General features: G+C 40.1%; 3 protein-coding genes across 12 annotated transcripts; 1 reads left to right on the top strand and 2 right to left on the bottom strand.

Moving 5' to 3' along the window:
• Window positions 1-276: 276 nt before the first annotated feature.
• Window positions 277-7,813, bottom strand: GNRH1 (gonadotropin releasing hormone 1). Of its 2 annotated transcripts, XM_066253249.1 has the most exons (4): window positions 7,487-7,813; window positions 5,328-5,466; window positions 2,126-2,221; window positions 277-430 (listed from the first exon to the last, which is right to left on the bottom strand). In XM_066253249.1, the coding sequence occupies exons 2-4, from the start codon at window positions 5,463-5,465 to the stop codon at window positions 389-391; spliced, it is 276 nt and encodes a 91-aa protein (XP_066109346.1). In that variant the 5' UTR covers window position 5,466; window positions 7,487-7,813; the 3' UTR covers window positions 277-388. The 2 variants fall into 2 exon arrangements, with proteins under 2 accessions (XP_066109346.1, XP_066109345.1); XM_066253248.1 differs by lacking the exon at window positions 7,487-7,813 and having other exon boundaries at window positions 5,328-6,578.
• A 5,139-nt stretch (window positions 7,814-12,952) lies between these two features.
• On the bottom strand, window positions 12,953-49,508 carry KCTD9 (potassium channel tetramerization domain containing 9). Of its 3 annotated transcripts, none has more exons than XM_066267224.1 (12): window positions 49,417-49,508; window positions 44,173-44,294; window positions 41,726-41,769; window positions 32,540-32,636; window positions 31,808-31,866; window positions 31,477-31,605; window positions 26,494-26,561; window positions 26,306-26,401; window positions 25,135-25,284; window positions 17,155-17,260; window positions 15,199-15,332; window positions 12,953-13,107 (listed from the first exon to the last, which is right to left on the bottom strand). In XM_066267224.1, exons 4-12 carry the CDS (start codon window positions 32,626-32,628, stop codon window positions 12,991-12,993), a joined length of 948 nt encoding a protein of 315 aa, XP_066123321.1. In that variant the 5' UTR covers window positions 32,629-32,636; window positions 41,726-41,769; window positions 44,173-44,294; window positions 49,417-49,508; the 3' UTR covers window positions 12,953-12,990. The 3 variants fall into 3 exon arrangements, with proteins under 3 accessions (XP_066123321.1, XP_066123306.1, XP_066123311.1); XM_066267209.1 differs by lacking the exon at window positions 49,417-49,508 and adding an exon at window positions 49,225-49,405; XM_066267214.1 differs by lacking the exons at window positions 25,135-25,284; window positions 49,417-49,508 and adding an exon at window positions 49,225-49,406.
• A 376-nt stretch (window positions 49,509-49,884) lies between these two features.
• CDCA2 (cell division cycle associated 2) lies at window positions 49,885-104,734 on the top strand. Of its 7 annotated transcripts, none has more exons than XM_066267195.1 (15): window positions 49,885-50,403; window positions 51,465-51,525; window positions 52,002-52,175; window positions 53,563-53,717; window positions 59,138-59,288; window positions 60,521-60,717; window positions 62,037-62,106; window positions 66,721-66,932; window positions 68,968-69,052; window positions 69,483-69,718; window positions 74,478-74,556; window positions 78,058-78,146; window positions 79,709-79,846; window positions 98,868-99,036; window positions 101,483-101,643. In XM_066267195.1, exons 2-15 carry the CDS (start codon window positions 51,465-51,467, stop codon window positions 101,506-101,508), a joined length of 1,842 nt encoding a protein of 613 aa, XP_066123292.1. In that variant the 5' UTR covers window positions 49,885-50,403; the 3' UTR covers window positions 101,509-101,643. The 7 variants fall into 7 exon arrangements, with proteins under 7 accessions (XP_066123292.1, XP_066123245.1, XP_066123263.1 ...); XM_066267148.1 differs by having other exon boundaries at window positions 49,886-50,345; window positions 101,473-104,734; XM_066267166.1 differs by having other exon boundaries at window positions 49,886-50,403; window positions 59,198-59,288; window positions 101,473-104,734.
• The last annotated feature ends 17,162 nt before the right edge of the window (window positions 104,735-121,896 follow it).

Below are 121,896 nucleotides of genomic sequence, written 5' to 3'. Positions count from 1 at the left end.
AGGCATGGTTGAAAATAAAACATTCCAGTAGACCCTGGAGCTGAATCAGCTTGTTTGGCCCAGACCAACACGTGCCTGTTGTCCTGGGAACAGAGTAGAGGTAGAGGAGGTCCCCGAGGCCCCTGGTCAGCAGTGGTGTTGACTCTCCCTGCTCCTGTCCACTGCCCCGACATGTGAGGACTCTCCTTTGTGGGCTCACAAGGTCTCCACCAGAAGTCTGAGTTAAAGACTTAGTTAGCTCATGCCACTTTATTCACACTACTTCATTAAGAAACATATGCAACTTGACATAAGAATTTCTGGAATTCACACAATTTACAGACACTAAATAGGGCACAAATATCAAAGACAGAATCATACTCATGTCAATTCTTCTGGACCAGTTTGTTTAAATCTTCTTTGGCCCAGTTTCCTCTTCGATCAGATTTTCCTGAAAAATATGTGAGTAATAAATATCTCATGATTGATTTTACTGGCTGAATTTCATTATGTTTTTGATATATTATTTCAAAAATACCAATATAGAAAGAAAAGACCAGTTTGTTTTGTGCACTAGAAAGTGCTATACAATCATGTCTTTTAAAGTTGTTTATAATATGCCTGACCAGGTGTTGGCACAGTGGATAGAGCATCAGACTGGGATGCAGAGGACCCAGGTTCGAAACCCCAAGGTCACTGGCTTGAGTGAGGTCTCATCAGCTTAAGCACTGGGTTGCTGGCTTGAGCATGAGATCATAGACATGACCCCATGGTCACTGGCTTGTGCCCAAGGTTGCTGGCTTGATCAAGGGGTCACTCGGTCTGCTGAAGCACCCCGTCAAGGCACATATGAGAAAGCAATCAATGAACAACTAAAGTGCCACAACAAGTTGATGCTTCTCATCTCTCCCCCTTCTTGTTTTCCCTGCCTGTTCCTCTGTCTCTCTCTCGCTCGCTTAAAAAAAAAAAGTAAAGTTGTTTATAATAATATCTTTATTAATTTAAAGACAGGACACGAGGAAGAAGGCAAAAGAAAGGTCTCACCAGTCAGTTTGCTATTAACTCAATGTCTGCTGCAATGCCTGCTTTTTAATATCATGTTGGAGAAATTCCAGTGCTTGCTGTATTTTTATCATGTGGTAAGCAAGATTATAAAAAGAAAGGAAAAAGAGACACCAGTCATCTTTTTTCCTTTTTTCTATGCATTGGAAGTTTGAGTCAATGGAGAGAGTGAAAACTATAGCTGAACTCCACATGTGATCTATTCGGGCTGTCCCTGCTCCTGGCACAGCAGAATGAACTGTCGTGCTCCTAACTGCCACAGCAGAGCGCACCCGGAAGCTCGGAGAACACTCACGGGCAATTCCTGTATTCTGAAAAAAGCCTACATGGGTTACTATATTTTCATTCTTGGTGAGAATTTGGAGATCCAATCATAAAACAGGAAATCAAATATGTGGCTCTGAATTATAAACTTACCAGTTTGGAACTTTTTATGCTAAAGGGAAAATTTAACCAAAGCACCATTAAAAAAACCCTCCATCCTCTTTTTTTTTTTCTAAGTTTTCTTTTTAAATTTATTTATTTTAGGGGTGGGGGAGACACACACACACACACAGAAGGGGAGAGGAGCAGGAAGCATCAGCTCCCATGTGTGCCTTGACCAGGTAAGCCCCGGGTTTTGAACCGGCAACCTCAGCGTTCCAGGTCGACGTGTTATCCACTGTGCCATCACAGGTCAGGCCCAGAGCACCATTTTTATTTCTGCCTTTCCCAGGGAATGCAAGAATCACTGAAGAATTGATGGGGAGGTGTGGTTACCTAGAAAAGAAGTGTCTAGGGGGTGTGTCTGAAGAATACATGGACATATTTGAGGAACTGACATAGAAGAGTGGGAAGAAATTTGTTTTGTCCATCACCCCAAAGATCAACATGAGCAGATAAAGGTTACTGGGTGATTTCAATTCAATTTATGAAAGAAAAATAAAGGTCCCCTCCATTGGTACTAACTGCTGAAAGGGGGTGTTAGGAGATAGAGAAGACCCTACCACAGGAGGAACATGGGCAGTCAGGAAGGGCAACCTAGAAGTAGATAGCCTCCCAGGTGGCACCCAGGCCCCTGTGTGTTGTTCCCGCTGTCACTCACCAGCGCCCCCCTCAGCATCCCAAGGGCAGAATGCTGCTGGTGCAAGGTGCATTCGAAGCGCTGAGGCTCTGCTCGCGGATCAACCTTCTTGGCAACCTGAAGAAAAAGAATGTGACTCTTGGAGATGGAGATAAAGAAATAAAATGGTATTTTCCATTTCCACTAAAAATTGTGGAAAATGAGGTCACAGTCGATGCGGGATATAGAGAGTTGCAGAATTGGGATGGGTACTTGACCAACATACATCTGCCCTCCATCAGTTTTGCAGATTGATACAGGGTTTGGAGGTGATGGTGATGGGAAGGGGAGGTAATGTTTTCTCTCTAGAGATGATGAGCATGAAGTACTTCTAACCTCATGAGAAGACAGTATACAAAACATGGAAGAGGCCCTGGCAAGTTGGTTCACTGATAGAGCATCGGCTGGCATGTAGATCTCCAGGGTTCGATTCCAGTCAGGGCACACAGGAGAAGTGACCTTCTGTTTCTCCATCCCTCCCCTCCCCCTTCCCCCTTTTTTCTCTGTCTCTCTCTTCCCCTCCCTCTGCCATGGTTCATTTAATTCCAGGGCATCTCCCCCAGAGCTGAGGATGGCTCTGGGGCCTCCCCTAAGGTGCTAAAAATAGCTCAGTTGGGAGTATGGCCCCAGATGGGCAGAATATGGGCCCCAGACAGAGAATCCCAGTAAGGGCACATGTGCGAGTCTGTCTCTTTATCTCCCCTCCTCTCTCTTGGAATAAGAAAAAAAGAAATACAAGAGCTTATAGTTATGAATAGGATTGATTTTTATTTTCTAGCTTTTACTAAGTATGTCATAGTTAAATAAGAGTCACTTCACATACAATCTGTATAAGGGAGACCTCAAATTCTGGGGCTTCTTTATTTTGTATTAAATTGTTTTTAATATTTTTCCAAAAAGATGTTTCTTTCCAATGAAAACAAAATATATTTAAGTTTCTCTACCTACATTTCCCATTCTCAAGCCTTTGTTAATTGTCCTGACTCCAAATCACTCATCTTATACGACCTTATTTGTTTACCATTAATTAAAAACAGAACAAAAAAACCATAAGAAGAACTGTTTTTTATTAATCTATTGACGTTTTTGGATTCACCAGCTAACATATATGGCCTCTCTCATGTAATCTTCACATGACCCCAAGAAGTCACATTTTATAGATTAAAAACAAAACAACACCAACAACAATAAACAGGCACCCTATGTTAGTGCTGGCACTAGTGCTAAAATTGAATTTATAGGAAATGAAGTCCTCTGCTCTAGTGGCCTCTGATTTCTTTGCTTAAATACCCACATTAGTAAAAAGAAAGTATAGAGTATACACCCTTGATAAAGATATGTATTTTTTTTTTAATTTTTTTTATTTATTTATTTTTAGAGAGGATAGAGAGACAGAGAGAAGGGGGAGGAGCTGGAAGCATCAACTCCCATATGTGCCTTGACCAGGCAAGCCCAGGGCTTTGAACCGGCAACCTCAGCGTTTCCGGGTTGACGCTTTACCCACTGTGCCACCAGAGGTCAGGCAAAGATATGTATTTATAAGTTATAAAAGTGTGCTGCTAACCTAAATCGTAGGTATTTTTAAAAGATGAAATAAGGCCCTGGCCAGTTGGTTCAGTGGTAGAGAGAGCATCAGCCCTGTGTGTGAAAGTTCCGGGTTCGGTTCCTGGCCAGGGCACACAGGAGAAGTGCCCATTTGCTTCTCCACCCTTCTCCCTTCTTCTCTCTATCTCTCTCTTCCCCTCCTGCAGCCAAGGCTCCATGGCTGGCTTCATGGCCTCCACCGTAGGCATTAGAATGACTCCTGTTGTAACGGAACAACGCCCCAGATGGGCAGAGCAACGCCCCTAGTGGGCATGCTGGGTGGATCCTGGTTGGATACATATGGGAGTCTGTCTCTTTTCCTCCCTGCATCTCACTTCAGAAAAATATAATAATAATAAATAAATATAAAAGATAAAATAAGCCTGACCAGGCGGTGGCGCAGTGGATAGAGCATTGGACTGGGATGTGGAGGACCCAGGTTCGAGACCCCGTGGCCGCCAGCTTGAGCGCGGGCTCATCTGGTTTGAGCAAAAGCCCACCAGCTTGAACCCAAGGTCACTGGCTCCAGCAAGGGGTTACTCGGTCTGCTGAAGGCCCGCGGTCAAGGCACATATGAGAAAGCAATCAATGAACAACTAAAGTGTTGCAATGCGCAATGACAAACTAATGATTGATGCTTCTCATCTCTCTCCGTTCCTGTCTATCTGTACCTGTCTATCCCTCTCTCTGACACTCTCTCTGTCTCTGTAAAAAATAAATAAGTAAATAAATAAAAGATGAAATAAGAACAAAAAAAGCATAAACAGGAGTTCTAAGATTTCCTTTCCAGAACTCAGTGGATCATCTTGTCCTAGAGACCATGGCTCTGCCTGCTGTTTCCAGTTCCTTTGGCAATTCTATGTGTGCTGAGTATGAAGTGCTGTGCACTCATTGCATATTCTCTTAGAATTGTTCTTTTTCTTTGCCTCATTAGTCCTCATCTAATTTCAAAGCAGAAATGGGACTTTACTTTGTGTCTTTTCATCCCCAGAACACCTAGGATGGAGTCTGAGGTGGCACTACTGGGGACCACACAGAATGTTGGTAATATAGTTACTAACTTCATTTGGTTATTAAACTGAATAAACAAATAAAAACCAATGGTGTCCTGCTCAAATAAACTCCCTTGCTTTGCTCATTCATTTCTCTAGAGGCTCCCAGGTCTCCGTGACAAGTTAGAGAAGGGGATAAACTTTATGATTGCAAATGGAAGAGAATTTAAGAAATAAAACATACGTGATTATGTTTTAAATTACTTTATTTCAGTTATATACTTTGAGTAATTTAAGGGCCATTTTGACATGAAGGAATGGAATCTCCCTATAATAGAAAGGTAATGGGAGGTTCTAAACTCCTTTTTTTTTAGATTTTATTTATTGATTTTTTTTTTTTTTTTTTTTTTTTTTGAGAGAGAGGGGAGAAAAATGAGGGGAGAAGCAGGAAGCATTTACTCATAGTCATGGCTTCCTGGATGTACAGTGATCAGGCCAGCCCAGGGATTTGAACTGACACCCTCAGTGTTCCAGGTCGATGCTTTACCCACTATACCACCTCAGTTCAGGCATGGGAGGCTTGTTATTTTGAAGTGAGAGAGACTTACCTCTTCGAAAGAGTTGATCAAATTTTCTGCATTTCTTTTTCCTCCAGGGCGCAATCCGTAGGACCAGTGTTGGCTGGAGCAGCCCAGCATGCACGTCAGCATAATAAGTCCAGCTAGAAGTTTTGGAATTGGTTGCATTCTAAGGAACATCAGTGCAACAATCAAAATAGACCCCCCAAAAAGGACAAAAACAAAACAAAACATGGACAACAGTGTGGTGATTGCCAGGAGAGGGGAGGGAGCTGGAGGAAGGGTATGGGGGCATAAATGGAAATGGACAAAGACTTGACTTGAGAGGGGAGAGTGAACACACAATACAGTGTACAGAGATGTGTTGTAGAATTGGGCACCTGAAACCTCTAAAATTATGTTAACCAGCGTGACTCCCAAAATTCAATTAAAAAAAAGATCCAGACTGGGTTGAGCTTAAGATAAAGACCTCCTTGGTGAAGAGCCTAACAATTCTGTCACTAAGCTTGAGGAGTCTCTATAGTTGTCACACACAGATGTGAAAACATACATAACCACTTGCTTGCCTTGAGTTTCCTAGCCATTAGTGACGAGATCAGTTCTTTAAACTAGTCAACTTTAATTTTCATTATTTGTTTTGTTATTCAAACCCTATGTTCCCTACCTTGTGAAGTTCACCTTCTTGTCTTAACCTTTTCTCCTCATTGTTGGTTTTCGGCTGTACCATTTCTGAGATAAAGGGAATTGGGCCATCTGTTCTGATAGGTAGCTCCTACTAAAAATTTCTGACTAAAAGAAAAGCTTTGACGTTAAATGGCTACACTAGGAACTCCTTACACTCTGTCCTCTGGTTGTCCATGCTTTTGTGCTGGCTGGACCACTCATGAGAGTGAGAGAGGACTCCACACTTTTCCAAGCACTGAGTCCCAGACCAAATGCCTCCCTAGGCAAAGTGGTCTCAAATTCTCTAAGGACTTTAGGGTTTTCACAGAGTCTTCAAATTAATTTTCATTTTATGGGAAGAGGCTAAAGACAAAATCAAATACTGGTTAATGACCTGTTCCAAGTCCCCAAAGGCTAGATCTCTGTGGCCGGAGTGACAATGACCAAGAAGGTTAATGTTTCTTTAGACACCATCACACCTGGACTTAGCGTGTAGGGCAGGGGTCCCCAAACTATGGCCCGCGGGCTGCATGCGGCCCCCTGAGGCCATTTATCCGGCCCCCGCCGCACTTCTGGAAGGGGCACCTCTTTCACTGGTGGTCAGTGAGAGAAGCATAGTTCCCATTGAAATACTGGTCAGTTTGTTGATTTAAACTTACTTGTTCTTTATTTAAAATATTGTATTTGTTCCCATTTTGTTTTTTTACTTTAAAATAAGATGTATGCAGTGTGCATAGGGATTTGTTCATAGTTTTTTTTATAGTCCGGCCCTCCAATGGTCTGAGGGACAGTGAACTGGCCCCCTGTGTAAAAAGTTTGGGGACCCCTGGTGTAGGGTGTAGAAGCCCTATAGACAGACAACAGCACGCAGACTATAAAGTAGTAGAAATGCAAAGCATCTTACCTGTTGAGAGCCAAGAGCTGAAAGAATGCCAAACCTCCTTTGGATTGTGTTGAATATTGTGCCTTTTCACTTTCCTAGCTTCCTTTTTATGTGAAACTTTTCCAGGACACTGAAATCTTTCCCGCTGGTAAATTGTACCACACGTGGACTACTTTTTAATAGTTTTTTTTTTTTAATCATCCCACAAAGCCCTTTAATGTTGTATGTAATTGGAATACCCACTGGTATATCTGTTAAATTTACTTAAATCTTGGCCATTAAAACCTCCGCTAAGACTTTTATTTTATAGCTGAAGCTACAATTCAAAGAGATTAAAATCTAGTGAGGTTGGCTTCCCTTGAAGAAATTGACAGACCTATCAAGAGTTCAAGGAAAATAACCATCTTAGATTAAGTGATGTTAAATACACACAAAATCTTTCACAAAGGAGGCTGTGTGATAATTGCGGAAAGAGGTTGATGGGAGGATGCCTGGGATCTGGTCTCAGCTCTTAGATTTCTCATTTGTAAAAGGAATGACTTATAAATAATAAGTGATTATTGGCACTATACCAAGTCCAGATGGAACCTTAAAATATATTGTATCTCTGTCTCCTACCCACCAGGCTCCCTCCTGGACTTACCTTGAAAGTCTTCTGTAACATCAAAAAGGTAAGTAGAAACATCGTAGTTAGAATACAATAAGCACAGGACCTTCTAGAGCAGATTTAGGTCAGTAGTTTAACTCATTCCAGTGAATGCTTACTTATCCAGTGAAAATATGCAAATCACTTGCTAAAGGCAGTGGGAGCACAAAAGGGAGAAATACTAGTTTCCTGGTATGTCAATAAGCCCAGCCTTACTCATTATTGACAGTCCTGCAAAGTGGATATCATTATCCAAGTTTTATAGACACATGTATCAACCCGGCAGTGAACGCTTGGATATGTTATTTACACAGTATAATTATTTAAAAGAGAAAGAGAACCATTAATTTTTATTACATGTATTTGAAAACATAATTGTCTTTCTCTAATTTACCCCTGGGCTGTAACTCATGATTGTCAGATCCTATCTTATTTAAACATGTTAAATTTGTAGCATTTAGGTAGCATTCAGTAAGTATAGGTATGAATAAATGAATGAAAATAAGGATCTTATAACCAGATTAAGCCTAATGCTTCCTCTATTTCTGCATCAAAGATATGTTTAATCTGATGTACAAGTAAAAATTCACATACAATTGGCTGTAAGGACTGTTATATTAGGTAAATAGTAAAATGGCTGAAAATAACTGGATATTTGGTCATTTTTAGAGCCAGGAGTAGCAGTTTCTCCTTGGGTAGGATGCTAAATCAATCACTGCCCAGTGTCCTCTGGAGCAATGACATCTGCAAGGATCTCAGAGTGAAGAGCAATGGTGTCTTGCCCAAGTAAACCCCTTGCCTTGCTCATCCATCTCTCCCGAGGCTGTCAGATCCTCCTGACAAGTTAGAGAAGGAATAAACTTTATAATTGCAACTAGATGGGAACTTAAAAAAAGAAAATACAAGTGATTATGTCTTAAATTATTTTATTTATACACTTTGAATAATTTAAGGGCCATTCTAACATGAAGGAGGGGAATCTCATCTCTCTAAAATAGAAGGGTAAAGAGAGACTGTTTTTCAAAAAAAGTTTATGATGTATGAACAGCATTCATTTAAATTGTCCAACTGATTTCCTGTTTGCTGAAAGAGATGTGCTTCTAGTATTGCATAAGCAGATGTGATCTTTGATTAGGACTGATGAAATAGGAGTTAGGACTTCTGACCCTATTCTCAGATTAATCACTTATCTCTGGTTAAGCATCATTGGATTTATTATTTCTATCACTTGGTATTAAATTTTAAGATAATGCTTTGAAATTTTTAGATGACTACAGACACATGATCTATGAATTCATTTAGTATACCCTCTGAGTCTGCATAATTATTGTTGGTGGTCACAGGTATAAAGGGCAGAGGCCAAATTTATTATATTTTCTACAGCATCAAATAGCAATTTCTACAGTATCAAATATGCAATTAACAAAATGTTGATATTTAGTGACAAACTCTGAATCCTTTCATAGTTCCAAGGACAGAGCAATTTACCATGATGCTGAATTTAGTAACTACGGTTTAAATAATTAGATTTTATAGTTACCACTTTTTTCCTAATTTAAAAAATTTCCTGAATGTTAAAGTATGGCTTTTTAGAGAGAAAATGGCTTCATTTTCTGTATTAAAAAAAATACCTTCAAATTATTAAAACATAACAATGATTCAGCAATCTTCCTGAAGGACTGAAGCAACCGTTTTGCCCTAATGTGAAATCTCAGCAGGAAGAGCAGGCACCTGTGGACATGTTTAAGGCTGTGAAAGGGGTTCGGAAAATTAATCCTTGAGGAAGGTGCTCGGTAAGGAAAATAAAGTACGGTAACTGCTTTGCTTTGTAGAGGTGTACCTTTTAATTTTAAAAATAATACTTCCTTTGCTTTTCATGTATTAAAGATGATTTAAAGTTTACTTGAGGGTAGCTTTACAGTACAACCAATTCATAAAATGAACAACCAAAGAAATGTTCAAGACGATTTATGATGGTAACCTTCATAAGATGAATTTACAGTATTTTCTACTAAAATTTCTTTGAAACTGTAGTTGAAAGGACTAGATGAGGCTATATTACAGCATAACAAAATATTGCTCTAAAAAATTACACAGTAAAGAGTACTACTTTTTTTTTAGATTAAAAAAATATAAAGGGGTCCTCAGGTTACAACAGTTTGAACATAGGATGTTTCAAGTTTACGATGCTCACTCCCATAAAAACCTTAAAATAATTGAGATGAGTGTGTTCGGCTTATGCTGTTAGCGTCGTATTTAAGGACTATATGGGCAAACTAGTTTGCTTGCGTGCAGCAGAATACACAGTAACGTGCATGAGTGAGGGAGTTGGCGTCCTCAGTATGCTTACCTATGCCATTTTTACTGTTATAAGCACAAATGTTTCATTTGTGTTAGGCTATGGTGTGTTTCGACTTACACCACAATTCGGGTTATGTCACTGTCATAGGAACGGACCTGTGTTGTAACCCAAGGTCCACCTGTATTTATTGATTTTAGAGAAAGAGGAAGAGAAGCAGAGAGAGACATTGAAGAATTCCTGTATGTGCTGACTGGGGGTCAAACCCACAATCTTGTGTATCAGGATGATACCAACCAAGCTATCTGGCCAGGGCTAGAGTAGCTCATTTAGGTTTGAAACCTTTTTCTAGCCCTCCTCCCCACCAACTGTACTTTTGCCTCTGTGTATAGACATGTTTCATCACTAGGGCCAATGAAAGTTTTACCATTTTGGAATTTGCCTCCCTCTCTTTAAAATTCTCCCTCTAGTTGTCAGGCAAGAATGTTTTTTTTATTTTTTTATTTTTGCTTTGTTTTTTTAATTTTTCCGAAGCTGGAAATGGGGAGGCAGTCAGACAGACTCCCGCATGCGCCTGACCGGGATCCACCTGGCATGCCCACCAGGGGGCGATGTTCTGCCCCTCTGGGGCATCGCTCTGTTGCATCCAGAGCCATTCTAGCGCCTGAGGCAGAGGCCAAGGAGCCATCCCCAGCGCCCAGGCCATTTTTGCTCCAGTGGAGCCTCGGCTGCGGGAGGGGAAGAGAGAGACAGAGAGGAAGGAGAGGGGGAGGGGTGGAGAAGCAGATGGGCGCTTCTCCTGTGTGCCCTGGCCGGGAATCGAACCTGGGACTCCTGCATGCCAGGCCGCCGCTCTACCGCTGAGCCAACCGGCCAGGGCTTTTTTTTTTTTTAATTATTTTTTTTTATTCATTTTAGAAAGGAGAGGGAGAGACAGAGAGAGAGAGAGAGAGAGAGAGAGAGGAGAGACAGAGAGAGAGAAGGGGGGGAGGAGCTGGAAGTATCAACTCCCATATGTGCCTTGACCAGGCAAGCCCAGGGTTTTGAACCGGCGACCTCAGCACTTCCAGGTCAACGCTTTATCCCACTGCGCCACCACAGGTCAGGCCCAGGCAAGAATGTTTTGAGGGGCAATGTATGTAAACAACTTCATAAAGCTGACTGGTAATGTTCACCAGCCACAGAGTGACACCACTTAAATGAATTTAGAAGGAAATCTTTTCTTTTTTGAAATTTCTTCAAGTGATGAGCGTGGTGGATTCGTAGCAGACCATAAAATAATGCTTAAACAGACACATTTACTTTCATGGCCCTTCCAAAGGACTGGCCCTTTGTGTCCTGCTGCGTTTCTTCTCCCACCCAGACCCTCAGGAAAGTCATCTGCACACACTGAGACACAGAAGCGGAATATGGAAAGTGCCGCTTTCCAAAGCAAGACACGGAGCTCCTTTAACACATCTCACATTGTTTATTAATGCAGTATGCATTAGACCAAACTCTGCTCTGCCATTTCTAACATCAGCTTTAGATCTTTCAGTCTTCTCCACTTTCAGGTTATGTTTACAGAGGTCCCTCAAGTAGATGACCAACATTTTCTATAATCATTGAAAATATAGTACAGAGTGACAGAATTTAAATATAATTTAGGCACATATTGATTATGAAAATAGATATCTCCCAATACAGTACTTCTCTGTCTTGGTAAAAATAATAAAGCAAAGAAAATAATTCATTTCTGAAGTTGCTTTCCTTTCCCTGTAAAGGTCTGAGCTCCTCCTACTATGCATATATATCCTTTACTGTGAGGAAAGCTTTGCATATATGTATCTAGAAGAATAAGCTATGTAAATATTAAAGACATGACATCCTCCCAGAGGAGACAAGGTGGTTTTCAATGATTCATTGCCTCAGCCTAATGAATCTGGACAACTCAGAACCTACTTAGACACAGCTTATATCCCTGCTCTTAGAGCAATGTAGGGACAGCGACAGGCCCCAATTCTGCTCCTGCAGAGATAGTGACTCAAGAAAATCAGGCTAAAATTGACAAAACCAAACCAGACAATATAAGTAAAAGAACCAAAGGTGCTCACTGACTGGTACTATGTTTTGGACCAGCCAAATCTTTTATTATTTTTTGGTGTGTGTAATCAGTCAGTTTAAAATCCCTCATTCCCCACCATAGGGCTTAGCTGCAAGTACCCTGTGCTGCCTTCTAAAAGATAACTTCACCATACCCATTCATGTTTTATAGCTTTGAGCACAGTGGACTGAGACTCAGTATCTATTTCTAAGCTGGCCCTGTTTAAACTATTTGGCCATTGAATTAAATATTAGTAACACATCTTTGTTTTTGGTTTTGAAGTGCTTCCTATGTTTGTTTTGACTGTACAGGAGGAAACTAGGCTGGAAGTGTAAATAAATAAAGTTGCCAGGTCTGGCGTTGCATGGAACATGCTTAGAATGAAATTCTAAGGAATGCTCTTTTAAAAGTTGTTGCTATTGGTGAATTCTTCCCTCATCTGGAATTCCACTGTAACTCAGCTGACAGTGAGTACAGTGATGACTTTCCTTCAACTCTGTTTCAATCTGTAAGAATGGAGGATTTTAATTTAGCTACTATTTTATTTAAAAAATAAACATTTTAGAGATGAACCTGAAAAGAGAACCTTGGGGTCTGAACTCACCATACTCACAGTGTGACAGGCAAAGGGGGGGGGGCACCATTAAAGCTTGTTATTAACTTGAACAACCTCTTGAAAATTTTCAAAAGCCTAAAAATTTAAATATCCATATGCATCTAGCAACTCAATAAATACAATTGCATATGTTTTGCTTCTCATAAGTTAAAATCCTCAAACGCATTTCAAACCAAGATGGCATTTCCACATCATGCCTATTTAAAAGCAAATATAACAGATGCTATCCCTGGTCATAAAGCCAGGCATATCCCCTACTCCACTCAAAAAGCAGCCATCTAATCTAGATTCCCTACATCTATTAAATGAGTGCTTTTCTGTTAAAATCAGAATGTGGGGGAAAAGTCACTTTTCCCTTAATGCACCACTGAGAACAAGCTTAATCCTCTATTTTTTTTTTCATTTCCTTACACTGTTATTTCCTCTAGACAACTGAGTGGAGAAATCAAAGTGATAAGGAAAACATTTTTCATCTTGAGCATCTTCCTCCAGCCCTGAGATTCTCATCTGACACTTTGTGACATATGTAGTGGGGTCAGCATCTCTTCGAATATAGCTCCCTTCACGTTGGAACCTCTCAGGTTGGCTTCCTGAAGGTCACACCCAGACAGATCACAGTTCTGTAAGACAAAGGCAATAACCATGGAACTAATAATGAGATTTAAAGCTTTATCTGTTTCTTCTCAGAAATTACTCCTGGGCATGTTAGGAAAATGCTCCTATATAATAAAACTCAGTTATTTCAGGAAAACTTCTCTTTGGAAGAAAGTCAGGCCTGACCTGTGGTGGTGCAGAGGATGGAGCATTGACCTGAAATGTTGAGGTTGCTGGTTTGAAACCCTAGTCTTGCTGAGTCCAGGCATGTACGAGAAGCAACTACTACAAGTTGATGCTTCCTGTCCCCATCCCCTGCCTTTCTCTCTCTCTCTTTCTCTTCTCCCTCTAAAATCAATAAAGTTTTAAAACAAATTTCTCTTGAGATCATAGAGTGCTAGACCAGACACGGATTCTGAGTAAGTCCCTGGGGATGGTAGATACAACGATCAAAGAGAAGGTGACTGCACATAACCATCAGGACAGAATGTCAGCAGCTACTCTGCAAAAGTCAACCTGTTTAGTCTTTGCAATCAGGTGGACTGAGGGAGGTTTTCCCTATTTAACAACATTGACTACATGGCTTCTAAAAATCAAAGAAAAAAAATCATCATCTGAGAAGACAGTAACAAATAATAAAAAATTAAATAAGAGTACTTAAATAGGTTTATCTCTTCAGCCTCCTCTGGTTCTTTTAAGTTTAAGAACATAACCCTAAACTGGCCCTGGCCAGCTGCCTCAGTGGATAGAGTGTCAGCCCTGCATATAGATGTCCTGGATTCGACACCAGGTCAGGCCACACAAAAGTGACCATCTGCTTCTCCTCCTCTCCCTCTGCCCCCTGCTCTCCCTGTACCTCTCTTGCAGCCAGTGGCTCGACTCGATTGAGCATCAGCCCCAGGTGCTGAGGATGGCTTAGTTAGTCAAAGTGCATCAGCCTTAGGTGCTAAAAATAGCTCAGTTGATTTCAGCATTGACCCCAGACAGGGGTTACTGGATGGGTCCTGGTCCAGGTGGATGCAGGAGCCTGTCTCACTGTCTCCCTTCCTTTCACTTAAAAAAGAACACAAAAAACTTTAAACTTTAATAAAACCTGCTACTCTGCTGCTTAGAGCTATAAAGAAAACAAGGCAAAATATTATAAAATTAACAGCAAGCTAAATTTTGATGTTCTGTACTCTACAATCCAATCTATGCCAGACTTCCTGTATCGGGCCATACTGTTCAGTATGATGGCACCAGCTACATGTGGCCATTTATATTTAAATGAATTAAAAGCAAACAAAATTTCAAAGTCCATCTCAAGTATTCAATAGCCACATGTGATTGACAGCTACTGTACCGACCAGACACAAAGCATGTCTGGCAGTGCAGAAAGTGCCCCTGGAGAGCTGAGGTAGGCCTCCCACAGCTATTAGCTGGCTGGCTAAATCATAAAATCAAGGCAAAATGTAGACTACAGTGCTGCTGAGACAGATGACTGGGCAAAAGGAAAATCTCACATTGAGATTTAAAAAAAATGTTTATTTTACTGATTTCAGAAACAGAGGAAGGGAGAGAGAGACAGAGAGTAACACTGATGTGTTCCTATATGGGCCCTGACTTGGGATCGACCAGCAACTTCTGTATTTCAGGATGAAGCTCTAACCAACCAAGATATCTGGCCAGGGCATCACATTGAGATTTAAAACAAAAATAATGTCAATTTAGAATAGGCTTTCCCCAAACCTGATTTCACATCTGATATTGTTTAATTTCTCAAGTAGTTTAAGAAATAATCTGGTCCCATTTAATCTTTTGGAATAAAAATTTAAGAAAGATAATAAATTAGGTTAATATAGCACCTATCAAACTTATCTACAGGAGAAAAAGAAAGAAGTGAAATCAACTTCAAATGTCAGATGAACCTTCAGTGTGAAACTGGCATCTCTGACGTGGGTGCTGGCCCGGCTCTGGGATTCAGGTCTGTTGATCAAGCAGGGAAGGAAACACCAGTCCGCTGTGCTGCTGTTACTGGAAGCTCTCACCAGCCAACTACGGTATGATCTCAATAAACTCTGTGTGAGGTACTCAAGAGATTCTAAATCAACAAAACTCTTTAAAAATGTGTGTCTCACCTCTAAATCAGTTCCTGCTAGGGTTGCTCCTCTGAGGTTACAGTTCTTCAACTTCGCATTTTTTAAGGTAGCAACTCGCAGGTTAATTCCTGTCATCTGACTCCCTTCCATATCCACACCTTTTAGGTTAGCACCTAGAGTAAACATATAATACTTGGGGATTAGCTGGACTTAAAAATATTTAGTTACCCACCTTAAAAAAACCACAGTAAGACTGACATGGAGGAGAGGGATGACAGGCTGCTTTAACTTTTGCAAATGATTCTGAACTATAAATCTCAAGGTCTCAACCAACTTACATATATAGAGTTCACTGTTAATTATTTGTTCACACATACTATGAATTAAGAATTTTTTTTTTTTTTTACAGAGAGAGAGAGTCAGAGAAAGGGATAGACAGGGACAGACAGACAGGAACGAAGAGAGATGAGAAGCATCAATCATCAGTTTTTTGTTGTGACACCTTAGTTGTTCATTGATTGCTTTCTCATATGTGCCTTGACCATGGGCCTTCAGCAGACTGAGTGACCCCTTGCTCGAGCCAGCGACCTTGGGTCCAAGCTGGTGACCTCGGGGTCTCAAATCTGGGTCCTCCGCATCCCAGTCCAACACTCTATCCACTGCGCCACTGCTTGGTCAGGCTAAGAATGTTTTAGTCTATATTTTTGAGGAGGAAATGCAATTTGGTCTCATGATAATTAGCACTTTTATAATAAGCCTCCATAAATTTATGTCAAGGAAGATAAGTACTATGTCTTCTAAACATACAAGTAAACCAAAAGACCAGTGTACAGATACAAGAAAACAATGAAAAATTCATAAACAAAACATTAAACCTAAAAATGACAAAAACTTCCTGGTTTTGTGCAAACAGAAAACCTTTTTTTTTTCTTCCAAATTTTTCCATTGATTGAAGAGAGAAGCATCACCTTGCTGCTCCACTTAGATGTGCACTCACTGGTTGCTTCCTCTACGTGCCCTGACCAGGGACTGAACCTATGACTGAGATAAGAATCCCCCCTTTTACTAACAGGTTTAAAAGGCATTTTATGATTTAGGCCAAGCATTCAGAGAGATTTTGTAAATGTGATTTTTATACTTGTGTGTGATTTATACCAGCTCAAGATGGCCGATCTCATTCCTGCTCAAGAAGGGCTGTTATATTGTAAATAGAGAAGTTTTTGTACTAGAAGGTTTTGAGAGGAAGGAGGAAGGAGTCTCTGACCCCTCCCTTCCCCACACCTGTGAGGAAGAAGGTAAACAGCCAGGAATGTGGAGGAGAAGGGAGATTTCAGTAGCCCTTTCCTCTCCGCTTTCTTTCTCCTTAATGGGCAGTTTACAAACACTTATCCTCTGACATCATTTAACCCCTCCCATGCTGAAACTGTGTGATTGACCTATGTACTTCTAGACAAAGGAATCACGAGATCCATGTATGTGAACCTGTGTTCTGTAAAGGGTATATAAGATGTAAGAAATCTAATTTTGGGGAGCTACCTGTCTTTGGAGTCACAAGCCCTACGTGCTCTGCCGGCTTTAATAAATTCTCTTTTCCTCTTACAGTTATCTGTGTGTCAATCCTCCATTGGGTTGCTTTCCTGCAACATGACCTCACTGTGAAGGGATGACACACTCTACCCACTGAGCCACCTGGCCAGGGCCTAAAATTCTTAATTTTGGTCAGTATGTTGTTCTGTTTGAAAGTTTAAGATGTTGCTATTTAATTCCCCAACTGAGCCTCACTGAGTATTAGAGGCTGGATTTCCCCAAGTTCTCAATGTTGGTTAGCATGTGACTGAGACCAAGGAATGGCTGATCCCTGTGCAAATTCTCCAAGTACGGTGACAGGAAATCTACCCCTGTATGATTGTTTTACCAGTGGCAATTACTCTGTTGGGCTTTTAACTTAATGATATGTTTTTCCCTTAGAAAAGATAATTATAGACAGAATCTCACCTTCTAAATTGGCTTTAAGACCAGAAGGATCTTCAAAGTTGCACAGTTTCAGGGAAGCCCCTTCTGCATTGGAACAGAGCATCTTGACCCCCTGGAGATTTGCACACTGGCAAGAGAAAAGTCCATGTTCTAAGGTTCAGAATTTTGTTTGGAAAAGAAGGACTGTCTCAAACAGTTGTTAAAACATTTTTAACTTCCACTGCTGAAAGTCTTTTTAAAAGAAAGGGTATATTAGCCCAATGCTAGCAAAAAAGAAGACTGGTCTTGGCCTGGAGTCTAAACCACCAGCATAGCTGAGTAGGAAAGACAGGCATATCTGTTGTCCTGGAGTTCGCAAGTGACATCAAGTAAGGGGGGAAATGCAAGCTGTTCCGAAAGGATTTAGGTTAGCTGCAGACAAAGGGGAGGGTGTGAAGCAGGGCTAGTTCAGGGACAGGCAGAGCAGAGCCTAAGGAAAAGTCTGCCCTGTGGATGTTGATTAGCATTAGCTGTGGGTGGGAGGTAGATTGGAAAATTCATGTGTAAATAAAGCAGAAGGTTCCTGGGGTTCTGTGGGGCCTGGGTACTCTCTGTTTTGGATAATCTCAGAAACAGACACCTGGAAATTAATCCTAAATTCCAAAAGATACACAGGAATGTGAGCAGTCTTTCATCAGAACCATTAACAGCTATTAACAGGCTAGCTGGTCCATCTCTCACTCTTCAGCAGTATAATTTTAATTAATTGATTACTTTGTTTATTTTTAAAAAATTTAAATTCATTTATTCATTTTTTTGGAGAGGAGAGACAGAGAGAGAGAAAGAGAGAGAAGGAGAGGAGGAGCAGGAAGCATCAACTCCCATACGTGCTTTGCAGGGCAAGCCCAGGGTTTCGAACCAGTGACCTCAGTGTTCCAGGTCGATGCTAAATTTATCCACTGCACCACCACAGGCCAGGTCGGTATAATTTTAATTTAAAATGTCTCAAAAATTTTCTCATCACAGTAAAAGAAAAAAATAGAAAAGGGGAAAGAAAATTAATTTCTGTTGACAATAAAGACTTCCAATTGAATTCAATATGAACTAAGAACTGTGTTAACAAATAGTTCTTTTAAATCTCCATTTCAAAAGAAACAACTCAACCCATGCAGGCCCACTTTCCAAGAAATTTAAGAGTTTAGATAAAGAAGTTGGGGAGTCTGAATTATTATATATTCATTTCTATTTTTATAACCAGCCCTGGGCATGACAGCTGACAGTTGAAATGTATAGATAAGGAAATCATAAACTTGTCAGGGTTGTGCATTTTCTCTTCTGTATTACTGTAGCAATCAATAATATTATAGATGTTCAATCATGCTACTACCATCTTCATTTCAAAGGTCAGAATACTAAAGTCAGCTATTAAAGACATCACCCAGCTACAAATCAGTAACAAGTTGTTGATAGGATCTTTTGGCACCATCCAATGCTACACAACATTGTCAACCTTACGCATCCAAATCACAGGATAAAATATAGAGTAAAAAGCTAGAAAATAGATGTTAGAATTTTAAATTATGCCATTTTATCTCAAAGGGTTCAGTGGTATCAGCTTTGAACTCTGACAACTACTTGATAAGGCAGCAAGTATTTATAGGGGTGACAAAAACATTAGATCTTCACAAAATTGTTACCAAAGTAGATACGAATGTAAAGTTTAAAATCGGTTAAGACACTATACAATGGTACCTTGAGATACAAGCAGACCAACATACGAATTTTTTTTTTAAGATATGAGCTGCAACTTGGTCCATATTTTTGTTCGAGATCTGAGCGAAATTCCGAGATATGAGTCGTGATTTGGGATGCTGCTGCTAGTTGGCGCATGGGTCCAGTATCAGCAGCACAACACCAGCATCTCGTTCTTTCTCACGTGTTACCCGCAGAATCAAGTCGAATCTCGTGCGCTGTACTCGTTCTTACATCATTTTTGCATTTTTTACTAACTTTTTTTGTGTGCTATCATAGGGCCGAAGAAAGTGAGTGTCAAGGACAGTGGTGAGAAGAAGAGAATGATGTCGACAGAAGTAAAGCAAGAAATAATAGAAAAACATGAGCGTGGTGTACGAGTGATTGAACTGGCAAGGCTATATGACTGCAATACATCTACAATTTGTACCATCCTTAAACAAAAGGATGCCATAAAAGCACAAATCCAGTGAAAGGAACTACAATTCTGTCCCAATTAAGGACAAATATCTATGGAGAAATGGAGAAGCTTCTGCTGGTGTGGGTGAAAGAGAAAGAGCTGGCAGGAAATACAGTGACAGATACTGTAATATGTGAAAAGGCACATATTTACGGCGACTTGAAGAAGAAAGAACCATCAACCTCAAAAGAGGCAGAAGATATGTTTAAGGCAAGTCACAGCTGGTTTGAAAATTTCAAGAAGAGATCTGGCATCCACTCGGTGGTGAGGCATGGTGAAGCTGCGAGTGCTGACGTTAAGGCAGCTGAGGAGTACATTGCACGTTTTGCTGCGCTTATTGCAAAGGAAGGCTACATCCCCCAACAAGTGTTCAACTGTGACAAAACAGGATTGTTTTGGAAAAAAATGCCCCGGAGGACTTTCATCACCGCAGAGAAGCTGCCAGGCCATAAACCCATGAAGGACCGTCTGACCCTTGCATTGTGTGCAAATGCTAGCGGTGACAGTAAAGCCACTGCTAGTGTATCATCCCAAAAATCCTCGAGCCTTTAAGACTCACAAGATTCTTAAAGAAAAACTACAGGTTATGTAGAGCACCAATGCTAGGGCATAGGTTACACGGCAGTTTTTATTGAATGGGTAAATCTCGTCTTTGGTCCTGCAGTAAAGAAAAATCTTCAAGAAAATAAACTCCCAATGAAAGCATTACTAATCCTTGATAATGCTCGAGCCCACCCACCTGGTCTTGAAGATAACATTCTCAATGAGTTCAAATTCGGAAAGTGCTCTACCTCCCACCCAACACGACTTCAATCTTGCAACCTATGGATCAGCAGGTCATTTCCAACTTTAAAAAGCTTTACACAAAGCACTCGTTCCACCGCTGCTCTGAGATGACTGAGAATACAATTCTAACCCTTCGAGAGTTTTGGAAAGATCACGACAACATCATGATATATTTACGCATTATTGACTTGGCATGGCAAGAGGTTACAAGAAGAACCTTAAACTTGGCATGGAAAAAGTTATGGTCTGATGTTGTTACAGACAGGTACTTCAAAGGATTCGAACCAGATACTAAGACTGAGGTAGAAGCATTGGAGGAGATTGTGTCCCTTGGAAAGTCGATGGATCTGGAGGTAGATGAGGGTGACATAAACGAGCTCGTTGAGGATCATGAGGAGGAACTCTCAACTGAGGAGTTGAAGGAGCTACAGATGCAACATATGGAGCTTCTGCAAGAGATTAGTAGTGAGAAGGTAGAGCCGGAGGAAGTGATTTCTACAAGTGAAATTAAAGACATGCTGGCAATGTGGGAGAAGCTTTCAAGTTTCATTGAAAAGAAACACCCAGAAAAAGTTCAACTGGTCCTGCTTCAGCACTTCTTAATGACACTTGTTTGTCATATTTCTGTAACATTTTAAAAGGCAGGCAAAAGCAAACCTCTTTGGATAGATTTTTATTCAAAAGTCTTGCAAGTGAAAGTGCTGAAAGTGCAGCCAAAAAGGCAAAAACAGGTGATGATTAAATGAAAAATACGTAATGTTAAGCTTAGGTTAAGTTTAAAGTTAAGAAAGTGCACTTTTTTACAATTAAGCTTTTATGGTTTCATTTTAAGTAAAGAAAGTGCAGTTTTAGTTGTGTTTAAAGTAAAGAAAATGCAGTTTTAGTTTACATTTAGTGTTAAGAAAGTGCAGTTTTAGTTTATGTGTCTACAGTGCCTGCATCCCTTCCTCCCTCCCTACTCCTCCGCCATTCACCTCCATTAGCCACACTCATCTGTCTCCAAGGTAAGAATACAGTACTAAATAACACTTTTTTATTTCATATATTTTATTATGCATTGGTAAAGTATACATGTGTGTTTCTTAATTAAAAATATGTCTTTTTTCATAATTTAGGATGGTTTGGGGATGTTTCACAGGGCTGGAACGGATTAAATCTATTTCAGTTATTTTGAAGTTATTTTTATTTATTCATTCATTTTAGAGAAGAGAGACAGACAGAGAGAGAGAGAGAGAGAGAGAGAGAAGGGGGGAAGAGCAGAAAGTGTCAACTCCCATATGTGCCTTAACTGGGCAAGCCCAGGGTTTTTGAACTGGCAACCTCAGCATTCCAGGTCAACACTTGATCCACTGCACCACCACAGGTCAGGCTATTTCAGTTATTCTAAATGAGAGAAATTTGTTTGATCTACGAGTTGACTGACTTATGAGCTCAGTTACAGAATGAATTAAACTCATATCTCAAGGTACCACTGTATAAATAAAAACTATAGTTGTTATAAGTAGAAGAGTGAAGAAATCTAAAATCCTAAGACTGATCAAGTTATGTTATAGCCATACCTACCAAGAAAAATCCTTGTTTCCTAAGTGCAATTTCATTTACTCTGTGGTCAGTTCTACTGAAAGGAGATAAGCCACAGATCATTTAAAACCACGGATAATTGATGAATGCATACACATTCCTGTCTATACCTGCACATTGATAGGAGGTAATGCAGAAGCTCAAACTGATACATAGGATAATGAGCACCCAGAAGGACCAACATAACTAAAAGACAACTGGAGTTTTTGTACTTAAAAACATAACAAGACAGGAAGCTGATACATGAAAACAAATGTCCCCAGTTCTCTCGGTATTGCTCCCAGTGAAACAGTCGAAACTACCAGAAGTTCCCATGGTAACTATACCGGTAGGGCTCTGAACTCAAAGCCGCACTACAGAATCTCACAAAGAAACACATCGAGCAGAAAGTCAGTGAAGTTGTGTGTCTTCAAGCCCAGAAAGCACTTGCCCAGTCATCAAATGGCCGAGTCAATGCTGAGGACTTGGCTGCTCTCCAGGACGGAAGCCGGGAGAGCTGTATTCTCTCCCTGTTTGGGGCCGTGGGCTTTGAGGAGAGCAGTTAGGTTATTACTATTTCTTAAATATGATAATGGTGTTAACATTTCAAAATGGCCCTTTCCTTTAAGAGATAAATATTTACAAGTAAAATAATGAATTGCTTCAATCTAATGTGTGGGGAGGTACAGACCAAACAAAATGGTTTACGTGCTGATACCTGCTGAAGCTAAGAGAGGAGGCATGAAGGGAGAGTTTGCTAGCCATCCCATTTTTGTTTACGTTTGACATTTTCCAAATGACAAAGCCATTAAGAAAATAAGGAAGAGGCAGGGGTCTGCCTCACTATCTCCGCTCTTCTCACTTAAAAAAGAAAAAAACAAAAAAAGGAAAAAGAAAATAAGGAAGAGAAAACACATGGTTCTGAGTCCAGTTCCAGCTCCGCGACAGGCTGGCTTTCCGGCTTGGGCAAGTGTCTGGTTTCAGCCTCTCAGTCTGTTAGACAGCAGGTTCCCACGCAGTGACCACCAGGGCCACTCCCAGCCCCACCCCTCCATGCGTGCTGGACTGGGGATATGTGGCTGAGACCTGTGGGATATGAGACTTCCCTGCGCAGGCCACAGCCTCTGGTGGGTGGAGGAGAGAGAAGAAACAGGACCCGGCTGACTGAACAGTGTGGCACCAGCACGGACTGCTTAACAGTCACGGCGACTGAGACCACCTTGGTTGGCCTAAGAATAGATGGTTCCTATGAAAACTTTCACAGCCCGAGAGGGATGAACTGGCTGAGAAGTTCAGTTAGAGGGGTGGGACCGTGGATGTACCTCATGTTGGGCACACGTTGTAGGTCGTGGACATTGCAATACACGAGCTATTTAGCAGCAGTCATCGTCACCGCCTACACACTCTTGAATGTAAGCTGTTTTCATCACTGATAATCTTATAATTTTATAGCACATCATTTTATCGAATATATATATATATATTTTACCTTCACATCAATTATATCATCTGGGTAGAATGAGTATTTACAGATAAGAAAATGTGGGTCTGCTTCACAGGCAGAAATAATACACTTAAATAGAACTCAAATACAATTGTAGTGAAGGACTCACACTGTTTTATCTTTTTTTTTTGTCCTTAAAAACCAGCCAAGCTGCCTCTTCACATCTCACTATTTAAAGACTAGGTCCTTTAAACCTTTTCTTTTGCTGTTGGTCTTTTGCTTATTTTGCTGCCAGTTTGATTCTTCCTCATAAAATGGAACAAGGAAAGTAAAAAAAAGAAACAAACAAAAACACCAGAAATGTATGATACATTAGCAGACTTTGTTACTAGATCTAAAATAAGCTTCATGAAAAAATAGGTTGCAATTAAGCAATAAAACCAAAATTATAAAATTTAATAAACATTTATTCAATGATTACTAAAAGCAAGTACTGTATTAGGTGTTGTTAATTCAAAAGGCATATAGGCCCTGGCCGGTTGGCTTAGCGGTAGAGTGTCGGCCTGGCATGTGGAAGTCCCGGGTTCCATTCCCAGTCAGGGCACACAGGAGATGCACCCATCTGCTTCTCCACCCTGCCTCCTCTCCTCTCTCTCTATTTCTCTCTTCCCCTCCCACAGCCAAGGCTCCATTGGAGCAAAATGTTGGCCTGGGTGCTGAGGATGGCTCCGTGGCCTCCACCTTAGGCACTAGAATGGCTCCAGCCACACAGAGCGATGCCCCAGATGGGCAGAGTATCGCCGCCTAGTGGGCATGCCAGGTGGATCCCGGTTGGGCACATGCGGGAGTCTGCCCCTCTGCCCCTCTGCTTCTCACTTCAGGAAAAAAAAAAAAGACATAGAATCCCTGGCCTGACAGTTCAGTTGGTAGAGCATTGTCCCAAAGTGCAGAGGTTGCCTGTTCAATCCCAGTCAGAGCACATACAGGAACAGATCCATATTCCTGTCTCTCTCCTTCGCTCCCCCTTCCTCTCTCGCTAAAATCAATTAAAAAAAAACAACTAAAAATAAAAAAATATATAGATATGTTTTAGATATATGTAGACATGCGCATTCATGTTAAGGAACTTAAAAGTTGTTAGAAGTTAGTAGATTTTACTGTTGGTTCTACATATGTCATCTATATACCCAAATTATCACAGGAAATTGCTACATACATACATGCATACACACATGTGCACACACATACCTACATATACCTATATGTAACGCATATATACATATGTAGAGAGAAGGAGAGAGCCGAAGTTACAAAATCAACCCATTTCACTTTCAGAGCCTTCAGTTATATCAGTCTAAGTAAAAGCTTCAGAAAGAGACTGGTATAATTTTTGCTCTCTGAGAATGCTCAAAGGACTAAAAAAAAATTTTATTATTGATTTTAGAGAGGAAGGGCAAAAGAGACAGAAACATCGATCTGTCCCAGTATGTGCCCTGACAGGGGATCGAACTGGTGACCTCTGCGTATCAGTACAATGCTCTAACCAGTGGAGCCATCTGGCCAGGGCTCCATTGCATGTTGATGCTTGCATGTACCCTAACCAGGGATCAAACCTGCAACTGGTGTATCAGGATGATGCTCTAATCCAGTGGTCCCCAACCCCCGGGCCATGGACCAATACCGGTCCATGGGCCATTTGGTACCGGTCCGCAGAGAAAGAATAAATAACTTAAATTATTTCCGTTTTATTTATATTTAAGTCTGAACAATGTTTTATTTTTAAAAAATGACCAGATTCCCTCTGTTACATCTGTCTAAAACTCACTCTTGACGCTTGTCTCGGTCATGTGATACATTTATCCGTCCCACCCTAAAGACCAGTCCGTGAAATTATTTTCTGACATTAAATCGGTCTGTGGCCCAAAAAAGGTTGGGGACCACTGCTCTAACCAACTGAGCTACTGGGCCACAGCAAGACTAAAGATTTAATTTTTCTTTAAAAACCCAAAGTGAATCTTACATCAAGCACTGATCCAGAGAGGTCAGCTCGTTCAAGATTTGCACAGCAGAGATTAGCATGTGCAAGATTGCAGTGGCTTAAATTGGCCATTTTGAAGTTAATGTACCGAAGATCCAAACGAGAAAGATCAGCACCACTGAAGTTTAAACCCTAAAATTAAAACATACAAATTGTCATGATATTTGAACCATCTGTTGTATTAAATTTAATTACTGTAGCTAACCACCAAGGTTATTTATTTTTAGAGAGAGAGAGAGAGGGAAGAAGGGAGAGAGAGGGTGAGAAGCATCCACTTGTAGCTGCTTTCACTGTGGCTGTGTATTGGACTTCTTGTGCATGCCTTGACCAAGGTCGTGCCAGTGTCCCCTTGCTTAAGCCAGTGATCTCTGGGCTCAAGCTGGCAAGCTTTGGGATTGTGTGGAGGATCCCCTGCTCAAGCCAGTGACCACACACTGGCAGGTCCGTGCTCAGAGCTAGTGACCTCGGGGTTTAGAACCAGTGACCTCAGTGTTCTGGGTCAACACTTTATTCACTGTGCCACCAACAGTCAGGCTATTCACCAAGTTTTTTAGAAGCAATTAGTGGTTCAATTATTTGGAATTTATTACAAAACATGATCAAATGGAACTTAGATATATAAAACCAATGTCCTGACTGGGTTCTAGTGAAAGAAATTCTTTGTATTTAATTAGAATACAGCCTGGCTACACCTCATTTATACACAGAAGTTTCTAAAGAGGGATTTCTGTTAACCACATACCTGTTGACAAGTATTATTTTTGTTAAACCTAGTTATATTTAAATTATTTTATTAATTCAATAATTCAAGATAGTTTCACTTTTGAAAAGTAAATACTGTGATTTCTAAAATATTTAATGCTATAAAACATAAACATAAAGGCATCTGCCACTGATTGGCATCTACATCTGTACAAATAATTAACATTTTATTCTAATTACTGAAACTTCTATGGATTACTCAAAAACTTCTACATGAGGACTTCTACTGGACTTTGCTAACCACTTAGGGATTACATCAATGCTATGGCCCATAATTAAATTATATTTTGCATGAAAATGAAAATGAGGCAAAACAATCCTAGAAGAATGTAAAATGTTATTCACAGATTTGCTGACACAAATACCTCATGTAAAAGTCTGCTTTAATTACCTGGCAACGCAGTTCTGATTTGGTTGGAGTGGCCAGCAGAAACCGGACAAATTCCTTTCGAGATATTGGTGAATGGTCCTCTGGTGGTTGAGAATTCTTGAGAAAAGACATTAAAAAATTAGTGTAACACCACTGCTGGGAGATAGCTACAATGAATGTAATATTGGCTAATGTGAAAAGAGCCTTACCTTTATTGCCACTTCTAGGTGTTCAATCAATGAGTCAATACCAAAAAATCTGGCTTCTTCTAACACACCTATCATAATAAAAATAATTTAACTTTTACACAAAACTTCATTTTTTTTCATTCTTAGCCATTTTTCCTTTATCTTTTTTTCCTTTTTTAAAAACTTTTTTTTTTTTTTTTAGAGAGAGAGAGAGAAAGAGAAAGAAGGGGGAAAGTGCGAAGCATCAACTTGTAGCAGTTGTTTCTCTTTCTCGTATGTGCCTTGATCAGGCAAGCCCAGGGTTTCAAACCAGCGACCTCAGCATTCCAGGTCAACGCTTTATCTACTGCGCTACCACAGGCTGGGTAAATTTCATTTTAATATTTATAGAATTATTTATGTTAAATTCTCACAATAAAAGTGTAATTCAACATGTAGGTGACTAATCAATATAGAAAAAAAAATTCATGTTTAGGACATAATAGGTTATTTTAAAGTATTTGTAAAACAAAGTAGCTCACATTCAGCAAAAGAAAAAAATGGAAAGCTGATAGAACAGAATGAAAGGCTTCCATATTTCAAAATCATTTCTGAAAATTAAGCCATAAGAAAAAAATCCTAATATCACACATTTCTCAAATAATTGATACAGTGATTTTATTGTGAATCTGATAAAAAATAATTAGTTCACCTAATCTTAACATTTCATTGACCTTTTCCAGTGAAGTAGATCTGAATAGGTTTGTCACAAATATCTTCCTGATTTAGGAAATTATGGAGATCAATAAAGTAAACTTCAAAGCAAAAGACAAAAGTCTAATTCAGAAACCTTTCTTATAGGAGAATCAATTTTAAAAATATTTCTATAGGATAAAAGGGATTTTAGCTATCATTTACCTTTCTTAATTTGGTTTAAAATATCTATACATCCTTTTGGTGGCTTATTATACCTATATATTTTCTCACATCTGTTAAAACATTTTCATCAGAGTATGTGGGAAGTAATTTGGGATCCATTTTCCTTAAAAATGAAGATTTCAGCCTGACCTGTGGTGGCGCAGTGGATAAAGTGTCGACCTGGAAATGCTGAGGTCGCCGGTTCGAAACCCTGGGCTTGCCTGGTCAAGGCACATATGGGAGTTGATGCTTCCAGCTTCTCCCCCCTGTCTCTCTCTCTCCTCTCTCTCCTCTCTCTCTCTCTCTCTCTCCCTCTCTCTCTCTTCTCTAAAATGAATTAAAAAAAAAAAGATTTCAGTAATTCAGTATGCTGAGATTACTTTTTTAAAAGGCACTAAAGAACTACAAAGGTAAGCAAGAAGCATAGTCCTCCTTTCAAATGGTCCGAGCTAACCAGAGTAACTGCAGGCAGAGAAAACCACCTCAGCAGTCATCTGGGAAACAAGATGATGCTCTTTTCTGGGAAAACCCTCCACCTCCAATATTCCAAACACTAAACCGGAGTCATCTGACGACCAGCACACACTCAGATGGCTTCATTTTGGGACTCCTCATGGAGGGGCAGCCACGCTTTTGTCTCTGTCCCTAGTAGGAACCCAGCAAAAAGAGCTTCTAGGGGCCTCACTCTCAGTCTGAGAGTTCCTGAGTAAATCAGAACCTCCCTCTTGGGGAGTGTGGTAAGCTTTTTTTTCTAATTCTAGGTTCAGAACTAAGTCTTAAAAACTTCCAGAAAAGCCTAATAAATACAGAAGATACTCATGGGGCACAGTTGAGGAAAGGACGTGATAATTTAGTGTACTTACTGTTAGCCCCAGGAAGACCTGGACTTGATCTCAGCCCCATCACTACCATTTTTGTCTTGGAGAAGCTACTGCATCTTTCTCTTAACAAAAGCTTCTCCATATTATTACCTTCCTCACAAAGTCATCGGAAATATTCAAAGAGATAATGCATATTTATTTATTTATTTATTTTAAGGCAGAGACAGAGAGAGTCAGAGAGAGGGACAGATAAGGACAGACAGACAGGAAGGGAGAGAGATGAGAAACATCAATTCTTTGTTGCGGTTCCTTAGTTGTTCATTGATTGATTTCTCATATGTGCCTTGACGGGGGGGTGGGGGGGCGGGCGGGGGGGCTACAGCAGACCAAGTGACACCTTGCTCGAACCAGTGACCTTTGGCTCAAGCTGGTGAGCCTTGCTCAAAACAGATGAGCCCGCGCTCAGCCTGAGGACCTTGCGGCCTCAAACCTAAGTCCTCTACATCCCAGTTTGATGCTCTATCCACCGCCTGGTCAGGCGAGATAATGCATATTTATTATCTGATGTAATGCCTACCTCCTGGTGGGTCCTCAATAAATGATTATTCATTATTAAATTATATGTTTTAAATTATTATTAAATGATATGTTTTCCAACATTGAAGACCATTTTCTTTTTCCTATATCAAGCTGGGTTTCAGAAAATTCATGTTAACTTTGGGGAAATAAATAATGAAGTGCTAGAAAAGGTCTCAAGTTGGTAGAATAACTGAACTGTGGTGAGATCTCAATAAAGAATACGTATGACAAGGCAATTTAAGTCAGGGCAACAGGGTTTGGAAGACAAATGAAAGAAGAAAAAGGAAGATGAGATTATTAGAAAAAGTGAAGGTCATGACAGGCTGGGAACAAAAGGAAACAATGAAGTTAAATAAACTTATGGATGAGGGCACAAATCAGGAAGAACAAAAATCAAGGTTAGTAAGGAAGTAGGAAGAAGGCACGTAAGTTATTTAGATAAATGCCATCAATGATACAGAGAAGTTAAGTTGGAAAGCTTAACAGAGCCCATAGAACATCTAAAGCTGAGCTTTAAAATGTCATCAGAAGAAGGTGGCCATCTGAGTGAAAAGCAGCAGACTGATACAGTTGCTAAAAAGAATTGGTTTTAGCCTTGACCAGGAGGTGGAGCAGTGGATAGAACGTCGGACTAGGATGTGGAGGACCCAGGTTCGAGACCCCGAGGTCGCCAGCTTGAGCGCAGGCTCATCTGGTTTGAGCAAAGCTCACCAGCTTGGGCCCAAGGTCGCTGGCTTGAGCAAGGGGTTACTCGGTCTGCTGTAGCCCCACGGTCAAGGCACATATGAGAAAGCAATCAATGAACAACTAAGGTATTGCAATGCAAAACTAATGATTGATGCTTCTCATCTCTTTCCGTTCCTGTCTGTCTGTCCTCTCTCTGACTCTCTCTCTGTCTCTGTAAAAAAAAAGAATTGGTTTTATAAAACCTGGTTATTTTTATAATAATATTTTTTGCAGAATGACTAAAATAAAAACATTTTACAACACAGATTGTTGTAAAGCTAGCAGCCCGTCAGGCCGATTCTAATGTGTTTAATACAGTGTTTTCAAAATCAGATTTCACATAAAATCTTAGATTTACAGGTTTTCTTCAAAAAAAAAGAAAAAAAAAACCCAAGGCCCTGGCACCCTAAGTCTACACACGTGGTAATAATCTGTGAAGATGAATAGGCATGTACACTCAAAATCATCACACATGCCTGCATTCCTCAAGTCAGACCAAATTCAATCACATGGAGGTCTATACACTGAATATGCAACCACAGCTTTGTGTGTGTGTGTGTGTGGGGGGGTAGGGCTCAGCAAAGGACAACGGCATCTGCCTGCACTTCTGTCTGGGAGAGAGCTAGAAAGGCAGCTAACTCTCTCATCCTGAAGCCAGACAATTCTGTTCCTCAACATATGTCCCTGGTGCTTTCAAGCTACTGCCTCTTCACCGGAGCTTAAAGTGGATATTTGAGTGAGTCTGTGTGTGGGCCCTTTAAGATCATGGCTCGGCCCTCTGTCTCACCTGGAAGGAATGCCCATTGACTTCCACAGTTAGATACTGCCGCAAGGCAGCTTCTCCTAGCACCAGTGCCCTGTGGGGGCTGGGCCCCCTTGCTCCACAGGGGGAACTTCGGCAACAGAGCTATCTACCAGATTCTTAACTGCCATATGTGGGTGTGGAACCAGACTATTTTGTACACAAACACACACCTGCCCCCACCAGTCTTGCCATAATTTCTTCTTTCTATCCTTAGTCATGGGCATTCTCTTCAGCTAGTCTTCAGGTGGTTCTCAAGGGTGGTTATTCTATAATTTAGTTGTAAATTTGATGGGGTTGTGGGTGGAGGTGAGTACTGCATTTACCAACTCCTCCATCTTGACTGGAAGTCTCGATGAGTGTATTTTTAACATTCAAAGGGGACTCAGAGAGACTTTCCCCAAGACTGTGTACCTGAGCCTATACCTACTTCTATACCAATATAACAGCGATTTTCCACTGGTGTTTTGCAAGAATTTTAAAAGATGCAATAACTGACTATTTAGTCACTGACCTCTTTTCCCTTAGATTCAATTAAAAAATTGACTATAGCCAACATAACAATAGCCATTTGCTGTGAATGAATCAAAATCATACCTATTTTTTTTCAGACAGGCAAAAAATAAATTTCTTGTAATTTTAGTAATTACTAGTTCATGTGTGCCATTAGATAAAAAAGGTTGAAAATCATTGCTCTACCCACTCGTGTACAGTTGACCCTTGAACAGTGGGGGCTGGGAATGTTGACCCCCACTCCATCAAAAATCTGCATACAACTTTTGTCTCCCCCAAAAGTTCAGTTGTTCTTGGTATCTATGCAGACTGGTTCCAGGATCCCAATGGATACTATAATCCATGGATGCTCAAGTCCCTTATATAAAATGGCAAAAAACAATGCACATAGTCAGCCCTCTGCACCCAGGGATCCCCAACCACACATCAAAAACACTGTTGATGTGAGAGCTGCAGAGAGGGAGGGCCACAGCATGCTATTTACTGAAAACCATCCACATACAAGTGAACTTGTGCACTGCAAGCGTGTGTTCATGGGTCAACTGTACAAGTAAAATGTTTAGATATACCTTCACTTTATGAAAATACGCTAAGTTAGTAAGCAAGTAAAAACAGAATAAAAATTATAAACTTAAAAAAACGTGAGGAGTTATATTGAAAACTCACCCAGTAAATTAATGCCATCATTTACAATGAGCTGTCCGTGACGCAAGTAGTTCAAAATGGGTTCAAAGTACTCAGGACTTCGGTCAATTAGGAAAGCTCCTCTATGATCTTGCTTATTTCCCCAGACACCTGTGTTACCATTAAAGTGAAGAAAGTCCCCCATAATCAAAAAACAAAGTTAGAATTTTATGGAAGAAAAACTGTGTAACATACTCGCAAGATTTTACTTTTGTAAAAATTATCAATATCATTAAGAAGTACAGGAGAAAAGATAATAGTCGTAAAGCTACAAACAATCACACAAAATGTGAAAGCAATGTGTGGCACTCACCTCTATCCTTAAACATGTGGGCCAGCATACTGTCGGGTTCTTTATTCACTAAAGTGCTCCTAAGAATTCAGGGAAAAAAATGGATTTCTCCATTTGTCTTTATAAACAAACATATTTAAGTCAAGAGTATACTCGGTCCCAGCTGCTTTCTCAAAAAGATGCATGCTACAACCTGGTAGGAGTGACGCTGGGGAACAAAAACGGGCAGTAAGTGGCCATTTATCAAACCCCTTCTAATCTGGCACTTCCTTTGATTTAACATACTGTTTTAGTTTCCTTTAATGTAAAAAACAAACTATTCAGCTACCAATATTCTTCATCTAAACTTATATTTTCTTATCCCCTTTGTGTAACCAGCTATAGTCTCCATGATTTTTAATATTGTTATTTTTTCCCGGCGATGCATATATACTGCTCACAAAAATTAGGAGATATTTCAAAATGAATATGAAGCAATATCCCCTAATTTTTGTGAGCAGTAATATATATTACTGAATATCTAAAAGGCATGTTGTAAAACATTTAATTTTTTCATGCTTCCTCTGGAATGATCTGTAAACCATTTTTCTTCTCTTTTCTTTAAAAGGAACTTTCTAAAAAATGGTTTCTGATAACAGTATATTTAAGAAGTATTTCATTATCTTCTAAAGAAATCAGCAAATTGGAGAAAAAGAACAAATGGTGCATGATGCCCCCTGACACACAGGTCCACACACATGAACACACACCTACCGTGTGGTTGTGAAGTACCGCCCTCCAACATTTAACGTAAGCCAGTCTGTGTGAGATCCCGACATCCCTTCGGGTAGTTTAGCATCCATCTGAGGATCTAGAGATGACATGTAGAAAAAATATATTTAGGTTGGGGATTTGGGGAAGATGGCAATAGCATGATTTTTTAGACTAAAAACACACATAAAAGTGTCTCAGAGCTACCAGGAGACAAAAACCATACCCACAGGTAGCATCTGAAACAAAGCTAGGTGATAAGCATGGAATTAGCATCTTTGAAGGAAGAAGCTGGAAATGAACTCTCAGAACCCACCAGCCAAAACTTCCTCCAGGACAGAGTCCCATACTGCAGATAAAATGTCAGGGGGAAAGTACAAGTTGAACGGAATAGATACGGAAGAAAAAGAATTACAGATAAACTTCAAAAAGTTCTATATTGTAAGGAACCAGAATATATCAGAAGGTGTGTTCCATATTTTTTAACACTTCATAAAAGCCACTCAAAAGGGAACTCTAGGGCAATGAAATGAGGAAAAGTTTCCTAAGTCAGGCCTCCCTACTCAAGTTAAGGAAAACTAACTTCACATAAAGCTGAGCAACAGAAAAGGATTGAGATCAAACTTCATAAACTTTTTTAAAAGAATAAGAATTATATTCCTATAGATAATGAAATGTGCCAGAAAGGCCCATAAAAAAGATTAAAAACTATAACCCACAATTCCAAAACATGCAAACAGAAGTGAATAATATAAGGTATAAAATAATAAAATTAATCAGACTTAGAAAATTCAGAAATAACTTAAAAGCCTGACCAGGTGGTGGCAAAGTGGATAGAACATCAGCCTCGCATGCTGAGGTCCCAGGTTTGAAACCCCGAGGGCGCCAGCTTGAGTGCAGGTGCACCAGCTTGAGCATGAGATCATTGAAATGATCTCATTGTCACTGGCTTGAGCCCAAGGTCGTTGACTTGATCAAGGGGTCACTAGCTTGGCTGGGGTCCCCTGGTCAAGGCATGTATGAGAAGCAATCAGTGAACAACTAAAGTGCCACAACTAATGAGTTGATGCTTTTTTTTATTTAAAAATTTTTTTATTTATTGATTTCAGTGAGAGAGGAAGAGAGAGAGAGAGAGAGAGAGAGAGAGAGAGAGAGAGAGAGAGAAAGGGAGACAGGAACATTGAGCTGCTCCTACATGTGCCCTGATCAGGAATTGAACCAGTAAACTCTTCACTCTAACCAACTGAACAATCTGGCTGGGGTCGAGTTGATACTTCTCATCTCTTTCCCTTCCTGTCTCTTTTTTTTTCTCTCTCTCACACACACAATGAGGTGAGAGAACTCAGGAAACAATTAGAAATAAAAAAGAACAATTTCGGAAATGAAGATTAACTAGAAGACAAAAGAGTAAACAAACGCAATAGATAATGCCTTTAGGGAAATAAAAGATGCAAATGAGGAAAGCTTTAAAAACCAAAAAAAATATAAAGAAATGAAAAGTGTTTAATACATATTTCAAATATATTAAGAAGACTTAAAATATATTAGTTAAGTGTACAAGATTCACCATACATACAAGAAAAGTCCTAGAAAAAGAACAGGCAAGGGACAAAATAAATACATAATTTAAACTTGAAGAAAATTTTTCTGAAATTAAAAAGATCTGAACTATATACTAAAAGGGCTTACCATGTAGTTGAAAGGATCAACCAGAAAAACACAGAATAACAAGTCTGTATTTACATATTATTATTAATATGTATTATTAATACATATTATTACTGTTTTTTAAAGAAAGAGACTGAACATTTGGGTGACTTGGGAAAAAGAATCACTTATAAAAGATCAGGCTTTTTTTGACACAAATATTTTAAGCTACAATAAAATGGAGTAACATATTTAAAGAAAGAAGACATGGACCAAGTATTTTTTAACTGATTTACTGAGTTATAATTGATATACTATATACTATACATCATTGAAGTTTACAGTTTAAGTTTTGACATATGATTTTTAATAAAGTTTTATTAATTTTAATGGGGTGACATTAATAAATCAGGGTACATATGTTCAAAGAAAACATCTCCAGGTTATCTTGTCATCTAATTATGTTGCATATCCATCACCCAAAGTCAGATTGTCCTCCATCACCTTCTATCTGGTTTTCTTGTGCCCCCCCCAACTACCGTTCTTGTCCATGTCTCTTAGTCTCGTTTTTATGTCCCACCTACGTATGGAATCATGCAGTTCTTAGTTTTTTCTGATTTACTTATTTCACTCTGTATAATGTTATCACGATCCAACCATTTTGTTGTAAATAATCCGATGTCATCATTTCTTATGGATGAGTAGTGTTCCATAGTGTATATGTGCCACATCTTCTTTATCCAGTCTTCTATTGAAGGGTTTTTTGGTTGTTTCCATGTCTTGGCCACTGTAAACAATGCTGCAATGAACATGGGCTCCATGTGTCTTTACGTATCATTGTCTCTGAGTTTTGGGGGTATATACCCAGTAGTGGGGTTTTTGGGTCATAAGGTAGTTCTATTTTCAGTTTTTGTAGGAACCACCATACTTTCTTCCATAATGGTTGTACTACTTTACATTCCCAACAACAGTGAATGAGGGTTCCTTTTTCTCCCTAGCCTCTCCAACACTTGCTCTTACCTGTCTTGTTGATAATAGCTAATCTAAAAGGTGTGAGGTGGTATCTCATTGCAGTTTTGATTTGCATTTCTCTAATAACTAATGAAGATGAGCATCTTTTCATATATCTGTTGGCCATTTGTATTTCTTTCTGGGCCAAGTGTCTGTTCATGTCCTCTTCCCAGTTTTTTATTGGATTGTTTGTTGTTGAGTTTTATGAGTTCTTTGTATATTTTGGATATTAGTCCCTTATCTGAGCTGTTGTTTGAAAATATCATTTCCCATTTAGTTGGTTGTCTATTTTGTTGTCAGTTTCTCTTGCTGTGCAAAACCTTCTTAGTCTGATGTAGTCCCATTCATTTATCTTTGCCTTTACTTCTCTTGCCTTTGGAGTCAAATTCATAAAATGCTCTTTAAAACCAAGGTCCATGAGTTTAGAATCTATGTTTTCTTCTATGTATTTTATTGTTTCAGGTCTTATATTTAGGTCTTTGATCCATTTTGCATTAATTTTAGTACAAGGGGACAAACTGTAGTCGAGTTTCATTCTTCTGCATGTGGCTTTCCAGTTTTCCCAGTACCATTTGTTGAAGGGCTTTCTTTTCTCCATTGTGTGTTGTTGGCCCCTTTATCAAAAATTATTTGACTATATATGTGGTTTTATTTCTGGACTTCATATTCTGTTCCATTGGTCTGAGTGTCTATTTTTCTGCCAATACCATGCAGTTTTGATTGTCATGGCTCTATAATAAAGTTTGAAGTCAGGTATTGTAATGCCCCCAGCTTCATTCTTTTTCCTTAGGATTGTTTTGGCTACTCGGGGTTTTTTATAGTTCCATATAAATCTGATGATTTTTTGTTCCATTTCTTTAAAAAATGTCATTAGAATGTTGATGGGAATTGCATTAAATTTGTATATTGCTTTGGGTAATATGGCCATTTTGATTATATTTATTCTTTCTATCCATGAACAAGTAATATTTTTCCATTTCATTGTATCTTTTTTGATTTCCCTTAACAATGCTTTGTAGTTTTATATAGTTCCTTTACATTCTTTATGTTTATTCCTAGGTATTTTATTTTTTTTGTTGCACTGTGAAGGGGATTATTTTTTTGAGTTTGTTTTCTAATGTTTCATTGTTGGCATATAGAAAGGCTATGAATTTTTGTATATTAATTTTGTATCCTGCGACCTTACTGTATTGGTTTATTGTTTCTAGTAATCTTTTTGTGGAGTCTTTGGGGTTTTTGATGTATAGGATCATATCATCTGCAAAAAGTGGTACCTTTACTTCTTCTTTTCCAAATGGATGCTTTTTATTTCATTATCTTGTCTGATTGCTCTGGCTAGAACTTCTAGCACCACATTAAATAAGAGTGGAGAGAGTGGACAACCCTGTCTTGTTCCTGATTTAAGGTGGAAAGTCCTCAGTTTTACACCATTTAATATGATGTCAGCTGATGGTGTATCTTATATGGCCTTTATCATGTTGAGATATTTTCCTTCTATATCCATTTGGTTGAGTGTCTTAGACATAAAGTTACGTTGTATTTTATTGAATGCCTTTTCTGCATCTATTGATAAGATCATGTGGGTTTTGTTCTTTGTTTTGTTGATATAGTGTATTACGTTAACTGTTTTACATATGTTGAACCATCCTTGAGATTCTGGGATGAATCCTACTTGATCATGATGTATTATTTTTTTAATATGTTGTTGTATTCGATTTGCTAGTATTTTGTTTAGTATTTTAGCATCTGTATTCACTAGAGATATTGGTCTGAAGTATTCTTTTTTTGTGCTGTCCTTGCCAGGTTTCGGTATGAGGGTTATGTTGACCTCATAAAATGTGTTTGGAAGTATTGCTTCTTCTTCAATTTTTTGGAAGACTTTGAGTAGAATAGGAACCAAGTCTTCTTTGAATGTTTGATAGAATTCTCTAGTATAACCGTCTGGGCTTAGACTTATTTTTGAGGAGGTTTTTAATAGTTTTTTCTATTTCCTCCCTGCTAATTGGCCTGTTTAGGCTTTCTGCTTCTTCATGACTCAGTCTAGGTAGGTTGTATTGTTCTAGGAATTTATCCATTTCCTCTAAATTGTTGAATTTGGTGGCATATAATTTTTCGTAGTATTCTACAATAATCCTTTGTATATCTATAATGTCTGTGGTGATTTCTCCACTTTCATTTTGAATTTTGTTTATATGAGTCCTTGCTCTTTTTTCCTTGGTAAGTCTTGCCAAGGGTTTGTCAATTTTGTTGATCTTTTCAAAGAACCACCTCCTTGTTTTATTAATTTTTTTTCTATGGTTTTTCTGTTCTCTATTTCATTTATTTCTGCTCTGATTTTTATTATCTCCTTCTTCAGCGGGTTTTGGGTTGTCTTCATTTTTCTTTTTCTAGTTCCTTAAGGGGTTAAGTTAAGTGGATTACTTGGGCTCTCTCGTTTGTTCATATAGTCCTGGAGTGATATGAACTTCTCTCTTATTACTGCTTTTGCTGCATCCCAGAGATTCTGATATGTCGTATTGTCATTTTCATTTTGCCTGTATATATCTTTTGATCTCTGCGCTTATTTCTTCTTTGACCCATTCATTTTTTAAAAGTATGTTTAGTTTCCACATTTTTGTGGGTTTTTCCATTTTGCAGTTGAATTCTAATTTCAAGGCTTTATAATCAGAAAATATGCTTGGTACAATTTCAATTTTTCTGAATTTGCTGATGTTATTTTTGTGGCCCAACATATGGTCAATTCTTGAGAATGTTCCATGTACACTACAGAAAAACGTATACTCTGTTGCTTTGGGATGAAATGTCTTGTAGATGTCTATCATATCCAATTGCTCTAGTGTTTCGTTTAAGGCCAATATATCTTTATTATTTTTCTGATTGAATGATCTAGAGCTGTCAGCGGTGTATTGAGGTCTCCAAGTATGATTGAATTTTTTTCTCTTTTATTTTTTTTTATATGCCTTGAACACGGGCCTTCAGTAGACCAAGTAACCCCTTGCTTGAGCCAGTGATGTTGGGCTCAAGCTGGTGACCTCGGGGTCTTGAACCTGGGTCTTCCACATCCCAGTCCGACGCTCTATCCACTGAGCCACCGCCTGGTCAGGCTATGATTGTATTTTTGTTGGTTTGTTTTTAAGTCAATAAGTAGCTGTCTTATATATTTTGATACTCCTTGGTTTGGTGCATATATATTAAAAATTGTTAAGTCTTCTTGATTCAGTGTCCCCTTAATCATTATGAAATGACTATTTTTGTTTCTGATTATTTTTGCTGTCTTTTAGTCAGCATAATTAGATGTGAGTATTGCTACATCTGCTTTTTTTTGGATGTTACTTGCTTGGAGTATTGTTTTCCAGCCTTTCACTTTGAATTTGTTTTTATCCTTGCTGCTTAGATGTGTTTCTTGTAGGCAGCATACAGTTGGATTTTCTTTTTTAATCTATTCTGCTACTGTCTTTTTATTGGTGAGTTTAATCCATTTACATTTAGTGTAATTATTGACACTTGTGGGTTCCCTATTGCCATTTTATAAATTGCTTTCTGTTAGTTTTGTATCTTGTTTGATTCTTCTCTTTTGTTTTCCTATCATTTGTTTTTGTTTGGTTGTATTCCATACTTCTTTCCTCTGTTGCTACCTTTTTTAAGTCATGTGCTTCTGTGGTGCTTTTTCCAGGGGTGGTTACCATTAAATAATAAAAAGGGTACCTACCAAGTATGTTCATTATAGTACACTATCTTATCAGTGCTTCTGCACTCCATTATCCTTTGCTACTGTTAATCTCTGTCCTCCCCTGCCCCTTTTCTTGGTTGTTGTCACACTTTAAATTTGGTTTTATTGTGTTCTTCTTGGAGCTTTTACTTGTGGTTTTGTTTTGTTTTGTTATTTGTATCTGGTGTATCTGGCTGGAAAACCCCCTTTAGTATTTCCTAGAGTGGGGGTTTTCTGATGATAAATTCCCTCATCTTTTCTGTATCTGTGAATGTTTTTATTTCTCCTTCGTATTTGAAGGATAGCTTTGATGGGTTTAGTATTCTTGGCTGAAAGTTCCTCTCTTTCAGGACTTTAAATATTGGGGTCCATTCTCTTCTAGCTTGTAGAGTTTCTGCTGAGAAATCCAATGATAATCTAATAGGCCTTCCTTTATATGTTGTATTCTTCTTTTCCCTGGCTGCCTTGAGAATTTTTTCGTTGTCATTGGTTTGTGCAAATTTTATTATGATGTGCCTTGGAGTGGGTTTGTTGGGGTTAAGAAAACTCGGTGTTCTGTTTGCTTACTGAATTTGAGGCTTTAGTTCTTTCCACAGGCTTGGGAAGTTCTCATCTATTATTTGTTTGAATATGTTCTCCATTCCATTTTCTCTCTCTTCTCCTCCTATTATTCTTATGTTAGTCTTTTTGATGGAGACAGACAATTCCTGTAGGGCTTTCTCATTTTTTAAAAAAATTTTTGAGTCTCTTTATTCTTCTCTCTGTTGTGCCTCAATTTGCTTGTCTTCTATTTCACTAATCCTACCTTCTATCTGGCCTGTTCTATTTGCTAAGCTTGTTACCTCATTTTTCAGTTCATGAATTGAGTTTTTCATCTCTGTTTGATTTGTTTTTATAGTTTCAATTTCCTTGGTAATATATTCTTTGTGTTTGTTGAGTTGTTTTTGAACTCCCTAAATTGCCTTTCTGTGTTTTCTTTTATATCTCTGAGTACTTTTAGGATTTCTATTTTAAATTCTGTCATTTAGCTCCAAGGTTTCCAATATATTAAATTGTTTCTCCATAGATTTTTCCTCTTCTATCTCTGTCTTTTGTATCCATGATATTTAATTTCCTTCTCTTAATGGCATCTGAGGGTGGTTTTGTTGACAGCACTTTGTATTCAATGTGTGGGACCTCCAGATTTTCCAAGGATAGATTTTTATGTCACTGGTTGAAGAACTGGTTGAATTTTTGGGGAGAGGTATTGGTAGCTCTCTTCACTGCACCATTTCTCTGACATATGATTTTATATCTAGCCAAACTGACATTCAGTGTAGAAGCCATAAACTCATTAACATGTAAGATGTCAGAGAACATTGTTCTCACAAACTGCTTTAGGATTATTGACATAGAAGGAAGGATCTGTAAGATAGAAGTTAAATAAAGGTTTTATAATCCTGATTATAAACCAGAAATATTAGCATGAACTCATGAGATAATCTCAAGTCTTAGAAAACACATTGATCAGGACCTGGAACAGAGGAAGTATAAAAATGAGCATCTCATTATTCCAAATTGTGAGGAAGCTATAAGAGACTAATGAGGTTGTGTTAAAAGGACTTGAAGAGGTCTCCACTGCCCCAAAGTGGGTTAATCCATGCATCAATTAATATACAGGATGAAAATATACCAAACATTTTTAAATCCAAGAGTTTATAAGGATAAATAAAAAATAAATACTAATCTATCACTTTTTATTTTGTTACTTGTAGTATGCAATGAACCCATTAAGTGACCAGTGCCTGCCAACCACTCTGTTAAGCTAAGGGATAAAAGATCAGAAAAAAGTGTTTATTCCCAAGGAGACATGAAAAAGAGTACCCACTTACTTGTAAATTGGCAACTACCAGCACAATGGTCTTGAGAACTATCTCCACTCACCTAATACAATTACTTATGGCCTAAAATAAACTTACTGTATTTAAGTCTTATATAACTGTAGAAGCTTTCTTCCTTATCAAAGGGCAGTATGTGCATGTGTCTGTGTTTGGTTGACAAAGTCATTTTTGACTGCTTTGATTTGACCACTGTGAAGGATTTTCATACAGTACTGCTGCAGCAATTCATTCTTAAAAATATGGCCCTGGCCGGTTGGCTCAGTGGTAGAGCGTCGGCCTGGCGTGCAGAAGTCCCAGGTTCGATTCCCGGCCAGGGCACACAGGAGAGGCGCCCATCTGCTTCTCCACCCCTCCCCTTCTCCTTCTTCTCTGTCTCTCTCTTCCCCTCCCGCAGCCAAGGCTCCATTGGAGCAAAGATGGCCCGGGCGCTGGGGATGGCTCCTTGGCCTCTGCCCCAGGCGCTAGAGTGGCTCTGGTCGCAACAGAGCGACGCCCCGGAGGGGGCAGAGCGTTGCCCCCCTGGTAGGCGTGCCAGGTGGATCCCGGTGGGGCGCATGCGGAAGTCTGTCTCTCCCCATTTCTAGCTTCAGAAAAATACAAAAAAAAAAAAAAAAAATGTAACATGACAGAGAAATTGCGACAACTACTATGAAAGAGAAAATGTCAAAACAAGTGTAGTTTCTAAAATCCTGTCCTAGTTAGTGAATCTGTATATATCCAGAGAACTTTAAAAGCATGAAAAGGATAAGTGTCCACATTAAAATATGATCATACAATTCAAATGAACAATTTACTCTAATACACAGACCCAGTGCAGAGTCAGAAAAGGTTTGAAGATCTGAATACTACCACAAAATACTTTTCAATGTTAAGCCATGTAAAATATGTCCTTTTATCTTTTTTATTTTGCAGACAAAATTGACTTTTAAGGAAGTCACTTACCAATGAATGGTTCTCCTTCACACACAAACAAAACATCATCATCCCTAGGGGAAATCAAAATTTAAAAAGCCACCATCAAAATCCATTAATCATATTAATTATCTGTTGAATAAAGTAACTGTTCTCAAGAATTATGTAGAAGACAGAATTTGTTATCAATCTATACTCAAAATCGACTAGATAAGCTTCCATTGTGTTCTTTGCTTAAATCTGCAATTTAACTGTCTTTGGATTTAAATTCAAGTAAGATCCTGAACATGAAAGTACCTTTGAAATGTAAAACAAACAAAATAAAAACCACTATGCAAATAATTAGAATTCAGCTTTCTTATCAATTGAAGACTGTACAGTTATTGTGATGTTCAAAAGATATAATTAAAGCTGTAGCCAAATCTTCATTTATTTTAATTTTGTAATCCTAGATAAATTTCTGGGGTTTTCTCTCAAATTATCCACTGCTTTGTGCTTTGGAAATAAAAATAAATTTTCGTATTAAGTTTAGGAAGAATACAATTGGAAGTAACTGCTGTAAACACTCACCTACTATATGTGCACCCACTACTACACCCTCAAATGGAAACGACTGCACATCTTCCGAAATCCTAGATATCGGCATGTATCCTTCCCCCCGCCCCAACCTATCCCACCATCCCTGTCAGTACATTGTCAGAGATTGTTCTGTGAACCACAGACTATTAAACAGGTAGATATTTTATAGTTCGGAGGGCTTATTATGACCTTCCAAGTTGCAAAATACAGGAACACATTGAATTTTCCTCAGTTGCAGAGACTGTGCTTGTGAAGATATGTACATTGATGTAAATTGTTCAGCAATGTGACTCGATTACAGAAAGAATCTGGAAGATATTGAAAAACTAAGAGATTCTATTTTATTTGGATTTTAAATCTGTATCTTTTAAGTTTCTAATCTTTTCTACTTGCTCACCATGCCAGTTAACTTTTTAAGACTAGTATGAAAATCTGTTTTCTTCTCATTAACAAAAATCAATGAGTAACTGTGTGACCTGGATAAGCTATTTCACTTCTCAGATGTTTAGTTTCCATGTTTATAAAATGAAGAGACTAGACGTGATTAACTTCAAAGGCAGTATCTTATATTGAAAGGTCATTGTATACTGTTTAATATAGAGCATTATTTTCACTCCATCAATTTAAAAAAGACCCATGCTTTGCCTGTGGGATGAGATAATGTTGGTAATCCAAATACAACATAACTGGCAAAGTGCCGGTAATCTGCATTCCCTTCCCATCTGCACTAAACCTCAAAACCCCATGATCTTATGAAGATGGAATGAGGTGAACTAGATAATTGTTTTAAAGAGCTAATTCTGCCTGGGATATTTAAAAAACAAAAACAAACAAACCAAAAACCACTATTGTTGTGGATCACTGATGAGCTAACTCTGCTCAGTAAGTTTTCCCCAAAGCAGGTCTCTGTAATATTTATAAAACTCAAAGGATTCTTAGGAAATCAATTGAACAATAAGTAGTAGGAGATTAATTAGGTTTTTCTTTCTTTTCTTTTCTTTTCTTTTTTTTTCTTTTTTTTTTCTTTCATTTTTCTGAAGCTGGAAACAGGGAGAGACAGTCTGACAGACTCCCGCATGCGCCCGACCGGGATCCACCCGGCACGCCCACCAGGGGCGACGCTCTGCCCACCAGGGGGCGATGCTCTGCCCATCCTGGGCGTCGCCATGTTGCGACCAGAGCCACTCTAGTGCCTGAGGCAGAGGCCACAGAGCCATCCCCAGCGCCCGGGCCATCTTTGCTCCAATGGAGCCTTGGCTGCGGGAGGGGAAGAGAGAGACAGAGAGGAAAGCGCGGCGGAGGGGTGGAGAAGCAAATGGGTGCTTCTCCTGTGTGCCCTGGCCGGGAATCAAACCCGGGTCCTCCGCACGCTAGGCCGACGCTCTACCGCTGAGCCAACCGGCCAGGGCCTTTCTTTTCTTTTTAAAAATATTTTATTCATTTATTTTAGAGAGAAGAAAGAGAGAGAATGTGGAGTGGCAGTGGGGGGGAATGGGAAGCACCAACTGGTCATAGCTGCTTCTGATATGTACCTGGACCAGACAAGTTTGGGGTTTCAAACCAGCAACCTCAGTATTTCAGGTCAATGCTTTATCCGCTGTGCCATAAAATAGGCTCAATTAGATTTCTAACATTAAAAATTGCATGTTTTGTTAGATCCCTCTCTAGTGCTATAAAGAATTTCCTCATAGTCATATATGAACTATGCAGAAAGATTATTAATATATTGGAATGTACTGAATATTTTCCATTTGATCAAATGATTTCAAATCCAAAGAGCAAATTCTAGGCAATCATTGCTAAAATCCCAAACTCCTTTAACCGTTGTCTCTAGGAATTGGATAGCACCAAAAAGCTAAGAGCTCAGAGTGGAAAGCTTATAAAAAGGTGAAATTTACCTGATCAAAGCAATGTCATCAATCAGTCCACCTTTCCCATTATACACACTAGTAGCTTTTATGCCAAGTTTACTGCTGGCCACAGAAAGCAAATCAGATAAAGTTCCATATACGGCAACCACCTGTAAAACACACCAGATTATTTTGAACACTTTACATGAATTTCTTCACTTATAAATTATAAACCATCACATTATAAACAGCACTAAAAAATTAGATTATCACGTATAAGATTTGGAGAGGTTAAGAGTGTCCCTTTTTCTTCTATGACTCAAATATTTACTTAGTGCCTAATATTGCTAAAATCTAACACTATAGAATCAGAAATTGTCTTTAAATCAATCTAGTTTTCAGTATGTTAAATAGTGCTCCAGTTCTGCAGAACCGCACCAGAATTTAGTCTTGCATTTCCAGCTCTCTGTTGACTTGAGACAAATTATTTAACCTCTTTATGCTTCTGTTGCCTTAATCCAGAAATGAAGAAAATTGTCACGCCTATATCAGAAGGTTGTTATGAGGATGAAACGAGTAAGAGCTTAGCAAAGTGCCTGAGACCTATTAAGTCTTTGCAATGTTTTTACAATATTCTTTTCTTATAAGAATACTTTATTGTTAAAATAGGAATGATTTACTGCTGTTTATTATAACATTTATTACATCAACTAACATATGAAAGTAACAGCTTCCCACCTCATTTAATTCTTCAATAACTACTTATTTTATAAAAGCCAGACTTTAACTAACATTCTATAAATATGGCAAGCAGCTGGGTTTGATCTATTCGGCTAACTCAATCTGTCCTGCTTTCAATCATGCAGTCTGATATATGTGCAAAGTACATGCAATTGTGTAGGTAAGGGCTGAGAATCTCTACATGTGGTGAATCTCTTGCTCCACTTGTAATTGTAACTATGGGTTCCCAGGGGCTGGGTTGTACAGTTGTACCATTATCAGTTAGGGTTTCTGAAGATAGAAAAAAAAGTAGGTGAGGAGCTGAAAACGAAGCATCTGCAATTAACTGACTTCTCACAGGACACTGGGTAAATGTGCCACAGGAAGTGAGAGCCAGAACTGGTCCTCTGTTCACCAGAAACTGGCATAGAACAGACACGGAATTTTTAGTTAAAGCAATGAAGTGAATAGCTAAATGCTCTGCCCATCTTGGGCCACTGCTCTGTTGCTTGGAAATAGAGCTATTTTAGGTCCTAAGGTGAGGCCCTGGAGCTATTCTCAGCGCTCAAGGTCAACTTGCTTATTCGAGCCATGGCTGCAGGAGGGGGTGGGGGGAAAGAGAGAGAGGTATGAGGGAGAAGAGGGGAGAAGCAAATGGTCATTTCTCCTGTGTGCTCTGACCAGGAATCGAATCCAGGACTTCCACATGCTGGGCTAGTGCTCTACCACTGAACCAACTGGCTAGGGCTGGTTTACATATATTTTTACCTTCCCTCAACTTTAACAATGAGTTCAAATCTGGTTATTTAATATCAACTATTTATTTCCTGGGCCAAGAAACTAAATACCTGAACAGAATTAAGATCTATTTTATATCCATTAAGCCTGTAGCTGGGAATATAAAGACAGCACTACACTGGTATCAGCCAAAATGAATCAATAGGTACCCAAAAGGCCTAATGACTGAACATTCTGAAATAAAAAAAAAAACCAAAAACTTATGTTCAAGATATATAGACACTTTAAATTTATACCAGGTTGCTCAGAAGCTATTTGTTACATTCAGAGGTCTGAGTCCTCGCTTCAATTTTATTAATGTCAATTATCACAAGGAATATTCAAAAGATAACAATGGGAATTCTGAGCACATAAAGAAAGGATAAAAGGCTCAAACATAATTATAAAGCAATTTAAAAAATTGTGAAATTTTGGCCCTGGCCGGTTGGCTCAGCAGTGGAGCATCAGCCCAATGTGTAGAAGTCCCAGTTTCGATTCCCAGCCTAGGGCACACAGGGGAAGCGACCATCTGCTTCAACTCCTCCCTTTCTCTCTCTCTCTCTCTCTCTCTCTCTCTCTCTCTCCACCCTCCTCCTCCTCCCATAGCTCAAATAGTTAGAGCAAGTTGGCCCTGAGTGCTGAGGATGGCTCCATGGCCTTGCCTTAGGTGCTAAAATTGCTCGGTTGACAAGCAACAGAGCAGTGGCCCCAGTTGGGCATAGCACTGCTCTGTAGGGGGCTTGTAGGGTGGATCCTGGTCGGGGCCCATGTAGCAGTCTGTCTCTCTGCTTCTCACTTAAAAAAAAAAAATTGGTGACATTTTGCCATATATAAAATTGGCTCTAAACATTAAAAAATAAATAAATAAGGGGCCCTGGCTGAATAGCTTGGTCACTTCATCCTGTTATGAAAAGGTAGCCGGTTTGACCCCTAGTTAGGGCCCATACAGTAATAGTTCAATGTTTCTGTCTATCTTGCTCTCTCTCTCTAAGATCAATAAATAAAAATTTTTTAAAAATAAGGGAAAATATTCTGAAATTGTTTATCTTTATGTGCTGAGAAATATTTTTAAATGTCTTGCTAATTGGGATGACCTTATCCTATCATTGGCTAATATTTCAAAGACAAATAGTAAAAACTTAGGGAGTGTTTATTGTTAATAGCAGTGATTAAATAAGATTTCAGTCTTCTTTACAATCTGGCGATTTTTGACTTCTTAGCTCCAAAGAGATCCACTATTTTTTAAGAATCCCATAGTTTATATTAGGAGAAGGGGCAGCTCTGCCATTTTCTCATTGCTTATTTGTACTGGCAAGATTAATATTGTCTTCAATCTGCAGCTTCTTTGAAAGACTCTGTAGGCCCTGGCTAATTGGCTCAGTAGAGCAACGACCCAGCATGTGGATGTTCCAGGTTCATCTTATTTATTTAAATGTAAGCTGTTATGTATTAGTCTGCTCTTTCATCAGATAAGAGTAATTCTAATACATTTTTTTTAATCAGCTGAAGGAAGAGGAAAGGAAATACTGACAACTTTGGCATAGAACATGTTTTCCAGTTGAGTAGTAAGAATTATGGCATGACTTATTTTTAATATTGACTCATACTAGTATTTTCCAGTCTGGGTTTGTTTTTTTGTTTGTTTTGTGACAGAGACAGAGAGAGGGACACATAGGAATAGAAAGGAAAGGAGAGAGATGAGAAGCATCAGTTCTTCATTGCGGCTCCTTAGTTGTTCGTTGATTGCTTTCTCATATGTGCTTTGAGGGGGGGTGTGGGGGGGGGTTACAGCAGAGCAAGTGACCCCTTGCTCAAGCCAGCAACCCCGCACTCTAGCTAGGGAGCCCTTGCTCAAGACGTATGAGCCAGTCCTCAAGCCCGTGACCTTGGGTTTCAAACCTGAGTCCTCTGCGTCCCAGTCCGATGCTCTATCCACAGTGCCTCCACCTGGTCAGGCCCAGTCTGGGTTTTTATGATCTTTTTTTTTTTTTTTTTTACGATCTTTTTGACATAAGCATTTATCTTTAATTATTTCAGATGTGTTTTCCAACCTTCTGAGATTGTCTAGCAATATTTTTAAAGCAATAAAATAGAGATCCAAAAATTTAACATAGTCAAAACCAGACAGCTTAAAATTTTACTAAAGACAACCAGGCAGGGCTAATACAGCCAATCTTTGACAAGAACAAAAGTCAGTGGTTTCAGAAGGAATTTACAGCACAGTTGATATTTATGTCTGGTTCTAAACACCTGTCTTTAATGGAATAACAGCAGAGATAATGGATAAAATGGTTACTCAGAGGTCTCCTTTTGAGGACATATTACAGTTTTAACTTTGGATGTACTAAATCTTTCTTCCAGTGACAATGTAAGTTTTACATTGTGAATATAGCTAACAACAGACAAAACAGGTTGAAAAAAAGTTAATGATCAGAAATTATGTAAATCTTGAGAAGTATGTTTTGAGGAAGCATAAACTCATGCCAGTTCTGTTTTATATGGGTATTAAAGCTCTAAGACCAGAAGAACACAAAATTATAGCCAACAAACCTCACTGTGGTTCAAATTTTTAGAGCATGTGTACTCAAAACTGCAGAATAATTGAAAAATCATTTATACTGTGGCACATTACACTATTTAGAAATTTATAATGTTTCCAAATAATGCAGGAGACAAAAGTATTCTGGCAAGTAATACAGTGAGGCCGACTTACCTTTACCTTAGAATCTAAGGCTTAGTTACTTCTAAATGTCATTTGGCCACATCATAAATGTCTGCCTAGAACAGTCAAATTTTAGAAAGAAGCCAAACAACTTTCATGGGTGGAGCAAGAGCTGAGAAGGAAAACGATTCATTTTGGCTGGCTCTGGCGCTGGAAAAATATTTAGTATCACACCTCAACAAGGGCCTAACACAGCAAGAAGGAATGTCAAACCAATTCCTTTGGCCTATTGTCACAGTCCTCTAAGGAACTAAAATAATGAGAGGTTAAAAAGAGTACAGAAGTTTGGCGGCGGCGGCAGCTGGGCTTGAGGCACCTAAGTTAGGGGGCACCATCACGAAGATGTCCCTTCTATGCGACCTCGTATAGAAGAGTATTTCATTTGTCCACTGATAGAGTTGAATGCTTTTTATCCCATCAACCTTGCATGCCTTAGTCGTTACCACCACTTTCTGGAGCAGACCATTAGTCAGCACGGAGGTGGAAACAAGCGCCTTCTGCAGCCGGGGAAGGGGGGTGGGGGGCAGGGTCTTCGCGGAGGAGACAGGAAGAGGCGCCTCAGCAGCTAGCACTGCGGTGACAGCGGCCCGTCGGTGCCCTTCCTCCCCCGTTCTCATACCTGGGCTTTCGGCCGATGAAGTACAAGCTGACCTGCGCTCGTCCCCAGGGCGGTTGGGGAGTCGCAGGGCAGGCTCGAGGCAGGAATCGGGGGTTGGCAAGAGGCCTAGGGGACCCGATCTTCACCTCCTTCCCCCCCACCCCGGCGCACGCCCACCTCCCGGCCCCTCTTCCCAACTTCGGCTCTCCGTCCTGCGAGCCAGCTCCGCACTCCGCTGCCCTTGATCCCCGCAGCCGGGCCCGCCTCCGCCCGTACCCCTTACCTTTCCATTCTTGGGGCTGCCGTTAAGGAACAGGGTCACCCGCCTCATCGCGCTGCCCCCACTGGGTCCTGAGTGAGTCGCCACCCTCCCGCCTGGCTCTCCTCCCACGTTTTTCTTCTCCTGCCCTTCCCCTCCCTCCACCCACTCGGACTCTCCACCCTTCGCCACCTTCCTCCTCTTATAGACACATACACGCACGCACTCTCCGTCCCACACCCCAGGGTTGGCGGGTCCTCCTGTCCACCCCGCCCCTGGGGCTCCTCAGACAGCCTGGGGCCCTTCCCCCAACCTCCTCTAGAGTGACTCTAAGTCCCACCAATCAACTGGCAGCGTCACCCAGAGCTCCGTCAATCATCACCCTATATTGGGTGGGCTCATACTAACTCCGCCCCAGTGAAGGGAGGAAGGATTATTAGCCAATCAGAGCAGAACCTGGAGCCCAACGGCGGCTCTTAGCGTTACTGAGCAGGCGCAAACCCAACACCAGGTAGAGTTTATCTGCATACGGAGGCGGGGCTTGAGGGAACTGAAGCGCAGGAAGTGATTCACAAAAGTCAACCCCTCCCATCGCTCAGCCCTCATGAGAAACGGCTGCTGTAGGAGCTGGCTGATTGGGTTAGAACCAGCTGGTCGTTCTGTCAGGATTGGTGTACTGAGTCTTTTCGAAGTTTACAGCATCTAATCGGAAGACAGAAGCTTGACGAGTGAAGCTAACCGAGGGTTCCTCCGCGAGACTCTCTCGGGAAGTAGTCCCCACGGACACTGGTTAGCGGGTGTTCTCTGTGCTCTGTGAGTTAGCGCAGCTAGCAGTCGCTTCTCCCCGAGTCCACGAAACCACTCGTGTTCCTGGGATGGCAAGGGAGAGCCTGGGAGGGCTCGGCCTGAGCGCGGACAAGTGCGGGTGGCGGCGGCGGAGGGATTCGCAGAGGAACGTTGTCTTGCGAGGGGCGGGACGGGCGATTTGAATTGCGCAGCGGACGGCGGCGCGGAGCTCGAGCGTGGGGGCGGCTGCGGCGGCGGCGGCGGCGGCGGCGGCGGCCGAGTCGTTCTCCTGCTGCCTGGGACCTGGCGGCTCCCGCAGGTCGGCTCTGCAGAGAAGCCCTCCGGACGAGAGAGCTGAGGTCTGGAAGGCAGGGCCGGCACGACGCTCCTGTGGGAGGCGGGCCTGGCTCGGGCGAGGTAGGACCGAGTCTTGGGCTGGGTTCAGATGCAGATAGCCCCGCAGTGCTGTTTCTCAAGTGTGTCTGCTCATCCTGCCCCACGGAGATAGGTTCTCCCGCAGTCTGGGCTGTGTCACCCGTGTGCTCTTCAAGGGGCAGCCAGGCTTCCCGAGCTGGACTTTCCGGGAGCCGACCTGGCAGCACCGTCAGCAGGGCACCCAGATGTCAGGTGTTCGCTGAGATTGAAAAGCTACGGTATACAGCAGCGATTTTCAGCCTTTTTCATCTCATGGCACACCCAAACGAATTGCAGAAATTCTGTGTGAATTGTAAAAAATGCCTATGTGACAAAATAAAATAGGTATAATTTTGATTCATTTACACGAAACGGCTATTGTGTTGCTGCTGTTGTCATTTTATAATTAGACAACCTAATGGAAAGGAGATCAATGCCTCTGACTTAAATTGTCAGGTTTTTCATGTTTTGAAAATCCTCACAGCACACCAGTGTGCGGTAGAGCAACAGTTGAAAATCTCTGGCTTGCAGTATGAGGCTTGTTCATCCTGAACAGCAGTTTTCTCCATTTTCTTTTAATTTGAATTCCAAAGGTACACTTGATAACTATTTTTTTTTTCTTAAGTGAGAAGCGAGGAGGCAGAGCAATAGACTCCAGCATGTGTGTCCCCCCCCCCCCCCATCCACTGAACAAGCCTCTTACTCTGGTGCACTGCCTATCTGGGGAGGCTGCTTGGTGAGCAACTGAGCTATTTTATTTTAGCACCTGAGGCAAGGCCATGGAGCCATCCTCAGCACTCGGGGTCAACTTACTACAACTGAGCCCTGTTTGTGGGAGGAGAAGAGAGAAAGAGAAGGGGGAGGGATGGAGAAGTAGATTGTCATTTCTCCTGTGTGCCCTGACTGGGAATTGAACCCACGACTGCCACATGCAGGCCAATTGGCCAAGGCCAATACCTATTTTCATACCAGTATAGATTGTGTTAAAATTCAGTCTTGAATCAAGATCTTCATTGAATCACATTAATTTGGGGAATGAGATTTTTATTCTCTTTCTTTTTTAGATGGATGCCAATACAAAAGACAGCAAGCCTCTGGAAACCGAGGAGACTGCTATTAATGATGGTATGTAGTGATTTGTTGCCTCCTTGTGAAATTTAATATTTAGATTTTTTTTTTTTGTATTTTTCTGAAGTTGGAAACGGAGGCAGTCAGACAGACTCCCGCATGCGCCCGACCAGGATCCACCTGGCACGCCCACCAGGGGGCAATGCTCCGCCCATCTGGGCCATTGCTCGGTTGCATCCAGAGCCACTCTAGTGCCTGAGGCAGAGGCCACAGAGCCATCCTCAGCGCCAGGGCAAACTTTGCTCCAATGGAGCCTCGGCTGCGGGTGGGGAAGAGAGAGACAGAGAGGAAGGAGAGGGGGAGGGCTGGAGAAGCAGATGGGCGCTTCTCCTGTGTGCCCTGGCCGGAAATCTAACCCGGGACTCCTGCACCCAGGCCAATGCTCTACCACTGAGCCAACCAGCCAGGGCCTAACATTTAGGTATTTGTCTTCATAATAATGCTTAGCCCCCTCAACATGTTGTCTTTTTTAGAAAATACCTCTTTCATTTTGGGAAATGAGAATCTTATAACACCTCAGAAGCATGCAGCTGATGCGACTCCTAATCCTTGCACACCAGATAGTTTTCAAACACCTTTGGACTTTTCCAGAGTAACTGTGGCACAGTTGGGAATTACACCCGAAATCTTTGTAAAGAACTCTTTGGGTAAGAAGTTGCCATTCTATCACAGCGCTTTTGAAAGTTTACAAATAACTTGAATATAACTCAGTTTTCTTCACCTATCCTGTATATCTTGTTACTTTGCATGTCAAAATTAATTGACTTTGCAAACTTCCTTGACCAAAAAAACTTCTGTGAACACATACAGTTCATCTAGTGGAGCAGGTAGGACACCAGGGTCCCTTGCCACCAGGCATGATAATGTTCCTAAGTCAGAGTTGTGCTTAGTGTCCAAACTGGAAAACAATGTGTGTGTAAATCACTTTTTGACCCGACCCATGGAATACAGTAGTGTGTGTGCTATAAAAAGTGAAATGTATTTTGGTCACAAGTCAAAGGGCAATTAGGAAAATACTGTATTGAAGGATTGGAGCTGTCCTCTTTCAAAAACGCAGACACACATTGGCTCACCCTAATCTTTAAGGCGTAGGATTGAAATTCACCTGTGAAGTCTTACTTAGATGGAGGAGAAATATGGGAGAGGAGTTAGATTCAAGAACAAGATTTAGAACTGGAACGTAACAAGGGACGTGGAAGTCAAGGGCACTAGACTAATTTACAAGTGACGGGAAACTAAAGTGGCATGCCATTCCGTGTTTTCTTTTCAAGAACTTCCTTCAGACCTGTGAAGAGCTGTATTTATTCTGTGTGTTACTCATATAACCAGAATTTAGGATAGTGTGCCAGAAGTAGATAGGTATCTAAGGGAAGCAATGTGCCTTGAATTGAGTACAGGAGAATGTATGAGGCTAGGTGGAGATCTTTCAGTCTGTGAGGGTTAGACCGGCTAATTCAGAGAAAGAAATTATTAGTCCAGAGCAAGCTATTACCCCCCAATGCATATAGAAAATGTGAAACAAAAATGAGAACTAGTAATTATAAATACGTTCAGGCATTCATTCTATGCAACTATATTTAATAAATACGTTCTATGGCCTGACTGGTAGTGGCACATTGGACAGAGCATCAGCTGAGGATGCTGAGGTTCCAGGTTTGAAACCCCAAGGTCACTGGCTTGAGCAAGGGGTCACTGGCTCAGCTGGAGCCCCCTGGTCAAGCCACATATGAGAAGCAAACAGTGAACAACTGAAGTGCCACAACTATAAGTTGATGCTTCTCATCTCTCTCCCTTGTCTCTTTCACTAAAAAGGAAAATAAATAAATATGTTTTGTTCCAGGACCATGGAATAAATCAATGGAAAAAACAAAGATACCTATCCAACTGAACATGTATGAACAGTTTTAATTCTGTATTTAGATTTCTGTACAATGTGTTCGTCACGTTCTCAGACTAGTACCTCACAGATCTTCAGGACATGATTACTGGGGATTGCCTTGTGTTGCTTGATTTAAAAGAGAGTTTTCATTATAGGAAAGTCATCATCCTACTTTAAAAAATCCAGAAGACGCTCTACAGTTGGTGTTCGAGGCTCTCCTGAAACAAACAATCTCATTCGTTTCATTGCCCGGCAGCGGAATGTAAAGAATGCAAAGAAGTCTCCTTTGACACAGAATTTCCCTTTTCCGGTATGATTTTCTTTTAAGTTCAGTCATGAATTCTTCTAGGGAGAAGGTTTGCTGTGTTACAAAGCTTTTGTAAAGTGTTTCTACCATTTGGATTAGGAGAAATGGTGTTTTCTCTGTGTAACAGAGAGTGCGCAGTTAGCCTAAATGCTGGCTGGTGTTGAGCATATACAGGGTTGGGCAAAAGCAGGTACAGTAATATTGAATACAAGAATACTGAGTTTCTCATACTCATGACTGTGAACCTCCTTTTGCCCATCCTTGTTAAAAGTTAGAAGATTCTGGATAGAAATAGCTTTCTAAGAGGAGCTTTCCATTTTATTTTGCAAATTTTTTTCTAGTTAACATCTATTTGTCTATTTTTCTTTAGTGAGGTGAAGCAGTGTTTTCCAACTTTCCTTTTAATAGCTTATCTCTAAGTGTGTAATTTTTTGTGACTACCATGTGTTGGCATATAGAGCAAGAGTTAACCCAGGACAAAATGTATTTGGGATAATCTTGAAGGGGGGAGCAAACTATTTGTGTGCTGATGGGGAACTGTTTAGATATTTTTGCAGGCTCCTAAAAGATCAAGGAGTAGTACAAGTCTTTCTGTAAAAGAAAAGTCTCCAGTTTATTCTTGAAGGATGACTGCTTTTGACTCTTGTTATATTAGCCTTCTTATTTTAAATGTACTTGCGTTGTCATTGCTCTCTTTCCCAGTTTTAGAGTATGTGTGCATGAGGCCTTATAGTGCAGAGCAGTGGTTCTAAAAGGGTATGGGCAGATCCCTGGGGATCCCTGAGTTTCATTCAAGGGGTCAAAACTCTCTTGTAATAGCCCTAGGTCCATGGTGCAAAAGCAGTGGTGGGTAAAACCGTGGGACCAAGCTGTCCTTTTATCCATTGCTGACAAGCAGTCACAAGAAATTAATTGCTCACAAAAATTAGGAGATATTTCAAAATGAATATGAGTCAATAAAATATAATCAATATAATTTTTGTGAGCAGTGTAATTGATAATAATGCCTGTTCCATGTAGCAACTTTCATGAAGCAATAAAAATTATAAGTTTTATTCAGTCTCAACCCTTGGATATTTGTGTGATGAAATGGGAAGTATGCATCAAGTACTTGCAAAGTACATACAGAAAGGTGGATGTTTCGAGAAAAGTCAAGTGTGATTAAGCTGTGAGCTGAGCTAACCATTTTTTTTTTTCATGGAACATAACTAGAAAGATTGACTGACAGACATCATGGCTAGTCACACTTGGGAATGTGGCTGAAATTTTCTCCAAAATGAATGTGCTACTTCAAGTAAAAACAATTCTTACCAACGAAAAAAAATGTTTTCAAAAGAAAATAGGATTTTTGGAAAAACTCACTACCATTAGTTTGATAATTTCCCAGTAGCAAGACTTTTTTGCTAGATCAGTGGGGATATTAATGAATGTGATGTTTTGATATTACATAATAAGACATGTCAACATTTGGAAATCTGCACAGCTGAGTGAATCTGCATTTTCCAAATGATGAGTGCATGCAAAATATACCCTCAGATTGCAGTATAGACCCTTGGATTTTAAGAGAATATGAGAAGTTCTTTGATGTGATTCATGTTTGACACTGCAACAAACCTTTAAGAATTTGAAGTTTTGTCTTGCAGTTCTGTAAAGTCTATTAAAGCAGTGGTCCCCAACCCCCAGGTCGCGGACCAGTACCGGTTCGTGGGCCATTTGGTACTGGTCGGCAGAGAAAGAATAAATAACATGAAACATGGTCAGAATAACAAATTTAAATACAGCCTGAATAATGAGGACATGCCCGTTCCTCCTTTAACTTAGCCCAATAAATATCGTAAGCTCGACAATTATATTTAAAAATACCACAGTTTTTACTCTGGCCATATAATTTTATTTTGTGCATTTATCCATCCCACCCTAAAGGCTGGTCTGTGAAAATATTTTCTGACATCAAACCGGTCTGTGGCCTGAAAAAGGTTGGGAACCACTGGATTAAAGTACTCCTGATAGGTAAAACCAACATAAACTGAGTCTTTGGTGTTCTCAATAATTTTTAAGAGTGTAAAGACTTTGAGAACTGCCGTTGGAAGGGATGCAAATATAAAATATAGACTGTGGAGCTATGTTGCTGGGCTTTGGTTGATGGGTTTATTATTAATTGTGACTTTGGCAAGTTAAATTTTCTCTGTCAGCTTCCTCATTTATAAAAGGGGTGATAATAATAGCAAGGGTTGTATGAGGATGAATAAATTAATAAATTTGAAGTACTTATAGCTGTGCCTGGAATATAGTGTGCTTTAGATTTCCTTTTGTTAGTTCTATGAAAAATGTGGAGTTTTTTTCTTACATATTCTAGCCACAGCTGCCCCAATGCTTTCCCCTTACTTCCAGTGTAGTCAGTTATAGCTTTTTGTTTAAAGTAGGGTTTAGCAGTGTGTATTTAACTGTGCAGACAGTTTTTTACAGACTGCTATGTAGTGTGTTATGGTCACATTCCTTTCTTGCACAACTTGTTTTTCCTGTAGTAAATAATTACCTTTTTTTTTTTTTTTGGTTTAGTCTTTTAATTTATCATATAATCTTATCCCTAAACTTTGACAGGAATTGAAAACCTTAAGAGTTTATCAATTCCTTTTTCCTAGTGTCCTTGTCTTCTTCCTCCTGTTGGCTTGGTCGCCACTAGGTTTGTTGGTTAGCTGTCATTTTGTGACTACTTTCACCATCCGTGGCAATCTCCTTTTCCTCTCCTATTGGATTCCCTGTGTCTTTGATCCCAAATCTTTCTCTTTTTTGGTACTTTCTCATTCTTCTGGAGCCTCTGCACACCTGACAAGGTTTATTCTACCAGCAGGTTGAGTTATGGATTATCTTAGTATAACTGAAATCTAAGTTGGACGTACACTGCTCACAAAAATTAGGGGATATTTCACAATGAATAGGAAACGTTGAAATATTCCCTTATTTTTGTGAGCAGTGTATTTTCCATAAAAATTTTGAAGGAATTGCTCCATTGTATTTGAGCTTACAGAGCTGAAGAATCTGGTTCATTTATTTAATCAATACATTTTGATTCACTATTCATTATGTGGCCTGCTTTTAAAAAGATTTTAAAAATAGTTAAAATACAGTATTATATTAGTTTCTGTTTTACAGCCTGGTTATTCAACGTTTATTTTGTTTGTTTGGTGTTTTGTTGTTTTTTTTTTAAAGTAAGAGGAGGAGAGATAGACAGACTCCCTTATGCATCCTGACTGGAATCTACCAGCAGCCACTGTCGGGAGCTGACACTCAGACCAATCAAGCTCTCCTCAGTTCCCCCGGGGCTGACACTCAAACAAACCAAGCCACTGGCTGCGAGATGAGAAGAAAGAGAGAATGGGGAGAGGGAAGGGTGGACAAGCAGGTGTTGGCTTATCATGTGTGCCCTGACTGGGAATCAAACCTGGGACCTCCACACACCAAGCCGACGCTCTATCCCTGTGCCCATTGTTTTGGTTTCATCAACTATTTCTTCAGATACAGTACTGTTCTGATTCAAGCTAAAAAGCCCTTTTAGTTACTGAATCACTAGCGCCTTTTGTACCTGAAACTATATTAATATGTCTTCAGAATTTCAGTCTAGAACATAATTTCCCCGCTTCATCTCAAGTCTTGAAATGGTCTCTGATGTTTGGAGGAATGGTAGAGACTGACACAGTTAAGAAGACAAGAGCATCAAGCAGTACACTTTGAATGTTTCATTTACTTTGTAGATTATTATTCTCCATTAGGAAAAAAGAGTTTTGACTTGAAGAACCTTGAATTTGTTTTAAGCAGCATTTCAAAGTGCTCCAAATTCCTACAATACTGAACCCACCCCAACCATGTTTAAATACAAATACCAAAAAAGCCTTTTTGAGGTCAATTTAGGACTTTGAATAACCCATTTTTTCCTCCAAAGCTCATATAGATAAGAGCTGACTGCCACCTTTGAACGAATGTTATGTGCTTTTTGTCATAAAACTTGACATCATCAATCATATTGGAATTTTTAATTCTTCTGTTATTATGTAACAATTTGCTTTATGAATGTATTTAACTGGGAATAGAATCAAGTGTGTGAACAGATTCACCATAAAAAATGGCTTCAAGATTTTTTTTATTTTATTTTTTTCAGAGACAGAGTCAGAGAGAGGGATAGACAGGGACAGACAGACAGGAATGGAGAGATGAGAAGCATCAATCATTTGTTTTTCGTTGTGCATTGTGACACCTTAGTTGTTCATTGATTGTTTTCTCTTATGCGCCTTGACCGTGGGCCTTCAGCAGACCGAGTAACCCCTCGCTTGGGCCAGGGACCTTGGGTCCAAGCTGGTAAGCTTTTTGCTCAAACCAGATGAACCCATGCTCAAGCTGGTGACCTCGGGGTCTTGAACCTGGGTCCTCGGCATCCCAGTCCGACACTCTATCCACTGCGCCACCGCCTGGTCAGGCGGCTTCAAGATTTTAACTGATTCTCATCCATCCAATATCTTAAAGGGACTTTTTTTTTTTTTTTTTGCTTTAACTTTTGCCTGTTGGTGTAATTTTGTTAATTGCTACAGCTCTAAAAGCAGTGGAAATAATATTGGTAGTGTAATCCTAAGGGGAAGAGGTCCTGGCTAGTAACTTGTTTTATGGGTAGACAGACTCTTCAGTTGTGCGTTACTTGCATTTATCTGATACTTCTGTCCCTACCTTGAGTCAGTTTCATTTTGTGACTGGCTGAAATCCTGTTAGAGTTTGCAGGGATCTCCTGTGCCTATACCATCTAACTATTTGGCTTTGTATTTTATATGAGTGGTTGGATGTCAGCTCAAAGGCAGTAGGGTCCCATGAAGTGAGGAAAGGTGACCTAGGAAGAGCCAATGAAGAGCGTAGATGTGGGAGTGGGTATCTGTCTCCTGGGGTGTATGTGCGTTTTGTCTTCGGGAGAGGTATCCAGTAATGAAGGTGGTAGTGGCACTAGCTTGAGTGGAGCTGGGCACCCTGAGACTTCCGTATGGCAAAGCATCACACAGATGATTTTTTGATGGATATTTTTAAGAGTTGTTCGGCCCTCAGTAATTGGGGATGTGTGTATTTTGTCTAGATGCCTTCCTAAAGTGTTTCCATCTTCTCCGCACTTCTCTTGTCTGGTCCGTGGACTTGTTAGTATCTTTACTGACCAGCCCAGAGCCACACCTGTGCACATACCACGCAGGTATTCCTCTTCGTTCAGGTTTTGTTAAAAACTGGGGGAAGAGCCGAGGGAGAAACTGAAATGGCAGGAGGCGTACTGAGTGTCCAAACTGAAGACGTGTGACTGCGGAGGAGATGCTGCTCTGACACACTGTCTGGTGGAAGGGCTCCTGTAGAGAGAGCTGTGTTTGATTTGATTCACAGTTCCCTCTGTGCTTCAACAGGGCAGCCCGGTACTGTGTCAAAATGTTAACTCTTTAAGAGAGCGAATATCTGCCTTCCAGTCGGCATTTCACTCCGTCAAGGAAACAGGAAGAATCGCTGACTGTCCTGAATTCCCAGAGGCAGAGGGAGAGTTCGAGACCATGGGCTTGTGTGAGTAGAAGAAATTCTGTATTTATTCAGATAGCCTTTAAGATACGAAAAAGATTTAGTTCCACAGTGCAAAAGCAGTCTTTTGGAGCAGAATTGTGTTTTTAAATGGAGCCTAACATTTAAAGCTTAGGGCATTTCATGCAAAACCCTGGATTTCTGATTTCTCTTGAAAAAACCTGATATCAAGCCTTCCTGAGCCTACATTTCCACGTAGTCACAGTTAAGTTTTAAGTGTAAAACAGTCAAAGCTTGTTAGCTCGTGTCATCTATAGAATAGGACATGTGGCACATTTGAGTGTACAAACCTTGATTTTTAGAAAATTATTTTTGTTTGGCAAGCATGTCTATGATACCAAACACCCATCCCCAATATTATAAACAGATACACCTAATCTGACATCTTAATAGCCTGCCCTATTCTTTACCATAACTTCTGGATTATTCCGTTGGTTATTTTTTTTTTCTGTCACCTTTGGTTTTCTGATCAAAGTATTTCAAACATTAGAATTAGACCTTGGCCATACCATAATAATCATATCTCCAATGCTCTGCACCCTCAGCAAGGTTCCAGATGTTTCCATTTTAGCTTCTTGAACCACCTTCAAGTACATTTCAGCGGCTCCTTGCATGGAGTGCCCTACAGCTCCTGATAGGTTTAATCCATCTACAATACTCTGAGCACACCACCCACTCTTCTGTACTCATTTGTGTTTGTAGTTTGTAACTTACCCGTTTTTCAGTTTTCACTTGGGCTTTAAAATGTTTTATTAACATGGTTGTTATAATTCTGCAAACAAGACAATTTTTTGTAGGCCAGAACTGGGACACATTGTGGCTATAAAATCCTACAGGATCAAAGCAGAGCCAATATGAGAACATAACCACATCCTTTGAAATATTCTAAAGTTTCAATGTAAATTTAAAAACAGAAGGAGATACTCTGTCACCAAGCAAATGTATTTAGTATACTGTATTTTTATACATTTTAAAGTCTAAAAAACTTAATTTTAATTAAATTTGTATATTTTTTTAGTAGTCATGTTCTCTTGACTTTTTGTTAGGTTTTCTTTTTGAATTTAAAGTTGTACTAGATTTTCCTTTTTATTGTTGGTCTTTGGACTCGAGCATTAAATTTTACTAAAATTGTGATGGTGTGCAAAATTGTAAAATGATGTTGTAAAAGAAAATACTCATGCCTATTATTTTGTTTTTATTTTGTTTTGTGTGTATAGCCAAGAAGGAAGGTCTTGGTGAATGTCAGCAGTCTGCGTTCCCAGCACAGTTATCCAAACGTCAGAAAGTGTCTGTTTGGGGCAGCTCTGATGGAAATCTGACTAATGCAATTGATTCCCAGATGTCCAGTATCGCCACTCCTCCCAACACAGACAGAGCATGCGCTGTTGGAACTTCTGTTGCAGATTTTTCTGAGGTAATTATAGTACCTACTACTACTATATTGTAGCTGGGTTTTAAATTGTGTGCATGCGCGTTTATTTCCTACTTGTTAATTTTTGTTGTTGGTTGGCTTATTGATTGCTAGAGACAACTTTGATTAAAAGCTGTTTGAAGAGGCTTTATGAAAAGATGAAATGGTGTGGTCTTATGCTTGCGAGCTATTGTAGTAGGTGCTAATGGTACAACAGAAAGTCACAGTCTGTGTACACATCACTGGTAAATTAGATGGAGATTACACCGTGCTCCTCAGCTGCGGCTCCTGGGGCTTCTGCCTTGTGGCCTCTCATGATTTAATCCTAGCCTGCAAGCAGGCTGTTATTTAGCGATTGCCCCTTTACTCTGCTCACTTGCCTGAAGGGACTGTAGGGACTTTTGTTGCTGATAACTACCTAAAGCCTGTCAAGATTATCAAAAGACCAACCTGAATTAAATAATGTTATTGAATGTCTTTGACCTTAACTCCAATGTAAACAGGATCTAGTTCTCATGTCTACTTACTGCTTCCCTCTGTTAGTGTTGGTCTGATACAGCAGGTTCCCTTTTCTTTAATGAGAAAGGATACCTAACGTGACTGGAGTTGAAACCTTTTTTCTGTCCCTTCTCTGTCACATTGGTCCAGTACATGTCCTAATGATTTTATTTGGATTGGTATAAATGTTTGATGGTCAATTAAGGATTCTTCAGGGTCTGGTCAGTTTCATTTGTATCTCAGAGTCGCTTATAATCTCTAGTCCCTCTAGTTATATGAAATCATCATCTGACAGAACCAGTAATAATTATTTTCCATCAGAATTTTGATTGTTTAGACATATACCTTAATTGAGAAATGGCTTCCATGTTAATATGAGTTTGTTTTCTATCCTAGCCATTATGATTTTCCTATTCTAGCTATTGATACCTTGTTTCATTAGTAATTATATAACATTTTCTGTTGTTTGGAGAATTTCTTACTTAATGTAGTTAACATAGTTTCCAGACTTCAAACATTAAGGCCAAAACAAAACAAAACATGTCCTATAAACTTTTCCTAGGGAACTAAATATTGTTTGGTAGGATATTTAAGATACAGGTAGATTGAATATTCTGTTCGTATTACATAAATTCTTCTCTACTTTTATGACTTGATACTGAAGGTGATAAAATTGATGGATAAAATTGCCTTATTGATTGATTGATTTGTTTAACATTAGATTTCTAGATAATCTGTAATGCTTACTCAAATCTTTATAAAGATATTGGTAATTCTATAATTAATAAAATTTAATACTTTTTTATTCTAAACTTTCCCCCAAGAAATCTTCTGAACCTGGTTTACCCTGGAAAGAGTTTCTTCCACTTTCAGAGCTCAAAGAGGCTTCAGCTGGTAACTATTTGATTTTTTCCTCCATGCATGTGCCAGTTCACCCACTGAACCTTTGTTTAGTAGACATTTATGGTTGGTGGTGAGACAGTTCTCTATGTTTTAGGAGCTCGTAGTCCAGTAGAAATGTTTCAGAATTCTTTTTATGTGAGAAATGACATAGTCTTCTGTGAATAAGAATTCTTGAAATATTTTCAAGCTGATAAAAAGAATAGGGTCTCTGAACATATTAACAGGTATGTTTTGTTGGAGAAAACACACACATGATTTTTCTTTGGTCTTAAAGTATGTGAAAGGGACCACCAGCATTCAAAATTTTTTAGCCTTTTTCAAAATCTGTATGTTTGTGTTGAGTGAAAGACAACCTCCTGTGCTCTCTTTAAAGTAAAACTCTTTACACTAGTGGGTTGTTTTTTTTTTTTTAATGCATCTGAGATTCTCTGCCTTTTAATTGGAGTATTTGGCTGGTTAACCTTTCAAACCTCGATATGGTTTGATTTAAATCTATCATTTTATCATATGTTTGCTGTTTGTTCTCAACTATTTATCGTTGTTTCTGTCTAATGTCTTTTTAAGGTACATTTGAATTTTTCTTGTTTCTTTTTAAATTATACTTCATTGCATGAATTTTTTTTTTTTTTTTTTAGTTTAGTGTAGGGATTATGATATACATCCTTAACTTTTCATAATCTCTTTGGAATTAATTTTATACTTCATGTAAAATGTAGAAATTTTGCAGACTGTATTGATCTATTTTTTTGTTTATTCACTTATGTCTTTTATGTTCCTTTGCACTATTGACATTATCTATATCAGGTTTATATTCATTTTAAACCCTCTAGGTTGAGTTTTTTTGTTTTTTCCTTGAAATGATTATGTATGTATTTGAGGGATATAATCTTTTATAGCTAGCCAACTAGACACAGTTTCTGGTTCTCTTTATTCCTTCCTGGGATCTGATTTTCCTTCTGATACTATTTCCCTTTAACCTGAAGAACTTCCTATAGCTTTTGATAGTGCACATCAGCTCTGCCTTCTGAATTGTAATCATATGGTGGACAGCGAGGCACAGAGCTGGCTGTGAGTTTGTTACATCTGGGTGGAATAGATAGATGCTTTTGCCTTCAGCATTCAGTATCAATATTCTGGTTTTACTCTCATGGGATTTGCTCTTAGGAGTGTCATATTCTTTGATAGTAGTTATAGAATGTATGAAGCGTGGTCATTAAAAACTGTCATTGAACCAAACACCTCCCTGCACAGCCTGTCTTATGGGAACATCACAAGAATAGCCAACATATCCATTTCACCTCCTCTCTAGGCCCTAAACCGAAATATTGTATAAGACAGAAGATAATAAACCCACCACAGATGTGGGGCCTTGATTAAAAGAGTCTACTGCTGATTTCATTGTTTTAGACAGGTTATGTATTGGCACTCCAGAGATTATGGCATTTCAGACAGCATAGCTTTAAGAAGAATGGAAAGATTTTGTGATGTGGGTTAGCATATACTTGGTTCAGGGGGAACTAGGAGGAGAGGGAGCCTGTTTGATACCTCATTATCTCCCTTGTCCTCTCCACTTTGTTTTTTTACCCATCTAGCCGAAATGCAACCTGATGAACCTCTTCTGCCCACTCTGGTCCTCTCCCAGGTCCACTGGTGCTTCATACTCTGCCACGCTGATATCCTCACCCACGTCCTCATCATGTGGGCCTGTGGCACACTGGGCTGTCTCCTTGCTTCCCCTTTTGATCCAGCTCCAGAAAGGCTTTGATCACCAGCAGCCTCCTCATTGCCATCCCAGGGTCACTCTCCATACAGTCCTCTCCTTTAACTCACACAAGTGGTGCAGACAGACCTGGCTGTGCCTCCAGTGAGAAACAGTTCCTTCCCTGGGCAGCAGGGCATCATTCTCTTGTCCCCATTTCATGGGCCATTTCTTTGTGTACTTTCCTTGTACCTCCCCTTCCGTTCCGACCTTTGAGTGCCCTGGGTTCAGTGCTTGGGTTTTTTCTCTCTAAACAGCCTCCTCAGGTGATTGTAGGCTTTCTCTTGACATTGAAGGCTGTCTCTGTGCTGTTCACTTGAAAATTTTAGTGAACCTCTTCCGTGGCCTCTTCCCAGAACTCTAAACATAACTGCCCAGCTGGCTTCCCTACTCCTGTTGTGGATGTCTAGTAAGCATCTCAGACAGCATCCTTTAACAGGTCTTGATCTTTTTCCTCCCCCCACTCTGCTCAGCTCTGCTTTCTTTCCCTTTTTTTTAATTATAAAAAAAAAAAAATTAATTTTAGTGAGAGGAGGGGAGGCAGAGACGGACTCCCGCATGCACCCCAACCAGGATCCACCTGGGAAGCCCCCTAGGGGGCAATACTCTTCCCATATGGGGCCCTTTGTAACTGGAGCCATTTCTTTTTAGCACCTAAGCTGGAGGCCATGGAGCCATCCTCAGTGCCCAGGGCCAACTCTCTAATTGAGCCATGGCTTTAGGAGGGGAGGAGAAATGAGAGAAAGAAGTAAGAGGTGGAAGGATGGAGAAGCAGATGGGTGCTTCTCCTGTGTGGCCTGACTGGGAATTGAGCCCAGGACATCCACATGCCAGAATGACACTCTACCACTGAGCAAACCAGCCAGGGCTGCTCAGCTATGTTTTCTTCATCTCTGTTAAATGGTGCCACCATTTACCCAATGCTTGTGCCCAAAACCTGGCAGTTAGCTTGACACTTCTTTTTCTCAAGTTTAACTTCCAGCCCCTTTAACAAGTGCTATTTGGCCTTCATCATTGTTCAGTTATCCAAGCATTTCTTAACTACTGTCAGAGTGGGTCAAGTTACCATCTTCTCTTGCCTGGAAATCTTAGGTGATTTCTATGTTTCTTCTCTTGTCCCCTTCTTCTCTTAGTCTTCTGCATGGTACCCAGGCTGCTCCTTCTAAAATGTAGCCACACTGTGTCATTCCCCTTAAAATCTTTCACTGGCTTCCCAACGTACTTAGGATAGTGTCCAGGGCCCCTTCTACTAGACCTCACCTGACCCTGTTCTTAGCTTCTCTTTGAGCTTATTTCTTAGCTCTTCTTGTTCATCTGCTCTGTTCATGCTTACCCTACCCCTCCCTGCAGTGTGCCAGGTGCTTTCCTATCTTAGGTTTTTGCACTTGGCCTTGTGCATGTAATACTTTTCCCTAGATGTGTGCACAGCTCACTTTCTCACTTTATTCAGATGCTTGCCCAGGAAGCTGTCCTTGAATGCCCCACAACAGCAACACCCCCTCCCACCCTACAGTCCTCTGTCCGCATATCTCATCAGTATCTTCCGTGAGGCATGCATTACTTTACTACTTGTTGTATACACCTGTTTAACTTTTTATATTGAGATAACTATAGATTCACGTGCAGTTGTAAGAAGTAATCTAAAGAGACCCTCCAAGTGCCCCCAGCGGCACATCTTACACAGCTGTAATCCTGTGTTGACACCAAAGCAATTCATTCACTTGGTTTCAGATCTCACCAGTGTTGCATGCACTCATTTGTGTGTATATTCAGTCCCATGTCATGTTCTCACGTGTAGAAGCGTGACTACACTGCAGTCAGCATGCAGACCTGTTTAATCACAGGGGCCCCTCATGTGACACTCTGTAGGTATGCTGCCTGCCCTTTCCATCCCTCCATGACTGTCTGTGATTTTGTCTGTTTATTCTTTGAAAGCAAGGGTGCTTTGTATTTCTTTTTTATCACTGTCTCAGAGTGCCTGTCACATCAGAAATGAATAATGTGTATTTGTTAAATGTCAATCATAAGACAGTGCTCCTGTGAGAAGGAATTTGTGGGAGGGGGCCTTGCTTTGTGTGGGGTACATGCAGTGTGTTGGTTTTTCTGATTGTATCGTCATTGTCATCCTCTCCCACCTTCTCACCTGTGGAAGTGCCTCTGGCTCTAGCAGCTCAGGGTGGTTGTATGGTGCAGTCACAGGAGTCGGAACAGAGGCGGACTGACCGTTACTGGCTCATGCAGATTTCCATGGGGCCGCAGCTCCTTATTATCTGTACACTCCATAGTTAGATTGGAGTTCAAAGCTGTGGCTAGCGCCACTTCTCTTGTCTCCTTATGTTTCCAAGTGAAATCCCAGATGGCATTCCCTAAGCAGGGCATATTAGGGTTGAATTTTTTCAGTGTGTCATTCCCTTTGCAAAGGCATATTTTTCTTTTTTTTACCAGGGACAGAGAGAGAGTCAGAGAGAGAGATAGATAGGGACAGACAGAAAGGAACGGAGAGAGATGAGAAGCATCAATCATCAGTTTTTCGTTGCAACACCTTAGTTCATTGATTGCTTTCTCATATGTGCCTTGACCACAGCCTTCAGCAGACTGAGTAAACCCTTGCTCGAGCTAGCGACCTTGGGTCCAAGCTGGTGAGCTTTTTTTTTTTTTTTTGCTCAAGCCAGATGAGCCCGTACTCAAGCTGGCGACCTCAAGGTCTCGAACCTGGGTTCTCCACATCCCAGTCCGACGCTTCATCCATTGCGCCACCGCCTGGACAGGCGCAAAGGCATATTTTTAATGTAGAACAGACTGGCTCAGGTGTCTCTCACCGCTCATGCTTGCATGTTCCTTTGAAGGAGTCAAGGTAGCTGACTGCGTGGAGGGCAAGGGGTTGAGTGATGCTGTCTCACTTGTCGCATCAGCAGAAGTGAGCTCAGATGCAGCTGAGACCAGTGCCCCGGGGACACCTCTGTGCAGTAGGGGCCCTCCAGCCCCAGAGATTTCCGTCCTGCGTTCGGCGCTGAAGAAACCCTCGGCAACGCTGTGTCTGGAAGGCCTGCAGGTGCAGGTAAAGCAGATCGGCAGAAATTCGTTTGGGTTAGGGCAGCATCTCTGAAATGTTGCATGTCACACTGGCTTACAAGGAGGTGCATCACCCTAATTTCCCCTCCTTTTCTCACTTACAGCACTGTGCAGTTTGTTAGTTTTTGTTCTTTAAAAAAAACACAACTCAGTATTGAATATACCATGTAGAATTTAATATAGGTAGATGACATTTTATGAGTTTTATAGCTGTTTTTTTTTTTTTTTTTTCAGAGACAGAGAGAGAGTCAGAGAGAGGGATAGACAGGGACAGACAGACAGGAATGGAGAGATGAGAAGCATCAATCATTAGTTTTTCGTTGCACGCTGTGACATCTTAGTTGTTCATTGATTGCTTTCTCCTATGGGCCTTCAGCAGACTGAGTAACCCCTTGCTCGAGCCAGCGACCTTGGGTCTAAGGTCAAACCAGATGAGCCTGCGCTCAAGCTGGTGACCTCAGGGTTTCGAACCTGGGTCTTCCGCATCCCAGTCTGACGCTCTATCCGCCGTGCCACCGCTTGGTCAGGCGAGTTTTATAGCTCTTAATGTGTGAGTCTGTTCATTATTTCTCCCGGAGATGCCTCTTGTGTGGCGTGCACTTTGAGCAGTCTGCGTGGGAGAGTCACGGCTGGTGGGAACTGGCCAGCCTCTATGGGTTTTGTCTGTGGACTTCTGGCATGTATTAATCAGCCCTAGCCCTCTGAGAAGGGCGTTAGCTCCGTTTTACATAAACCTCAGCAAAGTTTGTAAGTGAACTCAGACCTGACGTGAAAATCCTGGTGGACTAGGAACCTTTGTGGTGGGAGAGGACAGCCTCTGGAGTCCAAGTGCCTGGTTTCACATCCTCACTCTGAAGTTTAAGACCTGGGCAAATTAATCACCGTTTTGTATCCTGGTTTTTCATCTATAAAAGGACAATATTAGTAATTACCTTACAGGGTAATTTGAGCATGAAGTGGGATAATGTGAAATTGGCACCAATTCCTGGCAAATGAAACTTAATTTTTTTCAATCTGTGGGCATTTTGTCGTATAGCTATGCCTATAAATCTGTTTCTAAAGCTGAACTGAATTAGACTACCTGCTATCTACATAGATAGATGCTCAAGTACCATTCTAAGTGCTTTAATAGTTTTCCTGGTTAAGAGCTGATTTGGCTTGACTTAATTCACAGACATTTATCTGGGCATTTTCCTAGTCAGGAAGATGAAACTGACTCAGGATAGTTGTCAAAGAGGTTTGTTTGGGGCAGGACTGTTCCTTAGAGATGGCGCTGCTCTTAGAATGGGAGATAAAGAGCAGCTCCAGAGGATAAGGGCTGGTCAGGGCTGGAGCAAGGCTGGATGGCAAATGGTGCTTTGGAGGTGATGCTCACCCAGGCCCCAGCCCCAGCTCTCTTGCTGCTCGGTGGCCCTGTGGTTAGACTTGCCCCAACTTGCTCTTCAGAGTTCATGCCGTCCTGCCCACACCAGCTCGCATGCTCTGTCATCTTCCTGTGGAAAACTGAGGGACAAACACCAGCCCTCCTTAATTCTAACTCAAGCACGTACTAATGTAGATAGGAGATTCTATACACCTGTGTAAGGTGTGGTTCCCATGTTTCAGAGACAGAACAACCTATTATACCATTGACCTGCTTGTTCTTTTCTTGTTATGGTGTCATTCTCATGCCTGAGGCCATCGATGCGATCGGCCTCATCTGACACCATAGGGCACATGTTGGTAGCTGCTCACAATTGCCTTGGCTTCACTTGCCAGATTGGAAAACAGGGAGTAGATTTAGTCCACATTACAGATTTCAGTTCTTTGATTTTGGCCTAACGTACTGTTACTAGGGAACCTAGTTTTTCTTTGTGGCTAATATGATATGGTATTTTAGCCAGAACAATTATAAAAGTGAAGATGATATATACTACTATAGTCTCTACCCCTGGCAGCAAATAACTTAATGTTGACATTTTTAGTGACTGTTGTGTATATGTTTATATATGTAAGGTTCACTGATTTTTTTTTTTGTTTAGGAAGATTGTAACAACCACTGTGATAGTGGGACTCATCCAAGCTTAATCTCAACTCTTAAAAACTGTTGCAGAGAACAAAAAGCAGGTAAGAAATTCACATTTATTTTGAAGCCCAAGGATATCATTTCTTGTTATAAAAACCCTGAGATAGTACTAGTCTTCTCAATGACCTGCCTGCTAATGCTTTGATGATCTGAAATGACACGGGATTGAAGGACAGCTAGCAGACATGGGTTTCTGTCGAGGGGGTTTCTCAGGAGTGCTCTGTCCAGTTTTGCCTGATGGTAAAACTTGATATTCCAATTTTGAAAATTTCTAAGATACTCATAAAAAATTTACTCTAAAATCTAGTAGCATAGTTTACTGAGAAATGCTGCATATCTTTTTCATTTTGAATATTTTTCTTTAGATTTTTATACAAATAATAATCTAACCATATTAAAAGATTGTAAGATATACCTTTTAGATAAAAAATTCAGCTTAATTTTTAAAATATATTCCTCTTTATTATCAAGAAAATTATAAAGTAGCGACATTTGTAAACATGAGGAAGAGGAAGAGAGTTACCTTTGGAGAGGACCTCAGCCCCGAGGTGTTCGACGAGTCCCTGCCCGCAAACACCCCGCTGCGCAGAGGAGGAACGCCCGTCTGTAAGGCGGACTCGAGCAGCGACAGCCTCCTGCCAACGGAGTGGTCACTGGGTCCAGAGCACTTGCCTCAGCCAGATTTCGATGAAAAGGGGGAAAATCTTGTAAGTGTGAAAAATGTGAAACAAGTTGTTTCTATTTTAATCAGATCTCAGCTATTTTGCATGAGTAGCATTAAAAATGAGACTTTTGTTGTTTATTGTACATAGCATATGTTGTGGACCCTCAGTGCTATGGACTGGATGGTGTTTATATATCACTAAGCAGAAAGGTGGAAAGTTACACTGGCACACCATGGATCAAGATATACAGTAGTTCCCCCTTGTCCATGGTTTCAGTTACCTGTAGACAACTCATTCTGAAAATATTAACTGGAAAATTCCAGAAATAAATAATTCCTGGGGTTTAAATCGCATGCCATTCTGAGTACTTCAGCTCATCACATAGCTGTGTGTCATCGCCCGTCATCCCAGGGAGAGAGCATGTGCAGGACAGCGAGAGGCTCTGAGAGATCACGCTTATATCACTTCTACTACAGGGCGTCCTTGTAATTGTTCTACTTTATTCATAGTTATTGTTGATACCCTCTTACTGTGCCTAATTTATAAATCAGACTTTCACAGAGTTTATGTGAGGTTCAAGATTGTCCGTGGTTTCAGGAACCTGTCCCTCTGCAGACAAGGGGAACTACTATACTCAGGTTTCAGAGGTGTTAAAATATGAAAGTGCCACAGATTTAGAATTTATATACTATAAATGTGAATTGTTTCTCCCCTAAAGTTTATTTTTATAGGTGGAATTAGTGAATTAAAGAATATGAATATTTGTGACCTTTTTGATGACTATTGCTAAATTTCCACCCAGAATGTATATATGAATCTGGATTCACTGAAGTATGAATGATCTTACCATACCTTTGTAATTTCTGCGTGTTAACTACACTTATTTAAAACAGTTTAATAGGAGAAAAAGATGACTTGAAAATATTTTAGTTTGTTAGTGAGATTTGAACATTTTTCACATTTATAGGCCATTGAATTTCTTAAGAATTGCCTAATAATTTTTCTTGCGTATTTTTATATTGGGATTATCATCCATTCCCTCTCACTGTTGTACTTCAAGAATATTTTGCTTTCAGCTAGAATGGAATAAGAGGGACCTAATTTTACTTTCACGAGAAACAACTAAAAAACTAGAGAAAATACAGAGAACAGTGGTTCTCAGACATGAACTAACATTAGGCAGCACAGGATGGAAATCCCTGGGAGGTTGCATCACATGAGGTGAGCTCAGAAGCAGCCTGCTCACTGCCAGTCTGGTGTCTGTGCTGCAGCACAGGGAGGATGTACCTTGGTGGGGCCTGGTAGACTCATGAGTCGAGAAAATGGAGTTGGGATCTGGTTGTAGAGGGAGCTGCACAAAGAACTCCGGAGATATGCCAGGGTCCCGCTTGAGTCTTCTGCCAAGTGCTGGTCAGCACAGGTTTGGGATTAAACTGCCCAAATCAGCCCTGGCCAGTTGGCTCAGTGGTAGAGCGTCGGCCTGGCGTGCAGAAGTCCCGGGTTCGATTCCCGGCCAGGGCACACAGAAGCGCCCATCTGCTTCTCCACCCCACCCCCCTCCTTCCTCTTTGTCTCTCTTCCCCTTCCGCAGCCAAGGCTCCATTGGAGCAAAGATGGCCCGGGCACTGGGGATGGCTCCTTGGCCTCTGCCGCAGGCGCTAGAGTGGCTCTGGTCGCAATAGAGTGACGCCCCGGAGGGGCAGGGCATCGCCCTCTGGTGGGCTTGCGGGTGGATCCCGGTCGGGTGCATGCGGGAGTCTGTCTCTCCCCGTTTCCAGTTTCAGGAAAAAAAATAAATAAATAAAAATAAAAAATAAACTGCCCAAAGTCAGGGACAGGACTGCCCTAATGGAGCAGGGGGAACAATGCTTAGAGCTCACGCACATGGGCAGGAATGGTGTTCCCACCAGCCTGGGTAGCAACAGCTTGTAATTCAAGAGGGTGTTGGCTACTTGGGATTGCTGCTTTGTTAGTGGAGCAGAGTTAGACTAAAAATCTAGCTAAACGGAAAAGCAAGCCAGGAAAGGATTCAACTTGTCTTCAGGTATTTAACTACATTGAATGACAGAGCTCAAGTATAACATCATAAAACAATGCAGTTAAATTCAAAATGGCTGACATTCAATGAACAATTGATGCATGTGTAGGAAAAGATGCCCCATAATGAAGAAAAGAGATTGGTAAACTTCAAGATGTAGCAGTAGAAATTATTCTCAATGAAACAGAAGAAAAGACTGAATAGGAAAGAGCAGACAGGTGTGAACTAGAACTATTGAGGTGGCATAATGTGCATGTAATTAGAGACCCCGAAGGAGAAGAGACAGGAAAGAACAGAAAAAATATTTGAAAAATGGCTGAAAAATTTCCCAATGTGATAAAATTATAAACCCACTGATCTTAAATTTCAGCAAATTTTGCAGTATGTGAAACGTGAAGAAAAATACAGCAAGACAGAAGCTAGGGAAAACAGACATGACATCAAGAAGGACAAATGTAAAATAGTGCAACAGCATCTTCTCATGATGACTCAGAGAGAAAAAAAACTCAATCTTTTCTTTCATAAAAACAAAGGTGAATTAAAGGTCTTTTCAGACATGTGAAAGCTGAAAGAATTTATTACTATAACACGATAGCACTTGAAGAAATGTTAAAAGGAGACCTTTAGTCAACCGGAAAATGGTTCCAGATGGAAATCTGCATTTAACAATGGAATGAAGAGCACTAAAAATGCTAAATGACAAATATGACAGACTGGTTCCTCTTAATCTCCATAGAAGATATCATTCTCAAAAAGACTAATAACAATGTATCATTTGGTTTGTAAAATACGTAAAGAAAATATGCAACAACTTCTGGGAGAAGTTCTTAAGGCTATATATACAAAGTGTGTAAGTTAAAGATGCACTCTATAAGCCACTTAAAAAGGACAGCACAAATGTGTGGAATGCAGCTAAAGCAGTGCTTAGACAGAACTAACTTTATTTATTTGTTTATTTATTTATTTATTGTGAGAGATGAAGACAGGAAGGAAGAGAAATGAGAAGCATCAACTTGTAGTTACAGCACTTTGGTTGTTCATTGATTGCTTTCTCATAAGTGCCTTGACAGAGGTGAGAGAACTCTAGCTCAACCAGTGGCCCCTTACTCAATCCAGTAACCATGGAATCATATACTATATGATCCTATGCTCAAGCCAGCGACCCCGCACTCAAGCTAGATGAGCCTTCCCTCTAGCCGGTGACCTCGAGGTTTTGAACCTGGGTCCTCAGCATCCCAGATCAAAGCTTTATCTACTGCACCACAAGCTGGTCAGGCTAGAGGAAAATCTTTTTTAAAGCCTTATTTCAAAATCAGAGATGTATCAAATCAATCTCAACTTCTACTTTAAGAAACTAGAAGAAGAAAAGGCAAAGTAAGCAGAAGAAAGGTGGTAGTAAAGATAAATTCAGAAATCAGTGGAAACTAATAAAAATGGTAGAGAAAAATTATTGAAATCAGAAGACTGTTCTTTAAATATATATATATAAGTAAACTTCTAATCAGATTATTCAGGAAAAAAGAAGAGTACTCAATTACTAGTATAAGAAATGTGAGAGATGACGGAAATATATATGCTAACTATTGAGTGGTAATAAGAGAATACTGTATATGAACAACTTTATATCAGTGAATTCCACAACTTAAACTAGATATATTTCTTGAAAGACAGAAACAACCACATCTCAAGATTAATTACCTTATATCAACTAAACTAAAGAAATTTAAGTTGTAGTTAAACCTTCACACACAGAAAACTGCATGTCTAGATGATCTTATTAAATGAATTCTACCAAACATCTAAGGAAAATATAATACTAATTTGACATATACTCTTCCAAATAAATTGAAGTGGTGAGAATACTTCCCAATTATTAATGTCTGCATTACAAGGTACTGTAATGAGAGAGACATTATAAGAAAACTACAGTCCAATATCCTCATGAACATACGAATATGTAAAAAGAATAGATCATGACCAAATGAGATTTAACTCAAAGGTGCAAAGATGGTTGAATATTTTTAAAACAATCATATAATTCATCATTTCAACAGACTAAAAGACTGAAAAACCGGATGTTCATCTCAGTAGATGTAGTAAAAGCATTTGACAGTATTTAGGATTCATTTCTGATTAAAACTGAGCTAACTAGTAAAAAAAGAAATTTTTCAACCTGGCAGATTTTATCCATGAAAAATCAAAGTTACCATTATAATGGCAATTACATGAGAAAGAAAAAATTTGACATCTGTGTTTATATTGCAAGTTTACCCTGAATAATAATGTAATGTTAGATTGTGCTTATTAATGAATTATCTTTTATAGGAGTTAGGATATGGGATTTTGTTTGCTTGTTTGTTTGTTTGTTTGTTTAAGCAAGCAAGGAAGGGAGGGGGGGAAGACACAGGAACATTGATCTGCTCCTGACTGGTAATTGAACTGGCAACTCTGTACTTTGGGACAATGTTCTAACCAACTGAGCTATTCAGCCAGGGCTAGAATGTGGAATTTTAAATTAACCAAAAAGTAAGGTTTTAGCAGATCATTATGACTACTTTCACTTAAAGATTATTTTTGTTTTGGTAGATTGTAGTTAGTAGACATGGTTTCATTAAAGATGATTGGTAAATAATAAAGTATATTTCATTTTTATATCTAATATCTTCTGTTTTGCTTTGATTTTCTTTTTCAACTTTTTATTGATTTTTATGTCTGTGGAATTTAAGGATATCTAATTTCTACCTTTTTTCCCCCTTTGTTTAGGAAAACATAGAACCTCTTCTGGTATCATATGCTGTTACAAGCCCTCTTAGTAAGTCTTCAATCTCTGAGACTCTTTCAGGTAGTAAATTTTATCTTCATAAATGTTATTTACAAAATCTGTGTGTTTGAAACTTAATTTCCTTATTTTCTTTTTAAAATTTTATTTTTATTACAGCAATGCATACTTGGTTTAAAAATCCAGCGAGTGTAGGCTCTGGCCTGGTGTCTCAGTGGATAAAGCATCTCCCCAGGCCAGCAAGGTCATGGATTCAGTCCTGGTCAGGCACATATGAGAAACAATGAGTGCACAACTAAATGGAATAACTAAGTGAACAACAAGTTTATGCTTCTCTCTCTGTCCCTTCTCCCTGCCCCCACTTTTCTCCCCTCTCAATCAATGGAAAAAATTTTTTTAAAAAGTAGTGTAGGAAAGCTTATAGGAAATCTCTAGCCATTCAAGTCTCATATTTCATAATACCCACATCAACTTCCTTAGATGGAAACTCCTTTTCCCAGTTAGCACAACTGAAAAGATATGGACTGTATGGCTCTTTTTTTTTTTTTTTTTAATGAATAAATTTTTATTTTAATGGGGTGACATCAATAAATCAGGGTACATATATTCAAAGAAAACATTTCCAGGTTATCTTGTCACTTAGTTCTGTTGCATACCCATCACCCAAAGAGAGATCGTCCTCCGTCACCCTCTATCCAGTTCTCTCTGTACCCCTCCCCCTCCCCCTCTCCCTCATTCCCTCTCCCCACCCCCTGTAACCACCACACTCCTGTCCATGTCTCTTAGCCTCGCTTTTATGTCCCACCAATGTATGGAATCCTGCAGTTCTTGTTTTTTTCTGATTCACTTATTTCACTCCGCATAGTGTTTTCAAGATTCCACCATTCTGCTGTAAGTGATCCGATGTCATCATTTCTTCTAGCTGAATACCATGGTGTATATGTGCTCCATCTTCTTTATCCAGTCTTCTATTTTTTTTACAGTGATTAAAAACCTTTAAGCAAACTCTTGGCCAATACAGCAAGAATCCATAAAAGAGTAGTGTCCTTAACATGTTCACCAAGTCCAAGTTGGCCCCATCACCATGCCAAATCCCTGAAAAATGCAACCCAACCACAGTTCAGTCTGTTAGGAGCTGTCACAGGGAGCAGGAGTCCAGGAAAAGTCCACATTCAGGAAAAGTCCACATGGCACTGGAATTGTTGTCACCATTCTATACTTTGCAGCTCATGTCCAAGTCCCAGTGACTGCTGCTTCTAGCTGGTAATGACTCTGGTAGACTGGAAAAGCCATTTGCAGCATGTGTGGATATGGAGCTTCTGTTCTCCTCTGCCTGTAGAGATGAGAGCAGGTTGCTTTTCCCTGGAGCTCTGCGACTGTGGCATGGTAAAGAGAACCTTGGGATACACTAAGCTGGGTGGCAAAGGTAGATTCATAATAGAAGTTGGCAAAAGGGGGAAAGAGAGCTCTAAATTAGGAGTAGGTCCCAGCCTGAAATATGAGTGGGGCATTGAGATAGGAGGGATAAAGGAAACACTATATATTAAACAAAGCAGCAGAAAATAGGACTATCAACACCCACAACAGAGATCTTTGAGGGAAGAATAAAAAACCTGACCATTCAGGCAAAACATAGTTAAGTGGCCCTTGTGCAAATGAGATCAGTTTACCTGCTTCTTGGAAGAAATACCCTAGGCTCGTCCACAGTGTCCGTAGATGGGGCCAACGACCCTGGGCACCTTCAGCTGTCAGTGGCAAATCCCAGCTTTCTGGGCAAGGTTAGGTCATAGGTGGCTGGAGCAGGGTTGGAAGAGACTGAACCCTCCCTTAGAGGAGCGAGGGGGAAGCCCACCTTCCAGTGTCCCTGTTTCCTCACAGCAGAGGCGTGTAAGCCTGGCAGGCTTTAGCTCAATGACCTTCCTTTCCACTATTGAAGCAGGACCCAGATGGCATCCTATGAGACCCCTTTGGGGTGTTGGAGCCTTTAAGGTTGTATCCTAAAAGCTGGTAGTTCCCCTGATCTCTATTGGGCTTTTTCTGCCTCTAGGTATCTTAAAAGCCATGCTTAGAAGATCTCGCTGAGGGGTTTGAGGATCCCCATCCGCCTATATAAATCTTTTCCATATATCTGGAGCTATTTGGAAAAAGACAAAACAGTGTTATTAGCTGGATCTAATAAAGAAGGTAGTAGTTTGCAGGCGAAAAAGATTTGGTGTCTCCTGTTCATCAGCATTCAAAAGAAATGTAATTTTTTTTTTTTTAAGTAAAAAGCATGATATGGTAGACCTGTAGGAATTCCAGGATATGACTACCCCCTTTAAAAATTTTTTTTAAATTGACCTTAAAATGTTTGCTGAGTACACTTTAATAATACCTTAACTTTAAAGATTGTAAGCATGACAAAATACAGTAAATGCTTTTGCTCCATATGCAGGAGCATTTTCAGTTTAGCCAGTTTAGGAAATCCAATAATAGAACAATGCAGGAGCATTTTCAGTTTAGCCAGTTTAGGAAATCCAATAATAGAACAATGCATACAGACCATGAGCTATAACATGCTTAGCAGCCTCTCCTGTTCTGACAGAAGTTACTATAGATCCGGAATATGTATCCACTGTAGTGTGGACATACGACTGTTTGCCAAATGAAGGTATATGAGTAACATCCATCTGCCAAAGTTGTCCTGGTAGGGGTCCTTGAGGGTTAACTCCAAATGAAGGGGCAGTATAGGACCCCTTGGACAGGATTTTCCAATCTGCCGTGCTGCTTCCCGAGAAAGTTGAAGGGCTCATTTCTTGAATATCCAGAATTGTTCATCAGCATTAATGAGGCATCTTGGGCACACCAACTTTCCAAGGTCTGGCTTTTTTTATGATCGTGACAAGGCAACAAGTATCTGCTCTTTACTAACAAACCAGAACTTAGCTGACAAGCATGTCATGGGAAAAAGCACTTAGGATGCGAACGTTGTTCATATCTTGCCCCTGGTTGAAATCCTGTAATGGCTTTTTGTTAGCTATAGGACACAAGCTGAGCTCATTAGCACAGAATCCAAGACGTGCAAGGTTAAGGTAGAGCTAAAATTTGAAGCTTTGTCTGTCACATTCAAAAGTGCGTGTTCTCTAACTGCATTTTACTTATATATTGCCTTTCATTTATACTATTAAAAGTAATCAAATTAAAATTTTCCAAAACTTTGTAAAATAAACTTTTTATGATCATCTTAATGCCCTCTTTTGCGATTTTATTGTATAAAATATAGCTTGGAGTAAATGGGCACTACTGAAAACATTGGTATTTGTTATGATGTGATTTAATCTGTTATCTCAGCAAGGTAGCATGTTATACAGTCTCCATGGACAGTGGCCAAATGTTTCTGGGTATCCAGTAAACTTAGTTTTAATATTTTTGAATCTCAAAGTGTATTATTCTTCACAGTAATTATGTTTAGATAAGATAGAAAATAGCAAAGTTGGCTACTCAGAAGTATGCAGTGTCTAAAAGGTGGTGGCTTTCACAGCTTTCTGTTAGCTGCTCTCATTTTCCTTGTGTCTTGCTCTTCAGGCACGGATACATTTAGCTCTTCAAAGAACAATGAGAGAATACCTTCCTGTAAAGGTGGTAGAAGAACACGGGCCTCTAACAGAAAAAGCGTAAGTGTTTATACTTGGCACGATGTATTTTATTTTATTTTTTATTTGCTGATTTTAGCGAGAGGAAGGGAGAGATAGAGACAGGAACATTGATCTGTTCCTGTATGTGTCCTGCCCAGAGATCAAACCGCAGCCTCTGTGCTTTAGAACCAATGGAGCAATTCAACCAGGGCACAATTTGTTTGTTTTTATATCTTGCAGTAGACTTTTTTCTTTTTTTGTGATCAAATGATTATGGGTAAAATCTTGGTTTGAACAGTGTAATTAAGAGCTAATAACCTTATCATACCTAGCATGTAGGCTAATCCTGCTTTGATTTTAATTCTGTTAGAACAGCGGTTCTCAACCTGCGGGTCATGACCCCGGTGGGGGTCCAACGACCAAAACACAGGGGTCAGATCAAAACACAGGGGTCGCCTAAATCCATTGGAAATACATATTTTATTCAATATTTAAAAATGCCGCCGGGGTCGCGACCCACAGGTTGAGAACCGCTGTGTTAGAAGAAGAATCCAACAAGACATGAAGCTTTTAGAGTTTGTGTTAATGTGGAAGATACAATGCTTGAAAACTTGTTTGAGATCTCTGTGGCTTTGTGCATTTTTTTGAAGTGCAGAGTGGAAAAGAGTAGCATGTAATTAGCAGAGCCAGAAATGACATGAATATTATCTTTTTAAAAACTATACTTTGGCCTGAGCAGGCACTGGCGCAGTGGATAGAGCGTCAGCCTGGGATACTGAGGACCCAGGTTCGAAACTCCAAGGTCACAGGCTTGAACATGAAGTTGCCAGGTTGAGTACGGGATCATACACATGACCCTGTAATCACTGGCTTGAGCCCAAGGTCTCTCTCTGGCTTGAGCAAGGGGTCACTGGCTCAGTTGGAGGCTCCCCTTACCCCAGTCAAGTCATATATGAGAAAGCAATCAATGAATAACTAAGGTGCCACAACAAGTTGATACTTCCCATCTCTCTTAAAAAGCCAAAAAAGAGCTATACTTTGTTTTGCGTTATTTTTAACACAGAGTCTCAGCTCCTTTGAGTATGAGCCTAATATACATTGAACGCCTATCTTTTGCTATTTTAGTAAATTAGATAAAATTGGGGTTTTTTGTCTATAGCATCATAGTGTATAAACATAAAAAATACTATTATAGAATTTTTAGGTGATATTAGATGATAAACCTGGAATTCAAATTTAGATAATCTAATAGTTCTTGATTTTTTCTCCCATAGCTCAACAGCAATTAGGTGCTAGGTTGTAGATCCTCAATAAATATTTTGACGAATGAATAAATCAACTAGTTGTTTTTTTCTTCTTCCTTAAAATAATTGGAGCCATATACTTCTGGGTCCATGTTTGATATATCAGAAATTAGTAATTACTGTTTCCCCCAGTTGAGGTTAAGTTGGTTAAAGTTTACCTAGTGGGTTTGTGAATTTGGGGGAAACCGGATGTAGGAATGGCAGTGACAGCATGGAAGGGAGATGAACATGGGAGGTGCACACTGAAGTGTGAGTGCCTGCACTGTCTGGTATTCCTACTCTGTGTTTTCTTTACAGCAACCGATGAGTTCTGCAGAAGAGAGTGTTTGCAGCTTAATCACTGCAGCAGCTCAGCCTTGCAAAGAAAAGAAAACTCAGAGGAGGAGGTCTCAAGGAAGCAAGTGCAAAGACAGAGTGCCTTTGAAGAAGACTCCGGTGAGTGTGTCTGGAGCCACGGTCAGTGCACAAGGTGGGGGTGTGCTTCTTGGTTGTGTGTTTAGGGAAACATGGAAACCCACATTTTTTCCCAGTTGACATTAGACTAAGAGTATTAAAATCATTTTATCATGGAATAGAAAGGTCCATGAGAGATTATATACTCAATTCTTAATTACCCGAGGGCAATTTTTGCATCTTCTCAGTTGTGTTAGGTACGTGTAGCACAGTAAATCATTGGCATGCAAATTTAAGTCGGTTCTTCTCTCTGAGTCTGATATAAGCTCACTGTATTTGGGGAATCCTCTAATTTCCCAGAGATGGGAGAGTGCCCTGTGTTGGTCACTTGTTTGACATTGCTTCTGCTGTGGCTGGGTCACTTCCGTATAGTTAAGGTACAGTTTGGAAAGCTGCTCTCAGTCAGTGTGTCATGGCCTATTCTGGCTCAGGTGACTTCACCATCTCTTTCTGGGTCACCAATCCCAGCACCTTAACCCAGTTACTTGTCCCTCTTCCCTTTGCAGCTTCCCTTTGAACCTTCCTCTGTGATACCCAACAGCTTGTTAATACCAAGCCCTTCCGACTTCTAATAATACACATTTACATATCTCATTCTCCGACCCCAGGCTTCTCTCCTTTAGCCCTTGCACACCCTTCCTCACGTCCCCTGCTAGCACAAATAATCTCTGGCCCTCTGTTTACTCTCAAGCTTTCAGATGTCCCTCAACTTCCTATTTCCTTGTTTATCCTAAACCACATGATCTGTTTCACACACTCTCCTCAGTCATCTCTTCATCCCTTTCATTCCACTCCCACTCAGTGCTGAACTCCCCAATCCCTCTTCCTGCTAATGTCGCTTCTGGGGCACTCACATAGATGCCCCTGCAGACCCTCCATTCCATAGCTTATCTGACATGTAGTCTCATTCTCCACCACTTCTCACTTTCTTTTAATGATTTTTCCAAGGTATTTAGTAACCTGCTGACCACAGTCCATTGCATCCTTTGATGTCTTATTCCCATTCACCGTCTCAGCAACACTCGGCATCATTGAGAACACCTTATAGCTTTCTCCACTCATCCTTACACGGTTGTATTATCCAGAGTTCTATTCTTTGCCTTTCCAAATTGTATATTTTTGGGGTGATTTCATAAGCACTCCCAAAATCTTTCTGAAGAGTCCCAAATCTTTCTGATTTATAAATGTTATGTTTGACTGCCTACAGACATCTCTTCTTAAAAAATCCTACAGATACCTGAAAACACAAACATTTTCAAAACTAAACTCTTCATCTTCACCCCAACACACACCTACCCAAAATAGTAAATATTTTTATACTTCATAAAACAAACTGCTGCTTCTCTTGGTTTAAACATGGCACTGTCACACACAAGTCAACAAAACCAGAGGACATTGACTATTTTTCTGGTCTAGCCCCTTTTTCAAGTCGCGTATGCTTTTGAAAGATCCCTTTACTGAAAAGTACACATAAGTTCACGACTATGCACTCATTTTATTGTATTATAAATTGGTTTCCCTCACACTCTGCAAAAGCACTGTTACAGAGAATGTGTCCCTACTCACATGAGATCAATAGCTTCTGGAAGTCCAAGGAGGATTGAGCATTAAGTTTTGCTCTAACCCCTCCCAGGACCCCACTGCATCAAAATGGTCATGCGATAGGAGGATAGGCTTAGAAGGAGAGGGAAGTGACAGCCTTCAGTGCAGGTCTGGAAGACAAGGCAGATGGGAGCGTGCTGGCAGGTAAAGAGATGGGAAGATTGACAGCCGAATGAATGTGCTCTGGGAGCAGGAGTGGTGCAAGGCCAGCCTGTCTGTGGGAGTCCCGAGAGACTGGTCCCAGCATGGGCAGGACAGTGGATGGTAAGTGTGAGAAGTGGTAGAGAAAAACGGATTAATGGAAGTCCTGTATGTGAATGAAACACCAGTTGGCACCACACCACCCTCTCCACCTTGGAACTCAGGAAGAGTGTTGTCATCTAAATTAAAGCTTTCACTCTGGCATTTGGAAGATCCCACAATCTCAACAGCCAGCTCTTGCCCTAAAGCAAAGCCTGCAATTGATACTCCCCATTCTCCCAGAGTTCCCAGAAGAATCACCACGCAGGAAGGAGCTGAGCTAGAAAGCAGAGGAAGCACATACCAATTTCCAGTCTCTTCTTACATCATAATCAGGCAACTGAGTTGAACCAAGAATATGAAAAGCCAATATTAAAAAACTGAAAAACTGACCTTAAAGAGAAATGTTATTCAGAGAATGGAAGAAAATTTTATACTCCAATTAAGAAGGTATATACCCAAATTTAAGGAATCATAAAATGAAGAAGAAAAGCTATAAAAAGAGAACAGAGGAAAAATATTTGCAAAAATATAAAATGTAGTAGTTAGACTAGAGAATGAAATAAAAGAGTCTCCCGGATGGTTAAGCAAAAGAAAGACAAACTAGAAATAAGGTGGAAGACCCAGCTAGGAGGCCTTATAGGTCTCAGGACAAGGAGGTGGCATGGAAGAAATTGTCAAATTAAAAGGAGAGGATTTCTCAGAACTGAAGAACTGAAGAAAGGAATATTAAAAGCCAGCACTTTGAAATATCATTGCTCAATAAGAGTAGGAGAAAAGTGGACTTTTCTACCAGGAAACAGTAACCAGGGTGGTGATAAGCTTCACAGCAGTCTAAATGCTGAAAGATAATTCAACAGAACATTTAAAGCTTTGAAATAAACTGACTTTCAGCCCAGTATTCTAAAACCAGCCAAATATAATTTAGGGGTAAAAGAAAAATACATTCTGACATTTTGAGGACTCTGAAAGTTTTTCTTTGGGTAGTACTAGAGGTGCTACTTGAGCAAAAGGAAGCCAGTTTGAGGACCCTGGACGCAGTGGATCTAATGATGCGGCAGAACTGTGCAAAGAAAATCTTGGGCTATAGCTGTTGAGCTGCCCAGACGGGTGGCCAGCCTAAATTTGTGCAAGAGAAAAGGGTACCCCAATGAGAGGGTCTCTGGAGGGAAAAACCAAAAGACCTGTGATTCCGAAAATGGAAGGTGTGCCATATTAGGAAAAGAAAGGTATATCGTTTCAAATAAAAGTCTGTATTCAAACGTGTTGGGGCAAATATGATTTTAAGCAATAGGAAGTGTAAGGGAAAGGATATTTGACAGTGCTAGAAATCATCTACAGGGGGCACCAGAGGAAAGGGGAAGGTGTGTGCTCTGTCTTTGTCAGAGTAAGGGAAATGTTGATTCTGTCCTAATAGTGTAAGTGCTGTTTGTTTTCAACTTTGTAAGTGTAAGGGCAAAGCTTTAACACCTTGGTTATGTACAAGATGGTCTAAATATAGCTAAGAGCAGAAGGTGAAAGTGGATAGAAAGGCTGGAGGTGAGACAGTATAGTGGTGATACTTATTTTTATAAATTTATGATGAATAGTGAGTTAATACATGCGAAACGCTTAGAGCAATGTCCAGCCATAGTAAGCACAGTAGCTGTTGTTATAATTATCATCTTACAAATTAGGATTCAACACATGTTTTAAAAGTTGGTGCAAGAAATGCAAGTGTGAATTCAAATGTAACCAATGAAAGAACCAAAACTAACTGTGGAGGAAGGGTTAGTTTAAGAGAGCACTGGTCTCATCGTTTATGGCGGTAATTAGTGGAGTTTTATACTGTGTTGAATGCTTGAAATGTTCTAAGAATAGATCTCACACACAAAACAAATGGTCACTGTTAACTGTGAGGTGATGGATCTGTTTATTAACTTGATTGTAATCATTTTATAATGTACATGTATATTAAATGATGTACACCTTTTTTAAAAAGTATGCGCAACCTAAGTATATACAGTTTCTATCTATCAGACTTCAATAAAACTGAAAAAAATATGAAAGTAAATAAAATGGCTAACTTAGAAGTAGTTTTAGAATTCCTAAGATTGAATTTCTTTATAACCTATAAATGGACAAAGTTGCCAAAACATGGCTCAAAACCCAGAAACTGAGGTCAAGTATTGGTCAATTTCACTCCATTTGACCAAACAACATGGAGAATGCACAGGAAAAAAACTGTAAGAAAATTTAAGAAACAAAGGGGAAACATGGGTAAAGTATTTTTAATTCATATCAAACACAAAGGATTAAGATCACTAATACTAAAAAACTTCTAAATTGAGTAAAATGTGAACAACTTGAGAAAAATTTCCAAGATATTTTTTAAAGTTCACAAAATTGAAATAAAAATAGCCCTCAAACATGAAAACAATGTTCAGCGTTGTTTATCATAAGAAAAGTACATTGAGATGCCATTTCTTACCATTTTAGATAAAGAAAAATCGAAAAGTCTTACAGCGTGCTCTTCTTGCGAGGCAGGTGGTCAGAGGCACACTCATACATTTCTCTGGTGCTGCAGATCTCTGTGAAGGCAGCTTGGCAGAATCGAGACAAATTAAATATTCATTTACCTTTTGACCCAGCAGTCCCATGTCTAGGAAATCATCACAAAGATTCAAAGACAAAAAGGCATTGTGCAAAGTATTTAATGTGGTACTCTTTGTAAAGCCAAAGACTATAAACCAACCAAATGTCTCACAGTAAGGCTGGTGAATGGACTGTGGCATGTTCACAAAGTGAGAATTTTGTAGCAGTAAAAAATGGTGAAGAGCCTGACCTGTGGTGGCGCAGTGGATAAAGCGTCGACCTGGAAATGCTGAGGTCGCTGGTTCGAAACCCTGGGCTTGCCTGGTCAAGGCACATATGGGAGTTGATGCTTCCAGCTCCTCCCCCATCTCTCTCTCTCTCTCTCTCTCTCTCTCTCTCTCTCTCTATGTCTCTCTCTCTCTCTCCTCTCTAAAAATGAATAAATAAAATAAAAATTAAAATAAAAAAAAATGGTGAAGAAAAATTACAAATCCTACGGTGGAACAATGCTAGGAAGTACTATTAAGTGAAAAAAATAAGCTGTAAAATGATGTGTATAGTAAGCTACCTGGTAGGGGATGAACTAGCTAGCTACCCCAAGAATTCTCACTTTGAAGCCCTAACCTCTACTACCAGGGAATGTGACTATATTTGGAGCTAGGGCCTTTAAAGGGATAATTAACTAAAAATGAGACCCATAGAATGTCCCTAATCCACTCTGACTGCTGCCCTTTTATGAAGATATAAAAAGAGACGCTAGGAGCACACCAACAGGTAGAAGCCTGTGAAGGGGCAGCAGGAGGGCAGCCGTCTGTGTACCAGTGAGAGGCCTCAGAGGAAACTGGCTCTGCCAGCACCTTGATCTTGGGCTTTCAGCTTCCAGAATTGTGAGAAAATAATGCCATTTAAGCCACCTGAAGTGTGGTATTTTGTTAATGGCACCTAATATGGCAAACTAATATACTACCTCTTTAAGAAAGTGAGGAACATTAAAAATAATATAAATATGTTTATGGTGACAATGAAGTCTTAATTAAAAGTAAGAGAATAGTCAAAGACTAATAAAAACTGGTTCCCTACAGGGAGAGGCGACAGGAGGAATAGGAAAAAGTGAAAACTAGATTTCCTCGAATGTTTTACCTTTTGACATTGAACCATGTAAATGTTTGTGCATGGCTATCAGACACATATCAAATTAGGAAAAAGAACAATCCCTAAAAATTGAAAACAGTCAAGTTATCTAACTGTATATCAAGATGGTTGCTTAATCTCAAAGAATTTTTTTAAACTTAAAAATATGAAAAATCCCAGTGGGATATAGCCTAAGGTCAAAAGTATCTGCAAAGAAGGCTCAACCACTCTGAAGCACGCATACTGACAGAAATTAAATCCTGAATAAAGAAAATGAGCAGTTTTTTAAACTCATTAGGAATCAAGACTTTTCACTATAAGGCAAAAAAAAATTTTTTTAATCAAATTCAAAACCTTGCTAGACAAAGTGGGAATGGAAGGTGTCAGTATGAAGTCATGTTTTTTCCTTTAAAGTAATATTTTCACTCTTTTTAAAAATGTATTGCGTTTGAGTGTGTACCTTAGTGCTTAGACAGTCATGTACTTTACATATTTCCAGTACCCCATCTGGTGCCATTTTCTTGCGCTGTTGATAAAGTTTAGAAATGAGCATCTCAGGTACTTACTAGATGCCATCTGTAAATACCATTCTCAACTGAAAGGGGTCAGGGTTCCTTAGTAAGATCTGTGTTCTGATTTACAACCACAAGTGTGGTAGGCAGTGAACTCGAGTCTGTCCTCACAGTATGCAAGCAAGGAAGCTTAAACTGCTAGGACATCCAGACGGGGCTGCACTGACCAAGAGTGAGGGAGTGTGACCATCAGAAATAATGGTTGTAATAGAGTGAAACTAACATGCAACATGAAAAACTTAAGTTCATAACAGTTAAAAAATAACAACAAACTTGATTGCCACCTTAGCTGTCTAGGGCAGTGGTCCCCAAACCCCGGGCCGCAGACCGGTACCAGTCCGTGGGCCATTTGGTACCGGTCCGTAGAGAAAGAATAAGTAACTTACATTATTTCCATTTTATTTATATTTAAGTTTGAACGATGTTTTATTTTTTAGATTTTTTTAAAAGATTTTATTTATTCATTTTTTAGAGAGAGGAAGTGCAGAGAGAGAGACAGAAAGAGAGAAGGGAAAGGAGCAGAAAGCATCAACTCCCATATGTGCCTTGACTAGGCAAGCCCTGGGTTTTGAACTAGCAATCTCAGTATTCCAGATTGACGCTTTACCCACTGTGCCACCACAGGTCAGGCGATGTTTTATTTTTTTTAAATGACCAGATTCCCTTTGTTACATCTGTCTAAGACTCACTTTTGACGCTTGTCTCGGTCACGTGATACATTTATCTGTCCCACCCTAAAGGCCGGTCCATGAAAATATTTTCTGACATTAAACTGGTCCATGGCCCAAAAAAGGTTTGGGACCAGTGGTCTAGGGCATCAACTAATTTTTCTAAAAATTAGAAAAGCCAGAGAACTCTATTTTAGGTAAATACTTGATGAGGAATTTCTGCTAAGTAAAAAGACACATTCATGCCTTGGTGGTGCAGTGGCTAGAGTTTCAACTATATTATTATAGATATATATTATTTAGACTATATTTATATAGATATATGTATCTAACTCAAACCTAGATCTAATCAACCTTAGATCTAATGACCAGTTTATAGTAAGTACAGGGGAGGAGGAAGGTAAAGATGTTACAGTGAGCCAAATTTAGAGTTCGGCTAATTCTGTGGGATAGATGCCTCAATTTATTCACCAAATAAATGGCAAGAGTTAAAAATGAAGGAACCACAGGTGTGAAGAGGTCTATCAACCAAATGGAATGAGTGGAGACCTTATTGGGGTCCTGATTTGAATAATCTAAAAAGATGTTTATGGACCACTTGGAGAACTTTGAATTCTGACAAAAGTGTTAGGGGAAATTGTCATTATGGTTTTTGTATTTAAACGTTCCATTTTAAGATAAATTTAGAAATGCATGCTGTTGTACAAAGAATTAGATCCCAACTACCCTGTACCTAGTGTTTCCTGGTGGTGCTGGTGACACCTTGCAAAACTATTGTACAATATCACAATAGTAAAACATCAAAATACAGTCAAGATATAGGACATGTGGCCACAAAGCTCTCCCCTTTTGTCCTGAAGAATGTTACTTTACACACACTATGTAACCTTTTGGGTGTGACTTTTTTTTCACTGGGCAGATTTGCTCAGAATTTGTGTGCATCAATAATTTTTGGCCTGACCAGGCAGTGGTGCAATGGATAGAGTGTTGGACTGGGATGTGGAGGACCCAGGTTCAAGACCCCGAGGTCGCATGCTTGATTGCGGGCTTATCTGGTTTGAGCAAGGCTTACCAGCTTGAGCCCAAGGTTGCTGGCTTGAGTAAGGGATCACTCTTTCTGCTGTAGCCACCCAGTCAAGGCACGTATGAGAGAGCAATCAGTGAACAACTAAGGAGCTGCAACAAAGAATTGATGTTTCTCATCTCTCTCCCTTCCTGTCTGTCTGTCCCTATCTGTCCCTCTATCTGACTCTCTCTGTCACAAAAAAGAAAAAAAAAATTTTGTTGTTGTTGAGTAATGTTTGTTATAAAAACAGGTAATTTTGCAATATATATATATATATATATATAAAATGATTACATTGTGTGCTTTAAACTTATATGTTATATGTCATTTATATCTCAAAGCTGGAAAATAAACTCCATTATAAAAGAGGAAAAAAAATCAAAGTATAATGTCAGGTAATAAAATGTTTCATTTTATTGTAGAAAAAAGGAGCCCTTACCTCTTAGAGATACTATAGAATTTTAAGATAAAATGATGCAATGTCTGGGACATGCTTTAAAACAGGGGTCTCAAACTCGCGGCCGTGCGGCCCGCCCACCAATTTTGTGCGGCCTGCAGACTAATCAGACTTCGTGGATTAATCTGCGGGCCAGTCTGCAGGCCGCGAGTTTGAGACCCCTGCTTTAAAACAACCTAGGGGGGGGGATTTATAAATGAATCTTAATTTCAGTATGTTGGTGATTATTGAAGATAGTTGATGCTTACATGGGGCTCAATATACTATTCTACGTTTTGTGTATTTGACATTTTCTAGTATATATAAAAAGTTAAAAATATAACAATATGGGCCCCTTATTTAAAGAGGCCCTTTAACTTATTATTTAAATAGAGCTACTTTAACTGAAAATGGAACCACTAAATAGTGGATAAGGAAGTGCATGCTTTTCATCACAAGCTTTCCTGTACAATTTGATTTGTTGCCCAGTAAATCTTTTATTTTAATAGTTTTATTTAGACAATTTTAACGGGGTGACATTGGTCAACCAGAGCACCTAGATTTAGAGAAAACATCTCCAGATCATTTTGACATTTGATTATGTTGTATACCCAAAACCCAAAGTCAAATCGTCGTCCATCACCCTTCATTTGGTTTTCTTTTTGCCCCTCCCCTCCCATCACCCCCTTCCTCTTTTCCCTTCCCCTCCCCATGGTAACCACCACACTCTTATCTATGTCCATGAGTCTCATTTTTGTGTCCCACTTATGTATGGAATCATACAGTTCTTAGTTTTTTCTGATTTACTTATTTCACTCATATAATGTTATCAAGGTCCATCCACGTTGTTGTAAATGATCCGATGTCATCATTTCTTATGGCTGAGTAGTATTCCATAGTATATATGTACCACATCTTCTTTATCCAGTCTTCTATTGAAGGGCTTTTTGGTTGTTTCCGTGTCTTGGCCACTGTGTACAATGCTGCGATGAACATGGGGCTGCATGTATCTTTACGTATCAATGATGTTGAGTTTTGGGGGTATATACCCAGTAAAGGGATTGCTGGGTCATATGACAGTTCTATTCTTAATTTCTTGAGGAACCATCATACTTTCTTCCATAGTGGTTGTACTAATTTACTTTCCCACCAACAGTGGATGAGGGTTCCTTTTTCTCCACAGCCTCTTCAACACTTGTTATTACCTGTCTTGTTGATAATAGCTAATCTAACAGGTGTGAGGTGGTATCTCATTGTAGTTTTAATTTGCATTTCTCTAATAGCTAGTGAAGATGAGCATCTTTTCATAAATCTATTGGTTATTTCTATTTCTTCTTGGGAGAAGTGTCTGTTCATGTCCACTTCCCATTTTTTTATTGGACTGTTTGCTTGTTTGTTGTTGAATTTTGTGCGTTTTTTATATATTTTGGATATTAGCCCCTTATCTGAGCTCTTGTTTGAAAATATCATCTCTCATTTAGTTGGCTGTCTGTTTTGTTGTCAGTTTCTTTTGCTTTGCAAAAGTTTCTTAGTCTGATGTAGTCCCATTCATTTATCTTTGCCTTTACTTCCCTTGCCTTTGGAGTCAAATTCATAAAACGTTCTTTATGGCCAAGGTCCATGAGTTTAGTACCTATGTTTTCTATGTATTTTAGGTCTTTGATCCATTTTGAATTAATTTTTGTGTAGTCGAGTTTCACTCTTTGCACTTGGCATTCCAGTTTTCCCAGCAGCATTTATTGAAGAGGCTTTCTTTTCTTCATTGTGTGTTTTTGGCTCCTTTATCAAAGATGATTTGACCATATATATGTGGTTTTATTTCTGGGCTCTTTATTCTATTCCATTGGTCTAAGTGTCTATTTTTCTGCCAATACCATGCTGTTTTGATTATTGTGGCTTTGTGGTATAATTTGAAGTCAGATATTGTAATGCCCCCAGCTTCATTTTTTTTCCTTAGGATTACTTTGGCTATTTGGGGTTTTCTATGGTGCCATATAACCCGATGATTTTTTGTTGCATTTCTTTAAAAAATTACATTGGGATTTTGATGGGAATTGCATTAAATTTGTATATTGCTTTGGGTAATATGGTCATTTTAACTATATTTATTCTTCCTATCCAAGAACAAGGAATATTTTCCATTTCATTGTATCTTTTTTGATTTTCTTTAACAATGCTTTGTAGTTTTCATTATATATAAAGGTCTTTTACATTCTTTGTTATGTTTATTCGTAGGTTTGTTTGTTTTTTGCGACCGTAAAAGGGATTATTTTTTTGAGTTCATTTTCTGAAGTTTCATTGTTGGCATATAAGAAAACAATAGACTTCTGTATGTTAATTTTGTATCCTGCGACCTTACTGTATTGGTTTATTGTTTCTAATAGTCTTTCTGTGGAGTCTTTAGGGTTTTCTATGTACAGGATCATATCATCTGCAAAAAGTGAAACCTTTACTTCTTTTCCAATATGAATGCCTTTCATTTCTTTCTCTTATCTGATTGCTCTGGCTAGAACTTCCAGCACTACGTTGAATAGGAGTGGAGAGAGTGGGCAACCTTGTCTTGTTCCTGATTTTAGAAGAAAAGTTTTCAGTTTTTTGCCATTTAATATGATGTTAGCTGATGGTTTGTCATAAATAGCCTTTATTATGTTGATATATTTTCCTTGTATACCCATTTTGTTGAGTGTTTTAAACATAAAAGGATGTATTTTATCAAATGCCTTTTCTGCATCTATTGATAGGATCATTGGTTTTGTTGATATGGTGTATTATATTAATTGTTTTATGTATGTTGAACCATCCTTGTGATTCTGGGATGAATCCCACTTGATCATGATGTGTGGGGTTTTTTAATGTATTGTTGTATTCGGTTTGCTAGTATTTTGTTTAGGATTTTTGCATCTGTATTTATTAGAAGTATTGGTCTGTAATTTTCTTTTTTTGTGTTGTTCTTGCCAGGATTTGGTATGAGGGTTATGTTGATCTTTATAAAATGTGTTTGGAGGTATTGCTTCTTCAATTTTTTGGAAGACTTTGAGTAGTATAGTAACCAAATCTTCTTTGAATGTTTGATAGAATTCACTAGTATAGCTGTCTAGCCCAAGACGTTTTATTTTTGGGGAGGTTTTTGATAGTTGTTTCTATTTTCTCCCTACTTATAGGTCTGTTTAGGCTTTCCACTTCATTATGATTTAGTCTAGGAAGATTGTATTGTTCTGGGAATTTATCCGTTTTTCTAGATTGTTAAATTTGGTGGCATATAGTTTTTCATACTATTCTACAGTAATCCTCTGTATATCTATGATTTCTTTTTCAGTCTGGACTTTGTTTTTGAGTTCTTTCTCTTTTTTCCTTAGTGAGTCTGCCAAGGGTTTTTCAATTTTGGTGATCTTTTCAAAGAAACAGCTCCTTGTTGTCTTGATTCTTTCAATAGTTTTTCTGTTCTCTATTTCATTTATTTCTACTCTGATTTTTATTATTTCCTTTCTTCTGCTTGTATTGGGTTGTCTTTGTTCTTTTTTTCCTAGTTCCTTAAGATGCGATGTTAAGTTGTTTACCTGGGCTCTCTCCTATTTTTTCATATAGGCCTGTAGTAATATGAACTACCCTCTTACTGCTTTTGCTGCATCCCAGAGATTCTGATATTTTGTGTTGTCATTTTTTATTTCTTTGTATATATCTTTTGATCTCTGCTTTTATTACTTCTTTGACCCAGTCATTTTATAGAAATATTAGTACATTGTTTGATTTCCACATTTTTGTGGGTCTGTTTACTTTTTTTGTTGTTGTTTACTTTTTTTTGAGGTTGAATTCTAGTTTCAAAGCTCTATTGTCAGAGAATATGCTTGGTATAATTTCAGTCTTTCTGAATTTGTTGGTGTTAATTTTGTGGCCCAACATATGGTCAATTCTTGAGAATGTATTATGTACATTGGAGAAAAATGTATACTCTGACCTTTTGGGATGAAATGTCCTGTAGATGTCTATCATATCCAATTGTTCTGGTGTTTCGTTTAAGGCCAATATTTCTTTATTAATTTTCTGTTTGGATGAACGATCTAGAGCCGTCAGTGGTGTATTCAGGTCTCCAAATATGATTGTATTTTTGTCGGTTTTTATTTTTAGATCAGTTAGTAGATGTCATATACTTTGGTGCTCCTTGGTTTGGTGCATATATGTTAAGAAATGTTATGTCTTCTTGATTTAATGTCCCCTTTATCATTATGAAATGACCATTGTCTCTGATTACCTTTGTTGTCTTGTAGTCAGCATTACTAGATATGAGTATGGCTATACCTGCTTTTCTTTGGATATTATTTGCTTGGAGAATCATTTTCCAGCCTTTCACTTTGAGTCTGTTTTTATCCTTGTAGCTTAGATATGTTTCTTGAAGGCAGCTTACAGTTGGATTTTTTTTTTGATCCACTCTGCTACTCTGTGTCTTTTTATTGGTGAGTTCAATCCATTTATGTTTAATGTAATTATTGACAGTTGAGGGTTTCTTACTGCCATTTTATATAATGCTTTCTAATAGCTTTGTGTCTTGTTTGGTTCTTCTCTTTTGTTTTTCTGTCATTTATTTTTGTTTGGTTGTATTCCATACTTCTTTCCTCTGTTTCTTATATTTTTAAGCTATGTGTTTTCATTAGTGTTATTTTCAGGGGTGGTTACCATTAGGTAATTAAAAAGATATGTATCATATTCATTGTAGTCCATTATCTCATGAGTGCTTCTGCACTACATTCTCCTTTGTTACCACTAATTTTTGTCTTCTCTCTTTTTTTGTTTTTGTTGTCACAGACGATTCTTGTTTTTATTGTGATCTTGTTGGAGCTTTTACTTGTGATTTTGTTTTGTTTTATTCTTTGTATCTGGTTGGATAGCCCCCTTTAGTTTTTCTTGTAGTGCGAGTTTTCTGGTGATAAATTCACTCATCTTCTCTATATCTGTGAATGTTTTTATTTCCCCTTCATATTTGAAGGATAGCTTTGATGGATATAGTATTTTCAGCTGGAAGTTCCTCTTTTTCAGTACTTTAAATATTGGGTCCACTCTGTTCTGGCTTGCAGAGTTTCTGCTGAGAAATCTAATGATAACCTAATGGGCCTTCCTTTACATGTTGTAGTCTTCTTTTTTTTGGCTGCCTTGAGGATTTTTTCTGTCATTGGTTTGTGATAATTTCATTATGATGTGCCTTGGAGTAGGTCTGTTTGGGTTAAGGTAACTTGGTATTCTGTTTGCTTCTTAGATATAAGGGTCTATTTTTTTCCACAGGCTTGGGAAATTCTTATCAATTATTTGTTTAAATATGTTCTCCATTCTTTTTTCTTTCCTCGTTCTGATGTACCCATTATTCTTATATTGCTCTTTCTGATGGATTCAGACAATTCTTGTAGGGCTTTCTTCTTTTTTTTTTAATTCATGAGTCTCTCTCCTCTTCTCTCTGTAGTGTCTCTAGTTGCCTGTATTTTATGCCACTGATTCTCTCCTCTGTCTGGCCTGTTATATTAGCTAAGCTTGTCACCTCATTTTTCAGTTCATGCATTGAGGTTTTCATCTCTGTTTGGTTTCTTTTTATAGTTTAAATTTCCTTGATGAAGTATTCTTTTTGTTCATTAAATTGTTTTTTGAGCTCACTAAATTGCCTTCTAGAGCTTTCTTATATTTCACTGAGTATTTTTAGGATTTTAATTTTGAATTCCCTGGGTTTTTTTTTGAAGGTTTCCACGTAATTGGAATTTTTTTTCTATAGCTTTTTCATATCTGCCAGAGCTGTGTCTTTGTCTTTTGTATTCATGATATTTGATTTTTTTTCTTAGTGGCATTTGAGAGTGGTATTGTTAATAATACTAATAAGAGATCATAAGAAAAGAAAAGAAAAGTTGAAAAAATACAGTGAAAAAATGAAAATTCTATAATGATAAGTGGAATAAAAGCTACACAGAACAAGGAGCAGGAACTGAGGAGAGTTCCTCATTTCACTAAAGAGAGAAAAATAGTCAAAAACAGGCAAAATGCTACAAAGAAAAATGTGAGTTCAAAATATAATAATTTGCTCATAAATGATCGGATGAGAGCAAAAGAAAGAAAAAAAGGAGAAGAAACAAGAAGGGAGAATAAAGAGACAGAAAGAACAAGCAGGAAACAAAATACAAAACAGAAAGAAAAAAAAACAAGTAAAGGTTTCTAAAATGAAACCCTCACAACTAACAAGAATGAAAAATGTAACAACTATGGATAATGCAGTTCAAAAGGAAAATAATAAAAAAAGAAAAGGAAGTAAAAATGAGAAAAAGCATTAAAATTTTTAAAATTTTTTTCCTTGTTTTGAGAGGTAGCTTCTTCCTTCTTTTCAGCAGGTGGCGCTCTACTATGAGTTTTGCCCATGTGGCCTCTTGGGCAGAGGTCTGTTGGTGTGTTGCTGTGACAATGACGCAGGTTGGGCCTCAGTCCAGTTGGCAGGCAGGGCTTGTTAGGGCTTTGGAACTGTATAGCTCTAGCAATGGTAGTCTGTTTTCCAGGCGCCTCTCCTCAAGTCCCTCCTACTGGAGCTATCAGCCTGGTGACTCACTGTGGGGTCCACCTCAGCCACTGTCCTCATTCATAGCAAGGGAATCTATGCATAGCCAGGTCCCCCCCCCCTCCCCAGCGCCACTCAAAGCAGAGTTCTGGGGAAGCAGTGGCAACCAGAGCCACCAGCAAGAGCAGGCAGGGCTGGGCACAGACAAGGACCAAGTACCCTCTGGCACTTGGCAAAATTCTATGGCTGATGGGCATATCTAGCATGCCTCATTGCACTGTGGTTTTAATCTCCAGGGGGTTTTCCTGCTTGTGCTGCTTGGTAGACCGTGACAAGCCACGTGTGTGTTTAGCTCCCATGACTCCAGCAATGCACACAGACAGTTGTAGCCCCTGCTCAGGCACCCAGTGCAGGCAGTCTCAGGCCAAGCATCTTGGCTATGGGCACCCGGCACTGGAGACCTGGAGCCAGGAGTGTCCAAAGATGCCGGTGCTCATGCAGGTGCCTAGTGATACTCTCAGGTTAAGCGCTCCAGTCCCTGCGTGTATCCTGTGCTGGAGACCGTGGAGCCGGGAGTGCACAAAGACACTGGTGCTCACGCAGGTGTCCAACATTGTTAATCTTGCACTAAGCACTTTGGCCTGTGCACGCGCCCGCTCGCTCCCTTGCCGGTGATTGTGGAGCTGGGAATGCACAAAGATGCTGGGGCCGGCCTACGTGGGTACCCTCTGCTGGTAACTTTAGGTGGATTCCACCGACTGTGTGAATGCCGTCCCCCCTACCCCCCCCCAATCTCAGGCAGAGCTGGTGTGATCTTTCTTTTGTTTGGATGCCTACCCTAACTCAGCTCTATCCCCACTAGTTCAGTCTCTCCTGTTCGCTGGGCTCCAAACAAAAGTGCCCCTACCTCAGATCAGTGCGGAAAGCGAAATGCCCTGCCCTCCGTCTTATATATTCAGCCACTTTTTCACCCAATCATACCTTTGTTTGGTGTGTGTAAATTTCAGGTGCTTCTAAGGTTTTTTTCTCTGTGTTTAGTTGTTGAATTTGTTGAAATTTCAAGGGGAGAGACCGGGAGTACCCCTCACCGCCATTTCTCTGACTTTATTCCTGTGATTGGTTTGCACACTGGAAAGGGCATTGCAAGGTGGGAGAGCTGCCCAGTAAATCTTGATGGTAGAAATAAAAGATAAGCTTTAGTTCTGTTGCACGAGAGGCAATATCAGTGATTCTGGAGGAAATGGAATCACTCTAAGGGTCGTACATTCAGTTGTTCTTTGCTCCAAGTCATGAACCAACCTAACCATTTCTAGGCCACTTGCCTTCCCTAGGTTTCCAATCACATGTGGCCTCTTTTGTTTATTACCATATAAGTAAGGTTTTTCTATTGGCTTAAATTCAGGTTTTGTTAAAGTCCTAGCCTTTGCAGATTGCAAAGGCAATTGCATGGGCAATATACTATAAATGGGTTTTCATGGCAGACAACAGATGCTTTAATCTTTCTATTTGGGTGGTATCCTTTTCTTGGCGCACAACCATGGATATTAATCTTTCATGATATTTAGCAAATTTTATGAAGTTTAATTGTACCTTTTTTTCTCTTACATTTATCCATCTGTCCGTGTTTGCTGAGGAGCCAGTATGTACTAGGCGCTGTTGCAAGTGTTGGTGATGCCTTAGACAAAGATTTTCAGAATCCTGCTAGAAGGTGGTTTTCCCTACATATGAAACTATTTTAGAGGTGATAACGTTGGGCACAGTATATTAACTGACCATGTAGGGCCTATGTCATATAGTAAATAATACCAAGAGTATCATTTTTTATGTTGAAAGTATTTCCCCCATTACAGTCCTCAAAGTAGTAGGAAGGAACTTAAAAGAACAGGAGTAGCTAGCTCATTTATAATTCTTACTTAGATCAAGCCCTATCTGAACCATTTCACCTAAGGTAACTTATTTAATTCCAGTTCCATTGTGATTTCCATTTTGCAGATGTGATGAGAAGTAGCACAGAGAGGTGGGTTAATTGCCTGCAGTTACAGCAGTTAAGTGGCAGAGTCAGGATTTATTTTTATTTTTTATTTTTTTTATTACAGAGACAGAGAGTCAGAGAGAGGGATAGACAGACAGGAACGGAGATATGAGAAGCATCAATCATTAGTTTTTCGTTATGACATCTTCATTGTTCATTGACTGCTTTCTTATATGCGCCCTGACCGCGGGCCTTCAGCAGACTGAGTAACCCCTTGCTCAAGCCAGCGATCTTGGGCTCAAGCTGGTGAGCTTTTGCTCAAACCAGATGAGCCTGTACTCAAGCTGGTGACCTCGGGGTCTCAAACCTGGGTCCTCCGCATCCAAGTCCGATGCTCTATCCACTGCGCCACCACCTGGTCAGGCGGCAGAGTGAGGATATTAACAGAAGGCTTCTGGTACCAGAAGTCAAATACTTTTCTTCTGCAACTCATCCCTGGAGCCCGAGCTAGGATTTTCTCTTGCCTTCGTTTTCCCAGCTGTTCCATATTGAACAGAAATTCCATGAAAAAAGATTTCATGGAAAAATATTTAACCCAGCATTTTCCAAATGTACATAGAGATTATTTATACTGAGAACTTTTAACAGAATTTAATGTTAAATGTATATGGTAAATCAGCAAGAGGAACATTCATCTTGTACTATTATAAAATTATTTTTCCATGAATGTTTTGTTTCATTTTTATAGGATCTCTGTAGATAATCTCAAGGGCCACTTATGTTCTCTTGAAAATCATTCGCTCTCTCACACCATCCGTTTCTATGCTGTCGTCACACCATTTCTGAAATGGGACGTCACTTGTTACTCTCTTGTGGTTCAGGCTCCAGCTGGCTTCCTTAGCTTCAACAGCCACCGGTTGCGCATGCGTCCACCACGTCACTGCTGCATGCAGCTCTTGTCGTGCGGCCCACTCAACTCTGGGGGGCGCTGCTCTCTCCTCTGGAAAGCCCTTCTGCAGCAGCAGCAGTCCATGCTCAGCCTAAACAACTTTTGCGTGTTTGAGACTTAACTTAGACATTACATTTTCTGTGGAGTGCGCCTCCCGCGGACCAGGTACCCATCTTCTCGGTCTTTGCAGAGTCTGCCGTGGTCTGTATTACTATTACTTACCATTAGACTGGGAGCTCCCAGAAATCACATACAGTATGTTTATGTTTCATACCTAGCAAGTTATTACCTGCACATAGTGGTAACTATGTAAATGTGTGCATGGATTCTATTTTCTAAGAAGCATTGTTATTAAACACATGTTCTTTTCGCTAACCCAAAGTCTGATTCTCTCCAATATGATCACACTGAATATGTTTCTTTTTTGCTCATAATCTATTCTTCCAATACAGTATTTGAGTTTTCCTCAAGGTTTTTTCCGTATGAAACTTTTTCTTAAACTGGAACATTAGTTCTCAGTTACTGAAATAGCAGTCAGAATTAAATTTAATACTTCATTCCAGCTATTATTAAAGCAGTCTTCAGATTTTATAGAAACCTGCATGATTTCTATCAGTGTTTACCAACCTTTGTCCCTGATCTTCTTGTGCTCGTTAAAGATCCATTTTATATTGACCTATTTATTTTAATTTTTTTGAACTCTTCTGTTGTTTGGATCAGCTCAGCTCACCTTATGTTCTTTTCAGATTTTATGTACACACCTCTTGTTTCTGTACCCAAATCCTCATCTGGAAGCGGCCTCCCATAGCTTCCTGAAGACAGCTCCTTCCAGGTTAATCCGGAGTCAGTCCAACTACATCTTAGTGACAAGTATCTCATATCTTAAGTCCAGTCTCTCTAGCTCAGCAGTTCTCAACCTGTATATGTATTTTCCGATGGCTTTAGGCGACCCCTGTGTTTTGGTTGTTCGACTCCCGCCGGGGTTGTGACCCACAGGTTGAGAACTGCTGCTCTAGCTAATCTATTTTTGACTTATCCAGAGTTTATTTTGGGAAATGCTTTGTGGAAATACAGAACGTTATGCTACAATATGTCAATTGAGTTTTGCTGTGTATTTTATTTATGTAAGGCACCTAGCCCCCTACCCCAACTCAGATCTCTGAAATTTTAAATGAGATAACTAGTCTTAAGTGTTTCTATAGAAATTAAAGGGTCAAAATTCCATATGGTGCTACATCTTTCTCAGTTACAGTGTTTGAAAACATTTTCTCAGGTTTTAAAAAGCTGCCGAAAGAAAAAAGCAAAGAGAAAGAAAGATGTTCAGAACGTGTATGGGGAAAGAGACATTGCTTCCAAGAAGCCACTCCTGAGTCCCATTCCAGAGTTGCCTGAGGTGTCAGAGAGGTCACCCTTGGTCCCCAGCATCCACAGGACGTGCTCAGGTACTCTTGTCCTTGTCCTCATGCTTACTTTCTGTCTCTTCTCTTCTTTGTTGTGTTTCACTCACTCTCTTTTTCCCTTTGTCCCATTCACAGTGTCAGTTGCAACTAAATAAAAACAGAAACTTTTGATATTGCCGTGAGAATGTAAGGGAGCAGTGGTGTGTAACTACTAGGTCCCCTAGACCCTTTTTCAACTCCGAAGGGCACTCTGGACTCTCCCCTCAGAGAAATGCAGACTCTGATATTATATATCATTTTAAGGAAAATAATTGTTTTATATCCTGTTTCTTTTTCCTTTTTAAACCACTTTGTTAAAGTAAAATGAATTCTTTTGGGTGGTGTTGTCCATCATTAAAAATGAATGAGGTGTTTATTCAACACTAGATATATCTTACATGGGTTAAGACAACAATTTACTGACCTGTGCTTCAGTAGAGTTGGCATGACTGAGCGTCTTCTGTTGAATTCGATTACCTTGACAGCTTTGTTTAAAAGCAAAGATGAAGTTGCTTGATAGCCTGATTAGATAAAAATTAGATCGGAGTTGCATCCAGTTTGTAATGCCTAGGTTTCAAATTGACTAAATCATGCTACAAATAATATGAATATGTGTTCATCTGGTGTGTTAATTTTGTATAGAATCATTTTTAGAATAATTGCCTTTGTTAGTCATTCAGTGTTTATGGCCTGCATTCCCTTTGCAACATATTTTATAGGATTTATAGTAGGGTCAAGGAAGAATATGGTCCATGCCATTATAAACTCTTGGCTTCTTCCTGCTTCTTAATTTTGGGATAGCACAGAAGTTTAAACAAACACAGCACCACCCCATAGTCACACACAGGGTTCTCCAGCCCCAGGTCACCCTCGCCTTTTACATGGTCTGTCGTGGAGCAGGCTGGCCAACTCATCTCTTTTAATCTGGTCTATTGCTGCTGTCCTGTAAAATTTAGCTGTGCTGGCAGCCTTTTCAGGACCACCCTGCTCACATTACACCTTTCTACCTGGTTCATGATGATCTCTTCACCTCCATTCCCTGCAAGTTGCATTCCCCTTGAGACCAGAAACTAAGTCTTACTTTTATTATATCCACAATTCCTAAAGAGTTTTTCCTAAAGATGTTTAAAATAATGTTAATGTGTGTTTTCCATCTTGCTTTCTATTAGAGAATTTGTTTTTTAAAATGCCTGGAACATTTTTTTAAATCTATAAGCAATTGTTACAAGGATTTAAAGCAGTTCCTTCCCTCTCTTCCTCCCTCCCCTCCTCCCCCCTCCCTTCCCCCCTCCCTTCCTCCCTCCTTCCCTCCCTCCCTCCCTTTCTCCAAATTTTTCTCTCTTGCTGCCTCTAACCCTCTCCCCTACTTCCCTTTATTGTGTTAATTTCATGAACAATACATAAATGTGTTTTTAAAGTTGTATAAAAAGCCCAGTGACATATTAGTTGGGTGGCACTGAAACGACCCTATTCTGTGTTAATCTCTAGCTTTGCATGACATGATTTTAAGTACCCAAATCATAAATATTATACCTTTCAAATTGAAACATTATTTTTTAGATTTTTTTATTCAGCTTATGTTTTATATGTCTGCCAGTTTTGATTTTGTTTAGAACATTTTTATTACGTTTGACCAATCAAGTAAAAACTTTATTATCTGAGAGGACAAGAGAGATGGTATGTAATAGTACTGAGACTAAGAACACATAGGCTGTATTATGTAACTGAAAGATCTTCCTGTTGTTTTTTTCACCTATGATTGTATTCACCTACGAAGTCTCACAGTGTGCTGAGAACACATGACTGGTCCCACAGGGCATGCATTTCTTGGAGGATGGCTTTAGTCAGTGATCTAGGCACACAGGGGCAGACTTTCAGACTATTGAAACAAAGGTGGCTCTTTGAGAGTACAGTGCAGTTTATTTTAACTTTTTAACATAGGGCATAAGACCTGAGTGTCTTCAGGGAGTAAGTACCCTTCGAGCAAAGTCCTTAAATCCCCCAGAATTCCAGGTTTCCTTGTCTCTTGTTTCAGGAGAAACATTGATAGAGAAGTTTCAGAAGCAGTTGTGGCCCATTTTCTTTAATTCATTTTTATGCAAATGGGAAATGTAGCTGCCTTGTGCTAATTGACCTTGTGGTGTGGGAAGTACATTAGAATTGAGGAAGCAATTTCAGGTGCGATTCTGTTTTCCTGGTCTGAGGTCAGGTGCTTTATTAATTCATGCATTAACTGCATATTTTCTTAACTTGTCAGTTGGGGAAGCACTAAGCGAGAAAGGATGATGACAGGTAGGGCAAGTACAGTGGGACATGTTGAGCCGTTGTGATGTTTGAAAGCTTAAAACAGACCACCATCTGGCACCTGTGTTTGATTTGTTAAGGTTTATTTTTATGGTTACTTTTTAATTATGTACAAACTTATTTACATGCCCATAGTTGCTTTCAGTGCAAATGGTGAACTTGAAGAAATGAAGCTTCCTGGAAGGAAGAATGCTTTTCCTCAGAACTCAGAAGTTTTGCATATGAATCAGGAGTTGAGTAAAGATGATGTGTCTGAATTCTGCAGCTCTTACACGACAAGTTCTTTTTCACTTATTAACGCTACTCTTGAGCAGGACTCAAATAGAAATACTGTGGGAATTCACTCAGATAAAATTATCCCGAAAGCAGAAATGAGGTTGGAAAGTGAAAATGACCTAAAAACTGGGACCAAGAATGAAAACAGTCCTATTTCTTGTGCTTCTGTGACTGGAGAACCTGTGTTGTCAGATGGTCTGCTATCTGATTTTATGACGCAGTCCCAGGACTTTTCTGCTGCTGGTCAAAATATGGAAAACCTTTCTCAGAGGTTTAAAATTTCAGGAGGTAAAAAGTGTGAACAAGATGACTTTTTAGTAACGGCTGGAGAAAGGCTGCAGGCCACACGGTTGATGTCTGGCTTACAGAAAGAATGTGATTGTTCAGAAGGTGTCTTAACTGATGGGATAAAAGAAGAGAAAAGTCAAAGTGAGGATTTGGGAGGAAGTGGCAGTGGCCTGAGTTGTGGAGGGAAACATGGAAGGAGCCCTATGTGTAGGTCTGATGGTCAGAGTTCACACTTAGGGCACCAGGGAGTTCACCAGCTTTCCTACAGTGCCATAGAAATTAGTTTGGAAAATTCTGAACTGTATAAAGATCTGTCTGACTCTCTAGAGCAAAGCTTTCAGAGAACAAACAGGGAAACAAAAGTCAGACGCAGCACAAGGCTGCAGAAATATTTGGAAAGTGAAGGGCTTGTATGGATTTCACTTCCACTTCCTCCCACTTCCGGCCCTTCCCAAAGAACCAAAAGGAGAACAATGCATACATGTGACAGCAGAGGATTTGAAAGTATGTCTCCCAGAGAAAAAACTGTGTCTTTCAGACAAAAGGAGTGTGTACCCTACTCCACAGCACATCAGGAGAGCAGGGTGGGCTCTGCAGCCAGTTCTTCTGGTTTACCTGGGAAGAGAAGGAGGAGCTTTTGTACATCTGCGCTGGTGAACACTAAAGCTACTAAGTCAAAATGCTAAAACAGAAGCACCTTTTTCAACCAGAAGGAAGAAAGCTCTAAATGACATCAAGAGTGTTAGCCGTGTTGGAGGACTTCTGCAATGACCGGCATTTCCCGCAGAACATTTGGCAAGAGAAGGTAACTGTCCATGCTTACAAGATTCTTCCATCCCAGTTCCTGTTGTTTGTTCAGCTTCACTGCTTTAAAAGTTTCAAGTAAAATCCTGAGTTGAACCCGTTTTTTTTGTAGAAATAAATGAATTTCTTTATCATTCAAAAAGAAAATATTCTATTAAATATGACCTTCTCTTCCCAAATGGCAAATGCTTTTTATTAGTTTTGCTAAAAAGGATTGTTTTTAGACTCTATGTCTCTCAAGTTTTATTTTATGTTAGTGGATATTTACACCAAAGGTTTAGGGTCTGTTGTGTAAAAAAAAAAAAAAAAGCATCTTTTATAACAGCTGGATGAAAAGAGGGTTTTTTTTTAAACCAAATTGATATTATTAATGTAACTATGAAAATTGGAGGTTAATACAAGGTGGAAAGCTGTTTAAAAAGTGTGTTTTTATTTAAAGATACTACAAAACTGGTTAAAGTTTTAACAGTTATGGTAGATGAAAATTGTAAAACTTGTTTTCTCTTTGGGTTGGAGTTATGAGAAGCTTAAATGAATGACCTGCTTTATTTGTCTCAAATGAAATGTTTACTACTTCGATTAAAATCAGATCTTAACCAAAGGATTTCGGGACAGTGTTTCAGTGACCGGATGCAGGTTAAGGCAAAAGTAGTTTACAGTTGTTTGTATGGAAAATAATAAAATACAAGAATGAACTCCATGTTTAAACCCTCTTCTGCTTCACCCTGTATGATAAATCTGTCATTATAGAATGAAAATATAATTGATAAATAACTAATGTGAAAGAATTTGATCTTCAAATAAGATTCCTACATGCTTTGTGGCGTGAGAGGTGGATGATTGGTTTTGGGGGGAAATATAGCCGTTTAATTTGAAGACTTGTTTCCCGGATTATTCAAATTAGTCACAGGTGATTTGGGATTTACTGTGGTTCTTCTTAAAAAAATTTTTTTTGAATCCAAAAACTTATTAAAAGCAGCCCCAGACCTCAGAAAATGAGTTTACTAATGTGAAGCATCTCGGTAGGTTGCTGATTTTTTTTTAAACAAGGCATTTTCCAGCTGGTCTTAACTTGATTTCAAAATGTCAAGCACTGTCACTTGGCTCGGATTTCCTAGTCACGCCATAGCCATCTCTCCTATTGCCATTTTGGTAGGAGCAGTTTGAAAGTCTAAATTGTTATATACCGGGAATTTGTGAAGGTGCATATAAATCATGGGGTCATTAAACAATTGTCTGGAATCCTGTAAATCATAAAGTCTGCCTCTCAGCGATGCACAGACCTGTTAACAAATAGAGAGCCCTCTATAAATAACAGGGCAGGGTAGAGGGCTCCTGCGGAGGGAGCTGCCCCTCGGACAGAAGCCGGCTGTTCGGGCACCAGCGGGTCTGGGCCCCCTGCTGCAGAAGACTAATGCATTTCACAGTCGCAGTGGTCCTGGCTTCTTCTGCTGAAGGGTGGATTGTTGAAATTCTTTTTTATCTTCACACGTAAATTATTTATGGACTTTCCCCCCCCTTTTACAGTTTAGGGTGATGGGCAAATATATACCAATGAAAACAAACCACCGAAAAGAAGGGAAAAAAAAGAACTAATTAACTATATATAACACTTTTTGGTTTTAGCAATTGAAAAAAAAAACTCCGAGAAATGTAAGATATTTTCTCCTTTGTTTAACATGAAAGGTCAAAAAGTGATTATTTTCTCCCCTTTCAATTGTATGATGAGCTATAATCTCATTTGTCTTTCTTTACATTTTTAAAATTTCATGTGCTTTGTTTTATTCCTCAAAAAATGCTAATGAGGATGAGGGTAACACTTTGGTGTGTAGTTTTTTTTCACTTAATTTTCCCAATGTAAAGTTCTCATTTTCTAGCATCTACAGTTAAAAATACAGAGAAACTTTACAACTATTGTTGGTTTCACCGTGTTTCATTCAATGTGAAAATATTGTTGAAATCTGTAAAGAACAAACAGCCGTTTTTCCTAAAAAGATCAGCTCTAAGAAATTAAAGCAATATGAGTACTGTTTTATCCTTTACTTCTCATTTTGCATCATAATATTTGTGAAAAGTTAATGATTTCTGTATTTGATATGCTTGTTTTTAATGGTTTCTTTTCACTTGTGGTTCAATCAGAAACTTGGCCCCAGAAGAGTTTTTTCTGGCCTTCCCTTCTCACCGTGGTGCTGTCTTAGACCCTCTTCTGCAGAGTCGTGCTGGTTCCAGAAGGTGGCAGCATGGCATCCTTAGTGTTTCCTGTGCCTTCACTTTAAAGCCAGGGCAGCTCTTGCTGCTCGGTTACCTCCTTTCCTCATATATATATATTTTTTGCCTTTTTTTTTTTTTTTTTTTGCTCATTTTTATTACGGAAGTAATATGTGGCTATTGAATAAAGTAGAAAACAACATAAAATTAAAAACTTTCTCCCACCCCATGCAAGCACCCTACAGCCGCACCTTTCTTCCCCAGCTTTCTGAAATGCCAGCACAGTTAATCAGTGTGCTGCTGCCAGACCTGTGCCTGTGCAAACATGACTGTGGGATTTGTTGTTTTCTGATGGCATCACTATACGTGCCGTTCTGCACCTTGATTTCTTTATTCGGCAAAATGCCATGAGTATCCTTCAGTCTTAACGGAGCCCTAGTCTGCTCTTCAGTCTTTTAGAATTACATAATTTTGATATTTACAGTTTAGTCGTTTCTTTCCTAATGCATGCTACTTGTCTTCATGGTTTTGTTACTGAAAATTATTATTATTATTATTATTTTTTTTGTATTTTTCTGAAGCTGGAAACAGGGAGGCAGTCAGACAGACTCCTGCATGCGCCCGACCGGGATCCACCCGGCATGCCCTCCAGGGGGTGATGCTCTGCCCATCCAAGGCGTAGCTCTGCCGCAACCAGAGCCATTCTAGCGCCTGAGGCAGAGGCCACAGAGCCATCCCCAGCGCCCAGGCCATCTTTGCTCCAATGGAGCCTTGGCTGTGGGAGGAGGAGAGAGAGAGGAAGGAGAGGAGAAGGGGTGGAGAAGCAGATGGGCGCTTCTGTGTGCCCTGGCCGGGAATCGAACCCGGGACTTCTACACACCAGGCTGACGTTCTACCACTGAGCCAACCGGCCAGGGCTGGTACTGAAAATTATGCTGCACTGGGCTTGTGCGAAACTGTAAGGTAAATTCCTTGAAATTAAAATGGTTATGAAGTTCTTTTTTATGAATCACACCACACTGGTAAAGCCCTTTCGTCAAGGTTTCAGCCTCTTTGACTTCTTACTGTCCCACATGTTCATGCCACTTGGCTTCCATTCCCTCCCACCGCTCCCCCCACCCCCCACCCCGGTACTTAAACAGCATTAGGGGTCAGGTTTAGATTTGGCCTAACAGGAAAAAATGAGTAACTCCCAATTTATGCTTTATATTGAAAGAGATTTTTCTTTTTTCTTTTTTTGTATTTTTCTGAAGTTGGAAATGGGGAGGCAGTCAGACAGACTCCCGCATGCGCCCGACTGGGATCCACCTGGCACGCCCACCAGGGGGTGGTGCTCTGTTGCAACCAAGGCCATTCTAGCACCTGAGGCAGAGGCCACAGAGCCATCCTCAGCGCCCGGGCCAACTTTGCTCCAATGGAGCCTCCACTGTGGGAGGAGAAGAGAAAGACAGAGAGGAAGGAGAGGGGGAGGGGTGGAGAAGCAGATGGGCGCTTCTCCTGTGTGCCCTGGCTGGGAATCGAACCCGGGACTCCTGCACACCAGGCCGATGCTCTACCACTGAGCCAACCGGCCAAGGCTAAGAGCTTTTTCTTTTTAGGTCAGGTTTAATGAGGTATAATTACCCTGTGGTAAAGTTGACCCTTTTTGAGCTTACAGTTTGGATTCTGCCAAGTTCATACCGTCCTGTAACCACTAGTACAGTCAAGTAACAGAGCACTTCATCACCCAGCAGATGTGTTCTCCTACCTCTTTTTCTTTTTTTTTTTTTTTTTTGTATTTTCCTGAAGCTGGAAACGGGGACAGTCAGACAGACTCCCGCATACGCCCAACCAGGATCCACCCGGCACGCCCACCAGGGGCGATGCTCTGCCCACCAGGAGGCGATGCTCTGCCCCTCCGGGGCGTCGCTCTGCCGCGACCAGAGCCACTCCAGCGCCTGGGGCAGAGGCCAAGGAGCCATCCCCAGTGCCCGGGCCATCTTTGCTCCAATGGAGCCTTGGCTGCGGGAGGGGAAGAGAGAGACAGAGAGGAAGATGGGGGGGTGGAGAAGCAAATGGGCGCTTCTCCTATGTGCCCTGGCCGGGAATCGAACCCGGGTCCCCCGCACGCCAGGCCGACGCTCTACTGCTGAGCCACCGGCCAGGGCCTCTCCTACCTCTTTGTGGTCAATCCCCCCTCAACCCTGGACCGTCACAGCTGCTCACCTGACACCTGTCCTTATAGTTTTCCCTTTCCCATAATGTCATATAAATGGGACCATATAGTATATATGCTTTTTTAAACCTAGCAAAATGTTTTTGAGATACATCAGTGTCACATGTCATAAGTAGTTGATTTCTTTTGATTGGTAAGTAGTATTCTATTTTAGGGATGTACCCATTTGTTTATTCACCAATTGACGGATAATTTGGATTGTTTTTATAATTTTGGCCGTTGCATGGAAGTTTTTTTTTATATACACATTTTCATTTATCTTGGGTAAAGGCCCGGGAATGAGATTCTTGTCATGTGCCATTGGGATATGTTTTCACTGTTAAAGAAACTGACTTTTTCAAGGGGTTGCACTGTTTGCATTCTTACCTGCACCAGACTTGTTTCAGTCACTTCACAGTCTCACCAGCACTTAGTACTGTTCATCCTGTTCATTCTAGGGAATCTAGTAGGATGTGGGGCCGTAGCCTTGTGGTTTTGATGTGTACTTTGCTAATGAGCATCTTTTCCTATGTTGTTTGCTGTCCTTAAATCCTCTTTATTGAAGTGTCAAGTCAACTCTTTCTTGCTCATGCTTTCTTTGTAGTCTCATTGAGTTCAAAGAGTTTTGTATGTATTTGGATACAAGACCTTTATTGAATACATATCTGGAAATATTTATTTCTCAATCAGTGGCTAATCTTATTTTTTTTAGCAGTGTCTTTGAAGAGAAGATAGAAATTTTGATATAATCTGATTTATCTATTTTATTCTCTATTCTAATGGTTTATGCTTTTGTGTCCTATCCAAGAAATCTTTGCCTAACTCAGAGGCACTAAGATGTGTTTTATAGTTTTAGCTCCTAGGTGTTAGATCTATGTTGAGTTAACTTTTTTGTATTGTGTGAGGGGAGGGTATTTACTTTTAAGTGGAAATCATTTGTTGAAAAGATTATGCATTTCTCATTGAATTATCATATAAAGGCACCTTTGTTGAAATAAGTTGACCTTATATATGTAGGTCTCTTTCTGGACTTTATTCTGTTCCACTGATCTATGTGTCTGTTATAGACCAACATCATACCATTTTGATTACTATAAGAAAGCTTAGCCTGCCTGACCTGTGGTGGTGGTGTGGATAAGGCGTCAACCTGGAAGGCTGAGGTTGCCAGTTTGAATTCCTAGAATTGCCTGGTCAAGGCACATATAAGAAGCAACTACTATGAGTTGATGCTTCCCACTTCTCTCTCTCTCTCTCTCTCTCTCTCTCTAATCAATAAATAAGAATCTTTTTTTTTTTTTTTTTCATTTTTCCAAAGCTGGAAACGGGGAGGCAGTCAGACAGACTCCCGCGTGCGCCCGACCGGGATCCACCCGGCATGCCCACCATGGGGCGATGTTCTGCCCCTCTGGGGCATCGCTCTGTTGTATCCAGAGCCATTCTAGCGCCTGAGGCAGAGGCCACAGAGCCATCCCCAGCGCCCGGGCCATCCTTGCTCCAATGGAGCCTTGGCTGTGGGAGGGGAAGAGAGAGACAGAGAGGAAGGAGAGGGGGAGGGGTGGAGAAGCAGATGGGCGCTTCTCCTGTGTGCCCTGGCCGGGAATCGAACCTGGGACTCCTGCATGCCAGGCCGACACTCTACCGCTGAGCCAACTGGCCAGGGCCAATAAATAATCTTAAAAAAAGAAAGTTTCTTTAAAAAAATGTACTGCAAAATCAACACACAATAAGTGCTGGCGAGGGTTTGGAGAAAAGGGAACCCTCCTGCACTACTGGTGGGAATGCAGATTGGTGCAGCCACTGTGGAAAACAGTATGGAGATTCTTCAAAAAATTAAAAATGGAACTGCCTTTTGACCCAGCCATACCACTTTTAGGATGAACACCATATCACTGATTCAAAAGAAGAAATGTACCCCATGTTTATCGCAGCATTGTTCACAATAGCCAAGATCTGGAAACAGCCCAGTGTCCATCAGTGGACGGGTGGATTAAAAAGCTGTGGTACATATACACAATGGAATACTATGTGGTTTTGAAAAAAAAGGACATCTTTTTGCGACAGCATGGATGGATCTGAAGATTATTATGCTAAGTAAAATAAGCCAGGCAGAGAAAGAAAAATATCATATGACCTCACATATATGTGGAATCTAACAAAGTGAACTGAGGAACAGAATAGAGGCAGAGGCAGGATCACAGGGAGCAGAGGGTCAGCTGTCAGAAGGGAGGGGGATGAGAGGATGGGATCAGAGAAGGTAAAGGGATTAGTAAAACTATATATACATAACACATAGATACAGATAACAGGATTGCTGTTATCTTGCCCAGAGGGAAGGGGGGAGGGAGTTAAAGGAAGGGAGGCAGAGGATATGTAATGGGGGACATGGGGGTGTGGAAGGGAGTTATATTGAGTGAAACACTTGAATACATGTTAACTGTAAATTAAAAATTTTTTTAAAAATGTACTGTGAATCTGTGTCGTAGTAAATGTTGAAAGTTCTTTTTATGAGGGAAGAGGCCAGTAGACCATCCAGTTCTATCTGGAGCCTACAATTATACCCAGACCTGCATTACCACGTAGGACAAAATGTCAATAAATAATATGCTATCAGAAATAATGGTAAGGAAACTAACATCCTTGGGGTACCTATACACTCAGCCTAATCTGGTAAACTGATTTGCTACTGTTCATAATTTAAAATTATCAACCTGAGTCACTAAGATCAGTCATTAAAAAATTATCTTTTGGAGTATTATACAATATTACTAGTAAGAAAATGGAGTTTAATTAAAATTCAAAATAAAGTTTGCTTAAAAATTTAACAAGTCTGATTCATTTCTCATAAAAAAAAGGTTTTATTATAGTTTAGTTTGGTATAAAAATTGTCACTAAAAATGTCAGAAAGTAGTCTTAGCATTTAAGAATTTTTTTTTTTTTAATTTTATTGTTTTGAAAGAGAAACATTTGATTTGTTGTTCCACTTATTCATGAATTCATTGGTTGATTCCTGTATGTGCCCTGATGGGGAGGATTGAACTGACAACTTTGGTTTATCGGGATGATGCACTTAACTACCTGTGCTACCTGGCCAGGGCTGAGAACTATTTCTTAACATGGGAAAATTTCCCTACAACCAGGTTATCCTAGCTATGCAAATTGTGGACTCCTTAATATGTATGCCAGGCATTAATGTCTAAATGTGATCACTGCCTTCAGAAGGTTCAGTTCTCTCTAAGGGGGCAGGATTATTACAGAGGGGCTGATTATAATCAACCTTGGAGGTAGAGGTAAGTTTGGTTTATATTTTTCTGGAAGAAGGGATGCTTGAACAGAGTTTACTGGTAGGAGTTTCAGAGAAATGTGGACCCAGAAGACACATTGTATTCCAAACACCCTTTCATTGTTACTGAGACTAGACATGGTAAGTTGGCTAAATTCACACATGGTTTTTTGTTGTTGTTGTTTTAATTAAAAAAAAATTTTTTTTAAATTCATTTTTAGAATGGAGAGAGAGAAGGGGGGGAGGAGCAGGAAGCATCAACTCCCATATGTGCCTTGACCAGGCAAGCCCAGGGTTTCGAACTGGCGACCTCAGCATTTCCAGGTAGATGCTTTATCCACTGCGCCACCACAGGTCAGGCCATACTTGGTTTTTAAAGTAGTTTTCTCCCCTTTATATTCTAACCTATGAATACATCTAGAGAAAGCATGAATTGGAAACTAAAGTAGGGCTTGTAAATTTTTTAAAACAATAATGTGTGAAGAAACCTGCCCCCTTGAAGGTTGCTGCCTGTCTGGTTCCACACAGGTTTGCTATCTGTCTGAGGGTTGATTCTGGGCACGGGCTCCTAGAGCAAGTGAGCAGTACTGGGGTGCGATTTAATTGCACTAAGTCATAGTACATATAAAAAAGTGGGCATTTTTTGTCTTAAATTTATTTGAAGATTATTTCATAGCCTTGACTTGGCTCTAGAATGGACTAATTACTCATGTACTTGGGTCTAACAGTTTCAAGTGTGTCTTAACATTTTATTACTGTTTGTTTTTATACATTCTCTGATGCTTTTCTGCTTTTTTGTGAAATCATGGTGCAGGCTACAAGTGGCGTACTAGCTTTAGTGAGAAGGTGAGTAGTTACTTGCCATTCTTCTGATACATACCTTTGTCCCACAGCGTCACCCAGGGTTATACTCGGTCTGCTAGGACCTTAATTTTAGGATTTATTAGAAAGAATTTAGAGAATTTGGGGGTATTGGGAAGCAAGGATTTTCTGGAACTGCTTCTGTATCACTTATATGAAAAGGGAAAATAAAGAAGACACATTAAAGAAAACAAGTTTGCATTTTCTAAGGGCTGGTTGGGATTTAAAATTTCCAAAGACCAGTGGAGAGCAGCTTTTTTCAATTCTTTTTCTCATTTGTCCATGGTGTACACGTCATCTGAGTAAACGGTTTACTTTATAGTCTCTGTGATAGAAAGTGGCCTGTGGGGGGGGGGGGGGGCAACTACAGGCATTTTGGATTTCGATGTAATGCAAGAAGATTCAAATTATGTACTTTTTAAAATAAAGTTTCAAATTCTTAAAAGTGTATTTATGTGTGAATTCTAAAGCCCTGAAATGTAAAGATCACTGTTGCATCTATTTATTGCATCTAATGGCTTTATTCACCCACTTAAAATTTGCTTTTTAAAAATGTTGCTTCTACGTTGTTAGTGTTTTGCAGTGTTAAATTTAGTGATTTGTTAGTGGCTATTCTATCTTTGCCATTTAAAAAGAACCTGTGTTTCCAATTTTCTGGTGTCCTGCATGTATATGGGTAAGCATGAATTAAATGTCATTTGTTTCTCGAATAACTGCTAAGTAACATCAGGTGTTTGCAAAAATAGGTTCTTCCAAATGTGTTGTCCAACCAGTGAAATAATTTTTTTTCCAATATAAAATTGGTGTCAAACTGTTGAATCTTCATAGAGAAAGTAAGTCAATGGACTTTGCGATTCAAGTAAGTTTAGTTCAGATGCCAGGCACTTGGAGGTAAAGCATGGGATTTTATGTCTCATGTAGACGTGGACAATGTGTTTGTTTTCTAATTGTTCACAGCAGAGCTCTAATCTATCCTGACTAGTCTTTTCTTATTTTAAGTATATGCTGGGAGTGAAGATTTCAGAAGTATTCCCAACTCAAACCTGAAAAACCTGGTGTTAGTTTTGGGCGACTTCCAGTGACCCTGTGACTCCCTTCTTCCTGCCCCCTGTGTCGATTTGGAACTGGGCAGCCATTTTTGTTTTTGGAAAGGAAAGGAGACAGATATAATGAATGACTTTTATTGTGTAATATTTCAAACTCTCTTGAATGCATTCGAATGGGATGGAAACTGTTCTGCCCTATGTCATAGCCAAAACAAACAAAACATATTCCCTAAACCCACGTGTGTGTTTCTCTCACACTGGCAGTAGTGAGAGCTCAGCTCTCAAACAAGAATTTGGTTTGACAATTTTTAGCCCTTGTTCAACTGAATATTAGGAGAAGTCACAGCCAAAGTAAATACTGTGGGGAAAAATTAAAACACATATTTACAGCTTGCAGGTGGTATTTTAAAAAAACAAACATATTTGTCTTAAGGAATTCCATTTGTGGTAAATACTTTTAAATAGACTACTTTTTTTTTGCTGATATTTTTAAAATGAACTTCTCTCCGACAATAGTAACTTCAAATGTAAGTAACTTCTACAGAGGTCCCAGAAGACTGATAAAGGCTTGCATTTAAGTATTTAAACATTTTAAAAGACCACTAAGAATCTGAGAATTCTAGGAATATCAGACCCTGCAATATGCACTGAAACCCCCTTGATGGTCACCTCCTGTGGCCCCCGAAGAAACCACCTGATTGAGCATCAATGACTCCTTTATGACCACGACTCCCAACATTGTTTGCTGACCAGCCAGCCCCACTGAGGTTCTGTATTCCCACCCTTTGGGTCAATGGGGAGACAGTATGCTGCACAATCAAGGTAATTTATTTTGTAATGCACCATTGTGCTTCATGACCCTGGCGAAATACATTTTTAATTTATCACAATCATAACTTGAAATTTATGGTCACTTATGACCAATAGGCTCTTGGTTTGTGCCTTAAGAATAGTGAGAACATACATTTTTTTTAAAGCCCAGCAATCAGCCTCTTAAAATGGTAGCAAAGACTAAAACCGCCTCTTAGGTCCTCCCTTTGAAATATAAAATTCTAACTTTTATCGAATGTTTTGATGTGTGACTGGAAATAAACCATTGGGTTATTTCATTGGCTGTTAACTTTCCATATAATAAACACTACAAATTAAGCCGTACCTGCATCTTGAATTTCAGTTAAAAACATTAGAGATTGATGCAAAGGTTTCTACAAAGTCCAACTATTCCCATCAACAGGCCTGACCAGCATGTTCTGAACTTAAGTCATTTGAAGGAGGGGTGTGTACTTCCCTGCAGTGTGCCTGAATGTGGGAAATAGACCTCCCTGAGTGACTGAATGGACTGCTGAGGCTCTCAGGCTGTTGAGAGGTGAGTGTAATATTCAAGATGAGAGAGGGAAGGGGAGCAGAGTACAAACTTCTTGGTAAAACCTGACTCAATTTTTTTACAGAGACAGAGTCAGAGAGAGGGATAAATAGGGACAGACAGGAATGGAGAGGTGAGAAACATCAATCATCAATTAGTTGCGACACCTTAGTTGTTTGATTGCTTTCTCATATGTGTCTTGACTGGGGGTTGGGGGCTACAGCAGACCAAGTAAGTAACCCCTTGCTGAAGCCAGTGACCTTGGGCTCAAGCTGGTGAGCTTTGCTCAAACTGGATGAGCCCGTGCTCATGCTGGCGACCTCGGGATCTCGAACCTGAGTCCTCTGCATCCCAGTCCGATGCTCTATCCACTGTGCCACCACCTGGTCAGGCTCAATTTTTTATTTAAAATTTTTCTTTTAAGTTATTAGTTTTCAAATTTAAAAGGTGTTCTTTCATTGGGTAGCATAGGAATAACTGGACACTGGTTTATCTAAACTCTACTTTTTTTTTAAACCCTGTGAGAGCAGAAGGGTCTATTTTTTACCTATATAAACTTACTTTTTGGATTAAACGTAATATATACCTTTTGCAACCAAATTTGGGCCTCTTCATTCTGCACTGTGGCTTCCTTTCCTCGGAGAAACAGCACCGCTTTCCTTTGCAAAGGAAACTGGAGGCCCGCCTACTTAACTCCATGACCTTTGCTCTAGGCTTGACCCTCCACCTTTTATTTTTTAATGTTTTTGCAACCTAAATACGAAATACACGTTTTGTGCAGTAAAACATACAAAACACTATTCTAATGTACTGTTGTGTATTCCCTCTAGAACTACACAGGCAGGCTTACTATTATTGTTCCCACCTTTTCAGAGAAACCAGAGTGGTTTTCTCCGCAGGGCTTTGTGGGCTGTATTCCCACAAAGCCGAGGAGAGATCAGAGGCCCCCCTCTTAGAGCTGCGGGCTGTCCCATGGGCTTCTGCTGTCTCCTCCTCTGGCACCAAGGTGCTTGAGGAGGCCAGGCCTTTTGGGTCCCTATCAGCTGCTCCTATACACGGTTAGTTGGAGGAGTCTTGACCTCGATAGCCACAGCGGGGTTTGCAGCCATCGGGGCCTCTCGCAGACCCTCCGAGTTGCATCTGTTTTTTCTCTAAGTGAATGGTGAGTGTTGATGTTACCTTTTCTTCTCTAACATTTTTTAGGAGACGGGGTTGGGAGCAGGAAAAAGCCAGGAGAAACACTGTCTAAATTAGAAGTCAGGACTGACTGCATCCGCACTGAGATGCCTACACGAACAAGCAGCACAATCAGCGTCCCTGAAGGACGTGCCCAGTATCCTGCAGTGTCCTGTAAATGTCCACATAGATACATGTTCTTAATTTCTCCAAGAGGAAAACCATTGCAGACATATCCCCAACACTTGGGAGGCCTATGTCCTCTGGACATCTTGCCGCCTTCCTGGCTAAGGCTGCCATCTCTGCAAGTTAAGAGCTGTTACCACCAGGCCAAGGCTGTAACAATATTAAGATGTTTTCCTCAACCTTGTCCCCAGAAAGACACTTTGTTTCCAGAAGATTGTTCTCCCCTGGGCATTACATCATAAATTGATTCAGTTTTTGGAGGAAGAAATGGGACCAAATATGATAGATTACCTCCTGGGGAAACATACTTAAATTGTTAAGTATTCCCACCAGAAAAGTAAGACACTGCTTATATATTACCACTCTGTCCATATCTAACCTTTTACCTTACTGCTGCTGAGCGGGGTGCTTTCTCTCTAAAGGTTTTTCTTGTAATGGGGGTCAGAGGGAACATTTCTCCTTTGTTATTTTAAGGAATACAAGTTTTCTTTGTTTCTGCCATTAGCCAGACCTCCTCAGTCTCATGAGCCAGGGTGTGCCTCCGGGCTGTGGGCCAGGTTCAGAGGCAGCAGCCGCAGAACGGTGGCCTTCCCGTGTACAGGCAATCTCCCAGGGAGCAGTGAGAAGATGAGACAGCTGGGGGTGGGGCTGCTGGGTGCATTTAATTTCCCAGAAGGGTTTTTGGCCTGCAGGACATCATGGCCCTCAGGAAAAGCCACAGTGGCCAAGCATTTGGGAGGCATCAGCACAGTCGTGAGGATAGTGTGGCCCTACGGGAAGTGTCTGGGCTGAGGGAAAAGGGCTGAGTTTGTGCTTTCCCGGGAACCTGCTCTGTGAGAAGCTGTTAATGATTGATGAAAAAGCTCCCCTCCAATAAATACTGCGGTAAGAAATATGGGAGCGATTTTCTTCTCCAAGCTCCTAAGTCAGAGTGGGGAAGGGGCTGGTAGTTAGCCGGAGACCCTGGCCGGCTCCAGATAGCGTGGCCTGGAATGGTGACTGATGTGGCAGGCGCAGCTGATGAACCAAAGGGACAGAAAGGAAGCAGTGAGCCTTTTGTCACCAGATGCCTGGCCGGACCCTGTTGGTGTAGGGAGCTTAGTTAGCATATTAGAGGATAGTGTAATGAGTTGGCGAAACCATGCGGTCACTGGCAAATGGATTAATAGGGCCAATTTCCTTGTAAGGAGGCAGAAGCATCCTAATCATGTCAGTGAACCTTAAGGTTATTGTTTTGTCTCATAAGTCTTCAATCAGAACATTAGGACAAGCTTCCCGGGCACTGAAATCAACCTCTTTATTCCTTTATCCCAATCACAGCCCTGCAGTGCCCCCTCACCCATCCCTACCCCCACCTTGTCGTGGCCCCGATGGTCAGCCTCAAGTTCAGCTCCACCTCCCAGCGCATGCCTGAGGAATGGCACAGCCTCCTTGGGGCTGCAGTGAGGTCAGAGGCAAGTGTGGGGCAAGCTGGCTAAAGGGGACGCAGGACCTTGCTGCTAAGTTTTCAACTTCCTGTCATTCCATAACTATTTCAAAATAGAGTTGAAAAAAGTAAAATGCTGTCTGCCTCCACACCACCCTGAACTGTGCCCGATCTTGTCTGATTCTGGAAGCTAAGCAGGGTCTGGCCTGGTCAATACTCGGATGGGAGATCGTTTGGTAATATGGGAGCTGTAGGCTCTAGCCTCCTTCCCCTTTTGCCCATACCCCAGCAAGGCCACGCATATGTGCACACACACGCACACACGCACACTAAAAAAAGAAAAAGTAAACTAAGAAAACACAGGTCTGTTAGTCTCAGTTATCTGGTCTGTGAAATGGGACTCTTAGTGAGACCCGCTTTATGTGCCTGCTGTAGAAATTAAATAATACAGCTGTGTGCCTCTTACCCTCATCATCCGGCACTCTCCCACACTCTTGTTACAGAAGCACTTTCCATGGCTAGGGGTAACGAGAGGAGAAAGGCACTCCATGTGTTGTTTATCTGTACTGTAATCACTGCAGTAGATATTTGGCCATGAGCCCTTGTTTTATGTGGTCTCACATTGTGCCCATATTATGGATAAGGAAACTGAGACTTAAGAGGTTAATGTGACACAATCACACAGTTAGCAAGTAGCAGAGCTGGAGTCAGGTATCTTTTAATTTCTAGTCCATTCTCCGATGGAAATGCTATAAGTCGAGAGGCAAAGATTCAGGGGTTGTGGGAGAAAAGAGTTATGCAGGGAAGATGAGAATTTCTTCTGTATTGGACTTGTTATGTGATCAAAAATGCCCTTGATGGGAAGCTATCTTCCCATCTACCTATAATTCTAGTGAAATTATAGGTAGATGCCCTCTACCTATAATTCTAACATGATGACCTCTTTGCTCCATTTTGGGGGCATCTTCCACTTCTAGTCTCTCATGTCCTTAGCCCAGAGCCACCTCCTACACGTCTTCAAAAGGAAATCAGCTGACCTGTGGTGGCACAGTGGATAAAGCGTTGACCTGGAAATGCTGAGGTCGTCGGTTCGAAACCCTGGGCTTGCCTGGTCAAGGCACATATGGGAGTTGATGCTTCCTGCTCCTCCTCCTTCTCTCTCTCTCTGTCTCTCTCTTCTCTCCCTCTCTCTCTTCTTTCTAAAATGAATAAATAAAAAACAAACAAACAAAAAAAACCCAAACCCTAAAAAAAAAACAAAAAAAAAACTGGCCCTGGCCAGTTGGCTCAGTGGTAGAGCGTCGGCCTGGCATGCAGAAGTCCCGGGTTCGATTCCCGGCCAGGGCACACAGGAGAAGCGCCCATCTGCTTCTCCACCCCTCCCCCTCTCCTTCCTCTCTGTCTCTCTCTTCCTCTCCCTCAGCGAGGCTCCATTGGAGCAAAAGATGGCCCGGGCGCTGGGGATGGCTCCTTGGCCTCTGCCCCAGGCGCTAGAGTGGCTCTGGTTGTGACAGAGCGATGCCCGGGAGGGGCAGAGCGTCGCCCCCTGGTGGGCGTGCCGGGTGGATCCCGGTCGGGCACATGCGGGAGTCTGTCTGACTGTCTCTCACCGTTTCCAGCTTCAGAAAAATACAAAAAACAAACAAACAAAAAACAATAAAAGGAAATCAGTCCCATCAATTTCAGCCATTGCACTTGTCACGCCTACTTTAGAGTTTTCTGTATTAAATTTGGGGGTTGGGGAGGGGGGATATGTGTAACCAACCAAATGGTTGGTTGTGTAATCTAGCTTTTGCTAAAATTTTAAATATCTTATTCAAAATTCAGCCTTGCTCTAGTGAGAGATATTTTCACCTCCCACAATGTATCCTCTTCTGGTTTCACAGTGTGGGGTCAGGTATGCATTTTAGCCAAGAACCAAATAAGCTTACCAGAGGTTTTCACTAGAGTCTGGTGAAAGAACAGTTTCCCTCAGGGCGGTCTTGCCCATCCTAAATCAGTTCTGGGGTGATTCGAGTCACATACATAGCCCTCTTTGGTGCTGTACACTGTAATCCCAGGAGTAAATCTGTCTGAGCTGTGGCAGCTATTGCCATATCTGCCTATGAACTGGCACAGGTCTTGTACTTAAGGCTTGGGCTAGCAGATGTCAAAAGGAATGTTTATTCAATGATAATTAATAATCAGTGAGTTAAGCATAAATTTAGTTGCATGCTAGCTTTAAGTTGAGAAACTGGTTAAAATTAAGGGGTTTCACCAGCCCTTTGCTGTATCTAGCTAAGACAATGATACCCAGAAATTTATAGGTGAGAATGGAAGCTTCCTTCTAAAGGAGTTAGCCTCCAATTTGGGGATAGCTTCTGCTGGGGCATTGGGAATCCTTCTTTTAAAAAAATGTATCATATTATATAATGACTCTTATTTTACCTGTCATATGTCATTGTGCTGCAGACACTGACACTATAAAATGTCAAATATAAAATTTCAGGATGTATTATTTTGTGCTTGTAGTTTGAAAGACTTGCAATATACAGCTGTATAAAAACAATTTTCTAAACTCACAGAATAACATGGATAAAAAATTTAAGGACTATTTTCCCAACCTTCTCACTTTGCAGATTAGGAAAGTGACAGCCCAGGAGTTGGAGTAATTTGCTCAAAGTCCCACTGCTTCTGAGGATGAGGCTCAGACCTGAAGCAGATCCAGTTTTGTTTTGTTTTTCCTGGCCCACATTCAGATCATGATCTAACCCTTTTTTTTCGTGAGCGAGAAAGAAAGAGAGAGAGAGGAGAAGCATCAACTTATAGTTGCATCAGTTTGTTCATGATTACTTCTCATATGTGCCTTGACAGGGGGGCTCCTGCTGAGCCAGTGACCCTTGCTCAAGCCAGCAACCTTGAGGTCATGTTGATGGTTCCACACTCAAGCTAGCTACCCTGCACTCTAGCTGGCAACCCTGTGCTCAAGCTGATGACCCTGAAGTCAAGCTGACAAGCCTGCACTCTAGCCGGATAAGCCTATGCTCAAGCTGGTTACGTTGGGGTTTCAAACCTGGAACCTCAGCATCCCAGGTCGACATTCTATCCACTGCACCACTGGTCAGACATGATCCAACTCTTACTGACCACATATTGTCCAGGCAAAGTGCTGGATGCATTGAAAAATATTCCATGGAATTCTCTCAACAGCATCGTCAAACAGACATTATTCACAACACCTTGCAGATCATGGCAACTAAGGAAATTCAAGGAGTTAGTAGATTGTCCAGTTAGTAATTTAAGACTCAAGGTGGTTAGTAAATTGCTCAAAGGACCTTATAATCAGTAGAACTGGGATTAGAACACAGTTCTTAAGACTCTAAATCCTGAGTTTTTTTCAAAATAATATTCAACAAAAATGGTATTTTTTGTTCTAGATTGAGGACCACATTGTGTTAAAAAAAATGAGAAGCAGCCTGACCTGTGGTGGTGCAGTGGATAAAACATCGACCTGGAATGCTGAGGTCGCCGGTTCAAAACCCTGGGCTTGCCTGGTCAAGGAACATATGGGAGTTGATGCTTCCTGCTCCTCCCTTCTCTCTCTCTCTCTCTCTCTTTCTCTCTCTCCTGTCTAAAATGAATAAAAAAAAATAAAAGTCTTGAAAAAAAAATGAGAAGCATAAAGAAAACAAGCGACTTCACTGGGGCCCCATCAGGTCAGTATTTGCTAATCTCCATTAAACTATAACATGCCTCTTCGTTTTCTGAGTTCTTTCTAATTCTGATGAGCTCTCCAGAACTTGAGTTCAGAAGGATTCAAAACCTTTTTCACACCTTGTTGCTGGCTGGAAACCAGCTCTTATTTGTTTTTTGTCTTTTTAATTTTTTTTTAATTTATTCATTTTAGAGAGGAGAGGGAGAGACCGAGAGAGAGAAGGGGGGAGGAGCTGGAAGCATCAACTCCCATATGTGCCTTGACCAGGCAAGCCCAGGGTTTCGAACCGGCGACCTCAGCATTTCCAGGTCAACACTTTATCCACTGCACCACCACAGGTCAGGCCAGAAACCAGCTCTTTTATCTTTGGATCCCCTTAGGATTATATTTGCAATGAAGGTTAATTTTCTCAGGAGTGCTGATGATATCGTGAACATTTTGGGTGGTTGGGACCAGAAATACTAAAGGCATGCATTCATGGCGTGCCTTTGGCCCTGGTCACAGCCTCTGGGAGCAATGTAGAGCTGCTCCCTGTTGTTTTCCGGCTCTGTGGAGCCGACTGGTCTGGCTCAGCCTGCTTCTGCTCAGACACGGAGAGCGACAATGCTCGCTGCAGTGACCCAGCCCTTAGATTTTTAGTAAAATCTCGTGCTTTAATCAATTGTCCTACTCTCAGTTGTATTAAAAATTCAGTGGGTAAAGATTCTAAATTCACAAACCATGAGTTTCAATAAATTAAAAACAACAAACAAAAAACTCCAAGTAGCTTGGGAACTGCCAGCTAGCCATTGTTTGGCCAAGCGGAGAAAGAGCATCTGAGAAGATTTGAGGCCCCAGCCCGTAGAGCTTAGAAGTGGGAACAGTTCTCTCAGGAAGTTGAGAACTCACACTCTGCAGTTTAAGTGACCTGGACTCAGTTCCCATCTCCTCCACTGGGCTGTGGGACCCTGAGCAGATTAATGTCAAGTTCATTGTCGAAAATAGTGGCAAAGTCTACCTTTCAAGTGTTTTTGTGAGACTTAGTATAAGCAAAACACCTCTTATAGACCCTGGCCCTTAGAAAGTTCTCAAAAATGGTGGCTAATTATAATAGCAATAAACTTGAGAAGGCAAAAGCTAATTTTTTTCAGTATTATTTTCCTTTCTCTTTGCTCCTTCTTTCTCACTTCTTGCTTTTCCCTCATTCTTTCCACACTCTCCTTATCACACCATCCCCCCAACTCCACCCTGGTCTCTCCCAGTCCTATTCCAGATGATCTGAAGGAAGATATTAATTATTAAAGGACATCCGGTTCTTGGCATATTGTATAGAAGAAATCAATGATTTTGAGGACCCTGAAGAGAATCATTGGTTTTGTAAAGGCTTAATAAAAAGTCAACAATCAAACAAAAGCTTTTTTCCCTTCTGAATCATTACATTCTGTTGTTTCTGAACATCTGGACGGAGGGGAAAGCTGCCTTCACTCGGGCCTCCTGAAAGCACTGCTTCTTGGGCTGTCGCTGGTCTCTGTTTATGCCTCATTGGGCACACAAGCCATCATTCCATGCTTCTCTTGCTGGAGCTGCCACTAGCTATGGGGGTGAATTCTTTTCCAACTTTGAACTTCAGTTTTTAAAATACAGCAAGTCAGGCAAGACTTGCTATAATTGATGAAAGTCGATGAAAATACCACTCAGATTTAATGCTTAATCGTAAACTCTTATGTCGTTTCCTGTGTATCCATCTCCTCTTGACAGCACGCTCTTCAGGCAGGAGA

This window comes from Saccopteryx bilineata, chromosome 1 (assembly GCF_036850765.1).
Source record: "Saccopteryx bilineata isolate mSacBil1 chromosome 1, mSacBil1_pri_phased_curated, whole genome shotgun sequence".
NCBI classification, from domain to species: Eukaryota; Metazoa; Chordata; class Mammalia; order Chiroptera; family Emballonuridae; genus Saccopteryx; species Saccopteryx bilineata.
The sequence above is the reverse complement of the archived record's forward strand: the minus strand, read 5'-3'. Positions and strand labels throughout refer to the sequence as shown.

Coding starts and splice junctions, on each gene's coding strand:
- CDCA2 (XM_066267148.1), top strand. CDS start 51,465: ATGGATGCCAATACAAAAGACAGCAAGCCTCTGGAAACCGAGGAGACT. Junction 60,718..62,036: donor CTGTTGCAGATTTTTCTGAG/GTAATTATAGTA, acceptor CTTTCCCCCAAG/AAATCTTCTGAACCTGGTTT. Junction 78,147..79,708: donor GGGCCTCTAACAGAAAAAGC/GTAAGTGTTTAT, acceptor TTTTCTTTACAG/CAACCGATGAGTTCTGCAGA.
- GNRH1 (XM_066253248.1), bottom strand. CDS start 5,531: ATGTTTTGTTTTGTTTTTGTCCTTTTTGGGGGGTCTATTTTGATTGTT. Junction 2,222..5,327: donor TGATCAACTCTTTCGAAGAG/GTAAGTCTCTCT, acceptor CTTTTTCTTCAG/GTTGCCAAGAAGGTTGATCC. Junction 431..2,125: donor GGATGCTGAGGGGGGCGCTG/GTGAGTGACAGC, acceptor CATATTTTTCAG/GAAAATCTGATCGAAGAGGA.
- KCTD9 (XM_066267209.1), bottom strand. CDS start 49,272: ATGAGGCGGGTGACCCTGTTCCTTAACGGCAGCCCCAAGAATGGAAAG. Junction 31,606..31,807: donor CCACATGTTTAAGGATAGAG/GTGAGTGCCACA, acceptor ATGGTAACACAG/GTGTCTGGGGAAATAAGCAA. Junction 17,261..25,134: donor TCTCTGGATCAGTGCTTGAT/GTAAGATTCACT, acceptor TTCTCTTGCCAG/TGTGCAAATCTCCAGGGGGT.